The sequence below is a fragment of the Tachysurus fulvidraco genome, chromosome 7, assembly GCF_022655615.1.
Source record: "Tachysurus fulvidraco isolate hzauxx_2018 chromosome 7, HZAU_PFXX_2.0, whole genome shotgun sequence".
Taxonomy (NCBI): Eukaryota; Metazoa; Chordata; class Actinopteri; order Siluriformes; family Bagridae; genus Tachysurus; species Tachysurus fulvidraco.
In genome coordinates this window covers 5,582,152-5,705,837 of record NC_062524.1, presented here as the reverse complement: position 1 = coordinate 5,705,837, position 123,686 = coordinate 5,582,152, and the positions used below count along the sequence as shown (strand labels likewise).

The following is a 123,686-nucleotide window of genomic DNA, read 5'->3' as shown; positions in this document are numbered from 1 at the left end:
TCTAATATTTGCATGCTGCTTAATAACGAATACGTCTTAATGCTGCCACCTTGAGGTACAGATTACTAAACACCAGCAGACTAGTGACGTTCTAGGTAAAACAGATCTGGTCATACACAAATATTCTGGAACATTTTATGAATTTTGCAAGTGTGTGCTGATATTTGATTAAAATATATACCCTGCTAATCAACCTCATGTAGAAGTCTACAAATATCATCGGTTATATCAGCGTAAAAAAAGTTTTTTCATTGCATTAAAGGTTTTCATTGCCATTCAGCTGAAGGTTGGCGGTACCTTGCTTTACGTATTCAAACTAGTCCTTTTTAAATAAGCTACACATTTACATTGGGAAGTTAGTTTTGAGTACCAGCATTATCCACATCAGCTGAGTTACGGTCACTCACAGAATTGAAACACGAGCCTCGTCCTTGTTTCTTCATTCCATATATCTCTGTTTACTCTAATATCAGTGCTGAAATAATCACTTACTTCATTTACTTTTGTTCTCTTCTGTTCTGCTTACTAGAACGTTTTCCCTGACTGACACATATATCTGTGATGGACTTTATACCTGTGATGTACTCTGGCTATTTTATTAGGAACTTTGCCAGCATTTTAGTAACGTTTTGACTTATTAAAAGGTGTATGTGATGTATAGGCCATTATATGACAATACATTGAATAAAGGGAGTGTTTTACAGCACTGCTGATCTTGCAGTCCAACAGTTTGGAATAACATGCAGGTTCTCAACCGTGATCCATGAGTAACCGCATCCCTGTATTTTTTGTTTTTTTCCTGCTCTAACACACCCACTTCAAGACAAGATGAGCTGTCATGCAAACTTTATATGGAACAGCAAAGCTGTAGGGATGTCTGTCGTCCCCGTACTGTTGCGGCTAAGTTGAATGCACTTCAGAGACCCTATCGCTGTTCCAGCATGACAATGCCCCTGTGCACAAAGCCCATGAACTCCATGTTCATATATGGTGTGTTAAGACCGGATTGTAAGAACTCAAGTGTCCTCCACTGAGCCCTGATTCTGTCTCAACCCCAGTGAACACCTTTGGTATGAACTGGAACTGGAACAACATCATCCCAACATCACGGTGTAATCTCACTAGTTGAATGAACACAAAATTGTAGAACAAGGGTTTTAAAAAGGGATGGCGTTGTTCAGGAACAAGATTGTCTCTCACTGTCTGCACACGAAGGAACCGAACCAAGTGGGGAGGAATACCTCACAATACCTGTTGCACACCTGAATTGGCTTTGCCTCAGGATCAATTCTTATAGACAATAATAATAAATCTTATATGGGATATTTTGTTTTTTTGTTTTTTTTTTTTTTGGGGGGGGGGGGGGGGGGATAACCTGAACATATGTGTGTAATGACCCATAGGTGAGGGTGAGGAGGAAAAAACTCATTAAATATGATATCTAATTTAAAAATAATGGTAAATAAAATTTTAAAACAGAAAGAGGAGCATGGAGATTCTGCGCATCGTGCGCGCATCCGGTACACTACTCAACGCAAAGCGAGGCTGCTCGGATCACGTGGCCGCCATCGTCACATACATCATGTGACAAGGTTAAAACAGAACGTGTACAAACGACGGTCTTTCTTTCGGAAACTCTTTGTAATTTAAGTCATTAATTAAATTAAACGTGTAAAAGAAGTACCAAGACGTCAAGGAGACAGGAAGGATGCGTTTATTTCGGTGTATGTGTTTATTCTGGATGCTCCTGCTGGTTTCTTCACTACACTCACAGGTAACATGTGATATGTATATCTGTGTAGTTTAGCTAGTAAATACTTCTGTTAGGTCTTTTTTTTTTTACCCTTAAACCCTTAAATAAAAGGGTTTTTTTTCTTGGTATAAAAATAAGGATTGTTTTGCAGAAAATCCCCTTAGTATAACATAGGACACCTGGTATCACAGACTACAGGGATATTATGCATGAAAGTCTGTCTGCGTCTAACAAGACTTCAGAATCAGAAGCAGGTTTATTGGCCAAGTGTGTTGACACACACGGAATTTGGTTGCATCTGTTTGTGACTCTTAAAAGTACAGATATAAATAACACTATACTGTACAAGACAAGACGATACAGACATAAATAACACTATACTGTACAAGACAAGACGATACAGACATAAATAACACTATACTGTACAAGACAAGACGATACAGACATAAATAACACTATATTGTACAAGACGACGATACAGACATAAATAACACTATATTGTACAAGACAAGACGATACAGACATAAATAACACTATATTGTACAAGACAAGACGATACAGACATAAATAACACTATATTGTACAAGACGACGATACAGACATAAATAACACTATATTGTACAAGGCAAGACAGACATAACACTACTGTACAAGACAATACAGACATAAATAACACTACTGTACAAGACAAGACAATAGACATAAATAACACTATACTATACAAGACAAGACGATACAGACATAAATAACACTATATTGTACAAGGCAAGACAGACATAACACTACTGTACAAGACAATACAGACATAAATAACACTACTATACTATACAAGACAATACAGACATAAATAACACTATATTGTACAAGACAATACAGACATAAATAACACTATTGTACAAGACAAGACAATACAGACATAAATAACACTATATTGTACAAGACAAGACAGACATAAATAACACTATATTGTACAAGACAAGACAATACAGACATAAATAACACTATACTGTACAAGACAAGACGATACAGACATAAATAACACTATATTGTACAAGACGACGATACAGACATAAATAACACTATATTGTACAAGGCAAGACAGACATAACACTACTGTACAAGACAATACAGACATAAATAACACTACTGTACAAGACAAGACAATAGACATAAATAACACTATACTATATAAGACAAGACAATACAGACATAAATAACACTATTGTACAAGACAGACATAACACTACTGTACAAGACAATACAGACATAAATAACACTACTATACTATAAAAGACAATACAGACATAAATAACACTATATTGTACAAGACAATACAGACATAAATAACACTATTGTACAAGACAAGACAATACAGACATAAATAACACTATATTGTACAAGACAAGACAGACATAAATAACACTATATTGTACAAGACAAGACAATACAGACATAAATAACACTATTGTACAAGACAGACATAAATAGCACTATACTGTACAAGACGATACAGACATAAATAACACTATACTGTACAAGACAATATAGACATAAATAACACTATACTATATAAGACAAGACAATACAGACATAAATAACACTATACTATATAAGACAAGACAATACAGACATAAATAACACTATACTATATAAGACAAGACAATACAGACATAAATAACACTATTGTACAAGACAAGACAGACATAAATAGCACTATACTGTACAAGACAATACAGACATAAATAACACTTATACTGTACAAGACAATACAGACATAAATAACACTATACTGTACAAGACTACAGACATAAATAACACTATACTATACAAGGACAAGACAATACAGACATAACACTATACTATACAAGATAGTACAGACAAATAACACTATACTGTACAAGACAGTACAGACATAAATAACACTATACAAGATAATACAGATATAAATAACACTATACTGTACAAGATAATAGACATAACACTATACTGTACAAGACAATACAGACATAAATAACACTATACTATACAAGACAGTACAGACATAAATAACATTATTCTATACAAACTATACAAGAAAATGCAGACAATGTGATACAATATAGACAGTTTGAGTATTAAATATGAATACAGTATATATGACTGATCAGTTATGTACATAAAGTGTGAAGTGCATGGTAGTGCAAATAACAATATTGTGTAATATTTTGTTTTGCGCAAGATAAAGTAGTACGGATGACAGTTCTGATAATGCAGTCCTTGTAGATATGAAGCGGGAATATAATTATGGTGAGTTGTTAATCAAGGTGATTGACGGGGAAAGAGACTGGTCTTGTGTCTGGCAGTTTTAGTAAGCAAAGTTCTGTAGTGCCTGAGATAAGGTAGGAGCTGAAAGAGATTGTGTCCCGGGTGTGAAGGGTCAGTGGTGATTTTTCCTGCCTGGTTTCTGGCTCTTGTAAGGTACAAGTCCTGGGGAGTGGGCAGGGGGGCACCAATTTTTTTTTTCTGTACGTTGTAGTCTGTTCCTGTCCCGTTTAGTTGCTGCTCCAAACCAGATGGTGATGATGTGCACAGGACAGATTCAATGACTGCAGTGTAGAACAGCATCAACAGCCCCTGTGGAAGGGGGCATACTTCCTTAATTGGCGTACAAAGTACATCCTTTGCTGGCCTTTTTGATGGAGTTTATGTTGCACTCCCATTTCATGTCTTGGGAAAAGGTAATGCTCAGTAACTTGAAGGACTTCACAGATGACACCAGGCTGTTTGATATTGTGAGGGGGAGTAGTGTTGTGGGGTCTTTCCTAAAGTCCACTATCATCTCCACAGTTTTGAGGGTGTTTAACTCTAAGCTGTTCTGACTGCACCATAGCACCAGCCGCTTCACCTCCGGCCGATATGCATAATCATCGCCATCTTGGATGAGACAGATGAGCGTAGTATCATTTGCAAATTTCAGGAGTTTAACAGTTGGGTCACTTGAAGTGCAGTCATTAGTGTAGAGGGAGAATAGCAGTGGGGAGAGGACACATCCCTGTGGAGTGCCAGTGCTGATTGTCCGAATGCTGGAGGTGACACCGCCCAATCTCACCTGTTGTTTCCTGTCTGTCAGGAAGCTGGTGATCCACTGACAGATGGAAGGGGGTATACTGAGCCTTAGGAGTTTGGAGCGGAGAATATCCGGAATTATAGTATTAAAAGCCGAACTGAAGTCAACAAAGAGAATCCGGATCTCTTGTAGTTAGTGATGTCTTGCAGGCCTTTCCACACTGATGCAGGGTTGGTAGCTGAAAACCTGCTTTTCAGAGTAGCTTTTTTTGGCTTGTGACTTGGGTTGTGTTTCTAACAGGACAGTGATCTCAATTCAAACCATGCATTTGTGCAATAAATTTTTAACCTGGTCACGCTTCATCACATGAGCTTTAATGCCAGTTTTATGGTTTATCAGGATCTTTGTTACCATAACCAGTATAAGGCTGGAACGAAAGTGCAGAGTGATTTTTTTTATTTCAGTCACACATTGGACTTTATTGTATTGTTTGTTGTTACAGATGCAGATCAAGCCATTGATTTACGATGAGCAGTTACTGTGGGTGAGCGATGGAGCAGGCGAGGTGAACACGTATCGGATCCCTCTGCTGACGTTTACCTCACGAGGAAGCCTGCTGGCCTTTGCCGAAGCCAGAAAAGACTCGTCAGGAGACATCGGGGCAAAGTTCATTGCAATGAAACGCTCCACAGACGGAGGTGTGTAAAGAAGCATGCTCGTTTACACAGACAAACTAAAAGTGTCATAAATTGGTATCAAAATACATAACTTAAATGTTTTTTAGTAAAACTTTTTATTTCTTTCTTTCAACTCCAAGGAGCTACCTGGTCTCCAACATCCTTCATAGTGGATGATGGCATGCTGATCGATGGCTTGAACCTTGGTTCAGTTGTAGTGGATGAGAGAACAGACTCGGTGATGCTGATCTACTCTTTGTGCTTCCACCAATACCAGTGCAGCCCCTCGAGCACCATGTTAGTGGAGAGTTGGGATGATGGTATAACCTGGAGCACTCCTCGCAATCTCTCTGTCCAGCTTGGGGTGAAGAGCTTTGCCCCTGGGCCAGGATTTGGCATTCAGGTGGGACTTCTGCTCTTCATGCTTTTTTAGTAGTCATTTTGTTTACTCTTGAAACATTAATCAGAAGTCAAAGCATCACATAAGATTTACTTGCATAGAAGCCACACCCTTTTCTATTTGTCTGACAGTCAAATAAGTCAAACACCCTTCAGTTTGACTGACAAGCAACAAAACCACACCCTCTTCACTTTAACTGATAGGCATCTAAGCCACACCCCCTTCAATTTGACTGACAGGAACAGAGCCAACCGGGCCACGCCTAAATCACATGATCACGTTTACAATGTGTTTCTGCAGAAACGTTTTAATCCAGCAGCAGGTCGTCTGGTGGTGTGTGGTCACGGCACCATCGAGGGCGACGGGGTTTTCTGCATCTTGAGCGACGATCACGGGCAGACGTGGAAGAACGGAGCCTCACTGAAGAGCATCCCTTATAACCAGCCCAAACAGAGCCAGGACTTCAATCCTGATGAGTGTCAGGTATGAAACCGGAAGGAAAAAATGTTCAGTCAATTTCCATATTAATTGTATATTAATTATTGGTCTGTTGTATAAAAGTGACCTCACACCCGCAGTCATGCAGCTGTACTGAATATCAGAAAATCCAGTACTCTTCTTTGTGCTATACTGCTCAAGTAAATATATTATTAATGCAACAATATTAGTCACTCTGATGTTTATCTCACCCCCAGCCGGTGGAGCTGCAGGACGGCAGCATCATGATCAATGTGCGGAACCAAAACAACTACCACTGCCACTGCAGGATGGTGGTGCGGAGCCTGGATGGAGGAGAGACGCTGCCCGTGGAGGAGCTGAGGTTCGACCACACACTGGTAGATCCCGTGGTGGCAGCTGGAGCTCTACAGAAGGAAGACGTGCTGTACTTCAGCAACCCGTCTAACTCCCAGAAGAGTGAGTAAGGAGGGAGAACCTGGGGTCAGAGCACTCTACTACTTAAACAAGGAATTTTGACATTTTACATTTGGGAAGTTTCAATTTGCAGTTACATGCAGTTATAATGCGAGGTATTAAACATTTGGGCTCGATCTGTTAGAGCAGTGGTGGATTACATTTACTATGTTTAGCAAGTTTCTATTATTACTTGTGTTATAGCAGCTTTAAACAATTTCCCCTTTTTTCACTAACACTGGAGGCTTCCGTTGATCTTAAATAAATAATTTTTTAAATAAAGGTTTTTTGTGAATAGGTTCAGATCATGCAGCACAATCTTTCCTTGCTTTAATATAGATTATTGCCTCCATATAATTAACTCAATGGAAGTGTCACCGTTGTCTAATGTGTAACGTGTCATTTTTCTACTTTACTCTAGGGGTGAACATGACTCTGCGCTGGTCTTTTACTAACGGGACGACGTGGGAAAACGAGGCCATGCAGATCTGGGCTGGGCCCAGCTGCTACTCCTCAATGACGTCTCTCTACGGCAACTCCATCGAAGATAAGAAGTACATCTTCGTCATCTATGAGAAGGGCCAGAAAGAGTGCATCGAGACCATCTCTATTGCCAAAATCCACCTGTACGGCGGCAGGTAGAGTGAGAGCTCAGTGCGCTGTGAGAAAGAAAAAAGGGAAACAGAATTGCGGGTGATGAGTGATTTGGAATCATTTCACTTTCTAAATACAACAGATAATCCAGTGCAAGATTGTACACAGAAACATGAAAAAGTCCTGGAAACTGCTTTGTCGCCTGTTTTCCAAAACTACAAACACCTGACATCTGAACAGAAGATTTGGAGTGGATTGATTAACAAAATTCTTACTTTTTAATCCTTCAATGGTGGCTTTTTTTTATTATTATTCCACTCTAGCACAAACAAATTCCTGCACATAATGATCAAGTTATATTTATTCCAGCAACACTCGTCCTCATGAGCCACCTGGTGATTAAAAAGTGCACATTCTATATCACATGATGGTCATTAGCATCTGAACTTATAAAGCTGGTGTATTCGGTCACATGCTCCTGCTGAAACGTTTACGGATTTGAACTGTGGGAAGGAGCGAACAACTCAGGTGTCTTTTGTCCTGTGGATTTTTTTCTTTTGAATCTCATAATGTATTAACGTACAAGCTTATAAGGAATTATTCTAACAGAATGTGAATGAAAATCCTACTCAGTATCGAGAATAAATGTCCAAGCTGTTCAAGATTTTATACAAACACTTTTTTAGAATTAGTATATGACAAAAATATGTGTGTATGAGTGTGCGAGAGCGAGTGTGCGAGAGCGAGTGTGCGAGAGCGAGTGTGCGAGAGCGAGTGTGCGAGAGCGAGTGTGCGAGAGCGAGTGTGCGAGAGCGAGTGTGCGAGAGCGAGTGTGCGAGACTGAGTGTGTGCAGTCAACATGCAGGCAAAAGTGCCTAATATTTCATTCACATTGGCGTAAATTTCTAAAGGTATAAGAATAATAATAAGAATTTTCACTAAGTTTATTTGCTTAAATGAATAACAGTTTATTTTATATTTATATAAAAACGTTACACAGCATTAGCCAGCTAGCCCAACTAGTGTTGTTAGCATGAGATCTAGTGCTGTTAGCATGAGATCATCAAGGACTTGCTAATGTGTTACTCAAAAGGCATTTTGAATGAATAGCTTACTTTCTTTCTACAATTCTAGATAATATGGTTCTTCATTTCTCAGTCAGTGCCACTGTATTGGAAATAAAGAAAAATGGAATGAAATTTTTGGTGCATTTCTTCTCCTCATGAACTGCAGGAAATACCAAGGCATTCATTTATTTTAACATGTGACCTTCAAATGCATCCAGAATTTATTTTGATTAAAAAAATAACATTTCGCTTGGTCTGTCAGTCTGCCTTCACTTTAGTTGACAGTTTTATACGTTTCTCAAAATGCTGTGTGACTACTTGCTGAAAGGGGTGAAGATTTTTTTAAAGCTCTTTGCTTCATCGCTACAAAATGAAAGACATGTAGCATCAGGTTAGTACTTTACCCAGCTCTTTCACCTTCTCATCTGTACACTTAGCTCAAACATATCAACTTTCATGCTAAGCTATCACGCTTATTATCTCACAGATGACTAGTTAGCATCCTCGACTGACATGGACCCCAAATCTTTAGCCATTAGAAGGATGGAGTGCTTCACTTCTGCAAGAGTAAGTAAGAAGTGTTAAAGAAAATCATGGAATGTAAGTGTTTATATGGTAAGAGATTTATATGGTTTTTTTGATACAGTGACATATTTCAAGCTCAGGTTGTATTCGAGTGTAACATTGAGATGTGCAAGGAAAACCTCTGGTCAAGCCATGTGAAATTTTTCTGTTTCATTTTTGTCTATATCATTTTTTGCAGTATCATTCAGTAGGATTGATAAAAGATTACATAATATTGTACAAAATACAATCACTCGAATTTTTGAAGTTTAGCATTGGCTAGTTCACGTGAATGTAGGTTAAAAAAATGAAATGAAGTGTGAAATGTCCTAGATTCTTTTCCGACCTGTTCTCATGACTGTAAATTGGTAGTCATTCAATTACTAGAATTTACAGGGCTAACTTTTAACAATTTATGATTAGAAGTTTTAAAAAAAAAAACTTTGTTTTTTGTTTACATAAAAATGTTCTTCTGTTGTTTCTGTCCTTCAGGGGTGAATCTGACTCTGCCCTGGTCTCTGAATGATGGTATCTTGCGGGAAAGCGAGTCTTTTCAGATGTGGGCTGTTATTCCTGTTTAACATCCCTCAGAGGTGACAAGAAAATCTGTCATCTGCAAACCAGGTCATAAGGATTATTACGAAACCAGCTCTTTAGCAAAAATCATTTTATATGGTGGTATGTACAGTAGAAGAAGATCTTTGCTTACAGCTCTAGGACTCAACACAACCAGTGTGCCAATGTAGCATCGCTAATGAAGCTTTTTGGAAATACTTCAAAGCTGGGAGTATCTTAGCTTTTCACCAGAGATTTTATTTCTCTTACTATGCAGTTCACACTTCAAATGTGTCACTCATATTTCCCATCTGTAAGAGTCCCACAGAGTGAGAGAGTAAGTCTGCTCCATTTCTACTCCGGTACATCTTCTCTACAAACACCTTCCAATAAACCAAACATACCTGGCAACTCTATTGCTTTGGGTGTTGATGATAGACAAGATTTGACACGTTGGATTTTATTATGTTGAGTATTCTATCATCACACACCCATGACCTAATCTCCATTATTAAGAAATTGGACCAGGAAACTTGACAAATCAGTGGTGAAATGTAGTAAAGTGACAAAATCTAATCTAACATTTGTAATTGTTGCAGTTATGGTGTAAATAGAATGGACTATGTGGAGGTAACAACACTCCACTTAAACGTTGTGCCACATCCCATACACCCCTACTTCCCTATTCATATAACAACATATTCTATTTAGTGTTATTCCTTATTCAACATGTAGAGCGACTGACACAAAAGCAATATAGCCTTGAAAATGTGTATTTGTAAATGTGTAAATGATATTGTGTATTTGAAAGAGAATTCAAAATGGTCAGATCTTAGTGTGAATGTCAGTTACCAACAATAAGCTGTTTACTGTTTATATTCACTATTTGGACAACTTGCTACTGTTCGGGTCAAATTGACCGTGAATGTTATACAAATACATAAAGGTCCATTACACTTACACTATACTCTTTAACAATGAAAGTGTCATTCGTTTTGTGATAGATCAATATTTATTATTTTTAAATCTTTATTGGTTTGAACTGATTTATCAAATAAAGTTGGTGAACAGGCACGGTGGCTTAGTGGTTAGCACGTTCGCCTCACACCTCCAGGGTTGGGGGTTTGATTCCCGTCTCCGCCTTGTGTGTGTGGAGTTTGCATGTTCTCCCCGTGCCTCGGGGGTTTCCTCCGGGTACTCCGGTTTCCTCCCCCAGTCCAAAGACATGCATGGTAGGTTGATTGGCATCTCTGGAAAATTGTCCGGAGTGTGTGAGTGAATGAGAGTGTGTGTGCCCTGCAATGGGTTGGCACTCCGTCCAGGGTGTATCCTGCCTTGATGCCCGATGACGCCTGAGATAGGCACAGGCTCCCCGTGACCTGGGGTAGTTCGAATAAGCGGTAGAGAATGAATGAATGAATGAATGAAAGTTGGTGAACATGAACAGAAGCATGAGGAACAACATATTATTGCAGTCACTGGCTATGGCTACTTTACCTCATGCTCGGTGGTGATGTAACTGTTGATCATTGTCTGTTTAATGTCACACGTTCCCCTACTTTATCTTCACTGTTCCAAAACAGCACAGCTCAGCAATGCTGTTCACTCTGAATGAAACACACCAAAAATCACCTACACATTCACACACCTGTTATACACTGAGTGCACCAGCCATGCAGACAAGAATTTCATTATTTCAGCATATTATGAAAATAAAGTCTTCTTTGGTCTTGCAGTCTTATTTGAGTAACATTGTGGTTTGTGATGTTGCAAGCCCCGGCTCTGGTTCATCTCTTTACTCTCTTGTGCACATATATTTTTTTTGTAACCTATTCACAAATCTATTGCACATGTATTTGTGGGTGAAAGTGTAATGTGTACAGCTAGATTTCACAGTTAACCTCAAAAACACAAAGAATTCAAATGGAACAGATTCCAAAAATAAGAGGTCTTTTTTTTAATGAACTTTATTGATGGGAGGGCTGCTATCAGGATAATTTTATTTATAACATATTTTACATTTATAATTAAAATTTTAAATATTATATATTATACATTAATATAATTAAAATAAATTGTATTTCTAATTTATCAACAAAAATTATGTAGTTAAGAAATGTGCTTATTTCTCCTGTTAAACCTATATTGAGAACAATTTTAAACAGTAGTTACATTTACAGCACCCTGAAAACGGCCTTATCCAAAGCAACCGTATATTTATTTAATTTATACAGCTGAGGGTTAAGGGCCTTGCTCCGAGGCCCAGAGGTGGTGGCTTGGTGAACTCACTATTTTCTTGGTGCTTTTCCTGAGTCTGAGGTTGAATATTGTAAGTTGGTTTAACGGCTGCATAAGAGTGTGCTGGTCCTCCATGGGTTTAGAGTGGACATCTTGTGGCATGATCTTGCTTCTGAGGTATAAGAAATAGGGTTTTGGAAGTAAGATAGTGGATTTTATTTTTTAAAGCACAATTACTCTCCTACATACAGTAGCTTTTATTTTTGTTTGTTTTTTAAAAAGGCCAGGTTGAGCAGTCGAGTTCAAGCTCAAACTGTTCTTTATTGTTTTGACTGTTTTAGCAAACTAATATAAACATTATATAGACAATTATAATGAACGAAGGAAAACAGTAAGACAATAATAAAACACTAAAAATAGAATTTAATTAATCTGTGATCCGCCGTGTTTGTGTTTATTCCTGTGTTTTACATGCGTCTTCTCCAACATCTGATAACATATTATAGATGTGTCTGAAAAACATCTGTCCAGATAGACTTCAAATCTAGACAGCATTTCACACTGTGTGACTCAGTCACTGATATTCTGTGTAAATCTACAGTCTGAGCTAGAAGGAAATCATCCCCAGCCCATGGCTTCACGTCTATCTTCTTTATGTCTGTACAGTTTTGTTCTGTATATATTTTTCTTCTGATTGTTAGTGGTACTGTCAGGTTTTATGCGCTCATCCTTTTGTCGTATTTTCCAGCATCTGTATAAATAAGACAAATTCACTGTTCAGTTCATAATGAAGATGATTCGGGTGTCTAAATTATATTTATGATCAGTAATTTAAAACAATCATACATTTTAATCTCAAGATATGGGTGTACACGCTAACATGAATCATTTATGAATGAATCATGATTCATATGAATCATTTAATAATGAATCGTGAATTTGTGTTTATTCACCTACAAGAGTGTAAGTGAGATCAGACATCGATGTTTCAAAGAAAGAGTGAAGAGTTCTGGGGTGGACTGGTTGGAGTTGGGGTAGTGAGCCCCTGTCCTATCAATCATCAATGATTTACATTAAATGACTCAATTGCTGTATCGGTTCGTCGTTTGAAAATCAACCTGTTTCCAGCTGCTTAATAGGTCAAATCTGATTGGCCCTTGAATTTTAAAAAACGAAAAAAAAAAATCTATTGGCTGCGTTTGACAATCAACGTACATAACGGTACATAACTATACAGTCTGCGTCCACTTTCCAGTAAGTAATGTAATCAAATCTTTAACGTTAAAAAGCATCTTAGCTGCGATTTGTTTAGCAGCTAGATATTCAGGTTGTCTGAAAGGTCCTGAAGCATTTTAATATGTTTTTCTCGACCGATCAGTGATATACTGACCGTTTTGATCGATAACCGTTTTTTGTTTTTCGAGCTGCGTGTTTTCATCGGCGAGAAACTGTCCAAGGTGCTGATTTACGGCCTCACCTGAATTGTACGTCATACCACACAAGGGGTTTTGAAGGACAGGCGTGTATATGGTGGGTGTGGCAACACATCTAATCCAAGCTCCAATCATTTTTGACGTGTGATCAAACTTGTGTGTGGTCTATTACACAGCTCCATTAAGATTAACGAGCACACGTTTTGATTATTCATGATAAAGCTTGTTCCACTTAATTTCTTGGTTCGTTTTTATATATTTTATTGAAAAAAAAAGTTTTTAAATTTTTTTTTATCCCCCTCCGCTCTCTATGTCACCAGAACTTCCAAAAATGAACTAGCGCCATCTGTTGCAATAATAATACGTCATGACTTTTCATACAACCCACAGGATTCACATATTAGTTACCAGTTCAGGGTAGTAAAATAGTTCATGGATGGATAATAGTGTCTGACACTTAAAACCTTATAGTATTTGGTCATACCAAACAGCCTGGCATTAAATGTTGTAAATAAATGTAATGCAAAGTGTATAGAAACTTTGACACGGAGTGTGACATTTAATGAAGTGTAACATGTTGTAGTAGTAAAGTTATCGAGTGAAGCAAGTGTATAAAATGATGATGGTGCTGCTGTTATGAGTGGCAAGTGCTCAGGCGTGTGCACACAAATCCAAGAAGTGGGAAAAATATGCATTTTATGTGCATTTTAATGCACATTGTCTAAATATTGTTATTGTGCGTAGTGTCAAATCAGGGTCTGATGCAGAATCCTACACTGCTTCATGTTTGGATCATACGTACACACCAAATGGCTAGTAATACAGAGAGAAATGTACGGTGGCCAGGCTCGTGAAATTTCAAGGCTAAGTGATACTAGGTGAGCTTGCAGGTAAAGATGTCTGCATGTTGCAACCTATTAGACAGAGTCCCTGCAGTAGCCCATGTCCTTCAGGAGATTGGACTTGAAAGTAATGCGGATCAGGCAGTTGATGCTTGTAGGTTACTAGGCAAAATTTACTTAAATTTCATTAAGCTTCTGGTTACTTTTAGTAAAGTATGGAGCCAGTCAAATTTCTTGTCTGACATACTGCATGTCTTGTCAATACATTACTTGACACTGCAGCATTATAGGATTGATGTTTTTTTTTGAGGCTGTATGGGCAGAGATTGAGAAAATCACTGTGAATCGTGATGTCACTACTATGCGAAAAGGTGGTCAATAAGGAATAGGAAGCTAGGTGCATCATAATGATCATATTGATAAGGAAAGCTTTCAGAAACATGTATTCCATCCATTACTCGACTCCATGATGGGTGAACTCCAAAGACCATAAACCAAATAATAAAATAATAATAGAAATTCAAGCCCTTCATCCACAAAGCAGGACCTTTATAAATGAAGAAGATCTTTTTGCTTTTGCTGAGATTTTTTATTCAAATGTTTATGATTTAATACATGAGTTACATCAAATCAAGAGAGTGTTCAAGAGGAAAGAGAAAATTGGAATGAAGAGGCTGACGACCCTTTAAGGTCCATAAACTTTTCAGGCTTGGCAAGATTGCTCTTTGTAATACCAGTCAGCAGTGCCCATGTGAACGAAGCTTTTCAGCTCTTAACTAAATTAAAAACCATCCAAGAACAATGGGGCAATGACCGCTTGAATTACCTTGGAGTATTGAATCCAGGAGGGCAAAGACACTAGATATAAATTAATTTCTCAAACTTTTCAGCGTCAGTCACAAAAACCGGGGAATTGTTCTTTTTTCAGATTTTACTTACAGTACCTGTTACTCCAGTGAAGTTCTCCTGTGCACTTTATAACCATACCTGTTTCCTGTGCATTATAAAACCTCACCTGTTACTCCAGCAAAGTTCTCCTGTGCACTTTATAACTGTACCTGTTTCCTGTGCATTATAAAACCTCACCTGTTACTCCAGCAAAGTTCTCCTGTGCACTTTATAACCGTACCTGTTTCCTGTGCGTTCTAAAACCTCACCTGTTACTCCAGCAAAGTTCTACTGTGCACTTTATAACCGTACCTGTTTCCTGCGTGTTATAAAACCTCACCGGTTACTCCAGCGAAGTTCTCTTCCCTGTATATTATAAATACTTACCTGTCACTCCAGTGATACTCCAGTGTCTGAGGACAGTTACCTGTGTATTTATTCCCCAACTTTTTTGCTGTCTGCTTACATACTGCCCTGTAACTCATCTCTTTTTTTTTATCTATCATTAATAAACCTGCATTATTTTACTCATCAAGTCCATCTCCAGTGTGTTGTTACAGAAATCTGCAATCGAATAATGAATAAAGAATTGCGCATTATAATTGCCCCCACCATCTGCAAATTGTGGCCCTACAGTGGCCCCTGTGAATTGTTGAATTTGGCTCAGTGGTAAGCCCCGCCCCCAGGCGGATTCGAAGGCTATTATTCTAATTAAACCACGCCCCTTCCCACCTTGCTCTCCCCGCCCCTCTCTGCGCTACAGCTTCAGTAGCCGTTGACGGCTCTTGTAGTTGACGGATCGATTACGTTTCTATAACATTTTATTTTCCCTTTTTCATTTGTTTTGTGGGGGGAAAAAAAGAAAAGAAAAAAAAAGGAAAAGGAGTACAAGTAAGCTTCACTGCACACACACCCGCCGACAGTGTTCCCAGTCTGATAAATACACATAATTTGTATTATTATTATTGAGGCTTGTTGCTGCGCGAGCTGCCCGGATTTGGCTGCACATCAGAGCTTTAGGTGATTAGCTATAAGGCTAAAGGCTAGTTCACGTTTATTCATAAACTAATCCAGCGATAACAACCTCGAGACGAGTCGGAACAAGACCAGGTTAGTAAACGTGCATTAATTTGTTATTCGTGTCGACGTTACGCTTCTGGTTGAGAGTGTTTTAGCTTTACATCCTGACCCGTAGCTAGCATAGCATCATAACAGCTTTATTGTTCAACCTGGACGCTTATCTAAAAGCACACATTGATTCTCAGTGTTTAAACAGCATTAACGTTTTTGTTTTGTATCTTAATAACAGACCATCCTGTCCTGTGTTTGGTCAGCGTCTCTGTTTGGTCGCGGTGCTAACTTTTTTTCCTCTCCTTCCAAACTTAACACGCTATAAGTCTCCGTAAAGCCACTAAGATCCTTCGTAAACGTCTCTTAGCGCCGTCAGAGCGCACACGAAGTGTGAAAAATCGCCGTTAAATGCAGGAGAAACGCAGTCACGTATCTTAACAGATTTCCGAGGCGAGTTAGCACGATGCTAACGGCCTTCACCCGAGTGGCCGCCATTTTGTGTTTTGTTCTTGTAAATGAGTCGGTGCACAGCTTTGATCTGGTCTTAATCTGATAATAATAATGATAATAAAAATAAACGATTAGATATAATATTATCGCTGCTGTTTATGTTTCGTATCTTTAGATCAGTGCGTGTGAATTTTAACACCGCCCTGTAACACACAAGTACTGCGTTGGCTAACGTGTCACTGAACCCACCTCACAAACCTTACACAAATCTTTCCTTCTTATTTATTTTTTATACTAGTTATTAGTTTGTTCGGTTTAACTGGTGTGGTTATAATCACGGATTTATTACGAAGCCTTAACGCTCCTTTCCTCCCATCCTTAACCACGGAGAGGCCTAACAGCTAGCTCAGCAATGCTAACCCGGCTAACAGGGAACTTCATTAGACCGTTTAATTCGCTTTCACTCTGTCGCTTTGGGGATTTAACGTTTTATTTAATCACCAAGCAGAGTTTCTCAACCGTGTATCTTCCGTGTATCGACGCAGTGTCGTTTCCGTTAACGCTTAGCTTGTTGCTACGGTAGCATGTTGCTAAAGGCCTTTAGCTTAAGCTCACCGGCCATCGCATGACCTCATTTTAAAATGTCTCACGATAAACACGACGTTTGGACTCATTGTTTTACGAGTTAAAAATAAGATCACGTGTTTTGATTCCGTAAACGAACCGTGCTTGTGTTGAAAGCACTCGTATAAATCTCTCGGTTAGTTTTCTGTAGTGACGATACACGAAATCCTGCTAAAAATCATGGAGGCTGCAGCGGTATGATATTTTTTACGGTGTGATCTACTAACCGCGATATTCAGAAACTTTATACTACGATATAGTGGCCGTTTTGTAACACACAACCTTTTGGTGAAAGCAGAAATAATGTCGCTAACTGTATCTCTGTCCCAGCGTGTCTTTACACATCACTATGTATATAACAAAAACCAAAACAGTTTTGGTGTAGATGTAATTTTTTTTAATGGATACGAGTTGATATGAAAGCATTTATTAGTAAACGTTTGTATGAACATTTACAGTGTTTAGTCGCACGCATGCAGAATAATCAAACGCATCCTCATGACAGTTCAATAGAATATTGTGTGAAAAACACAATTTATACCATTGGCTAGTCTTCATAGTCATTATATTATATCGTATAATTATTTAATATTATCGGCGTAAACAGAGGATGGCCTGTCTGCCTGCACAGAGCGGTTAAGCTGTAAATACACACCCCAGCTGGCTGAGGTTCTCGTTCTCGCTTATTATTGGTAGTAGTAGTAGTAGTAGTAGTGTGTATATAAATAAATATTTCTTGGCATAAAAGTGAGTCAGAACATTTTCCACATCTCTGAGCTGCCTGTGTACTTATTTGCAGTTTTGCGGGTGTCTACATCCACACTTGATGTTTCTGTAGTCCTCCAGCTCTGTCCTTTGGCTCAGTTTGTGTCTTGCAGGTCAGTTTGGAACAGAAAATTATTTAGTTCCATTGACTAGAACCTAACTCTTTTATGTGTTCTTGGACGTGTTGTTTTAGTCTGCTACCCAAAATAAAATACAAACGCTAAAAATTAGATCAGAAGGCACTCCTAGGGAGTTGCTTTGTTTAGTTCCAGTCGTCTTTGCTGTTCTGTGCTGTGCTGTGTTTGATAGCTGTGTATGATAGTTACAGGCATGCCAGGATGGATAGGAGAGCTGAGATGATTCAAACTCTGCCGGTCTACTTCTACATAATATTGTGCATCAGTTTATTTTCAGAAATTGCAGTTGTAATGCTTACACTACAACACAAGGTGCAGTATACATGCTTCTGTTATATAAACTGGGAAGCTTTAGTGTACACATTGAACTAAATCTGTGTGGGATTTATTGGCCAGCAGTGAAATGCACACCGGCAACCCTGGTGTTGCCATGGCTCCGGCCTCTCTCTCTTTTCTCTCTCTCTCTCTCTCTCTCTCTCTCTCTCTCAGCACGCACACACATGCAGAGGGACATCATTTTTAACGTATCTCCATGGCAACCACATCTGTCCGGTCCTTGCGAGAGTCATATTCACTGTTCCTGTCTGTACCTTTAGATCACACACACTTGTGTATGATGATCAGCTCATTTTTTTTTTTTTTTTCTGTGACATTTCATGATGTCAGGTGCTCTATTTTGATTGGTTTAATTGAATGTTGATCACACAAACTGTTTAAAATCAGAACGGCATTAATGTTTAAATGGAGCTTTGCAAGCTGTCACAGGAACATTTACACTTAAATATATTGTCTGCCTTTAGATCCAATGGGAGAGTATACTGTAACCACAATACTCAGAAAACTTTTGGGTTTTGCATTATTAAAATAATTGGATTATGACTGCTTATTTAAAGAAAATAAACATGATTTAATTTAAGCAGGCATAGATGCTGCTTTTAAGTGAATTTTAACTAATGAATTAATTAATTCATGAAACAAAAGGATCTTTGACCAGATTAATAGCACAAACACAGGCTTTACTCCGTTTCAGTAAATTTCAGAATCCGGTTTATTGCCAGGTACATGTAATTCTGATTCTGATTCTGAATAGGTGAGTCATTTTTTACTCAGCAATAAACCTGATTCTGATTCTGAGCTTCCAGAACAGGCGAGTTATTTTTCCCAATAACTCGTTGCTTATAGGCTACAAAACACACCATCCACTTATAGCTTTTTGATAAACTGTGCCAGGATTCAGGCAATTCCGCAGTGTCTCTAAAACACAGCCTGCTGCAATACACGAGCTTTCGCTCGCACCGCTTGTTGCAGGAATGCACAAAATTCTCCTTGCAAGCCGCTGCAGCCGTGGGAATTGATCTTGTTTCTCCCAGAACGAAGCAAATTTTATGTTTAGAGTATGTAGTTAATATTTGCATCATTAATGACTTGTGCCTATCACATCCACCCACGACCGCGAGACAGACGAGATGCCAGGACACCTGTATCTGGAGCTGTGCTACAACTATGAAAAACATAGTGGTGCACTGCTGCCACTATTTACATTGGCATTGCACCGTGCAGATATGTCGCGATCATTTCTGAAGATGTAGCCTAGCGACTTGTCAAACCACCACAGGATGCACGTGGCAGCCATCTTGCATACGTGTCTGATGTGTGTGTGTGTGATCAGATCACCATTTCCCCCCAAATCTCTGCTAAACTCTGACATGCACAAATATTTGCAATGAAACCTTGTCATCCCACAGTCCTAATGTCTCTGTGTAGACTTAAACAGTCTTTTCTTGCTCACCGTCCCATCACATGCTGCCCCTTCCATCACCTGACGTTCAGCTTCAAGTGCGCTTTCGACTCTAGCCGTGTTTATTGTAGATGTTTCTTTAGTCCCTGCTCAACAGCCAGTTGAGAAGACGTTGTGATTGAACTCACTTAGATCTTTCCCTCTTACCTCCTTAATCCAATATTAAGGTCAACAAGGCCTACTCAGGATTGTTCTACATACCACTGGGCACGATAAGAGGTTAATTGTTTAAATCTTGTCCACCTGTCAGGAAGGATCTGTAATCTTACCACTACGTTCATTTGTTCCCTCCTTTGATTTTTTTTTTCACCTTTTAGACGAAGCTGCAGCAAAACATGTATTGAACAAGTTAAATGTGTAAAGTACAGTTGACTCGTGCAGTATTCTCAGAACTGTTTGTTCTGATGTCCGCTATTAGGATGTACTTCCCAGACATAATTACAATGCCAGAATAAAATTTGTGTACTGATTTTAGAAGCATCTGTTTATGACTGTAATTCTACCCCTCTCCATCTCACAAGGTCCTTCTCTTCTTTGTTTCTGCCAGTCTCAGGTCTCTTCATACTCAATGAGCGTGCAGCGCAATGTCAGAGCGCTCTGGGCAAACAGCAAAGGGGAAGGATGGCAAAACCAAGTATGCATCTCTCAACCTGTTTGATACCTACAAAGGAAAGAGCCTTGAAGTACAAAAGCCTGTTGGTAAGTATTTCATATATTTTAATGCTTCTTTCATGTACAGTCAGACTCCTGGTGGTCCAGAGGCAGGATCCCATGCTTTCGTGGCCCAGGTTTGATTCCCGGGCCAGGAGCCACTTAAGAGCTTACTCTCAGTACTTGTCCCAAGGCCAGATAAAATTGGGTAGAAAAAAAGGACCTGTCATAAAACTTGTCAAATCAAAAATTTGATCCGCCGTGGCACCTTCGAACAGAGAGCAGCCAAAAGTAAGACAACGTGCATGTACATGAACATCTCAAGATATTGAGACTTCACGTCACACCTCTGTGAAGTTTGTTAAAATATACACTCTGAATTAAATCTTGAGTGTTGTGGAAGTCAGTAGTTTTTATTTTCTTTTCCCTCCTTTCTCTGGTTCTGAAAGAAACAGAAAAAACCCCTCTACCAACTACTAGCTCACTTGAGCCTACTTGTCTGTCAAGCAGCTATGAATTAAAAAAGAATGAACTGGTTATGTGATCATCTTGTCCCGGCCATCTGGGCTACTGCTTTGACCACTTCTGATCCTTTATTCTGTTCTCACTTGGGCAGAAGCCAAAATAAATTGCGTCTGGCTCATGCTCACTGCTTCAGCTCAGTCTAGGTTTCAATTTGCATCTGCTACTGTAAAATGATCTATTCCAGAGAAAATGAATCTTCTTGCTAATACTGCCCTCTGCCTTTCACTGTGGCGGACTTTGAGGGTGTTTTGGTGTCAAGCCTCATGTTTGCAGTCCAAGACCGATGCTGTGCTAACAGTAAATGCGATCCAGTTCTTTTTGGCCCTCCTCAGTTTCATGTCAAAGCTGTACATAATCTACACTACTGTGCTGAGCTCACTAGAGAGTCTGGTGCATGTTGCAAATAGACGTGGTCAGGATTCTTCCATTCTTACACACATTTGCTCATGAGCTAAAGAAACATTATCCTGTTTACTCGAATGTTTTAATCAAAACTATTCAGTTGGAATCCCTATTTTTTTTCATTGAGTGCATGAAAGACCTGATGACATTTTTATAAACAATTTTAACATCAGGTTAATGCATTATTTCATAAAAATGTCAGAACAGCTGATCTCAGGCAGCTCATCAGGTAATGTTACTGCCTCAAAGCTACAGGGTCCTGGGAGCAATCCTGAGCTTGGTGTACTGGGTATTTGCATGTTCTCTCTGCTGGTTTCCTCTGGTTGCTCCAGGTTTCTCCCACCTCTCAAAAACATTTAGGTAGTTTGATTGGCAGCATGTTTCTTTGGTGTGTGTGTGTGCGCGTGTGTGTATGGTTTGTTGTGGTGGACTGGTGTTGCATCAAGTGTGCAAACCCACCTAACATGCAGTGTTCCAATGAGGGGCTCTACAACCACCACAACCATGATTAGGAGAACTGTGTGCTTTGAGCTCTCCAGTTGTTAACACACAGTTAATGAGTTGAGGAAAACCAGACATTTTTTACTTCTGCATTAGTGTACAGAATCACTCCAAGGCTGTTAGCACCTATAGCATGGACACATGATACACTCACTTGGCTCATTTGCCTGTGCTTGGTGTTGTAAAGCTTCATTTTAGAGCCTACATTATTGAAAAAGTCTAACCTGAACTGCTTATATAATCGATATTTTAAAATATCCCCTAAAAACGACACACATCTTTCGCTCTCGTTTTGCATTTATCATCATTAGTTTTGGAAATAACTGTGTACCAGTTCTGAGTTCCAAGTGCATTTCTTATCAGATAGCTGCTCATTCCTGGGCTGCATATGAACAAGGGGAATTTTTACATTTACTTCCTCTTTCTTCTACTTTTCTAAGATCCGTGCCATCTGAAAATGTATTCATGCTTTCGGTTTTTCTCTCAAATTTGTCTCTGTAGTTGCCCCTCGTCATGGCTTGCAGTCTCTCGGTAAAGTTGCCTCTGCACGGCGCATGCCCCCCCCAGCCAACCTGCCAAGTTTGAAGGCGGAGAATAAAGGCAACGACCCCAACGTCTCACTCGTTCCCAAAGACGGCACAGGATGGGCAAGCAAGCCAGAATCAGCAGACCCAAAGAGGTGAGTGAGCTACACTATATTATACAGAAGCACAAAGATACTGATTACATTGGCTGGTAAAGAAATTCCTATTTTTTATGAAATGCTGAAGGATGTGATCACTGTTCCCATTCACCATGAAAACTGAGTGAATAAATAAAATAATTTTTCAGTGACAAGATTTCATTATTTACTCTATTTTTTATATTTATTTGTTTTCAAATTACTGTTAATTTTACTATCTTGCCTAGATCACACACGTCTGGTGTACAGTATTGAAAAATCATATACTTTTTATTCCCGCAGTACCGATGTATCATCAGCACCGCAGCCGGAGTCGCAGCAGCCTGCGGCTTCACAGACACCTGCACCGAGCCTGCCGAGAACACCTCCAGCTCAAGAGGTGCCGCTGCGTGCATTTTTATAAAGCACTGCTTGTTCTTTTCCACACTAATATTTCGAATAGAACGCATCCTAATTTCTTGCACCATTTTGTGTTAAATGATTCAGCTCCCATGACATACTGCTGAAATATAAGTGAACTTGACCTTGTCCTTTCTAGGCCCAAACTACAGCTACAGTCGCAGGGACAAGGTCCTGGGCTCAGGCCAGTGTTACTCTTGGAGCACAAGGAGATGGTGAGTTCTTTTTCCCCAGATAAAATGTACAGTTTTGTGCACATTTTTAAAGGAAACGTTTGCCCAACGCAGTCGCAATAAAATGTTTAAAATCCTACCTATTCGACCTCTGACATGGCCCTTTCTCTTATTTAATGAGTTAGATTTTAAGGAACAAGGGCAGAGCTAAATAAAAGAATAGCAAGAATTGAGTTGAAAATCAGTTTTTCAGTGGCACCTTTTATTTATTTAATTTCTAATATTATTTGTCACCTTTTCTTTCACCGTTACAATCTGCACCTCAAGCAGCATTTTTTTAAATTTTAGTTTTAAATCGAACAAGATTTTAAGTGGTGACATGACTACACTACTGCTATTATGGCTACTCACTCCTGCTCTGAACAGGTGGAAAGGGATCAAACCAACCATCGCCATTCTCTCGCGAGGAATTTCCCACCCTGCAGGCGGCGGGAGACCAGGACAAAGCTGGCAAAGAACAGGCCACTGCAGATCAGTGGTATGGGCCAGGACCAAGCCTCCGCCCCCAGAGTTAGTATATCAGGCTTTTATATTTTTATATGTGTATGTGTATATATATGTATGTATATATATATATATATATATATATATATATATATATATATATATATATATATATATATATATATATATATATATATTCCCCATTGATGTCTTTTCAGTGGATGTGGAGCTATTGTGGTCTGCTACATAATACATTATTCGGATGACATTTCTTTTTTTGTAAATACCTGCCTTTCTTTTCCAGATGTGACGAGTTGGCGGGATGGTGGGGGCCGCTTACTGGCGCCCACCATAGCTGGGGAGGGGGTAGCGGAGGGCGGTGTTGGGGGAGCCATGGGAATGGAGGGTGCAGCTGGGGCCCCTCTCCTTCAGAATCCCACCCATGGGTTACCTAGAAACCCGCCTGCAGGCAGCCCCACTCTTCCTCTCCCTCAGCCGGTTGGCCCGCAGTTCCCTCCTTACAGAGGAATCCTGCCCCCCTTTGTAAGTTCCAAGAATTTTACCACTTTGGTATCACATCGAGGTTAAAAAACCATGGTGTCCGATATGTTTACAATCCTTTTTGTTTGTAATCTTTTAACATCAGCTCGGTCCTCCAATAAAAAAAAACCTCACAATGAGGTGGTCAACACTATTGTAACAATGGCATGTGGTTTTGTTAAATGTGGTACATTTTTGTAGATAATTTCAGTTATATATTGTATTAAAATTTCTACTTTTTTTAAAAAACTTTTTTAAAGTTCTAAGTTTTCTCTTATATACCGGTCATTAAATTTGGGCCATATGCACCAAATATTAATGACAAAGGGACACACTGCATTTGAAATAAAATACTTCTCTAACCTGTTTTCTACTGTCTGTTCGTTTTCAGATGTTCCCTCCTTACTTGCCCTTCCCAACTCCATATGGTCCACAAGGGCCGTACAGGTATCCACCTCCCGGTGAGGCCCATAGGTAAGGCGTGTTAGTACTGTCCCTGCGATCTCCATGTAAAACCTTTTAGCAGATATTTTTACTCTATTTATTTGACTTTCCTAATAAACACATCAGTTTAATTGCAGCTTGTGACTTTATCTTGTTTCACATGATTTTTGAATCGCAAGCATTTTAAAGGCAGTTTGAATTTGCTGTATTTTATAAAAGAGCAGGTTGTACACCAAGTCACTCAGTCAGTTTTGATTAATGCAAATTCTTTCCAAACATTTGTCTTGCACTGTTCAACTCCATAAGGGTGTCTTTTTTTCTGAATGAAGAATGCTCGAGTGTTTTTCATAACTCGAAGTTGGTTTACTCGAATTCAGTCGACATTAAACCATGCTGCACAGATGTGCACAATAAAATTGGAGCTGTTATATTTTACATCTTTGATTCATTAGTGTTGTGGTTTATTGAGCTTTAATACACGTTCACTTTTACAGTGCAGTTCACAACTCTTAACCGCCCTCTTCCTTTTTCCTCAGATTCTCTCGTTCGCAGTGTGGGCCTGCAACGGAGGGGAGGCCACCTGGTGGCCCCCATGGTGAGGTGGTCAAACGCCCCTCTATCCTAAAACAGGATGACCTCAAGGAGCTAGATGAACTTGACCATGATGGAGATGAAGGATGGGCTGGTAGGGATTGTGCATGAGAAGCTTTTACTTCCCGTTTATTTTTAAGGATGTTTTTTCCCCCTAACCAGTGTTTTTTTTTTTTTTTTTTTTTTTTTTATTAAATCAGGGGCACAAGAGGAGATTGACTACTCAGCCAAGTTAAAGTTCAGCGATGATGAAGGTGAAGATGAGAGGGATGAAGAGGAGGATGAAAGCAAAAATGGAATTCTGTATGTTTCTAAAAAATACTGAATTGCATGATGATGATATTTAGGTAGTAAATATGTTTAGAATTGTAATGCTTGTCATTTTCATCCCCGTTTAGGGAACAAAGGGAGCAGCAGAAATCCCATGATGGACCTGCCCCAAGTTCACGTTCCAGGATATCCGAGAGCGGAGGCAATGCAAGGCAGACACCTCCTGTCCCCAGTGACGACTTTACGGCAGCACCCTCCGGCAAGCCAAACTGGGCCGAGGAGGGGGGAAGCAACTGGGGTGGTCAGGCAAGCCCTGGATCCTACCAGGTAAGACCCACATGATTCCCACAAAAAAAGGAGCTTTTGTTTTCGTAACAACCATCACGTTACGAGTCATTGTGATGACAAGAAGGAGCTTTGAAGGGCACGTGCCCTGGCAGGTGCTTTTGCCTTTATGCAGGGGCGTAGACTTCTAGGTGTATATCGCCTGCCCCGATAGTAGCATATTCATGGTGTTGGATATTCATATGGGAAGAGCTTTGATAGTCACAGACATTTTTCCTATCTGCAGGAACGGTCCTCAAACCAGTCGGCACCCCAGAAGCCATCTGGTGCTCAGGTCCAGCAGCACAAGGGACCTACACCTCCTCCATCAAATGCCCTGCAAAATCAGACGCAGGGTGAGGATGAAGATGAGACATGGCGCCAGCGGAGAAAGCAGTCATCGTCAGAGATATCTGCAGCTGTCGAGCGTGCCCGGCGTCGTCGTGAGGAAGAGGAGCGCAGGATGGAAGAAGAGCGCCGTGCTGCATGTGCTGAAAAGTTAAAGAGGCTGGATGAAAAGCAGCAGCAGCAGCAGCAACGACAGCAGCAGCAACCACCACCACCGCCACCACCACCGCAGCAGCAACCACAGCAGAAGCCCAGTGCTGCTGTTGACATTCCTGCAAGCAGCCCCACTCCTTCCCTTACTGCTTCAGTCTCTTCATCTAGCACCAGTCATCCCCCTTCACCCTGTGTGGACACAGAGGAACCACCTCTCGCATCTGTTCAGTTGGGTGGTGCTACACTGACACTGACTGCTAATAACAGACAAAGAGCTGGCAGCAACAGTAGCTATGACTCGAACACTGGTTAGTCTCCCCGTGTGAAAACTATCGTTTAAAATGATTGGTTCTTTTTAACTCCAGGATAACAGTAAAACAACTTCTGAATTCTTCTGTTCTTTCTTTTTTCCAGAGCTTGCTCAGCCTCCTGCCTCCCAACATCAGCAGTCCCATGATGTCCCAGTACCAGGGGAAGTCAAAGAGGAGCCAGTGTCTAGCAGCACACACATTCGCAGCAACAGAAGTGGAGAAGAGATCGCGAAGGTAGAGGCAATTACAGGGGGAACAGGAAGGCCAGGTGGTGGAATGACTGGCCAGGGCTTTTCCAAGTATCAGAAGTCCCTCCCACCTCGGTTCCAGAGGCAACAACAGGTTGGTGTCTCTTCTGAGATGTTCTGTATTCACAAGTCCTCTGCTTTATCTCTCAAACTTTTATTACATTTCATTTATTGCTATTTACTTCAATTTGTTTTTGTGAAAAAAAAGAAGTCTTGGATCTGTACGTGTGTAGTAATTAGGCAAAAGCAGCTGTAATTGAATCCGTATCTGTAGGATGGGAAAATATTTTCATCAGAAACAGGAAGAAGGTTTTACTGCTGTTCATGCTGTGTGTCCACATCTCAAACAGCGCCACAGTTGCGTGACATAATCAGAAGAGAGAGAATGGTGATATATGATCCAAATGGAGATGAGGGCTTAAGCAACTACTCCTGCAGAAATGTACAATAGATATTAACACTTGTACTTGTTAATACTGTACGCATGCAGAATCGTTGGATTTGTGTAATTATACTGGTTGGATTATGGAACTGCTCTGCCATTTGATTGTTTACAGGAACAGCTCCTGAAACAGCAGCAGCAGTGGCAGCATCAGCACAGCCAGGCTGCCCAAGCACCCCAGCAGGGCCCAACTCCTGGTGCCGCACCACAGCCTGGTCCTAAACAGCCTACTTTATACCCCCCTGGCTCCATGGGAAGGCCTCCACCTTTGGCTATGAACTTTGATCCTCGGTGGATGATGATGTCTTACATGGACCCTCGCATGATGCAGGGTCCTCGCCCCCCGCCCATGGATTATTATTCAGCCAGCATGCATCCCACTGGTATGTCCACAAATTTTATATATGAAGTTGATTATATATATTCAATATATATGAATTGATTGACACTTGCTTTTTATGTCTCATAGAATTTATTATTTTTTTTTCAGGGCTGATGAGCCGGGAGCGCTCAGATTCTGGTGGCTCTGGCTCAGAGCAGTTTGATAGGCAGCAGCATAGCGGTCCCCCTCATCCTCATCGTGGCACACCACCCATGGATCCTAAATTGGCTTGGGGATCAGAGGTTTTCCCAGGGAGCGGAGAGGGTCGGGCACTGAGTTCACCTTTAAGGCAGAAACAAGCTTTGGAGGAGGAGGACATGGCCAAAGGTGTCAGGTAAAGACATCCTTATTTTGTATGATTTTAGTCTCTCGAAATCTGGATACTCTTGACAAACAGCCTTAAAAAAATAACCCGCTACAATATTTCAAATATTCAGCTGTACAAAATGTTTTATAGTGTTTATATTATTGTGTCTACACACTAAAAAAAATTATTTCAGCTACAGTTTTTATACTATTTTACTGATTTAGTCATTGACACAAATACTAATAAATATAGATGATGACTGTGAGAGCTTGAGTATGAATGAGACTTTAATAGTAAAATTTATAATAATATTTTTGTCTTTCATATGTACCAGGAGTGACACTCCTCCAGTGCGCAGTCGAGAGGGAGGTACAGGTTCCATTCAACCTGGTGTGGGCACTAACTCTCCTGCTGGCTCCACGGATCAGACGGTATCCCCTGTGAGGACTCAAGCTAACCATCACCAGCCCTTTCTGGGAGGGCGTGCAAATTACAGCAGCTTCCCAGATAATGGATCCAGGATGGTTTCTCACCCACAGCAGAGGGTTAATGGTGCTGGAGATCTTTGTGGCTTTGGACATCAAGATGAAGCCCTGCAGGCTGGCCAGCAGAGTCAAATCTGGGGTGCTTCACATACCCACTTTGACCGCAATGGTCGTGCTGAGCTTACTTCCTTGGAGAACAACCCCCATTTGCAGCATCACCATGCTCATCCCCCACACTACACTCTCCATCTACACAAGCAGGAGAATAGTAGAGAGCGGGAGAGAGGAGTAGAGCCCAAGAAGACTGAAACATCCCCTCCACTTCCCTTGCCATGTCTTTCTTCTTCCTGCTCTTCTTCTTCTTCATCCTCTTCCGCCAGAGAGGATGGCAGCAGCAAGCAGTCACTACATGACCCCCCACCCCAGCATGAGCATGTCACTGGGCCCAGGGGTGTTGGACGGAAACAGGACAAAGCAGGGAATACCTACCCTCACACACAGTCCTCCCAGCATTCAGTGCAGCATCACCACCACCACCACCACCCCAAATCTAACTCTCGTGGGCGGGAGCAAAAGACTGAAACTCAGTGGGGCCCAAGGCCTGGAAGCAGTAGTGCAAGTGGTGGAGCTGCACATAATAGAAAGGGAGGCTCTGGAATGGGTGGAAACACAGGAGGGGAAGACATGCCAAATCAAATTGATAAGGCTGCTGTCCAATTAGGAGGTGGCAACCACAACAAGCGAGTGGGTCCTATTAAGCGTCCTGTACTGAAGGAAATGAAGAGGGAGGTCGGTGAAGGTGATGGAGGAGAGAAAAACACTGTTTCCTTTGTAAAGGATAAAGACCAAGATGCCAGTCATGCATCATTCAAGCAAGTGTCAGTGTCCAGTTCTCAAGCTTCATCTGGACCTTCTAGTAAGGATGAAACTGTTCCTCTAGGAAAGCCAAGAAATGGTGGAAAGGAACGAGGTGCTGGTGGGGGCAAAGCATCCAAAGAAGGAGAAAACCCTGTTCAAACCATTGCCTCTTTAGCTCCACATTCAAGGAGGGACAGAGAGCATTCTTATGAGACAAGTGGCAGTGCAGGGGGTGCTACATACCATGCTGGCTCTTCACGAGGAAACCGAGCAAACCGTGGAAGGGGTGAGTTCTACGGCCGAGGCAGAGGCTACAGGGGCAGTTACACAGGCAGTGCCCGTGGTAGGGTAGGAGGCAGAAGCAGCCGAGACTACAGATCCGCTGCCAGCAGTGGTTATCAGCATGGTTCCTCCAACCAAGATCATAAGAGGGAAGGGTCTTCTGGTAGACATGGACAAGGAGGCTCTCAGCCAAACCCTGGACGTGCCAGAAACCACAGCGAAACCCGAAGCGAGGGCTCAGAGTACGAAGAAGTGCCGAAAAGAAGAAGGCAAAGGGGTTCTGAAACCGGCAGCGAGAGTGCTGCTAGTGACCTTGCACAGTCTGACAAGGAGGATCGTAAGCCAACTGCCAAGAAAGGAACAGGGGGAGAGAATATAGGCATGGGTAATGCATCATCTTCAGCACCACCCAGAAATACCCAAACCAGAGTATTTACTCCAAGAGGAGTGCCATCTAGACGTGGCAGGGGTGGAGGTGCTGCTGGTGGTGGTATCTGTAGAAGTTCAGGCAGTGGAGGAGGTATGTCTGGAGGACACCGTTCTGGGCCTGGTTTTTCTCAACCAGGTGTGTCTGCTAAATCCTCTGCATCAGCTCGAAAGCAACACATACCCCCACCGACTTCCTTAATGAAAGAACCAAGCCATGGATCTAATGGGGAAAAGAAAGAGAAGGCAACTGAGCAGGGTCCATCTCAGAACCATGGTGTAAACTCTTCAGTAATCTCTGATCATACAGTACCTGCAACTGTCCAGTTGGGCACTGAAAATGGAGGTGTGGCCCAAACCTTAAGCAGCTCCAATCCCTCTGGTTCCAAAACAGTTCCTTTGCCTAATGCAGATGGGAGAAACATACTGAATAGAGGATTTGAGCGCCCCCCTCGTCGCAGGCGCCATGGCCGTTCCCAACATCAGCAAGACAAGCCCCCCAGATTCCGCCGGCTTAAACAGGAGCGGGAGAACGCAGCCCGTATAAATGGAAGTAGTGGAGTAATTGAACCTGTAGGTGGGCAACAACAGCAGTCATCATCTCTATCCCAGAATCCAATTCAAGATGGAACACCTAATGTGCCCACTACCACCAGTATTGCGAATGCAAATCCCAATATGTCTGCAACCAACAATAACAATAGCGGTTATCTTGGGGGTGGGAGCCTGAATTTGAATAGTCACCACCATCACCACCAGCACCACTATCATGGCAACTCTGGCTTGCCCCATTCTCAGCACCACCATAACCACAACCAGACCGGTGGTGCCAAATCTCCAGATGTCTCCAATCAGAACTCTGATCAGGCCAACGAGGAATGGGAAACTGCTTCTGAAAGCAGTGACTTTGCAGAGTTTCGAGAGAAGGAGGGTGGGGGAGGAGGTGGTGGAAAACCATATTCTTCCTATCACCATCACCATCCTTCAGGAAGAGGAAGTGGAGGAGGGGGCGGGGTTGACCGAGAGGTGACTACTAAAGAATCTGCCGCCAATAAGAGGAGCTTCTCCAGCCAAAGGCCTGGAATGGAAAGGCAGAATCGGAGGGTTAGTGCTGGTGGCGGTGGCGGTCGAGGTTCCAGAGGTCCACCTACCGGTGGTGGATCTGGTGGTGTTTCGGGTAATGGAGGGGCCAATCGTGGTGAGAGGCGTGGCAACTGGCCATCTCCCAAGAACAGGAAGTGAATCCCCCGCCCTGTCCCCTTCCCTTTTAATTGAGCAACATTTCAAATTCATCCCTCTTTTTCTCTTCCCACTCATCTATCAATTCTTGTCCCCTAACATATTACCACATTATTATTATTATTATTGTACAAGATATAGTTATGAGGATGATGTACACACTCATTCTAGCACCCATGCTTTATGTCTTGTCCTTTTTATTTGTCCATGCACACCTCCTTTCCTTTTACAAGCCCAAAGTTCTACTCATGTTAAATGTCACATTACCTTAATTGACGACTCTTCAAATAAAGAAAACGTTTGCATATACAAGCACAATATGACCTCAAACTGACACACGGATGCTCAACATGTGACTGCAGTGTGTAGGAGGCCTACATTAGTAGCATGGAGTAGTGTCTGGAAGTATTTATGGAAGGCCAATGTTTGTGATGTCCCTGTGTATTTATACGATGTTGGGGGTTTAACAGTTCGGCATATTTTTCAGGTTCAGGGTTAGGTCTGCAGTTAATCTTTTTAATATGAATATATGTTTCATAGATTTGCTTTTTCCTCCTTTTTGTGTCGTCTTTTACCTCATTGTTCAGTTTACATGACAATTCCCTCCCTTTAAAAGTTAGGGCTGTAATGTTTCTTTTTCTCTGCAAAGCAGGTCATTAAAATACATTTTTAATCAAAATCCTTCCTGATTTTTTTTTTCCTTTTGTTTCAGTTCATTGCTAATTTCTGCTTGCCCAACTTGTGAATACTGATGTTCACGTTTTCCATCTCAAACATCACTTCTGTAGCACCTTGTTCACAACTATATAGTGTGACTTTTTTAATTCAAGGTTGTTGGATGATTCTTCTCTGCTCCTGCTTTTTTTTTGTTTCTTCTTGTTTTGTTTGTTTTTCTCCATAAATTGTTGGCTGTTTGAGCCTCTGCATAGAATATTCTATTATTTTTTTTAGCAAAGGAGTTAATTTTTTTTTTTTTGTTTCAGGAAAAAAAAAAGTTTTCCAACTATAAGATGACTGAATACGTGGGCTTTGATAACTTTTACTTGTTCTTTAGCCCCATCCAGGAACATCAATGTATTTCATTATAAGGCTTTTTTTTTTTTTTTTTTTTTAACACCACTGGCCTACTCTTGTTCTACTTTACAACAAGGAATACTATACTGATTTATTTGAAGATCCATCTAGTTTAAACTTGCTTTACCCTCACACTCCTAATCATCCCCGAAAAAAAAAAAAAAAAAAAATCTCTGCCACGTTTTGTGCATCTATTAAGTGTCATATTATGGTTCATTTTAAACCAAAATTGGCAGTAAGTGTTGCTATTGTTGCATTTGCTCACCAGTTCTGGTAAATGTAGAGAAAATGCAAGCGCTCTGTCCAATGTCCGATTACCATCCATTTAGTTTCGATTACATCATGCATTTAAAAGTAGTAGTACAACAAACCTAAGTGCTGCCTCTGCTCGACATGGCGAATCTGGGGTATTGGACATCTCAGTAGGACTGAATAGCAGACATTTCACACATGAATTTCATGTCTTGTTAAAACCTTATTATTTAAATATAACTATTATTATTTTAACCAATAGGTTTGTCACCCTTTTTTTTGAAAAGTATTGCAAATGTTAACGCAATACACCTAAGAAGTTACTTAAGAGCTGCATGTACTCACACGAAAAAGAAATTAATAAACCCTCAAGTACACATCTGAATTGTAACAGGTGTAAGGACATGCCCTTGTGTATTCTGACCAGCATAGATATTTTACTACTGCTGTAAGTTGGGGTTTGTTTGCTGGATATGCCTGTGTTTTGAGAGTAGTTTGGATAACTAAATAGAGCTTATAAATGAAATGTACAAGTGTATAGGGCAACTGACATGCGTGTGTGTGTTTGCATTATTTCTACTGTATGTATATTTTTTTTGGGGTGGGTAGGATTTTTTTTTTTCTTTTTCTTTTTTTTTTGTGGGACAGTTGTCTTTTTAACCCTTTTGTGGGATGATATTAGGATGTTTAAACTGTGTTCCTTCCTTCTATACACTCATGGATATGCATTCAAGTGTGTGTATGTTTATCCAAATGAAGTACTTGCAGTGAAAAATCATTTAACATTCTTCTCTCTCTGGTTTATTTTACTTGGGGAGGGCGCTTCACTGACATTTTAGCATGGACACATCCTCATTAGCATCTCGGAGAACCTGAACATTAACAGCCACGCATCAGGCTCCGAGTTCTATTATCTTCCCTTCTAAAACATTTAGCTGTCTATCAATGTGGTCATTATCGTATGTACCCATGTTTAATGAGTAAATAATACTACCCTTTCAAGCGTATTCCTGGAATACTCAAAGATTGTACTATACTTCCGACCGCGCTAAGGTACCTGGAGTGGTTACGTTTATAGCATTTATGGTTTATTACTGGAGCCTTGATATACACTCATGTATGTATATTGGTATGTATCTAAGTTCGTCTACCCCAACTTACATTCCCAGAAACGATTGTTGCCATTTTTAAGTTCATGGGAGCAATGTACAAGCAGAGAAGTGTCTTATTATAATAAAATATACAGAGAAAAAGAATTAAATAAAAATCTTTTTGTTTTAATGGAAACTTTGCGTTGTGTGGAATTCTTTTGCACAGTTAAAGATTACAATTATTATTATTATTATTATTATTATTTTAAGAACAACATTTAAACTGACTTTATTGTGGATTGCTTCAGTTGTCTCCAATGTCTTATGTGTTCTTAAATGCTTATACATTTCTAAAGATGGTGTGGAACATCTCAGGCTGAGCGGTAACTCTCGGGTACCTGTTTGTTCTCATGTTGGAGCTTCTGTGGATGTTCCCCACTGGTGTTCTTCCCAATGACGGATGGACCGGCTATGCTAAATTGCTCCTTAGGTGTGAACTCAGTCTGTGTTCTTGGATTCACTCAAACCCTGATAAGTGTAAAGTGCTAACTATGTATTAATAAATAAATAAACCATTTGTCTTGGTCTTGAGAATATAAATGGTACGTACAAAAGTTTATGGACCCCTGACCATCCCATTCCACCTTTATTCCTCTACACTGTAACGTGACTGGGACTCCTCTGTTGTTCAGCGACTCGGTCTTTCAGTTAATTCTGAAGGTTTTCGGTGGCGTTGAGTCAAGAGTTCCACCGAAGGTAAATTTTAACACTACGGTGATGTATAATTGTGTAAACAGTCTGTTAATGGACTATGGTTTGATGACCACTTGTATATAAATAAATGAAGTAGGTTTCAACATGGAGCAGAACTTCATTTTTAAGATGGTCCTGAACCTGATTGGCTGTTTGTTTATTTATTTTTTTCTCCTGAACCTGTATGGCTGTGTTTGTTTATTTATTTATTTTCCTCCTGAGCCTGTATGGCTGTGTTTGTTTGTTTGTTTGTTTGTTTGTTTATTCATTTTTTCTTTCTCCTGTGCCTGTATGGCTGTGTTTATTATTATTTATTTATGTATTTTTCCTCCTGAACCTTTATGGCTGTTTTTATTATTCACTTTTTTTTTCCTTTTCCCGCTTCACTGTTAAAAACTACATTTCCCAGGCGCCTTGTGCGTCAGATGTGTGCGTCATCACGCAGCTTAAGACGTCACACGCGAATCAGCGTGAGAGCGCTTGTGTATTGCTGCAGTTGAGTACAGAACCGGGAGGTGAGAGTCGCAGTGATCTGCTTTTATATCTACGAATACACGTTTTACACGCCTGTGGTGACGTGATCGTGTGTTTTGGCGTGTGTGAGTTTGTGTGAGTGTGTGAAAGTGTTTGAGGCTCGCGGTTTGTGTATCTCTCTCTTTGCGGCCTATTGAGCCCTTGTAACCGCCGCCATGTTGATTTGATCCCTCAGAGAGAGAGAGAGAGAGAGAGAGAGAGAGAGAGAGAGAGAGAGAGAGGACGCAGGATTGTGTTACATTAACACTCCATGTGTTTAGTCACAGGTTCGGATGTTTTAATTACACAAACGCTTGCAGTTTGATTTCGCGGTTTCTTTTGATGTAAATCTGACTAGCTGTAATTAGCATTGATGCTAATTTACTACTGAATGAACCGACTGAGAGGGTGAGCGTAAATACAGCGTTAATATAGGCTCCATAGTACATTACTCTATGTTCATTAGGTCGGTGTGTGTGTCTGTGTTTTTGTGTGTGTGTTTCTGTCTGTGTGTATTTGTGTGTGTTTTTCTGTATTTGTGTGCATGTGTATTTGTGTGTGTGGTTGTGTTTGCGTGTGTGTTCTGCTTATGTAAGTGCACTATATAAGGCATGAATAACGAGTACTCCAGTCTATGTAAAGCACCACACACCTTAATAACTATTAAACATGTTCATTTTCGTCTCTTATAGTCTCCCCAAAATGAGCAGTTCAGAGGAAGTTTCGTGGATTTCTTGGTTTTGTGGTCTACGTGGGAATGAGTTCTTCTGTGAGGTTTGTATTACACATCCGTGCTTTCTTTCCATTCCTCTGTAAATTTTTCTGTTTGTTTATTTAGTTATTTTTATGTTAACAAATTAGCGCTTATCTTTGTTCACTGTGCCTCCAGGTGGATGAGGATTACATCCAGGATAAATTTAACCTGACTGGACTAAACGAGCAGGTTCCTCACTACAGACAAGCCTTGGACATGATTCTGGATCTGGAACCGGGTCAGAACAGATCAGCAGTTCTTTTAAGGCCCATTAACTCTGTCTGTGCAAGGGCTTCTTCATCATTAGGAAAGCCAAATTCAGCAGAATAATTTCTAAATATTAAGGCAGATTTTTATGGGAAATCTAAGAGAAAAACCTAATTAAGGCATTAACATCATTCTTATTTTTTTTTTATTATTATTATTCTCCATAACAGCACTGTTTAATTCATGATTTTGATTGTTTACTAGATGATTAAGTTTTACATAATAGTGCAAAGTTTCAGTATTAGACACTATTGATCCCAGAGGAAGTTAAAACTCTGAATTAGAATTAACACACTATCTACAGAATTAACACTATCTATAGTAGCAGCTAATCCATATAGACGTAATCTCATGTTTTCTGTGTTTATTTGCACACTGGAGGCACTTAGGAAACGTTTCCAGAAGGTGTCTGCAGTGTCAGATTTGTAATAATAAAATGTAAAAGCCGTCCTTTTTACAACATGGAACAGTCTTAGAGATTGAGAACTTTTTTTGTTGCTTCTCAGTAAATGAAAAGCTATTTTTATCTTGTTAACTTGGAGAGAGAAGTCAAGTCAAGAAGCTTTTATTGTCATCTCAACCATTATATAGCTGTTGCAGTACACAGTGAAATGAGACAACGTTTCTCTAGGATCATGTGCTACATAAAACACAGACAGGACTAAGGACTTAAGTAGTCCTAGCCACGTAAAGTGCAAATGTGCAAACAGTGAAGGACAAGCCAGTGTAGACAAAAGGTTACAAGACAATATACAAAAAAGACAAACAAAAAACAGCGCCTAGCGACCAATGTAAATACTGTATGTAAATACTGTAAGTTCAGACAATATTGCGTGCAGTAATACTAGAATAAACAGTTTCTTAGCAGCAGGTCCCTGAGATAGTGTAGAAAGAGAGGATGGTGAGGGAATGACAGTTAGGCGTATGTGCTTGTGATCGAGTGTAGTTTAATTGAACGGTCACGTGTACATATCGGTCAGCTGTAGTTTATTTAAGTATTTAAAGAGTAGTGATGGGTGATGAGTAGTGATCTTTAAAGCATGGCCATATTCAGAACGCTCTTTCTTCTTTTGTGGCGTTAGCAGTAAACAGAATTTCTCATCGTGTTCTTCCAGATGAGGAGCTGGAAGACAATCCGAATCAGAGCGATCTGATCGAACAGGCGGCTGAGATGCTGTACGGCCTGATTCACGCGCGCTACATCCTCACCAACCGTGGCATTGCTCAGATGGTACAGCTTCCCTTTCGCTGTAGTTATTAATAAACTGTTCTAGACATAACGGGCTTAACTGAAGAATGAGTAGGATACTAATCAGTTTAAGGTACTGTATATTGTTAGAATGTCTGGGAGGTGATTTGTTAAACAGTCTGTTGTTTTTTTTGTAGCTGGAGAAATATCAGCAGGGCGACTTTGGCTATTGCCCACGTGTGTACTGTGAGAACCAGCCTATGCTGCCAATTGGTGAGTCCTGAGTTAACAGTTTTTTTCAGATCAAACCCGAAGAAGAAATAAATAATCATCATACCGATTTTCAGGCATACTTTCTCCCATTGGCTGGTTACTTAATGTTCTTGACGGTACTTTTAGTCCCTGCCCTGATGAGCTATCATGAGGATGGGTTTGTGTCGGAGACTCCAAAGTTCATCTGTCCGTCATTCTGTATACGAGCATCTGCTAAATGCTGTATTCCAGATAGAAAAGGGTTTAGTTGGAAATTGTCTAGGGTTTAGTTGTTCTTTTGCATAAATGTACATAATGTAACCTCACGTAACGTTTTCTGAAGTCAGAGGATTTTCATGTTTTATTCGTATAAAACATGAAAATCCTGTTTTATTCGTATAAATGCCTGTGGGAATGTTTTATGTATAAATCTGTTCATATACAGCTTGATACCATTCATATACCATCATTTGCCCATATTGTACTGGCATGTTCCTGAGACTGAGAGAAATCATGTCTGCATATATCCAGCAGATTCCGAGCTAGTAGCATTCACAAGACTCTCATTATGTTACTGAAAGTTTTTAGCATTTTTCTTGTTTTAGAATGAGAGTAAAATATCCATTGACTGATATCTTAAGCAAACTTTTAGAGAATGCAGAGTGCAGATACTTGGAACATCTTCCCATGTTTGTGATTCGTCTATCTGTGATTTATTCAAATCTAATTTGTGTCCACGCTGTAGTGATGTTTGCTTCCGTTGTTATGGGAACAACCCGAGTGTGTAGTCAGCAACTGCTAGGATTTCACTGTGGGTCACACGACGAATGACAGAATTAAACAAACAAAGAGACGAGACAAGCCTGGTGTTTGTTGCTCAGGTGCTCTCACCTTCACCTGGTCAGAGAACCGATCGGACCTCGTTTATAAGTGTGGTTTATGTTGTTAAAAAAATCTTTAATGCTACATGGATTTGTTGTTGAAACATAACTTTCGAGATTGATTAAGGGGAAAAAGATTATGGTGATAAAGATTGTGTTCTTTAAAGCATGTGTGTCATGTGTGGTGTGAACAGTTATTTATTATTAATCTTCTGACCAATGAGCTTAAAGGATTAAACCCATCCCACTGGGTTCATAAACAGATCATAGATACTACCGTGTTAACATAATAAAATAGAGGCTTTGTGTGTTTTATGTGTGTTCTTTTGTGTAAACGTATGTACATTACTATGTCTGTAGGGCTGTCTGATATCCCAGGTGAAGCCATGGTGAAGCTCTACTGTCCTAAATGTATGGATGTGTACACGCCGAAGTCGTCCCGTCACCACCACACCGACGGAGCTTATTTTGGAACCGGATTCCCTCACATGCTCTTCATGGTGCACCCTGAGTACCGGCCAAAAAGGCCTGCCAACCAGTTTGTGCCCAGGTTTGTCTCCTTTTATGCTTTTCCTTTCCTCTGTGATGTGGTTCAGATCTCCTGAGCTCCAAGGCAGGAGTCACAAATAACGTTTTAGCATTTCAGACAGTCTGATTACTGTTAAAAGGGAGGACACGTTTTAATCGAACCGCTAAAGATAGTCGTCTCTTCGCAAGACTAGATTTAAATTTACTCACTTCTCTTGATTGTTTATCATCAAGGCTATTTAAAACTTTTTAACTTTGAGGATTGTTGTAGCTCAGTGCTAGCGTTTCTGATTCAGAGTATATGTCATGCACGGTTTAAACATCCGAAGTCACGTCGTCGAGACGCACAGATTTTTTTTGTTTGTTTGAATCTAAGCCAGTGCTTGAGTGTGGAAAAGATGATAAAATATGCAGGAGTATTTGTTTAGAGACACTTAGCTGAACAAACAACCCTTTGTTGCATATTGACTTATCCCATATTTTCCGACACAGACTTTGCTCTCCTTGTAAACACAGCCTTGTATTGCTTTCTGTCTAATGCAGGCTCTATGGTTTCAAGATCCACCCAATGGCGTACCAGCTGCAGCTGCAGGCAGCCTCCAGCTTCAAGAGCCCTGTCAAAGCCATACGCTAAATCACGGAAAGAAGGGAAGGGAGTGTCGGAGAGACGAGGGAGAGAGAGCATCTGTCTTTACTCCTCCTCGCTCTTCACCAAGAGATCCGCTTTGTTTAATCTTAGATTTGTTTAAGAGAAATGTTTCAGTATCAAGAGTGGGAAATATAGAATGCACACACTTTGGATAAACGTTTACTGTTCTCTCTCACACACACACACACACACACATGTAGGCAGCATGGGATACCATGCTGTCATTGGGGTATTCTTTGTAAAAAAAAAAAAAAAAAAAACGTCCCTTCCTTAAACTTAACTTGTCAACAGAAGTTATCTAATTGGTGATGGATGAATCCTGAGTGGTCATGTGGTCACAATGGCAGTGCAACTCACTGTTCATCCATGTAAATGTCTGGAACAGGTCGTCATCCTCCGTACATCCCTACTACAGAGGCAGAGACTGTTCACTCATGCCGTTCAATCAACACTACTGAGTTTTCCTATTGGCTTATTTCATAGAAATTAAAATTCTATTATAAATTTCAGCTAACACAACCGTCTCTGCCTCCGTCAGTCCAGTGTGTGCACGGAAGTTCCCTCTGTATCCACGTTTTCCTGCCGGCGTTCCTTCTGTCATTATTTATTCAATTGTCCACATTTTTGAAAATGTGTTTTAGTTTCCCTTCCCTGTTCTTAACTGTGCATCTCTGGTTCCTTAGAAAGGCATGTGACTGCAGGATCGAGACTAATCGAATGCTTTGATGAAAATCATAATTATTGTTACTCTCGGTGGCTTTTGTTTTGGTTTTTTATCTTTTGATTTATTTTTTTCCTCCACTTTAGAGCTGTCCAGAGTTCAGAATTCAATAAACTTTTTTTCCTACAGTTTGTGCCTTTTTTTTGTGTGTCTACATACATACGGTAAAAATAATTACAGTTAAGTTCTTTCTTTATTTATTTCTTTCTTTTTATGCCGGTATTAATACTTAAAACTAACCCTGTAAAGAAGAAACATCACTGAGCCTCTTCATCTCAGACACAGGGGGAAAACTACAGACATCCACAAAGGTCACGAGTTCTTTGTAATATTGGAAGATCACAAGCTATTTTTCTCTTGAGATTAGAAGAAAAATATTTTCCAGTGGCATAAAATTGGTGTTACAGTAATTCTACAGAAATTACCTCCTATTTCTGAAGATTTTCATCAGCTTCGGCTTGACTGCTGCAAACCATTTTGGAAACGTCGTGTGGTAACCATGGCAGCTGTAGCAAAAAAAAAACAAAACAAGGGTATTAAATCATTTTTCTGTCTCACTTTAAATTTACTGATACACGTGTGACCGTTTTTTACTAGTAAAAATTGTACAACTGCTCAGTTTGGCTCTAAATAATCTAGAGAAAGAAAAGATAAATGCTGAAGTTTTCTGCATGGAGTCTGCAGTGTCTCTGCAACAGAACAAGGATTTTACTCCTGGTTTCACCATAAAGGAGATACCTAACATGATGCTATACCTAACATTAGCAACACTGAAAAAGCATGATGTATTTTATTCTACTATGGTATGATGTACTATAACTATGGTATAAGAAGAAAACAAAATAACTTGGTAACTTCCTTCCATGTCACACAGGGTCATGATGATTATTTTCCTATAAGAGCACATGACAAAATGCATTTTAAGTTCACTTAGTCTTTTTCTATACACACTTGGTGCAAAATTCACCAGGAAGATGAAACACTACACGGATGCTGACCCCCTCACTTTCCTGTAGAATCTTTCAGTATCTTCTACACTCCAAAACACAAACCGGACACCAATCTGACACAAGGGCACAGCTGAGAAGGAGATAATGTGGGAAACCCATGCACAAGTCCCACACACACACACACACACACACACACAAGGGATCACTGTCACGGCTTTGGATGCACAGACCAGTTTACTCATTTTTTAAAAACATTTTTAAATTTTATTTATTTATTTATTTTTGTGTGTGTTGTGATGTTTAATCCCTTATTTTTTATTTTATTTATTATTATTATTTTATAAATGAATTTCATTAAACTTAATTTTAAATAGTTTTTTTTACAGGTTGTCATTTTCCTCATAGTTTTTCATTCCCTAATTTTTGTTATAATTCTATTATTCATTGAGTTTCGTAATGTGTCGTCGTATCCTGATGTGACATAAAATCTGCTGTTTTGTGTGTTTGTTCATACACACGTGTAATAAACCTTTTACGAGTCATTTATGGATGTAGTAATTATACAAATATTGTCAGTATTAGTTGTGTGAATCTACATAATTCAAAAAAATTACGTTTAAATGTCTTGGGACGTTCACGGTAAGTAAGTTAAACATGATAAAACTTCTATTTGTTTCATTTAATTCAACGAAGTTAATAAAAAAACAAAAAACAAACAAACAGACAATTAAATAGGCACTTAAATAGACACCTAAGAGCCGTTGCTAAGCGCTGTAACTAAGCTACCAGGTCCGTTCCAATCAGCTCAAAACAGGAAGCGACGTGATTTGGTCCTTGTGCAAAATACACTACAACACGTGACGTAGGTCGTGACGGGTTATAACTTTTGCTTTCTGTTCAGTATAAAGGGGATTTTTTTTTGTTACTTTTTTGATCGTCTTCTGTCTGTCTTTGCAGGAATCCCGCGTTTCACCACACAGCGCAATTCAAGTACGTTTTTTGTACTTTATCGCTTTTAAAAACCACCCACTTTGTCTGACTTTCTTTTTTTATCGAGCTTTTAAGTGTATTTAAGCGTTTGTTGTCTCCTGCCCATAGCGAATCACTTCCTGAATCGATTCTTTCGAACTGAGCGATTTATTTGGTTGACTCACCTGGAATGTTGGCTTAAAGAAAACATTAAGGGACAGAATTATTGAAAAAAATCGGTTTTTTTGGTTATAATATAATATCTGAATCGTTATTGTTTCTTATTCTGATCGGGCAGAAGTTTTTTTTTTCATTCATTCTCTTTAAATGTGATGTAAATGAGTCTTTGGTCTATGATGAACCAGACAGTTCAGGTTGTTTATTAGTACATAGAATAATGAAGGCTACAGGACTGGAATACTTTAATACTTTATTTTTCCTACAAACCCCCAGACTTCTGATTAGTATTTGGGACTGAAACACAATCTCAATCTTTTTGTCTATGCAGAAAACAAACCTATTTGTTTAATCAAAGCGTGTTGTTAAATCTCTTGTGATGATCGAGGAGGTTCGTCATCATAAGGAGATACGACAAATTATTAAAGTGTAATAAACCACTTGGTGTTTGTATTAAACACAGAATTGTTTGTAACAGTTTGTAACAGTCCACACGTCATCATGGAGCCGATGGTTATCGAGGTGCGTGGAGTTCCACAGGTTCCTCCACAGGACCGGATGGTAGATCAGTTAAAGATACACTTCCTGAAGAGGAGGAATAGTGGTGGTGATGTGCTAGCAGTGATTTATCCAACGTCTACTCCAGGCCAGGCTTATGTCATTTTTGAATCAGCTAAAGGTATGGATACACACTGTTAGGTCCATTGTTGAGAGAGCAGTGTCTAAGACCTTTGGCTTACCAGCATGTCTTCTTTTGTTGTTAGTTCCTGGAGTCTTGGAGTGTACTCATATCTTGGATGTACACAACAGATTTTATCCAATACATGTAAAGAAAGCTCTTTTGTCTGAGGTGAAACATTTTCTTTCACATAAATACTCAGTTCAGTACCTAGAATCGCAGATTTCCTTAAACTGATATTAATAAATAATAAATTCCATCTTTGTCTAAAGTTCTGTCTGCTGTTTCAGGTGGACATGCAAGTCGAGGCCACGTTGGATTTGAGTATGTTCCCAAAGCAAGAACCTGTCTTGCATCTCATTAAATCTTATGACTTTACAGTAACAGAACATATTCCAGGTCGTCTCCAGTTGAAGGGCTCATTCTTGAAACTAAAGCTCATACGAAATCAACTCGTACAGCTTCAGGGGCAGGAGCATCATTATAGTAGATCACCCTCAGCTCTTCACAATGGCTCTTCTTTGGGGTATGACCTGGAGTGTAATAGTTTGGGCCCCAGATTTGAATCCAGGTCTATATTGAGGAACATGGATAAAATGGATGCTGTAGGTCAAACTCAGTTACTTGAAAGTACTTCATCATCATCATCATCATCATCATATAGAGTTTCAGGGTCTGGTGGATCACCCAGGAGTCATCAAAGCAGTCATTTATCTTACACTGAAAGAAATGCAAGCAGTCCAGTGGATGGTGTTGGTCAAAAATATGAAAGGCTGGACAGGAATGAACCGTTTGGTCATAGACGGAGCCTCCATGCTGATAGTGCATCATCAATATCAGCGAATGGTGCATCTAATGTCACCCTGCTACAACACACATCTCCATTAAACAGAGATTCAGCCTCAGGTGGATTCCCTCAGAGCATTCACTACTCCTCTAACGTAGGTACTGGTCATACAGCAGACACCATGCAACACAACACATTTTATAAAGACTCAGCCTCAGGTGGATCACTTAGAAGGCATCCAAGTCTCAGCGGTGATATTTCGGCCAGCTCCTCTCACAGTAGCCCCTCATCCTCCAGTGGAGGAATGGCAAGCTTTCAGGTGGACACAGATATCATAAACTTTATACTCATCCAAAGACAGAATGATTTTAAGACGATTGAGAACTACTGTACAGAGATTTCCGTAAGAGATAACAATGGGTTAACAACAGTCACGTGTAGGGGGAAAAACAGCGAGAAAGCAAAAGCAGATCTTATCAACATCATCAAGGAGCTTAGTTTTTCATTGCGCACTCATGAAATCCATCTGAAGAATTTTGACCATGCTGAACTAAAACAGATCTCAGAGAGAATCCGACGTAATCAAGACTCAGGTGTTATGATCAAAACCAGCGGTGATGTTATAAAGCTGGTGGGATCCTCAAGCGAAAGCTTTGAGATGAAACAAAAGTTACTGGGACACACAGTTGACCATCCTAGAGGAAGAACCATGGAAAGGGGCTCAACACTCAGGAGAAGCTCCTCTTTACCCAGAAAGTATAAAACTACTCATATTACAGATCCTGAGGACACGGCACGTGCTGCAACCAAATACACACCTTCACGTTATCAAGACAACCTGGATGAAGGTAAAGCTCCGCTGACTGTTCGAGGCCCTGAACAGACTCCAGACAAGAAGTCTCAATGGATACGCAGCGATTCAGAGTCTCGAGGCAAAAAAAGGACAAACAAGGAGAATTCGGTACATCAAGACCTGGAGTCATCGTCATTAAGTCAAGAGATAAAGTCCCCAAAACAGCTTCCCACTCTTGTCACAAAGCTTTGGGATTATAATATTAAAGACAATTTTAAAATACGTTCACGTAACAAAAAGTAATTCTACACCACGAAAAACTGCTGTTTGCTGATTATAGCACTATTTTCTTTAATACAGAACGTCAACATGATTTATTTCTGTAAGCTTTAATACACACTGTTCATATGTCTGTTAACATGCAGGATCTATTAGATAAGTAGTAAATAATAGTCTAGTAGACTAGTAAATAATCTGCATTACACCTTCTAAACAATATATTTTGCAATCAGTAATCAGCACATACTTTTATCATGTGAAAGGATCTGCTTTTATTTTCTTGTGTGTTTTATTTGCTTTATTTGATGTATGTGTTGGTCTTTATGGACCACTTACAGATCATGTACATTCCTTCTGCCACCACAAACACTGGATTTGTGTAATCCATCTTCTCAGTAGATCTTGCGTAATTTCTCCGAATGGTGGTGAAAATTCACAAAAACATCTTATTGTCATGTTCTGGATAAAAGCTTGATGATCTTTCCCATCATTAATAGATTGACAAATGTTTTAACAATAAAACATTACTTTTTTTTTTTACAACAGAGAGCACAAAGTTAGATGCAAACACGAGCGTATGTTTTACGAGGAAGAAATGAAAATGTAGTGTATATACAGGGTGAGTAAAAAGCACAGAAAAGTTTCTCATTAAAAGTCCAGAGATTGTGAGCACATGTGCGGGTTTGAGTTCACTGCTACCATGTGTGTCGGCCGTGACTTAGCGGATGCTGTGACAGAGCCCTTCTTAATGGGTTCACACTGGGAGTCCTTACCTAATTCTCAGCATAAATTTGGATCTAGAATGTCATGTGCCATAACCCTACCAGTCAAAGTCCAGGCCATAACCCTTCCAGTCACTCCAAGGTACTGCAATGATCCTTTAATATGCTGGGAATGGGTGATATTCCTGACCTGATATCATGGTTGGTGCTTGATATAAAGAGGATGAGGAGGGGTCGTATCTGGCTTGTTGGAGGCCATAAGGATCTTGTCTGACAGGCTTAACATGGGATGTGTTAAACTGTCCTTTTTTACCTGGATCATGTGATGTGCCAAAAGGGCTAGCATGTACGAGTGACACACCAAAGAGTGCTTAAAAAGTCCACAAAAACACATCACCGTGAGTCACCTGAAGGTGATTGACTTTTTATTTGGGCATCATGTTATTAGATGGTGGTAATCTGTGCACACACACACACACACACATTTTGTAACAGCTTTATTATACAGCTGTAAATGTATGCAAACCTTTAGACAGCTACCAAACTACTGGTATGTTTCCAGAAGTCATTACATCCGTTATGTCTGTAGTGGTGTTCCACTAGGCCATTTCAGCGGTGTGCCAGGAGGGGCAGCAGGGGCAAGTAGAACAAACGCACATGAGTACAGTAGCACAAACCCTATTTCACCCACTACAGTTGCAGGAGTGAAGCACATCTGCTGATTCCTGAAAATCCCAAGCACACACAACACTAACAACAGGTGAGACACGCAAACTCAACAAATCCCTGTGCTGATCTAAAGAGCTTTTTCAAAAAAATTTTTAATATTAATAAATTAGACAACAAATCTGATTTTACCTACAGTATTTATTTTCAATATAATTAACATTTGAATATGAATTATTCTATACATTATTAATTTTTAATAAATCTTTGGTTTATTATTCTAATAATAAAAACTTGATGCACACTTAAATAAAAATGAACAAAAAGACAACAATTTGTAAGTTGATATTTATTTATTTTATTCATTCATTTGTTTACAAATATGAAAATTAATTATGATATAAATCATCCATATTTCCTGAATTTAAAGTTTTTTTTTCATTCATGTAATTATTCTTAAGACATCTGTGCTTAGGAGCAAAGTATTAAAGGGATTAATGTAGCTCAGCTTCCTCTTCTTCATCTTCTTCTGAGCTATGCTGGACGGGTGTAAGATAGAGACTGGTGTAGATCTTCCTCCAGCCACACAAGTTGGCCATCAACTCTACTTCAGGTGTGAGCTCATGACCACTGTCCCGTATTGCCTGTTCCCATAATTCTTTAGACTCACACAGCTGGATACACACAGACAAACGTTATTGCCACACAAAGTCATTGTATGAAACTAACAACAAAGGAGCTTTGGGTTTGAAGGCATGAATGACTAGACATTAATTCTACAGATTAGGATAACATTTGGTTCTAACATTTGTTCTAGTAAAGAACTTAGGAGACAAACATCTGAGCTTTAACCCGACTGGGATAGCTGTTGTAGGATGCAGCCTTGAAATCAAAAACACTATGTGGACATAAATAACTGTGTTTGGGACAAACCCTGAATGTTCTATTAAGATTATTGTGGGTGAAACCATAATATAGCTAATATTCTCCCACTAAGTAGAACCCTGTTGTGTTTGGTGCTCTGACCTTATTGAAACGGTGTGAGGTCTGGCTGAGCTGGCAAATGTCCTTGTAGCTCAGATAGGAAAGAACATGCAGTAGAATTTTATCTGACAAACGCTCCAGATAATCAAACTTCCCTTCACACAGGTTAATTATGTATTCCAGGATCTGTGTTCCAAACACCACACCAACTTGTTCTAAATGCAACAACAACACACACATTATCTAAACTAAAGGTACATATTTGCTCCTTTAGAGAGATATCATGACTGTAAAAGGTGCAATAATGCTCAGTAATCATAGCTCATCAGGATGCTCCAGTTAAACTAAAGGTACAAAAACGTAGCCAAGAAGTTTGTACGCTGTGAGGAAGCTGTATAAGTACCAGTTTATTGACAATGTCAAACTTCCTGCACCAATAATAATAATAATAATAATAATAATAATAATAATAATAATAATAATAATAAGAAGAAGAAGAAGAAGAAGAAGAAGAACAACAACAACAATTAGTATTATTATTATTAGTACTAGTACAAGGCAAAATATGAAACATAATATAATTATCTATTAGAATATAACAAAACTATAATATATGAAAATATAGAAATGTAAAACCTATAATACATCACTTGTTATTGATGTTATTGACATACACTTATATTTCTGTTGTTACATATGCTAATGCTATCTATCATTTTTCTTAAAGCATGAATAACTATTGTATAAATATGTCCATCAATTTGTCTACTATAAATCGATCTGAATCTTACGCTGTAGTCTGGCATCATTTGCAAAGTCCTCATGACTCTGTTTCCTTTCTCCAGGCAATGCTAGGTTCTTCGCACGCAGAGTAATCTTCCACCACCTCCATATTACCTTCAAACAAAAACACAGATTAAAAAACACAGATAGTGGAGTTTCAAAACCATCATGTCCAAACTAATCACTTCTAGTTCCCATGCTGCTCAAAGGCTGACCTTGTGTAAGCCCTATTGCCTCAAGCCAGCAACCGGTGCACCCCACCACCACCACCACCACCACCACAACAGAACCTGAAGTAGGGCATTCAAATTGACTCCATTGTGAAAAAGGTCCAGAAACAGTTCAACCTGCCACAGGCACTGATGACACAGTTTACTCAGCTGTTATTGAGTCAGTTCTGTGCTCTTACATAACTGTTTGGTTTTGGGTCAGCCAGCAACTCAGATGTAAGAAGACTGCAGTGCACTGTTAGGTCAGCAAAAGGATCATTGGTGTTCACCTGCCCAACCTTCAGGACTTGTACAACTCTAGAGTGAAGAAACGGGCAGGTGACATCGTTACATGGGGCACATAATACAGGGATTATTACCTGTGTTCTGTAATTCATTCTGTAATTCATTCTCCATCTCTTATTACTGCCTCTTTCTTAAGTAAATCCTTGCATTATAAATGTTTACTGCTCTCATGCCAGATAAGGCATGACATACAAATATGTATGTATGTACCAAGAGCATCTGATTCTGATTCTGATTCTGATAAGGGTCTCATGAAGGTTACCCAAGAAGAGGTGGGGGTGGTAATGAACTTATTTACACTACACACTCGGCAGTGTCTCTTTCAGATAAGTGATTCCTGGAGATAGGGGTTTGCAAGGATTCAAACTCCAGTTCCACCATCATCCTCCAATGTTTACCTTCTTTTCAGTATTAAACCTCAACAAGATTTTCTCTCTTCTCTCTTTGTCAGAAGCCTTTATCATCCCATTACATAACAACTACTAAGCTGAGAGCATGAAGGACAGTAGTTTCCATCGAATTCTAGGCTTGAGAGCTGTTAACCGTGTAATCAATCATTAACATGCTACAAGATTGAACAGCCTTCCTGCCAGGACTACACAATGGCACATGGATCATGGGTCATTGACAATGCACATTAACATGGACCTCTTTCCTGATACCAAGGCTGATGGGACAGGACAGCCAACTGACACAGAACAATTGGCCTTACCATCTAATTTTTTCCTCTAATTTTTTTTAATTAGGCCACAAAATCCTACTTGTAGTCCCTTATGGCCAGCAAGACCGGAAGTTCCCACTGCTACTTCATCACTTCTTCTCGTTCTATCACTTCGTTGCGAACACAGATTGTGGTTGCGATTGAGAATCACTAACGTTTTTGGACCATTAGGGCTTCCGTGGCCTGTGACCTGATCTGACGTCACCTACCAGGGAGGAAAATCAGTTGCTTGGCGGTGTTTTTTGGTGCAAATTATAAATTAACTAACTAATGTAAAAGAAGATATGTAACGAAAGCAGACTCAAACTACACTCTGAGTGTTTTTGGAAGCCTGCGCCTAAAGCTACAGCAGCTTCGGGTCACATTCACCCACAGCACAAGTAGCTACAAATTTGGAAAGCTTTGTAAACTACCAGTTCATTCAGTTCATAATATTCTGCAATGAAAGAGTGTTGGTGATAGAACTGAACAAATGTTTATTGTTCACTCTTAAATGTACATTGAAAATTGACAGCTGATAAAACCTGTGCTCCAGGTCCCATGTTCATATAACATTTAAGGCTAAATGTAGCTCTTAAAGGTATAGTTCACCCAAAAATGAAAATTGTGTCATTTTTCAAAATATCATGTTTTGTGTTAAACAGAAGAAAGAAACTCATACAGTTTTGGAACAAATTGAGGTTGAGAAAATAACACAATTTTCATTTTTGGGTGAACTATACCTTTAAGAGCTACATTTAGCCTTAAATGTTATATGGGACCTGGAGCACAGGTTTTATCAGCTGACTGTCTTTTGTTGCTTATAATAAATTGGAATGTTGATAACACATAAGCAGTCTTTAATAATGCTCTCAATTACATGAAGATGCATATTTTATGCATTAGTGAGTGTGGTTGTGCCTATGGGGTGTCGCCCTAGGATGGTTCGTATGAGGCTGAGGTGTGTGTGTGTGTGTGTGTGTGTGTGTGTGTGTGTGTGTGTGTGTGTGTGTGTGTGTGTGTGTGTGTGTGTGTGTGTGTGTGTGTGTGTGTGAAATCACAGAATACTCACTACAAAAAAACTAGACTACACCACTGGTTAGGTCCATATGTGTTTGTGTTGTGTCGGGAATGTGAAAGTGGACTGTTACCTCCCCGGTCAGTTCTAGCCACTTAAAAAAATAAGTGGAGAAATCAGGTCAGTTAGAAAAGCTGCTCAGTGTGACGTAGAATTGATGGAGAATTGATGGAGCTCATTACTATTCATGAGCTCTCCCACTTGAGACCACGCCCACAGAATTCGTGTAGCTCAGTGAGTTTCCTATACAGCAAGAATGGCTGAACGTCAAATATACCCAAGAAGCCATTCTGCCGCAATTCCAGATGATTGTAAACAAAGTTCCTCTATCCTAGGCTACTTATTGCGCTGGGTGAATGAATAGTCATGCTCTCATATCCTAGCGGTTAGCCAATCGGAGCCAAGCAGCATAGCTCATTGAATATTAATGAGAACTGGCGCAAATCGAGCTGAGTCTTCCTGCAGGCTTTATAAACCACACTAGAATGGCTTGAAACAAGGTAACCAAGGCATTTTTCCCAGAAAAAAATGTTAGAGTCCATGGTAAACGTCAGACATTACCACAAAAGTAATGAAATAAGTGTGGCAGGGCATCTTTAAAGGACTTTAAACTGCCAGCAAATCTACACTAAAGTGTTTTGAGGAAAACGTCAAAGACTCCTGTTCTTCTTCCAGGCCATCAAACTGTCGAACTCTAAGCAATAACACACCGCTAGCACAAACACAAATCTGTATCACTTGCATTAAATCGGACTCTGACTTATGCACAGAACTGATATCAGACACCGACTGTACTTTTGCTGTATGTAAAACGTCGACTGCATCGCTTTTTCACCTCATACAAAAGTTACAATGTTTAAAGGATATTTTTACATTAATAATGTATTACGTAATACACACGCAATATCTTCTAATATGTCACTTTATGATGCCATACAGTGTTCACAGATTTTACAGAGTTTAGAGCACAATAGCAATCTGCTAATGTCTGTTGTCTGTGTTCAGTGTTTACACTTTACTACTTTTTATACTATGCAGACGTTTTCATTTTTGCACTGCGTCTGGGTAAAAGTTTAGCAGTGTAGCACAAATGTCCTTGCATTTAGATGCTTAACGCACTGTTTACGCACAGGGCAGTAAAGCTTACACCTGAAACTCTCCCTATACAAATTCCTATACCGTATATAACAGTCAGGTTATTAACAGTTATATCACTTCTCTTCGTATAATTGATTATACCTCTGTTCTTGTTACAGCGAGATGGTAGAAATCTTTAGAGGGAGAAGGAGCTTGACCACTGGTCTCAAACAGTAACTCGGACAGCAGGGACGTCATTTTGGATGCTACGGAGAAATGGTTACCATGACAACGAGATCCGACGATTTAATTGCCTGCTATCGGAAGTTCTTAATTTGGATTTATGTGTGAAAACCGCGCGCATGCGTAGTGTAAATCGAATAGTGAGAAGCGTCTAGTCTCAATTCTACTGATTATACACATAGGAACAATCAGTAGATGATAGCAGGGTTGTTATGCGACGTTTAGCCCACGCTCGTCTTAAGTGGAGCTGCTGCAACATTGCAAAAATAAATCAATAAATAAATTACTGCTGTGATTTCCCTTCTTTTCCATAGCTGGAAACATACAGATTCGATATTAAAAAAACACTAAAAAAATACAAATAATATATTAGTAGCATTACTTCTTTGGTTTCTTTGGACAAGCAGAATTCTAGCGGTTAATGTCAATAATAAAAGTTACTAAGCGCATAAGAGCATTATTATCAGTGCGCATTGTTTTTCTTACGTGTTTCATCTTAATTGGCATTTAAAAAAAAGAATAATTAAACCTCACAAACGATAAAAAAATAATACACTATAATACAATTCACAAGTCGACTTAAATATAGGCTTTCGAATGTGCTGTTTGTAAAAAATGAACACATTTCATTATTTATAAATTGTTATTTTAAGGATTGTTCAGAGATTTTCATAAAAAAAATATTAACTTTTTAATTACATAATTCTAATTAATACATAATTAGAAGTTATAAAGAATTTACAGTTAAAAAGGTAATATATATATGAACCTATAGTATTTTACATGTTAAATTCATATTATTTTAATTAATTTTAAACCTTGAACGTTTGCAAATATTTACTTATTTTTATTCTTATTTTTCCTCCTTATTATTATTTTTATTCCTTTTTTCTCTTCTGTTTCTACACTTCTGTAAAGCTGCTTTGAGACAACATGAATTATACAAAGCGCTATTGTTATGAGAGCCATGATGGCTCCCTCTGCTGGTCTGCAGAGGACATTGCCGCACTTTCTCATCAGGACTCTACTTCCCACAATGCATGGCACCACCAGCTCAGCACACCTGTTTCCTGTTTGTAATCACCTGGTCTATTTAAGCTCACTCAGAACTCTCTGATGGTGCGAAGTTTTTCTGTCACGTACGTGAAACAGGTTAGATCCAAATGCTGGTTTATTAGGCGATATCCAAAACAGGCAAAGTTCAAGCATCAGACAAACAACAACATCAAAGGAAATCCAAAAACAGTCAGGGCAGATAGCAAACTTTCATAAACACGATAAACAGGCAGGGCCATAACAAGGCAATAGACCAGGGCAGAATTTACTGAATAAAAAAAGGGCAGAGCTTTGAGCAGCTCCCTTTTTCCTCTCTCCTTTCCACCTCTCTTCACTCCCTTTCCATCTTCTGTTCCTAGTGAGAGAAATGGACATGTAACTGTCCTGCCAGCAGTTTGAATCTTAATTGTCCTGCCAGAGTAATTATGTGCATTACTGCCACCTTCTGCTCTGGAGTATGGAAAAGAGAAACAATCTGTTTTTGGCTTGACTTTTGATGACGCTCCTGTCGTAATAACTAGATTAACTGGCATGAACGAAAGATTAATCTTTTTATTAATATCAAAGAGCTTATATAATCCTATAATCTTAGATTATAATAAGGAGATGCTTAATATGATAATATTAGAATTTTAACGGGTCCGGGCAGACCCGTCACTCGGTTCGGATCCGGACCGCGGTCCGCCATTTGGTGATGCCCACCATAGACGGAAAAGAAATAATACGCTCAGAATACAGACAGGGCTAGCAATATTTCGCGCCATCAGAGAGTTCTGAGTGAGCTTAAATAGACCAGGTGATTCTTTCCTTATCTTTTGCATTAAAAAAAAAAAAAACCTTTGACACTTTTTCATTGTAACTTTGAGCAACTCATGGTATCTTAAGTATGTAACCTAGTGAACCAGCATTAATGTATTCAATGTTAGAGATTTAAGCACTTATGTACGTCGCTCTGGAAACGTGCGTCTGCCAAATGCTGTAAATGTAAATGTAAATGTAAAGAGAAAGTGCGGCAATGTCCTCTGCAGACCAGCAGAGGGAGCTATCATGGCTCTCATAACAGCTATACAAATTGCACTGAAGTGAAATTGAATTAATAGTTTTGTTTCCAGATTTATTTAAAATGATATTTTTTTTTAGAAATTATTTAACAATTTAGAATTGATTTAGAAATTATACAACAAATCTGATTTTACCTAAAGTATTTATTTATTTTCAATATAATTAACATTTGAATATGAATTATCTTTTGGTTTATCATTTTAATAATAAAAAGGGACCTACCATTTCACTTCCAAATATTCCAGCCCAAATCATCACTCCACCACCTCCTTGTTGACATCTCAGTCTTGATGGAACCGGGTGGTCATCCAACAACCATCCAGAACTCCAAACATCTGGACCATCAAGTGTAACAGCATTCGTCAGTCACTATTTGTGATTAAGGTTTGCATTCTTATAGTCTTCATTCATTGTGCGTATTAAATATGATGTATAGGATAGACAGCTAAATTGTTCAACAGCTTACTAGTTAGTTAGCATGTTCTCGGCAGCCATTTACTAATAGTTAACAATGCTCACCTGTGCTGTGCTCAATTCTCCTGTTCATTTTGCTCGTTTATTCACACACACTTGAATTTACCTTAATAAAATAAGTAAGGTGAAAAAAAGTAAATTAAGTAAGCTGTTATATTACACACTCTTGGCTTAAGTAAGTAAGGAAGATAAAGTGAAGTGAACACACCTTACTTACCTGTTAAATTATATTGTTTCTATACAATTGTTTAATAGTCCAAAATGTTTCCTTCTGTACAAGACTGAAGCTCATGATGAACATGATGATGATTGTGATGAAAAGGTATGCTGTTGAAGATGATGATGATTACAGTAAAGACTGTTAATGAGGATGGGAATGAAGAAGATAAAGATCAGGAGTCAGACAGACACAGAGACGAACTTGTTATTTTATAATGGTTTATAAAGACCCCCGCTGGGTGAGATGGAGGTAGGACAAGACGTGTAAGGACAACGAGGCAACTTCTTTTAGTAGGCTACATGTAGAAGCTGATGAAGAGTACAGTCTTTTAGAGCTGTAATTAAACATGATCTAGTTTGTACATGATCAACTAAATATTATATATATATATATATATATATATATATATATATATATATATATATATATATATATATATATATATAAATAACCATTATGTATATAATCTATTTTTGTTTGCATGCATTTTTTCTATTATTTATTTTGTCATGAATCGCTTGTTCGTATTTGTACTGTGAAAAAAATTCAATTTCTAAAACAATTCAAAGAAAAAATACTCAAAATCAGATTCCACATGCACACCTCTATTTAGTAACCAGTGTGAAGATTATAGGTTTATTATCTCTTAGACCCACTCCAATAAATCTCAGAATACTGAAGAATACCACATGACTATCACATCATGCAAGTCAAAACACTATGAGCTTAGAGTGCCATAATAACAGCTTTAAACATTACTTTCATATAACTGAGTATTTATTGATCATGTGCATCATATTGTCTTCGAAGGTGTAAAATCACCTGACAAATGGCAGTTAATGTAAATACTTTAAAGTTGAAACGAACACCCAGTGCATTGGTAAAGCAACACAGTCAGACAGAAGTAAATAATCAAATAGGCTTTATTTAATCAGAGGTATCACAGAGAAATGCACTTTATAAAAAGATATGAATAAATGTACATGATGGCGAAACGTGCAGACTACAGGTGGGACTCTACAGGGGAATTAATGGGGTCAAAATACAGCAGGATATAGGGAAGGAAAGGGAAATAAAGAGAAGTAGAAGTCTTCAGGTCTCAGAGAACTCCAAAATTTCATCCAGGTACAAGTTCATATAGGATTTATTTTGTATTTCATAAAGTATTTGTGTGGCAGTCTGGGAAAATCTGTCAGATGTTGAAGCTGAAATTAGGATCCAAAAAAAAAAAAAAGATTACAAAAATAAAATGTTTCTGTTGATAATAAACATGGACACATCACCTTTAAGAAAACAAATACATAATCAGTCAAACGATGCAAAATTGTTCTGATTAGCTGCTATATTCTAAATGATTATTAAGTAAAAATCAGACCACATCGTACCACTCGTTGATTATGAATCAGTCACTGATTATTTTCCTATAACAGCATGCCACAAAAATGCATTATGACTTTATGTGAAGTCTAGTATAAATATTTCAGTTCAGAAAAGAAAAGAAAAACATTGACCACCACCACCAAATACAACCGTTCGCTGTTTTTCGTGTTCCTCGTGTCACCATCTATACCGTCAGCAGCTTATAGATTGTTTCTGCACTTTCTTAACCGATGTGTACGGCTGAACCTCTGGAGGACCCGAGTGACCTTCAGTACAACACACCCAGACGGAGGAGACGGATAAAACAAACCACATTTCCCAGCATTCCCTCTGTATTCAGGATAGATCACAACTCTTCCTTCGCTCCTTTTAGCACCAATGGGTTGGTCGCTTCCCGTTTTAAGAAAGCGAGGAAGTCCTTGACTTCACGGCCCCCCTGGCACCCAAATAAAGCATGTTAACTAAACATTCACACACAAAGAACTTTTCACTGTATACTTATGCTAAGTTATGTGTATTAAAGGAATTATGGCCATAATGGTGTAATGGTATGATGTCAGTCATAACACTTGCTTTATATCCAATACTAAACTCAGATTAAAGAGGCTAATCCAACCCCATGGATCATCAGTGGGAACAGGATACACAAAAGAAAAACAGAGCTAGCTTTTTTTTCCCCAAATGGCATCGAGTCATTTATTAAAAACTAAGTCCTGTGTATTGACTTTGCAGATATAAAGTCATGATTTTATTGAACGTTACCTCATAACGTTTTGGTTCGTCTTTTCTCAAAGCAGGAACGAAATATATCGTGGGAAATCTGCAAAAGCAGCAAAATGTTAAAAGGGAAATTTGTTAAAAAGAGGTCGTGATGATGTGATGGCTGTGAATACTCACCCTTCTACATCATAGCCTTGAGGGACATCGTTGGCTGTGGCGTCCATCTTAGCAATCACAATGCTGGGATCTTTATAAAGCTGAAGAAGAAAAAAATAAACATAAGTCAACAGAACAGAAATGGTGTTGATCATATACTGTATAGGCAACAGTGTTGACCGGTTTGTCTGTATGTTTGATGCTGCAGTGTTCCGTGGCACAACGGCTCACCTTCTGTCCAAGTTCTTCATATTTGGGTTCGAGTTTCTTGCAATGGCCGCACCACGGAGCATAAAATTCAATCAGTACCTCTTTCTCAGGATCATTCACAATCTCCTCAAAGGTGTCTGCGACGACCACCTGAATACAAACTCATCAAAGCCCAAGAGAAAAAACAAAGAAAAGAATTTCTTAAGTCACAAATACCTTGATTCTACAAATATGCAAACACACTATTTACTCCTCTATTTGCCCTTTTAAACCGGTCTGTATTTGAATACTGGAACCTGATTGGCTGACATTTTATGACATAATAATACAGAAGCACTAGCATGTGTCATGTTTAGGATGATTTCCAATAAGATTCTCAGCTCTTGGTTACTAAAAAAATAAAGTCTAAGGTGACTTTTTTTTTACATATTGATCTGCTCATTCAAATTTGTTTGTTTAATATATTATTAAAATAAAATTAAAGTTTAGGATAATTTTCCCAATCCGAGGTACTAAGTAATAAGAGCAAAACAAACAAACAAACAAATAAATACAATAAAAAAGTTGATTCAATTTTGATAAAAATTTTTTTTTAAATAAAATATTAAGATAAAAATTCAAACTTTATTGTGTTACTGCTCAGCTGAACCAAATGCAACTGGTCATTAGGTAAAATATGAGCAATTATTCCTCTTTTTGTAAACCTATACAGAAACTCAGGTCCATAAACTGCACATACACACCTTGACTGGTCCATTGTTGTTAGCAGGTACAGGCTGTGATTTGACGTAACGCTTCAATCTCCCAGCAAAATAATCCTCCAGAAACATTTCTAAAGACTTTCCATCCCGTCTGGACAGGAATCACGTCACAGTTTAATGTTTTTAAAACAAACCGGCAACCTATAGATATGTCTCAGTCTAAAGGAAATCAGATGTTAAGTATATTTCTAAAAGACATCAACAACAAAAATGAACGTAATTTGAATATTCTGAATAATATGTAAATAAGAACCTTCGAAGGCCAATCAGCCCTCATGTCTGAGATTGTAAGGGTCTGTTGAATTCCAATGTAACTTCTCATGAGACAAATCAACAACACATCACATATTTCATTCCTACACCTTTCCTTTACTGCATATGTATCGAGCAACACACTGAAATTTACTCTTGGTCTACACGAGCTCTGATTGACTAATCATTAGATCTTTATTAGTACTTTATCGGTACAGGACTTACGTGAACTCCTCACGCATGGTGTATTTGTGTCCTAATCGAGTCCTGATGGTGATAAACGGCATGTCGCTCACTTCCGTTGTACCCAGACCGAACTCTTCTTCAAGCTCATCAATAAAGTCGTGCCGGTTCGCCACAGAGAAGTGCAGGCTGTGATCCTTGTATTGAGATGCTACCTTTAATACTCTGAGAGAAACATCAGCTTTGGGCTCATTGATTATAATTCTATAAAATACATCATATCAGTTTTTATAGCTTTCTGATAAGAGACACCTCGTCACCTGTTTCGCCAGTAATTAGAGCCTTTGGGGTTGCGTAGATAATCGAGGTCATAATACGCCGTCAGCAGGTCTCTCTTTCTCAGCTGATCTTTATTTTCTTTAGTCAGATGTGGGCAGATTCCATAACTACAGAATCGTACAGACACACACATCAGGACGTTCACTAAGCACCAGAACTACAGACACAGTGACAACAGAGTGAGCTTTAGCACTGTTCACCCTTCGTTTATGGATAAAACTCAAACCAAATTAAGAGAGAGAAACTGCTTACATGTTGTCTCTGATGAACCGGCGTAAACCAGTGATGGAAAACGGGCCTGTGTGTTGTACAACACTATCCTCAAACTTACTGGCCAACCTGGGAGGCCTGAACAGCAGGACACCCCTATAGAGACATACTGTAGGTGTAAAAAACATTGCAGACTTTGCACTACTTTCACATGACAGTGCCTTAATCAGCACACTTGAACATTTCCACTTTTCCTTGTTTATATTTGAAAGAAAGCAGAAAATGCTGCTCGTCACTCTGAGTAGACATGTTTTGTGTTACCTTTGTAATTACTGTAATTATTAATTTTCAGCCTTTTAAAAACTCACTGTATTCTGCTTAAGACAGCAGCATCAGATTCTGTGTGTTTAACCTATGTAGTGTTTAGTACATCATTTCAGACACATTCTGGGTGATATTCTACTTAATACTGTTCATTAGGCTCTTTAATATCTTCCTCAATCTATTAATCACTGTCTGTTTTGGTTCTAAGTGAACATACGTTCTAATTCTCGCCTCTATCCATCTCTTACTCTGACGCGAGATCATATTTGAGGCCGGGCTGCATGTCGGTGGTGTGAGCGAAGCGAAAGCTGTCCCTCATCAGACTGGCTCCTTTTAGAAACTCCACCAGCTGAGGACTGTCGCTGCTCTCGAACACTCCTGAAAAAAAAGACAGGATCATTTATTATCGTTACAGTTATCACTTGTATATAACAGATAGAAAATGTCACCTGCCATGGTGGAAAAGCTAAAGTTAACGATTTACTTCTGACTGTTACAAAGCGCTGATATTTTCCCTTCAAAAACTGATAAACACCTCCTCAAAAGAAAACATCACTGTATCACCAATGATACATAATTTAAAATGTGTTTAATTAAAGCATCTGTCATATAAACCCCTGTGTAAGTTGTTACCATAGAAATGATAACATATTAGAAAGAGTGGTTGATCATAAAACAATGACAGATACACCTGTGGCACGGCAGCCATGCACTCACCGATTACACTAGCATCAAGGTGGTCAATGAAGGCCTCCAGGTCTTTTTCATTGTGCAGCAGCACTGAGTCGGGTCCCGCCTGCTTTTTCATGTGGTCCACGATTCCATCTGTTACAAAACACATTTTAAAGTTCAGAGTCTGTATTCACAAAATCATAAAATGTATCGTTCCTGACTAGCAGACGGAGAGAAAACCTTTTAGTTTTAGTTTTGAAGTTCTATAGACACCAAACTAAACAACTCTAACACAGTTTTCATAGGTGTGTAAATAAAACACATTACATTCACCTACAAAACACATTACACCCACCCACAAAACACACCTGATGAACGAGGACCATCATATGTGGACGTTTCTGCTCCGTTCCTAAATATTTTAAGAGATGGATATCCGCTGATCCCGAATCGCCCACAGACCTCTGTGTTTGTCCTACAGTCCACCTATAAAAGAGAGAAAAAACACTCAATAATAAGACATAGAGATTCATAAACAAATCCTAATGATGGCTATCAGGCTATAATATCAGATGCCCAGGAATATAATATATATATGCTGGTTTTAAAAGTCAGCTGAACAACTTGTGCAAAAAATTACATCATTGAAAGAAAACTAAATAAATTTAGTCTTAAAAAAAAGAAATAAAAAAGCACAGCCTTTTTGGATATAAAGCATTATGAGAACAGCCAAAACAAAACTAACAAAACACAACAACAATTATAAAACCTTCATATTCTTAAGTTTTCTTACAGCTTTACCTTGGCTAAGGTCACGATGCCTTTAAGTTTTTTAGCAGCGGCTTCAAACTCAGGAGCGAGTTTCTTACAGTGACCACACCTGCCGCGAAGGAAACAAGGATCATTATAAACAGCCAAATCCCCCAGTGAGGAGGAAAGTCTCAGAGTGTTAAATTAACACCTACAAGGTGTAAAACTGCTCAAGCCTAACTGCACACAAATAAACAGAAACACATCTAATGGTAGAACTAAAACATGAATGGCACGTGAAAGAGTACTTTTACGGTTTATTTGTTGAATTCTCAAATCTGAAGGTCCGAAGATCTGATAGCTGCAGATCACATCTTAACTCTGATTATTATTAGATTATCACTGATTAATGTACTCATTCTCATGTTTTTCCGCTCTTCAACTGCCCAGTTTAAGTTGCTCAGGTTAATATTCTTGACTGATAGGAACAGAGCCTGATGCGGTCTTCTGCTGTTGTAGAGTCTCCGTCTCAGATTTTGACATATTGTGCATTCTGACATGCTTTTATGCTCATTGTTGGTTTAAAGAATGATTATCCAACTAATATAATAGACTTCAGATCAGCTCAGATCAGATCAGCTTCAGATTTCTGAAACACTTAAAGGTGGGGTCTCCATTGTTGGAGAAATGCTTCAGAAAACTGCATTGGGCCGCCAAACAAAACAAAAACAAAACTGTAAAAAAAACTGTGTAGCCAATCTGCAGAAATTGGCGCGTCTTGTCAATAGGGGCGGAGAGAGTGTTCAGTGCGCATGTGTGACATTAGCAGAAAGCAGTTTTAACATTGACATGGTGGATTAAAACAAAGAAAGAAAGCGAAGAAAGGCAAGAAGTAGGAAGTGTTAATATAGGATCAGCTTTCCAGCGCTGGAGAGAACTGAATGCCTTCTGCGTGAAACGGAGCTAAACCTTTCAAGGTACAACACACAATACTACAAAAACACATTTGTATTACCATAGTATTACTCACTGAGTTCATTTATTGATAAAAAATATCCACTCGGTCAGCTGCCCCAACAGGCTCCGCCATGATACTTGTCTGGTGTATGTGTGGGGCGGAGCTATGAAAACAGGGGTGGGACCCATTTGGGTTAGGGGTGTGTTTGTTTTGGTGATTTAAATTGTCAACATTGGCTTTCAAACAACGAAGACCCCACCTTTAAACCAACATGTTCAACGCCACCATGATTTACATTTCTCCCTATTCTATGAACAATCTCTTGACCAATACATGTTATGATTTCTTGTAATGTTCTGCTGCAATACGATTGGTTGATTGGATAATTGCATGAATGCTCGTGATAAAGCGTTCATTATGTGTTCACATGTCTAGTTTTCTGAAACAACTAGCTTGACTAAACGTCTGAACTCTTTAACAGAACCCTAAACTACATTTTAGAAGGAAACGATTAATAGTGTATATTATAGTGTTATAGGTGGTACCATGGACAGCTCCCTGCCTAACCAAAAACACAGGAATTGAGCAAAGTCTGATTGATTTTTAGCTACTAAGCAGAAAAAGGTCACAAATATAAAACAAAACATTATTTATTTATTTATTTATTTATGTTTTTACCATGGAGCGTAAAACTTGACCAGCATGGTCTCCTGCTCGTCTGCTATGTAGTCAAAATCCAAGTCATTCAGCTCCATCACATCACTGCGTCCGGCCAGAACAGAGCTCCAAACAACAGCAGATAAAACACAAAATAATAAGATCCGAGACACAAAATCAGCCATGAGAGCCAACTCACTCCAACGGATAAAATTACAGATGGATACGAAACAGGAAACACGACCACCGGAGCTGTATTTATGTTCCTGTCTCCCTCTCTTCCAGGAAGGGTTTCCATGAGAGAGGCGGGACCAAAACAGAAAAAAACGTCCCCCAGCGCGCACGATGATTGGTTCGTTTGTGCTACAAATGTGTGAGATGTAAGACACCGATTGGCGCAAATCTCCGTCAATCAAAAATCACCCAATTGTTTTATTGGCACATTTTATTGAATCGAACATCACATAAAAACACATCTGTAACAGAAACATCTCCCAAATGCGATTTTCTTTGTAGATAAAGTTTATTTTTCCAGTCTTTACAGTCAGTAGTGTGTAAGAACTCTGCATTTAATAGAGATCATAAGAATCAGATAATCTGGTAAAGGTTTCTGTGTTTCTTTGATTTAGCATCAGACCAGCTGACTCTTGCTACAACCTTAAACCATCATTACACCACTTTATCTAAAAAAACAAACAAACTGATGGTGGAAGGAATGGTATAATAAATTATACCTAGATGTGAAAAAGTGTGTGAATCTGTGAGTGTGCTCAGCGACGGCCTAGTGTCGCATCTGGAGAGTATCCTCACGTCACGCCCAGTGTTCCTGTGATTGACCTCCCTCATCGTCTCCATCGCGCTGTTACTACGATGAAACATTTTGTCCTTCAAAACCTTCTCGATGGTCCGCGGTCATGGATCCCAGTCACAGACAGCACGTTCCTCTCTTCACATTTAATCCAAGTAGTACCAGTAGATCATAAAAAATGGTAGTGTGATTCTGTATTTTTAACATAAAACCTGATGTAAAACTGCCTACATAACCAAATGGTTTCAACTAAACAGACTAAAACTTTATTTAAGAGGAAAAGTCCAAATCAAAGGCTGTGAGTTTGTGCTTTGTGCATTCTGAATGCAAAATTAATAGAACATTTGATGTGAACTGTAAACATGCACTAGTCTGATTTCTCTTCACTCAGGTGGAACTGGCCCTCGTGGTCCATGTGGCTGCCGTGATGATGATTTGTGGAACAGTTTTATAAGGTGCTGATAGCGTGCACCAACCTAGGTTTAAAAGCAGGAGAAACATGAGATTCAGCCTGAAGATGACAAATAAAACCTAATGATGTTTCTTTCTTTAACAAAATGAACAGCCATGCACTGAGAAAAGTCATTAGAACAGTTACAGAAATATAAAATAAATCACAAAAATGATTATATTTAGCTTTTTTGTAATGCGGTTGGATGTTATTTAGTTTTGGATTCAAATTTTAAAAGCATTTTAAAAAAGGTTAACAAACTATATCTAAAAAATGCAAAAAGCAAATATATATTTAAAGAAAACAAGAACAAATAAAAAGTAAAACATTTTTATTGAAAGAAAATAAATACTTAAAGAAATTAAAGTAAAATAAAAATAAAGTTTTTAAATACCTAATATCAATTTAAATAAATTCAGATTTAAATTATGAATAAGACAAAATATTGTACAGTATAGACTGTACAATGTGCAATAGAGATTAATAATAATAATAATAATAATAATAATAATAATTTGAGATAATGTACTCTAATCTACTTTTCTGTTGACTTTTTAAAATAAAAGCACTGACCTCTGTGGCTGTTTTATTACCCAGCTGAGCAGCAATAGATGTAAAGGTGCTTTGACAGGCTCTTCTTTGCTGACATGTGGTAAGTATCACACGATCTGCTTCCCTGTTTAAACACACAATCTTCAAGTTTATATCTACACGTTATAGAAATGTACTTCATAAAAGAACCAAGTTTATGTAGACGACTAGCATCTAGAATGAACTGCTGTTTGTAATTCTCTAATCCGATTGGTCAGAAGGTGTGGATTATTGTTCTATAGCTTGGCTTAAAATCACAGGTTTATATAACTGTGCTTGTTCTAATACGTTATAGACATTATTTTAACAGTTGCGGAGTCTCCGGTGTCAGTGCTTTATATAACACTTGGATGTAAAGCTTTAAAACTACAACAATATGAGATGCAGTTAAAACTTTGGTGCAGTAACAGTAACTGTCAGTTTGTGTCAACCACAATGATTATTTTCCTATACAGCACATCTCCAAGAGTTTTATTCCATACTTGGATTCTGCATAATTCACCAACCACAGTAAACAGGAGAAGATAAGAAAAAAAATCACACACCAGAGCAGTTGCTATGTTTTTATATGTGATGTTGCATCATAGTGTATTAAGATACAGGTTATGACTGTATTTTCTTTTATTCATATGGTTTTATTTCACCTTGTCCAGAGCACAACTTTCTCTCCGCTTGGCGTGCGTGAACTGTTCTTGGCACAGAAGGGACTCTGTGAAGCTTTGTGGTGTTTGTCTCTGTTCTGCTCATCTGTTATCTCTGTTCCTACACTACGGCTCTCTGGTACATGGGTACTCTGAGCCAGAAAGAAGAAAACTCAAACGATTTCCTCTTAGCCAAAACATGACCAAAACATATGAAAAAACGAACAAACAAATTGATTTTCATTTGGTTTTCTAATGATAAGTCCATTACCTGAATGTGGCTTTGACTTATTTGATATGCTGCCTTCTCGATTCGCTGGCTTTCCCCTACACTGTGTACCATGTGAGCACTGGGTATGCCGTCAGTCTCCAACTCATCCTCTTCTTCATCATCATCATCATCAGACATGTGCTGTGGCATTGTGGGGTGGAGCTGCTCATAAAACACCCAGTACTCCTCCAGCAAGTGGGTGTGGTCACGAAAGAGCATCGCTATCTGAGCCTTCATCTGAGGAAAACATTATTTAAATACGAGCGTTTTTCTAACGTTAATTGTTATCACTGGATTCAGCTGTTACAGTACCTCTTCTGAGCCTCTGTGACTTTTAGGTAGCCCCTGCTGCAGAGTGCGCACCACCCTCCTGTAGTGCATGGAGTGTTCTCCGAAACTACGCTCCAGCTTCCGCAGGAACCTCCGACTTCTTTCAAACGCCTGCTGCTCCTCCAGCTAGAAATAAAATTAAAAAAAGCAATTAAAGCAGCAAGCATCAGACACTAAACATGTCTCAGCTGATCAGCTCCATTCAGAGTAATCTATTGATTTAAGAGGCACCGATATTACAATGCTGCTCTACCATGCTTGATTTTGTCTCACCAGGCCACACTCCTGTGCTTGTTCTGGGTGCAGAAAGGCAGCAAAGTCTCGGAGCAGCTCAGGCCAGTTGCTCAGTACAGGCTGGAGTCTCTTGAAGAGATCCACAGCCTTAATGCCATTGGGGTTACTCTGAAACTCGTACAGAACGCTCAGGAACTCCTCCACCTTCCCCGGCAGCGCCTGCAGAGCCTCACACACCTACACAATAAAACATGCACCTCACGTACATGATTTTAGTTCCAAAAGAAAATGTAAAGCAAAATTCTGACACTGCTATCATCATGCCTTCTCCTCTTCTTAACCCGACACACCTTCTCTAAATAAGCTTGTGCAAAGGCGATGTCTTTAACTTCTCTTAGAGGATCCTCATCAGACAAATCTCTGTGGAGAAGCCCTGACTCCTGGATGTCTTGTCCTGAGTGCGATACCAAGTGATAAATCGGGAGTTAAAAATGTAAACTTCGGTCACATAAATGGGAAAATAAAATGTATTATTCAGGGACAACCTGTAGCTGGCATTTCTTCCAGTCTTTTCTCCATCATCTCCTTTAAAAATGAGAAACACACATATTTTTAGGCCCATGTTGTTATGAGCTACCAAGAATATCAAGCTCTTAAATGAATGGCTCTACAAATGAGAGGCTACAACAACAATGGAGTTCACCTGAATCTCTGGCAAAGTCAGTCCTTCTGTTACAGAAGCAGATGATGTGATGTTGGCCGGGCTTTGTGACTTCTCCTCCTGCATCCCTGCATCTTCCCTCTTGCCGTTCTCTTCTTCGGTCCAGCATGGCTGCTCATTCTGCTGCGCAGTCCTCGATGTCGGTGATGCTCTTTGCCTGTGTTCCTCTACATCATCCACTGTCTCCATGCCATCGTCGTCCCCAGACAAACTAGCTGCTGGGCTTCCAGAAGACTCTGACAAGGTGAGGAATCGCTCTCTAAAGTCGTCGTCTCCGTACTCAAGTTCCTCCTCATGAACTGTCGTCTCCGTTATGTTGTTTACATGGACGGTGTTACCTTCAGCGACGCTAGCTTGAGAAACTGTTGTGCTTTCTGGAAACTTCTCTAAAGGTCTGTCAAGGTCTTTCAGCCCTGATTCCTGAGCTGCACTGGATTTCCTGCTGTGATCCGGGTTCACGTTTAGGCTGTTTGTAACTACGCAGCCTGTAGGCAGTAGAAAATATTGAGAAGATACAGATAGAGGGTTTAAATTGGGGCTTTGTCCCATGCTCAGCTTGAGTAATGTGCCACAGCGCTGATTCATGTGCTCTTTAACCAACGGGTTGAAGGATGACGTCGTCTGGACCACTAGTGTAGCACTCTGGGTAGGGCATATGAGTGCGTTAGATAAAGCCATGATGACGTTTCCCTGACCTACTGCACCAGCAGGTGGCACTGATATCTGGGTTTCTCCACTGGAAGTAACCGGAGTGGTGGGTAAAATTACAGCATTTCCTTGGTTTCGTTTTGATGAATTTTTTGAGTTTCTAGTCTTCCCAGCACTTTGAGTGGATTTAGTTCTACATTTAATTTTTTGCTTTTTAGAAACATTCCGATCAGGCTCAATGTTCTGGTTAGCAAACTTTGGCAGAAGAGGTGGTAGACGACTCAGAGCTTTCTCCAGATCTTTCATCGAAGGCGGTGTTTTGGATTGGTTTGTAGTGCGTGAACGTGATTTCTTTTTTCTAGAGGATTTAGGAACTGGAAAATGGTGTTGTTTAAGAGTGCGGGTGAGGGAATCGGGCAGGCTGGGAGGGTAGCGGGTACCTGGGGGAAAGCTGTAGGATGGACAGGATGACTCATCTTTCGAGGCAGTGTCTTCCTCAGGATTGACATGTTCAGTATTGGAGAGCTGAAGATTGTATTTTCGCACTTCTTCATGGATTAGTTTAAGGTTTTTCTGTAATGAAAACGTGACTTGAAAAAAAAAAATAAATAGAAAGTTTTACAAAATGTCATGATACTAGTCTAGTAATAACAAGAGAGAAAGTTGTTACCGAAAGCCAGCGAGGCATGAGGTGTGTCTCTCTTTCCACTGGGGGACGCTGATCACCGGGACAAACTTTCTCACAGGCCAAAGGCATGGGGGGACATTTTCCTTCTAGAAAGTATCTCTGAAATACACATGCAGAGAGAGAGAGAGAGAGAAAGAGAGAATGAGAGAGATGGTGGCAGGGAGGGTGGGAGGGGGAGAGAGAGAGAGAGAGAGAGAGAGAGAGACGACGGCAGGGAGGAAAGGGGGGAGACGGCGGCAGGGAGGGTTGGAGGGAGGAAAGAAAGAGAGGGGAGAGAGAGAGACAGCGGCAGGGAGGGTGGGAGATAGAGAGAGAGGAGTATGGTTGTTATAATGTAGATGAGACTGTTTCACTGCCATAGACGATTGTGTCTTCGTTCACCTTTACGAAGTTGGGACGTTGTTTGCGACATGCTGAGCGAATGAATATTCTCAGGCAGATGACATTTCTTGATGCAAGCAGGTACTGACAGGTCAGCCTGAAAGGATTCACGGTGCCCTTTAGGTGCTGATGTCCTAAAACCACCAGACTAACAAAAATGTACAGAAAGAGAATGTGTCACATTCATTCTGTATAGAGATGATCATGAACTGAGCTGCTGTATAGAGATGATCATGAACTGCTGTACAGAGATGATCATGAACAGAACTGCTGTATAGAAATGATCATGAACTGAGCTGCAGTATAGAGATGATCATGAACAGAACTGCTGTATAGAGATGATCATGAACTGAGCTGCAGTATAGAGATGATCATGAACTGAGCTGCAGTATAGAGATGATCATGAACTGAGCTGCAGTATAGAGATTATCATGAACTGAGCTGCAGTATAGAGATTATCATGAACTGAGCTGCAGTATAGAGATTATCATGAACTGAGCTGCAGTATAGAGAAGATCATGAACTGAGCTGCAGTATAGAGAAGATCATGAACTGAGCTGCAGTATAGAGAAGATCATGAACTGCTGTATAAAGAAAGACATCATAAAGGAGTGTTTTATAAGATGTAAGTGCTACCAGTTTTCTGCAGATGTAAAAGGCCCTTTCTGACTAAACCGGCGAAGTCTAACCACAGGAAGTAGTTGTGGGTAGAGAAACACTGGGCGCGTCACCATCAACCAGGCTAGATCAGCTGAAATCAGGGACCCTGTAAGACATCATATAAACCGTCAAAAAACAACTAGAACACAAGAGTGCTGCGTTTAATGTTTCACAGAAGGTGATTAATTTCCTACAACAGCAGCTCTAACAGAAGAACAGGCTTAATGCACTTATCCTAATACATTAGTGTTGCTAAAACAACAGCTAAGTCAAGGAACTGTATTCAGTCTTCTGTACTCTGAGCCGTGACTTTGCTTTGTTCCCAAGAACCTTAGAATTCTGGTGTTCATATTAGACTCCTTTCTGAATAAATGGCTTGCTTTATTCACCTTGGAACACGGGGTAAGGTTTATGAGCGTCCGATTTAGGAGACTGATCCAGTTCCTCGAGCAGAGACACAGCAGGCTGCAGGTTACACACTCTGAAGATGCTGACGAATCCAGGATCCATGACCCGATGTGCCTGTTCTGCTTGTTCTGCAAAGAACTGCAGCTCTGACTGTGAACGAGTGAAAGAGTGAATGAGAGCGAGAGGGAGAGAGAGAGAGAGAGAGAGAGGGAGAGAGAAAGAGGGAGGGAGAGGGGGAGAGAAAGGGGAGGAAGGGAGGGAAAGAGAGAAAGAGAAGGGAGGGAAAGGAGGAAGAGAGAGAGACAGAGGGAGAGGGGAAGAGAGAGAAAGAATAAATTCAAACTAATAGCCAAGCTATTTAGTTAGTTAGTTAAACTTCTTCAACCAATGATTTTAATATTGTTTCATTCATGGATCAAGTGTTGATTGATGCGATTAGCTAAAACAAGCAGACTACCAAAGCTATTTCAACTAAACATAAGCTAACAGTGCTGATTTTATTGAGATAATTGATAGTTAATTGCGTGCTAATTGAGACAATGACTCTTTAGTGAAAGAGTCTCACCAGGAACTGTCGAGCTGTGCAGGCCTCAGTCTGAAGAGCTTCCACTGACCTGCTCAGCATGTTGACCTGCGTCAGGAGCTGCACGTGCTGAAACACACAAGTTATATACAGCTTTATAGACTCTCGTACATGTACAGCTTCCAGACTTTAAACAATGAAGTAAAGCTGTTCCGTGGTGCTTCCTGGTGAGGCCTTTTTTCTGTTGTTGCTGCTGTCTTTTTAACTTCAAGAGAAAGAAAAAATAGTAGACGCTGGTGAGGAAATGACTGTTTATAGCTGTTACCTTATTAACTCGATTCTCATGGATGATCCTCAACACAACAGTATGAGGGGTGGTATTTTATTTAGTCCATATCGATATTGTATAAAAGGAATGAAACACTGAGACATGCTGGTATTAAAATATTAAACTGAGGTGTTAACAGTAACTATTTCATTAATGACAGTCTTATGTAATGACCATGTAATGTAATGACTGTATGTTTCGAGGTGATCTGATGTAGTCTCGTATGGTTAAATGCCTACTGATATGTCTGTGTGCTCTGAAAGTTCTGAAAGCAAAATCTATATTTGCTGACCTGTTGTATGTGCTGCTGGAGGCAGAGCTTCTGTGTGGGGCTTAGATACAATGAGGTGGGGCAAGAGGAGCGTTTGAGGGGAACTGACACTCCTTTAATCTCCAACAGGGCCTTTCGATTGCGGATAGCATCCAACTGCTCCTTTACTGTGCTGTAGCGCTGGTTCAGAATGTCTGCCAATGGGTCCTCATACCTCCACACGCACACACACACATACATACACACGCACACACACATACACATATGCGCGCACACACACATACGCACACACACACACACGAGCATGCACACACACCAATGCACATTAACTGTTATTATTAACCAGGTATATTTCATGTATATATACTGAGGGTCTTCGTCGGAAAGTCTTACTGAGTTGTTTCCAGAATACTGGGTGGCTCTTGCTGGTGATTGTCTTCTTCCTCCTTTTCCTCCTCCTCCTCATGGCCTTCATCATCCTGACCCCCTAATTCATCCTGAAACTGTATTAAAAGAAAAAAAAATAAAGACAATAAAGAAGCGTAGTGTCAATTAAGAAGACAAGGACAAACAGAATACAAAACTAGTGATGAATCAAGTCTCACAGTGTCAAACAGCTCCTCCATCAGATCATTCACTTCTTTCTCTGGAATAAAGAAGACAAATGAGGAAATAAGATAAATGGTACACAGAAAAGTTCTTTTTCTCTGTGGAAGTTACTCACTGGTGATGCGCACTGCCTTGTCGTTGCGGTAATCTTCCACATCCGGTTCGTCGATTTCAGCCAGGAAGTTATACTCTGGATCATCTTCGTCATCACCCTCCTCTAATAAGAGACGTTCAGAGAAGGTTATAATGTACAGTCACTAATGCCATCACTACATTATTGACATTATTATACAGATTAGACAGAGTTAAAACTGATCTAAATGTGAGTGCGCACCTTCGTTCTCTACGTCGGAGTTCATGAGGCCCTGCAGCCACTGTGTCCACTCTCTGTCCTCAGGGGCGAGGCCAAACTCATACATATCCGGGGTGATGTCGGGAGCTCGAAGCTCCGCCTCTAAACGACCCAGAGGCACGTCTCTCAGTGGCCGTTTGGAACGAGTGCGGAAAGCCATTAGGCTCTCTTCACCTTCTACTCCAGTACTGGCAAGAGTCTGAGGGGTGTGAGAGAGAGAGAGAGAGAGAGAGAGAGAGAGAGAGAGAGAGAGAGAGAGAGAGAGGGATAATGAAAAAGAAGGACATGTATAAAACCTCAAAGAAATTTCAACCCATACTAAATCCCAGTGTGTGTATCAGACCTACCTGGTAAGAGTCCATGCAGTCAGAACCAATAGCCAGCTCCTCATCCACAGCGTGTAGTTTCTCCATGAAGCTGCAATCAGTCTGGAGTCGTGGAGGCTCCGGGCCCTGAGGAGGTGGAGGTGGGCCCATGGGTACAACCGCCACCCGCACATGCTGTGACCTGCGGGAGCTCTGGGTGGACATATTGCACTGTTATTATCCTGGGGCACTTTGTCTAAGAGTGTATAAAATAAAGTTTTCACTTTTCATGTGTGCACACGCACATGTGCTATCTGTCTGGGGCTGCAGCTGTTTTCCACATCATGTTCGCTGTAGGATCTGTTAAGGTTTAGTCGACTGCCGCGTGGTGATGATGCTGTACTCTCCAAATCACTTTCCAGAAGTGTCTACAACACACACATACACAAACACACCTCCTCAGTTCGATACATTTTGATAAATTAGACGTGTTTACGAATATAAACGATGATTCTGTCTTACATCCTCGGCTGTCTCATCCTCCTCCTCTTCATCAGGGTGGTACTCTTCATCAGACGAATCCTCCTCCTCTAAAGGAATGTCCACAAACTGTGGGCCCTTCAAAACAAATCTGACATTAGCTTAAACATCCTTTCATCACCGTCGTCCTGAAGAGATTTTGATTTTGCTCATCGTTTAGTGACCTGTAATTTGCTTGGCTTCTTGATCGGCGAAATGTTCCAAGTAGGAATAACCTACAAGAGAAAATGATAATGTTATACGAACACGCAATATCACGCCTTATATCACACACAAAAAGAGATTTTAGGTTAATAAAACACACAAATAACATTACATAACCCCTTTAATAAAAAGCTTTGAGACATTTTGAGTAACTAAATAATTATCCATTTCTGACACAGTGTAATAAACCACCTCTCTGCCTCTGATACGGATGCAGCATTAAAATACACAACTGACAAATAAAAATTATTTTAAAGGAGACAAAATGGCAAACGCACCACTCCTTTCTCCACAACCTCCTTCAACTTAGAGCGAGTCATCTTAGGCTCCTGGGAGAGTCAGGCAAAGAAACAGACACGAGCAGTGATTAGGTCCAATCCCAAACCCGTATAGAGCATTGATACAGTCCCTGAGCCACAGATACTCACAAACACAGGAACGGGTTCGGTCTCGTTGATAGCAGCTTTCATCATTGCCACAACATGCTCGTTGGTAATCACCTCCTGTGGGGGTGAGGATGTCAATCACAGATCTCCATAAATAAAAGATAAGAATTGATATGAATAGCTTCACACTCACGTGTATAATACTGCGCACGTTAGCTGAGGTCAGGTTATGTTGACGTGACTTGTTCTCCAGCTCCCTGTCCAGCTCTCGGTCAATCTCCACCTCCGGCTGGAGTTCATCCTCCTCTTGCTGGAGCCCTGTTTCACTCATCTCTCGTTTTCTCTTCACACCTACTTTGGCTTTCCCACTTTGCCGAGAGCAGCTCTGCTCGCTACCTATGAAGAAAATTAAAACCTTTCATTTCTTTATAATGAAAATGTACATTAAACTTAGGCAATGACTGTTAATAAAGCCCCACATCTGTATAATTACCTACCGACTGTGATGATAAGAGTCTTCTCTGCATCATCATCTGACGATAAGTCACGCTTTGCTTCAGCTAAATGTTAAAGAGTTTATGATCCGTAAGAATTTATGGTAGCATAAACATGAGTCTCTCACACACACAAACACACTGTCTGTAGCATATCTACTAGGGCTGGCTGTTATTTTAAAATGGTGTGTATTGTGAATAGATAGATAGATAGATAGATAGATAGATAGATAGATAGATAGATAGAGACAGATATACAGTGAGAGAGAGAGACAGTGTGTGTGTGTGAGAGAGAGAGAGAGAGATAAACAGTCAGACAGTGTGTGTGTGTGAGAGACAGTGATAAACAGTCAGACTGTGTGTGTGTGAGAGAGACAGTGATAAACAGTCAGACAGTGTGTGTGTGTGTGTGAGAGAGAGAGAGACAGTGATAAACAGTCAGTGTGTGTGTGTCTGTGTGTGTGTGAGAGAGAGAGAGAGACAGACAGACAGACAGATGACATGAGTGACATGAGTGTATCAGATACAGCAGTAACTAAAGGGTTTAATACACTGTGTACATCTGGCCACTTTATTAGATACATCAACCTCAGCAGCCCAACATTTCTCTTCTCTTCAACACTGTCAGTGTATAGCATGGAACCTGTATACTAGGCTGATGTCATTTATGATGTGATTTAGCTATACTACTATTTCTCTTCAGAATCCACTGTATCTTCGTGTTAGTACCTTTACTCCTTCCTGCTCGTCTCGACGACTCTGTGCTGTTTGCACTTGGCTCTTCTTCTCTGGATGAAGACGAAGGAAGAGAAACACTCGATGTTCCCTGTTTACCTTCATTCTCTTCCCCTTTGCTGCTCTTGTCTCGGGAAAATCCAGGTTTGTTATCAGTGAGTTTTCGCCTGACTGAAGGATTCATGTCTGCTTCGACTAGAAATCTCCATTTAGCTTCACCTGCATGTTATGAGCTCTATATAGCTCAGCTAGACCTCCGTACACCTCGTTTTTCTCTCTCTAAACCAACCCTGACTGCAAATAATAACAAATAATAAACAATTTCTCTGTTAAAGGAATAAACAAGCTTCACAAACACTTAGCTTAGCCGCTAACAAAAACATTAGCTTAGCCGCTGACATAAACATTTGGTAGCTTTACAGTCGGCTTTATTTAAATACACGTTTAACACGTAACATTTCATATCCTTCTTTTCTCTGGAAGTTAAACTATATTTTTGTGCTTAAAAGTACAATTTTCCCACTGAAAATAAGCTACTTACTAAATCACTATTTATTCCTAACACTTTCATTATACGCGCCACTTGTGCTACACTGGTGGAAGGGACAATAATAAAAAAAAAACGTTACATCCGGTTTACAGCATCAAAATAAAAGCTCCTGCTAACTTAGAAGGGATTTTTTTTAAATTTTTTTTATAAATCAACAATTTAAATAACTCATGTTGAAATAACACAAGATTTCCCTCATGTTTATATGTAAATATTAGATCAATACATATTTTTATAAATAAATAAATAGTCAAGTCAAGAAGCTTTTATTGTCATCTCAACTACATTTAGCTGTTGCAGTGAGACAACGTTTCTCCAGGATCATGGTGCTACATAAAACAAAGACAGAGCTAAGGACTTAGTAAGTTAGTCTTATCCACATAAAGTGCAACTGTGCAACCTGGTGAAAACAGTTAAGGACGGGACGGACAAGACAGTGCAGGACAAAAGACAGTGCAGACAAAAGGTTACAAGACAATACCCAAACACAAAAAAGACAATACACAAAGGACAGTAAACAGAAACAGTGCTGAACAGTGTAAATACTGTATGTTCAGACAAAATTGCTTGCAGTTATTTTAGAATGAACACAGTTTCTTAGCAGCAGGTCCCTGAGATAGTGTATAAGATTTGTGCAAAAAACAGCAACAACTGAAATACTGTGCAGTATGTGCCAAACGACTGAAATGTTATACAGAGTGTGCAAAGAGCAAAAAAGTAAAAAAAAAAAAGATCAAGAATATGAGTGTGATGATCATACTGTTGACCATACAGTTTATAGTACTTGGATATAAAGAATATAGCATTTATAGCTCTGGTAATAAAAGTGGGATGTATGGATGATGTACAAATTGACATTTCTTCTACATTTGTACTTTACAGTTCAGTCAAATGCGGTTTGGGAAAGAAAATTAATTCTGACAACAAGATTAGTTTACTGTAAAACACTCTTTAACTAAAACCTTATACGATTGGCTGATACATCAAATGATTGACAGTCTGCCTATTTGATGTTCCCACTGGTTTAAAGTTGAAGTTCTACATACAGGCTGCATCCCAAATAAGCAAAGTTGGTGTAATCAAACCTCCACTACATGAAGCATATGGGCTGAGGCTTAAATGACTGTCTAAGTGAACTTGGAACTTGCTATAACTTGCTGTTCTGTCCTCACTATACGTGTAACATGTCTATCCTGTTAGACAGACAGTGAACAAGTGAGATGTTGGTTCATGGCTTTTAATCTTTCAATAGCTTTCAAGCATCTTTTCTCAATTAACTTTAACATATTTTTTTTGTAAAACTGTAAACAGACAAAGAATATAGAGCAATTAGAATTGTATTCTATTACATATTCAAGCATAGCTAACTAAACAGTATTCACTGCCTAAAACATTCAAAAGAAACATTAAATCAACACATTAAGCTTTAAACGTCATGTGTATCTGGTAACTATGTACTTAGTTTTAGGCAATGGCTTGTATACATACATACATACATACATACATACATACATACATACATACATACATACACACTGCGAAATATATATATCTTGAATTTTATTATATTAATTCTTTATATTTCTCCTTATCTTTACCTTCTGTTCTATGTTTACATTCTGTAAAGCTGCTTTGAGACAATGTCCATTGTATACAAATAAACTTGAATTGAATTGAGTTGAATCCTGTCGCAGTTACAGGAAATGCCGTGACGGTGGGGTGCACAATGTTTGAAAGCCAATGTTGACATTTGAAATCACCAGAGCAAACACACCCCTAACCCAAATGGGTGTTACCCCTGTTTTGATAGCTCTGCCCCACACATACATACGTAACCCAGGCAACTATTATGGCGGAACCTGCTGGGGCAGCTGGCCGAGGGGATATTGTTATCAATAATTGAACTCAATGAGTAATACTATGGTAATACAAATGTGTTTTTGTAGTTCTGTGTGTTGAACCATGAAAGATTTAGCTCCGTTTCACATGGAAGACGTTCAAAACCTAAAACCCGAGGCAGAGGTAACAGCAGGTATCCGCCATGTCAATGTTTCAATCGCTTTCTTCTAATGTCAGACATGCACACTGAACACTCTTTCTGTCGTATATTGACAAGACATGCCCCTTTCTGCTAATTGACTACACGTTTGTTTTGTTAGTCGGCCTGACTCAGTTTTCTGAAGCCTTGTACACCCCACCTTTAAGTGCAGAGTGAGTGATGTGTGTTGTACTGTTTGTCAAGATGTTAGAGAGCAGGACTTCTGTTTACATGATAAATCAGGGGTAGTGTGTAAAAATGGATATAAATGTGTTATGATGTTGCATGCTGTGTGTGTGTGTGTTTACTGCTGTGTGTGCACTTTGGATGGGATGCAGAGAACGAATTCTGGGTATGGGTCACCGTACTTAGCCGTATGTCACGTCACTTTGACTTTCACTTTCACACCACACACACACACACACACCATACACACGAGTCTTTCAGAGCACAACGCTGTCTGTACACTTTTATGCAGCAAGCTCAACAGCTGTAGCTGGACATCACTGAATGATCCACCACAGAGATATTTCTACCTACAAGAAACGGATCTGGAAAATTCCAGTGGTGATCAAACTGCACCATAGACGTGTGTTAGTTTCTGATTGTTTTACTTTAATTTTACTTTCACTTTAGATTTCTCCACGCGAGACATGAAATGGCATCGGGAGAAGGTAAGGAACAAATGACATGAATTTATCTTAAAGTAACACAAACAAGGAGTTTTGCATGAAATATGTTATGTTTATATTATGTTATGTTTTACTTAAAATCTTTACACTAGTTTACTATAAAATGATGCTATGTTTTAGATGCAAAGCCAAACATAGAACATTTAGGTCTTTTCCTGTCTGTGACCATGGGGAGAAAATGACACAGAAATGATTTATTAATATTTATACTGTTAAAAAGACCAGTAATATTTTACAATACATGCTAAATTAACTGAAATACATGAAATATTAGCTGAAAATACACTAAAGAAAACTAGGTACTTTGTCAAACTGAGGAATATCTCTAACAATAACATTTTATTTGTATTATTTATCTAACATATCACACAAAAGTAAAAAAATATATTCTGTGTATGTCAACATATACTAAGTAAAAAAACAATTTATGCTACTGACCGGTAAATCAACAACAACAAAAACAACAATAATAACATCAATACTACTACTACTACTACTAATAATAATGATAATAATAAACATTTATGATTTTGCTCCAGTGAAAGTAATAATGCAAGCCATTATTCTTATTGCCCTCCTCTATGTGTTCTATAATAAGTGTTTAATGTCATTTAAATGCCAAGACTCAGTTATAATTATGTCCACATGTTTATAGTCATGTTTGTATTATAAGAAGAACAAGCCTCTAATAGCACTTTGGTTTTATTCTCTGCACAGCTGCAGGCTATACACCCAATCATAAATTAAAAACAACATTGTTGCCAAGATAGCATATTGTCATGACTCAGCCCGGACTTTGGCCACGTGCATCTGTTTACGTTCTTCGTCACGTGTCTGCCCCGCCTTCGTCTGCTCCTCCCTGTCTACACAACTGTTTCCTATTGTGATCAGCGTGTCTATTTAACTGTGCCGCGTTGCCTTGTGCATCGCGGAATCTACTGTTGTCTTTGTCCTGTCTCTAGTCTGTGTGTTGTTTCATGTCCTTTTGTTATTAAACCCTGTTGATTTGGCTATCCTGCATTTGGGTCCGCTTCCTTACCCTGCGTCATGACACATATATGATTGCACACCACCCATGGTTGATTTACTCATTTGGTGCAGCATTGTGTGGCACCACTGACTTCATCCCTCCTCTAAATTTGCCCGGGTGCTTAGTCTGTAGCCTATTATACCATTGATTTCCACATCTCCTCTCTTTTTTCAGTTGAGTTTCTAGAGTGATTTTTAGATAAGACTAAAGTTTTATTGTAATGGTGCAGAGTACATGAACAGGGCCAGTGAAATTTACTGCATCTGGCAGACGTGACTTTGTATCTCATTTTTTTTATAAATACAACAGAGCAGTTGAGAGTTGAGGGCCTTGCTCAAGGGCCCAGCAATGACAGTTTGGTGGTCCTGGAATTTGAACTCATAACCTTCTGTTCAGTAGTGTCAGGGAAGACAGGTTAGATCCCAAATGCAGAATATCAATCCTTCACACGCTTTGAGATCACAAAACTTCGGACTTGGTATTCTGGTAGTTCCCAGAGTATCAAAATCTACTATAGGCGGTAGAGCTTTTCGTATTTAGCTTTTTTGTTTTACATTAATCTATGTATAATATTAAACTTTTGTATTACGCTTCTTATGTTCTGTAAAAAAATGTCCATTGTTAAATGCACTTTACAAGTACTTTTTAATTTGAATTTGAACATATACAAGAATACAAATTAATAGTCTTTAATGGAAGCAGGCATGAAAAAGTAAAGGCAGAGTTTAATATAACAGACAATTCAATCATCTGAGAAAAGGGTGAACAGAGCATTGCAGTTCAGGAGAAAATCAGTGTCATAAAATGTTCCTTAGCACAGGAAAACACTGCAATGCATAGCAGAAAGCAAGAGCAGGCAGGCACAACGACAGGACAACAGACAGGCTGAAACAAGGCAGAGCAGGAGCAGGAATAAAGGAGGGATGACTTAACAGCAGACTGAAAAGGCCATCTAGTCAAGAATCCTGTGTTGGCAGCATGCTTATGTAGCGCATGGTCATATGCCAGAAGTGCATATAATGCTTTAACTGAGCTACAGGTCACTGGTCAGTATATTCTGGTCGTTGTCATCACTGTTGCCTCAATTATCACGAAGTGTCCAGGACGCAAAGCAGCTCCAAACCATGATGTATTTCTCAGTCAGGGTTTTTAAGTAGGGGTTTTCAAACAACCAACACTTCCAAAATTTGAATTTAAATCTAGACTTTAAACTTGGTTTTGCAGCCTGCACTATGAATGATTACTCACTGTTCTTGATAATGACAGTTTAAGACTTTTAGTAGTTTTAAGACTTGGTAAAATACTAAAATGTGTTATTTAGTAACAGCAACAGCATTGGAGCCTTGCTCATCTCCTAGCTTAGCTGTCTGGTACGTCAACCCTCACTTTTTGATCAGTAGCTTAGAACCACCACTGGCATTCTTTTAGCATGCTATGTTGGCTTACTACATACAGTAGGTTTTGGATGGCCTCTACTTTTCACTGCCTGGTCTTTATACTAATTGATAAATGCTATTTTTAAACAGAAAAATAAATCTGACGCTCATTTGTCTATGATAAATACACTTGTTTTACAGTTAAATTAGTTTCATTGTTATGCATCATGTCCACTGAGGAAAATCACATATTTCAGTGGTATATATAAATAATAGACAGATTATTGTTTTGTACATATGTTCTTATTTATTGTACATGTGTTTTTCCCTTATATTCCCAGGGTCAGAGCTGAGGATTGTTCTGTTGGGGAAAAGTCCCTTACATACCAGCAGTTTGGGAAACCTCATCCTGGGCAATTCTGTGTTTGAGACTGAAGATTCTCCACATTTAGTAAAGCAGTGTAAGAGTGTCAGTAGACAGGTAGAGGGAAGAAATATCACCATCATCAATGCACCTCATCTGTTTGACCCAAAGCTCTCTCGGGAGGAACTGAGTCAGAAAATAAGAGACTGTGTTTTACATGAACATGGGCCTCATGTATTTTTACTTGCGGTGCAGCCTCATGACTTTACAGAAGAGGACAGAATCCAACTGAGACGCATACTGAACAACTGTAGTGATGACACAATAAAATCCTCCATTGTGATAACATTAGACGGTAAGATGAAATACTTTTAGACATTTATTTCAGAATGAGAATCTTAAAATGAAGAGCAATCTTAAACCTGATCACATGCCTAGAAGAAAGGGACAGAAAAGATTTACTTGTGTTACTAAAGACAAAATTAAGACAAATGAAGTGAATGTAAAACTAAATTTTAGTAAAAAAAAAAAAAAAAAAAAAAAAATCAAAACACAGGTGTTTACACTGTGCAAATGTTTTGGTACCCAAGGCCAAATTACATAATTTTATTATTGACCTGAAACTAAATAAAACAAAATTGTGGTGGCAAACTATATAAAGAACAAGTTAATGTTATGTAAATCATTTAATAATAGATTAATTTGCATACTGTCCAAAAATTTGTCCTGATTTGTGAAAAATCTGAATGTAGTTAACTTCATTAGTTCCTAACCCTAACCCCAGTTCATTAGGCTATACTGGACAGAGGCCAGCACTGCTGACGGGGATCAAACCCTGGTTTGAAGGACAGTTGAATTAAGATACACATTTTTTGTCTGAGTAACAAAGAAAAATTTAAAACAATGTTGTTCAACTATCCTTGAGATGATTGGATATAGGATTTAGAACAACTGATAGACTTGTATTCTGATGGCTATCACGTTGTACAATTTAAATGTTTGTCAAAAAATTTGGTGTCTGCACCATATGATCCAAAAAATATTGTGTTGCATGAAGAATGTTAATGAAGAAGTACAGAGATGGTCAGAAGGAGCTCCACTGTGTCTCTGTGGATTTAAAGAAAGTGTATGACAGGGTGAAGAGAGAGGAGCTATGGTACTGTATGAGGATGTCAGGAGTGGCAGAGAAGTATGTCAGAGTAGTTCAGGATATGTACAAGAGGAGTTTTTCATTTCTTTTGAATATTCCTATTTTTTGTGACTGACAACCTGAAAATGTAATGGCTCCACAACCAAGTGACACCAGCATAAAATCAACATGTATTGTCTCCTAAATGCTCTGTTAAAATTTTATTCACAGACTTTGTCACATGCCAGAAACAAGACCCAACAGAAGAGAGACAGGTAAGAAGATTCTTGTGCACTCTTAGAAGGACATCAACATACCAGGGTTGTGTTGAATGAAAATGTATCAGTGTGTATTTATCAGAATACTTTATTAATCTCCAGTGGGAAATTGGGTTTGTTACCACAGTTCCAAGTCACCAACATAAGAATACACTAATAGAAACTTATATATAGAGATGTTGTTGTACTGAGGAATTGTAAAGTCTGATGGACTTCGGCAGGACGGTTTTCCGGTGTCACTCTGTGGAGCACCTTGGTTAGACGAGTCTGCGACTGAACATACTCCTGTATCCGTCCAGGACATCATGGAGTGTGCGGAAGATGTTGTCTGAGATGGCCAGCAGCTTAGACAACATCCTTCTTTCTGACACTACAGCCAGAGAGTCCAGCTCCACTCATACAACATCACCAGCCTTACAAATTAGTTTGTTCATTCTGTTGGCATCAGCTACATTCAGATCACTGCCTCAGCATGCAACAAAAAAGAAAGATATGGCTACCACAGACTCCTTCAGCATTATGCTGCAGATGTTGAAGGACCTCAGTCTCCTTAGAAAGTAGAGACAGCTCTGGCACTTCTTGTAGAAAGCTCCTTTGAGCTGTAGATGGTTCCCCTCACACCATATGCCAAAGTTATCCAATTTAATCCTGTACTCAGTCTCCTCACCATCGCTGATGCAACCAACTATAGCTGGGGAAGGGAGACTGTACCGTTCACACCTGACCATATCAGAAGTTATGATGATATAAATTATTTCAAATTAAAGATAAATTAATTTACTAATTTAATAGGTAATATGTCTCTAATAGGTGTACTTGCAAAAGTATCATTTAAAAATCCTGGGTTAGGGTTAGGTGTGCTATGGTGATGGACAGGCTGACAGATAAAGTCAGACAGGAATCTCTGTGGACAAAGATGTTTGCGGATGACATTGTGATCTGTATTGAGAGTAGAGAGCAGGTGGAGGAACACCTGGAAAGGTGGAGGTCTGCTCTTTAAAAAAGAGGAATGAAAGTCAGTCATAGTAAGACAGAATATAAGTGTTTGAACAAGAGGGAGGGAAGTAGAACAGTGAAGTTACAGGGGGCTGAGGGCAAGAGGGTGCAGGAGTTTAAGTATTTAGAGTCAACCATACAGTGCGACGGGAAATGTGGAAAAGAGGTGAAGAGACAAGTGTCAGGTGGGCTGGAGTGAGTGTCAGGAGTATTGTGTGACAGAAGAGTGTCAGAACAAATCACAGGAAAGATGTACAAGATAGTAGTGAGACCATTTTTTAGAGACTGTAGCAATGAGAAATGGGCATGAGGTAGCAGAGATGGAGGATGTTGATGTTCTCTTTAGGAGTGATGAGGATGGACAGGATTAGGAATAAGCACATCAGAGCTCAGGTTGGCTATTTTGGGAACAAGGTCAGAAGAGGGAGAGTGGTTATACTGGAAGGAGGATTTTGATATGGAGCTGCCAGGTCAAGAGGAAGGCCAAAGAGGAGATATATGGAAGTCCGTCTATTGGAGAGTATAGGATGCCACGGATAGTGTTAGGTGGAAACAGACAATTCGCTGTGGCGGCCCATAACAGGAAAACCAAGAAGGTTTTCTCCACACTAGAAGTGTCTGCTTATCTTTTGCTGGTCCTATTGTACAGTTTTAGTAATTACTGTTTTGCACTTTATGTAGTCCTGTGAAGGTCTATTTTGTCTTTGTTCTGTGTTGCGTCATTTAGATGTTGTTTTATGTTGCACCATGATTCTGGAGGAATGTTGATTCATTTCACTGTGTGCTACTGTATATCAGATATCTTTGGTTGAAATGACAATAATGCCACTTTACCTGGCTTGAGAGTGAGATCTTTAATTCCACATTGTCTAAGAGGATAATGTGACAATTAAAAATTTGTAAAATTCCCTTATCCAGAATAAGCATGAAGACTGGGAAAGTCAACACTTTTATCCAAAATTCTAGAGAAATCTATCAATTCCAGATGAACATTTAAAAAAATTTAACCTAATAAGCAAGCCAGAGATGAAAGTAGCAAGGAAAACCTCTCTGAGACTAATTTTATAGAGTCTTTTACATATTTATGGAATCGTTATAAATCTGAGAAGGCAGCTTTTTGCTCCCTACAGCAAAGGTGGGATGTGACTAAAACACAAGTCAGAGTTGTTGTTTTTTTGTGTGAACAGTATAATCTCAGCATCACAAAAGACATTGTTGTACTGACTATCGGTCAGACCTAGAAAGTAGAGTTGTAGCAGTGTAATGAGGAGACAAAAGAATCCATATGCAGAATAGAGAACACAGCTTTAATGAGAAAAATCCAGAGCATTCAATCCAAATTGTCAGGCAAAATCGTGAATGGGAAACACGAGCCAAAAGTTCAAACCAAAACAATAGCAGAGGCAGAGCAAACAAACAGACAAGAGCAAGGCTAACAGCATGGCCCAAACTGATTAAGCAGAACAATGGTCATACACGGTAGAAAGAAAACGAGATATACAAACGCTTGGTATGCAACAAGGTTGGTGATATTTCTCCTTTAAAATAATAATCATGTTATAAACTGAAACATACTGGTTAGATGTTGGTTTGTTTTCTTCTTTCTGAATTTGATTTACAGTTTCCAAGATACACATGTGGAAAAGGAAACGTTCTTAATCTATGTGAGAATATGTTTGATATGTTGGTGGAAATCAGCTCACTGGCTAATTGCTTTTGTCGTAACCCCAACATCTAATATATTCTTTAGACAGCTCTGTCACAACTGTATACTTATTGTTGCTTAGTAATGGAAGTGATGGATGAAATGTTGACTGTCATTTAACAATTATTTATAACCAGAATGTTACATCTTATTTTACAGAAAACAATAACTGGGCATGAAGATTTATCAATTTGTGAAGAACAGAAAAAGCTCGAAATGACAAAACCAGAGCAACTGATGATCAGACTGAAGCTTAATGAAAAGTACAAAGAAAAAATGAAAACATCAGATGTTCTTCAAATAACTTTATTACAAGAGCCTTGTATAGAGGAGAACTTAGTGGAAACCTTTCTACAAAGAATGCTAATGATGGACTACAGAGCAAGATACATTACAACTGAAGAGGACTCCAGCAGTTCTGAACACACTTACTTAAACACTGGAGATAAAGAAGACAACGATGACTTTGATGATTTTTTTTTGACAAAGACAGAATCTTTGGACAGTGAAACCCATAAATATCCTATTCACCCAATGGATGTCCAGATGGCCGTGTTCCACTGCTCTGATCATTTCCTAAAGCAGCTAATAGTGACTAAACTAGATCAGTGTCAGTACGCTCTGCCTCTGCTGGTGCCCAATCCCTTCACCAGAGAGATTGAGTTTCCTCTCTGGACTTTTCGCCAAATCAGAAAGAGTTGGAAGAGTCACTCTGCTGCAGTCAGTCAAAACCAGGCCATGTCTGAAGCTCAAACTCCAATGGTGGCTTTCTTCAGGCTCGGTGCTGTTTCTTCATCCAAGTCTCAGTTGATGAACAGCTTGATCAATGAAAATCATCACACATTCTTCCACAGACACTGTCCAGGAAGCATCAAGAACCGGCTCCTGATGGATGGAATGGTGGAGATCGCTTGGTTCTGTCCATCAGGGAAGGAAACTGATTATTTCCCTGACTGTGTGGCATTCTGTAATCTCCATGGTGATGCAGAAGCTAATAAAAAGCAAATGGAAATCCTGATTGAAATGTCCTCAGTGAATGTTGTACTTGTCTCTAATCCTGAAAAAGCAGCATATAAGGAGATAATACAGAAGCTCTTCAGAGACACCAAACCACTGATCTGTCTACTTCCTGAGGACAAATCATGTGCCACTAGATCCATGAGTGGAAATTACAGAATTGGTCTTAAAGACAGAAATCATACAGATGTAGCCAAGAATCTCAGAACAACCATCAAAGAGTGTCTTTCAAAGTCACCATCAATTTTCAGAACTGAAGATCTGAACAAACCTGAAGTGATTACAAAAGATGAAGATGACATTGAATGCAAGATAGGGAAAAAAGCTGCACAGATGCTCATGAGCCAGTTAGAGGCATATGAAGGTTCAGAATTAAAGGAAACATTTCTGCCCTGTCAGGGGAAGTTATGGCACGACTGGTGTGAGATGAACAAAGACCTGCATCGACTTCATGGGAACAACTTAGAAATGAAGAAGTCTGAAAAACAAGAAAAAATGAAGAAAACCCGTGAAGATCAGCATAATTACAGACTCTCTGGTCTTATGGTACAGTTCACCTCCTCACTGCACGTTCTAGGAGAAAATGAAAGATTATTCTTTTTAAAATGGGTTGGGATTCTCCTGGACAAACACACCTCAGGTGATCTTTCAGAACTTCATGACCAGTACAATGAAAAGTGGAAGGCAGTTTTAGACCTAAAGAAGAAACATGACAAATCAGATCAAATGAAGCTGGAACAAAATGCGCTTGAGAAAATTTCAGAAAAACTGAATGCAGCAACTTTTGGTTTGGAACACATCCTCAGAGAGATGGGCCAAATATACGAGGCTTTTATTTCTGTACAAAAATCCAATGAACAATATAAAGGAAAAACCTTCACCTCTCTCCCTAAGCTTGCAGCAGAAGTCTTAAAATCTGGTCATCCACTAGAGCTGATGGATGGAGATGCTGCTCACGTTCCTCTGATCTGGGTTTCAGCAGTTCTAGATGAACTTGTGAAGATACTGGGGGATCAGAGGGTGTTTGTGCTGTCGGTTATGGGGATTCAGAGATCTGGGAAATCCACCATGCTGAATGCCATGTTTGGTCTCCAGTTTGCTGTCAGTGCCTCAAGGTGCACCAGAGGAGCCTTCATGCAGCTGGTCAAAGTGTCAGAGGAGATGAAGGAAGAGCTGAAGTTTGACTACATAATAGTTGTAGATACTGAAGGACTTCGAGCTCTTGAGCTTGCAGGAAAATTCACTCGTCATCATGACAATGAACTCGCCACATTCGTTGTTGGTCTCGGAAACCTGACCTTAATCAACATCTTTGGAGAGAACCCTGCTGAGATGCAGGACATCCTTCAGATTGTTGTTCAGGCCTTTCTGAGGATGAAGAAGGTCCGACTGAATCCCAGATGCATGTTTGTCCATCAGAATGTTGGAGACATCACTGCTGGAGAGAAAAACATGGAAGGAAGGAGACGCTTACAGGAAAAACTGGATGAAATGACCAAGCTAGCTGCTAAAGAAGAAGACTGTGAAGCTGATTGTTTCAGTGATGTTATTGAATTCAATGTACAAGATGATGTGTATTATTTTGCAAAGCTCTGGGAGGGAAGTCCACCAATGGCACCACCAAACCCATCATACAGCAGAAATGTCCTGGATCTAAAGAAAGACATTTTCAAAAAAGCTACTCCATCTACTGGTATCACTCTCTCTCAGTTTAAATCACGCATTAGTGACCTTTGGAATGCATTACTCAATGAGAACTTTGTGTTTAGCTTCAAAAACACACTGGAGATTGCAGTGTACAGACAACTGGAGAATGAGTTTGGAAAATGGACCTGGACCCTCAGAAGTGCAATGTTAACAATTGAAGAAAAACTTTATAACAGAATTGAAAAACTTGAAGAAATTAAAGAACAGGATCTTTATTCTTCCATGAAAAAGACCAAAGAGGAAGTGGACAACTCAATGAGGAGATGTTTTGAAGAGGACAAAGACAAAGACATTTTAATTCAGTGGAGAGTGAGATGTGAAATTAAAATCAGAGAACTTTATGAAGACCTTGTCAGAAACACCAAACAAAATGTGAATGAAGTTATACAACATCAACATACACGAGAGACTTTTGAACTACAAAGCACACAAAAAGAATACAACACCAAACTGTTCAATCTGAGCAAAGACCTCGCTCTGAAACTGAAAAGTGAAATTACTGATGAAGTTCTTAAAAAAGAATTTGACAAATTGTGGGACAAATGGGTCACTGAGATGACACGAGACACACTGGAGGTGGGTGAATTTACATGCGAGACACCTCCAGACAGAACTTTTAATTTTTGGGAAGATGCTGTAAAGATTTTGTCTTCGGGTAATGAACAAGCTTCTGTGTATAAACAAAGGTCTCTATTAGACTACAGACATATAGACAAACTGGCAGATTATTCACCTTACGTTGCAAACCTCAAAAGACAGAAGTTAACTCATTACATCCCTGGCATGAATAAACTCGCTTATGAAGACAATGAGTTAGTAAGAACTCTGGTTATAGATGTGATCAAAGAAACTGATGGAATGATCAAGATGACATGCAACAAAATCACAAGATTCGGGTACAAAGACAGCTATATACAGGAAATAACAGACCTTGTCAAGAAGAGAGTTGGACAACACCACAGTGAGAAACAGAGAATTAAGATCAACAAGGAGTTCACTCTGGATCTCTGCCTTCATGTGTGTGAACTTATGAATTGCAGATTTGTGGAGCACCATAACCTATTCAGGGATGCAAATGATCCAAAAGTTTATTTGTCCAAGAAGAAAACACACTATTACAGTGTCTTTAGAAACTACTGCAAAGGAGCAACAACAACAAAAGTGTTTGGTGAACTGATCTGCAGTAACCTGAGAGAATCCATCCTGCAAGTAGTTTACAATAAATCTGCCATTGATTTGGCAACACAGATCAGATCCATCATGCCAGAGTTTAACGGCAACAGAACAAAGCTTGAGATACACATCCTGAAAAGTCTCGCAGAAAAAGAGGACTTTAACAAGTACATGGAATACATTCATTATCCCCAAAAGCACTTCAAACATTTCATTACAGAGAAGGTTAATGAGTACATTTCTGAGAACAACACAGTTCTGAACATTTTTAAAGGAAATCTAAAAGAGAAAGTGAAGACTGTAAGAAATGCTGTTCACATTGCAACTGAAGAGGTCAAGAACAGCTGTGGTGATGCAGACATGTGGCTGAGAAGTTTCACCAGTTTACTAAAAGATAAACTGAGCTTAAAAGAAATAACCTTCACTGATCACAAAGAAATTACAGACTTTGAATTTCTACAGCAGCTTGTTAGTGATGGTCTCACTGACATGATGTCAGAGCTAGACAAAAGCTTTAAAGATGTAAAAGACATCAAAATTGAGAAGTTCAGGAAGAAGCCAGATGAGCTTCTGATTGAACATCTCTGTAAATGCTGCTGGGTTCAGTGTCCATTCTGTCAAGCCACCTGCACCAACACAGTAGAGGATCATGACGGAGATCACAGTGTCCCCTTCCATAGGGTAGATGGTATAAGTGGGATGTTTTTCAATAGCACAACTAATCTCCGCTCTACTGTCTGCACAACAATGGTGCAAAGTTATGAATGTTTCTACCCACATGGTAGTGAAGATGTGTGTATTCCATACAAATCATACAGAACAGCAGGAGGAGTCTATGCAACCTGGAGCATCGCCCCAGACATTTCACAGCTCGCATACTGGAAATGGTTTGTGTGCAGATTCCAGAAAGACCTGGAAAAGTACTATGATAAAACATTTCAGGGTTATGGTGAGATCCCCAAAGACTGGAGACGCTTCAATAAAGAACAAGCTATTGAGAGTTTGGATCATTATATCTGATGAAAGACAACTCTTCTAAACATAAGAATAAAGAATAAAATAGCAACAGCAACTAGAATAAACAGCAACTTAATAACAGAAATGACAAAAAATATAATAAGGAAACATTTATTAGATTCTATTCTATTAGAATAATCACTATATACTTTCTCTCTCTCTCTCTCTCTCTCTCTCTCTCTCTCTCTCTCTCTCTCTCACTCTCACACACACACACACACACAGTGTTACCTTTATACACAGTCTTTTTTTTCTCCTTCTTGACATTAAAAAATGAATAAAGTTATCAGTAGAAATATTAGTCCTACAATGTGCTTGACAATCAGATTCGTTCTTTGTTCATGTTTGAAGCATAATAATAACATAATATTAAAACAAATTTTATGTCTCTGTGCAGAAAGACAATCATTTATTCATCAGTGGAACATAGAGAGAAAGTAATAGACCTGCTTCAAGTGTAGGGACAAACGCAGTTTTAGGACAAACGCAGCTGGTGGCGGGGATCAAACGCAAATCTGCACTGATCTCCTGCATTTAGCAGATCAGACTCATTTGCAAGATTTGGTGCATGCACTGCTTTTATTAAACATACATGAAACAAAAATACATGGAAACATAACCTGGATAACCCGGCGTCCCATCACAAATAATGACTGACAATCATGACAGACATAGAGCTGCGCATCAAGGGAAACTAGGAACAGGTGGTAAAAGTAAAGGGTAAAGTAAAGTAAAAGGTAAAGTAAAGGGTAAAGTAAAGTAAGGATGCCTGAAGCTAAACAATTAAAATAAATGAAAACCAATTCCCTGACTCCCTTCCTTACCACAAAACAGGAGAAACTGGGACATAAAATGGCACCCAGCTCCCTATAACCTCCAAAAAAGAAAAATAATTATAAAAACAAATAAGAAACCCTTAAGGCAGAACATCTATCTTAAGGTAGTAACATTATTAATTAGCACATTCAACAACACTATTTAAACACAAATCTACTCATGTGCATGTTCAACTCTATCAGACAGAAACATTAATTAAACACTTGACTAATTTAACTAACCAAAACACCATTGTGAACATTTACTCACAAGTGCTCTCTGTAAACATCAGTCCCTTCAAATTTCTTTGACAAAATTTTGCTTAATCTGTTAAAGAATACTGTTCACCTTTTTTTTTAGACACTTCCATATCACAACATAATCATTATATCTAGTCGGCCGTATTACTGCCCTGCCACTTCTTGTGTGGGGAGTTGGATGTTCAGCCATTCTCACCGGAGAGTTCTCAGGTGTTCATCAGGATCAACACCTTTGCACAGACTTGGGTATATCTCTCTCAAGTGGTGTCAATTCCTCCTGAACGTTTTTCCAGCTGGTGTTTGCATTGTGTAAGACCGGGGTTCATCTCTCTGGTGCACCACAACAGAAGGCCTCCATCCATATCTGGTCTGCATATGTACTGTGGACCCTGGAACCAGCACAGGTAGTGTCTTGGCATGTGGGTTGTACCGATGCCACATACGAGATTGCAAATCCACCAGCCTTTTGTGTACATGTTGTGGGTTTGACTGTTGAAGCGCAGCGCTAGAGCATGGGAGTGTGCTCCTCAGGACTCTGCCCATTAACATTTGTGCAGGGGATTCATTCAGGCATTTTTTTGAGGATTGCAATAGCCTCTGAATGCTATAAGCACGTCTTCCATCGTCTCGTTCTCTTCATCAATGAGAGAGATGTTGAATATGTTCACTTCTAATGCCTCTTCTCCAATTGTGTGAAGCAGAATGGCAAGTTTGACTTTCACTTCTCTTCTTTAGCACTCGCGCCTTTTGTTTTTAGCTGGCATGCAAGACAGTTCACATGAATCAAAGCAGTTTGCGGTACTCACTCCACCGTCACTTCTGACGATGTTGTATACTGTAGTGTATTTTAACGAACGACACGAGACATGTGCTTTTGAGCCGTATGCATCTTTTACTGATTCCGTAACTGCAAGCCATAAGCAACCAATAGAACATCAGTCCGACACACTTAATCAAATACAGAGTGTGTCGAACCAAATCCACCACAATCACCTGTGTCTTACTGCATGTAATGAAGCCCCAAAGGCAGAATGTGTGGGATCCATATACAGATTTAATGGAAAATCCAGTGACAACAAATCCATAACAGAATCCAAAAGGTACAGTCAAAAAACATTCACATCCATAGAAGCAAAACACACAGGCAAACAAATCCGAAAGTAAGTGAGAAAGAGAAACAAGCAGACTCGTACACAGTCACACAAACAATGGTAACATAGCAAGGCTCTGTATAGACACAATGGAACAATACTTCTCACCAGCATTAGTGTGCATGTTGATTAAATGTCCATAGAAACTGGAAAAACAATCTTGAAGTGGGTCAAAACTCGGTTTGGATTAATTTAACATATTTGAAGCAGAACATGGTTAGGTGTCATTCCATCCAGATCATGATTAATTCTTCGTCAACTGTTTGTTCTTGTACAAGAGAAGACTTGCCTTAAAATAAGAATCAACTTTTCCCACACCGCACCATGATGTGAAGCTGCTGGAGGATGAAGGAACACTGGATACCTTTCAGGAGCATAAAATGGATTCATAATAATAAAAAAAAATCAATAACTTTCCTGTAATACACTGTACTGTCACCAGATTCAACTCACACATCACTGATGTCCTGATAGTTATACTACAACACTTATTTTGGGAAATGTCTTTTTGTTTTATTTTTATGATTTTCATAATAAATACAAATCAATAAAATGATGAAAAATCAACAAAAAGACATTTCTCCCAAATAAGTGTTGTAGTATATCTATCAGGACATCAATGACGTGTGAACTAAGTTTGGTGACTATATTACAGTAAAGTTATTGACTGTTTTTTGAATTTCGGGTTTTGCACTTTGCAGACGGTCCCTTGGAATCTGTCTCTTAGGTGTTCGCACATAGAGACTTATGTATTTTGTCCAACGTGGAGGAAAGCTGATATTGAGGAAATTGGGTTGTAACTGGTTGTAGCTGCCTCTCTATATTACTACGATAAAAAAGAGGTGTTATTTGTGTAGTAACAGCGTTTAGCTCAGGAGTTATTGACTCGGGAGACTCTAATCTGTGAATATGTGGCCAACTTTACTTAAGTCAAACATTGTCGGATTTCCTAATTGTCAAAAACTAATGGGTAACTAGCATCGATTAGCTGTGGTCGTTAACCAAGGACTAAAACAAACCAACGCATAAAACACATTCTCACTTGTGAAAAGTAATCCCTTGCTGTCTGGTTTTCATATTTCTTTCTGTGTATCTGGTAACTATATCCTTAGTTTTAGGTAATGGCTTTTATACACGAAATCCAAATTACCTAACAAAAGACCGCTAGCATACGGCGCTATCTAATGCTAACTCTATGCACTGTATGTTTGATTTTTAGCAATAATTGAATCTCTAGATTAATGAATTTATTGTAAAACCTATTAAACTTTATATTTATATGACAAATAATAGCTACTTACAACCTTATGCGGTCACAACTTCACTGTACGAGCCGTGACACTTAACAATGAACTCAACACTTGAAATACGGGTTACCATCCCAATCCGCGCCACAAGAGGGCGCTTAAAGCTCAACATATAACCAAAATCATCTCTTTACAATTAACAATTAAACGGAACCGTTACACTTGCTAGCTTAAACTAGCTGAGTTCTGCAACATTTTCTTAAGTACCTGGCATTATTTTAAAACCAAAATCAGGCCTTTATCACCAGATGTAATTTCATTTTGAACTCTATCTACTGTATCTTGAACGATCATTAAAAGTTATCATCACAAAAAAGATTATAACATTGGACTGCGGAAGAATCCAAAGATCACACATATGTCATGTTAACACTGACCTCTAATATAGTACATGTTCTGGAGAAAACAAAAAGATGTAATTAGATGTTTTATAGCACTTGATATACAGTGTCCCATTTGTTCTGCTTTAATAGTAAACATGAATCATGACAAGATTAAAAACAGCTTACATTTTATTATTCATACTTTTTTCTGGTGTGATTGTAGTCTTATTGGCTGAAAGAGGAATCATATAAAAAATGATTTAATTTTCACCAATTAAAAAATCAGCTAGATATATTAATCTTACCCGTGTGTGGGACAGGTCAGAAACCTCAGTATTCTGTGTTCTTATGATAACTTCTGTGTCTGATGCTCAGTCGTGAACCTGCTCTCCTAGACACAGAGCAAGCCATGTTAATACACTTTAAAATAAATAAATAACTTTACAGTCCTTCTTTCTGCAAATAAACAAGTATATCCCTGCATACACCTTTCCTATTTCTGTTTTGTAGTCTTTCAGTGTAAACAGTCTTGGTGTCCCTGGAACATTAATGACACTAATGAGCCATCTGGGTTTGTTCATTCTATACATTTCAGTTTTCTGTATTCTGGACACAAGTAATGATGAAATATTTTTACACATTCACACACACGACTTTCCACTGGTGCAGTATTTCCTGGATATATTGAGTGACAGATATCTCTTCCAATCAGCGGTAAGAATTTTAACCTTTACCTATATATTACAAGCTATGAACTATATATTTTGTATAAATAGTCGCTGTGTTTTCTGAATTGTTATATTGTTTTTTGATTTGTTATTATGTTTTGGGATTTTTATTTTGTTTTCTGATTTGCTATGTTCTTTCACACTTCTCTGCCACTGTATAGAAACCCTATTGCTAAGAGAAACCAAAAGCACTTTTCCAACTCCTCGTTCACGAGGCGACTTTCAAAAGAGCAAAACATTTGTCTGAAATCTTTTCTCACAAGGTAGGTTACTATTAAATCCTTTTATGAATGATTCTAAACTTTAATACATGTTACTATTTACTAGTTAGATACTAGCTAATAATAAATAATGGAAGACTGCAAGTAAAAAATGCAGAGAAATCACAGAAATAAACCGCAGCACAGAAGAAGCTGGAACACACATCAGTCTAAATAACACACCAGAAATAAAGAATGTAAAATAAAAGGAAATAGCTTATTAAGGAAACAGTTAAAAGGTAGTATGTAACGCAGGGGCAGTTTTAGGATTTTATCTTCAGGGGGTTTTAGCCCTCAGTGAGAATTTAAACCAATAAGAGTTTTATATTATATATTATATGACTACATAGTAAGCCAAAAGTTATGGTATTATTTAAAATGGCAAAAGTGGACACCAAAATTGTATGCATGATGTAATGATGCCAGTTTTGAATCAGATCAGTTCATTTATGTGTGCATTCTCTACGAACAGTGTGTCCAATGAATGCAGTCATTAATAAACAATATTAAAAAGACAAAAATACCAAATCAATAAATGTTATTTTTATTTCATGTTATTTTATTTTTTTTATTGAATGGATTGTTTGCATTAATATTTTGTTTGTGCTATCAACTCTGGTGGTAAGAGTTTCACTGCTTTTGGTTGCAGTCTTTGCGTATTTCCTCCGATTAACGTTATAGATAAACGCCTCCAGCTCTGACTGCACGTGCACGGTGCGCGTACCTGTGCTTTTCCGTTCAAATAAAGCAGACAGCTGATGACGCACTATTGAAAGTCTACAACGCACGCGCGTAAAAGCAAAGTAAAAAAAAAAATCGCTCTTGGATCAAACTGATTAATAATTTTCTTTCCCATCGACGACATGTCCTGCATTTTAACGTAATTTTTATTGTTTATTTTTGAAAGTAAAAATTATACTTCTAGGTTTAGGGTGGCTGAGATCACAGACAGGGGGCTGAAGCCACCCTAAAGAAGGTCTAGAACCGCCCCTGAGTAACGGCCACTGTTTAATGATAAATCCATGGGCACAGCCCAATAACACGAGAACTCAGGGGTTGATGATGTAGTAAGCCCAAATTTCAGCATTTCTTCAAACATAATATTAATGTTTAGGTAAATACAGAACAGCAGCACAACAAATCATATTTCTTTATTGTATTGCATCTTCACATTGTCTATATTGCTAAACAGATAAAGCTGTGAACTTCTTTACTCTTAAAGCCTGAAGGGAAGTTTATAGTGAAACTGAGCTGTTAATCTGGGTGACATCTGTACTGTATACAACAATTCAATAAGAATATTTGCTGCTGTTCATCACAGAGCTCATTCACAGTAATTGATGCCATTTTATTTTCATTTTATAATGAGTGCAGTTTCACCTTATAACTCATTTGGTGTTTTTACCTACAGGACTGCAAGACTTGTGGTGAATTCTAGACTGTGCTAACAGGTAAGTAATATATAATTAATAAACTGATGACAACATTTGCAATTACAATTGAGTTGAGTATTATAATATTACAATGGAGACATAATATGAATGTTTGGCTACACCCTTGACTTTCCCCCAACAGTCAAAACTGTAGTACTATCTTTGGCAGCAATGAGTAATTATTAGGTGAATGAGACTCGAAGTAGAAGTAGAACCAGTTGTGTCAATAGACTTTTTTTGTATGGTACAATTATTAAAATCAAACAATATCATTATAGTGCATACTATAGGTATATATTTACATTTCCTTATCCAGAGCGACTTTTAATAGTGCTTTTAGGTCTTTATTAATGAATACATTAACACTGGTTCACTAGGTTACAGATTAGGAAACCATCAACCTAAAACTGTTCAGGTTTTTCATTTTTTTAATACACACAAAACAAATAGGGAAAGTAAGTGCTATATTCAAGAAGAGATAGGTCTTCACACGTCATTTAAATACTGTCAGCTGTTCAGATATCTAAGTGAAGTTCATTCCACCACCTCGGTGCCACAACAGAAAAGAGTCTTGATGTATAACTCCCTCTTAGTGCTGGTTTATCTGAGGGACTGAGGTGCAGTGTGAGGAGTGATAAGAGCTTTTAGGTAAGAGGGAGCTGCTTTGTTTTTATCTGGGTAGGCAAGCACCAGTGTTTTGAATCTGATGTGTTCAGCTACAGGAGCCAGTGGAGGAGCGCAGCAGTGGGGTGGTATGTGAGATTTTAGGCAGGTTGAAAACAAGTCATGCACCTGCATTTTGGATCATTTGCAGAAAATGAATTGTATTCATAGGTAGACCTGCCAGCAGCGAGTTGCAGTAGTCCAGTTTGAAATGACAAGAGACTGAACAAACACCTGAGCAGACTGTGTGGACAAATATGGCCAAATCCTTCTGATGTTGTGAGAAACCAAAGAAACCGGCATGTCACATTAGCAACAGTATATTATTTCAGTTTTAACAATTGAAAAGATTCAAAACATATGTTTCCTCATAATGTAATGTAATGCAATGCAAAGTCTATACAGTTTAGTATTACTCTAAACCATGTATCAAACACAATTGTAACGACCACAGTAAGCATTGCATAACATTTTAATGCTATGTAGAAATTACAAAATAGAAGATATTAGCATGCACCATCTACATAGTTTACTATTTTCTACATTGTCCCTGTAAAATCTTCCCATTAATTGTTTTCTTCTTTCCCACGCAATGTCTCTCTTGTCAAGTGCCTGAACATTCTGTGATGGTTTCAGGTTTTTTGTGCAGTTTTGTTTTTGTTGGTATCATTCCCCATGGACACACATTTATTTCTAGACTACTGGATCTGTATAAATCTGTACCCAGTCTTCATGATATAAATTATAGATGAAAATGATCATGACTCATGCAGAAAACAGGAAATGACATGACTGGACAGAGACAGGTAAGAAACAAAGAAACAAAGACACATAGTAAAATAAATAAACAAAAAACATGGTGGAACATAACACAAACACACACAGAAATTAACTCATACTATCAGGTGCAATGCTCTGTGTGCTTGGCACCAAAGTACAAGATTTATGAAATAGCCCTGCCTTTAAGCTACTGCTCCTGCACCACTACATCCCCTGTGGGCTTAAGGCTCTCTCCAGCTACAAGGTGAAATAGCTGCAAGCAGCGACGGCGGGCCCTCGCACGTTTTTTTATCACTATACGGTGCCTCCCAGAATACAATGCATGGTGGGCAAGTGCATCAAGTGGGTAAATATCAATGGACTATTTTACATTGTTATTGACCCATTTGGGGACTGTAGGTAAATGAAAACCCACATATTAGACAAACGGGGGCACTAGTGAGCCACTTAAGAGACACACCTTTGTCTGACCATTTTGTCCACACTTAACAGCCGACAAATGGGATGTATGTGTCAAATTTCAAATTAATCTAAGCATGCCAAAGGCCTTAAATATGCCTGAGATAAAAGTAAATTTTGAAACGATGCCATGGCAACGGTGTTTGAGATATCAAAAATCCGTTCGCAATTTCGCATCTCCAATATCTCTGCGTCATGGTGGCCAAGTCTGGTCTCAATTTCTCAAATTCCTGCAGCAGTCAAAAAATCCACCTTTGTGACTGACACACTTCCTGCAGCCTGTTGGTGGCGCTATACCCAGGACTCACAATAAGCACATCGATGCGATCGAAATCCTTGGCCGAACATACACACGGCGAGTCATCACAATAAGACATTTTTTGCCTTAGATAGAAGACACTTCCTGTTTCTCTTAATTTGCCATAACTTAGTCGCCTCGCCATGGCAGCACCGTTTGAGATATCAAAAATCCCTTCGCAAATTAGCAAGTGCAATGTCTCGGCATCATGTTGACCACTTTTGGTGTCAATCGCATGAATGTCCTAGGAGGAGTATTTAAAAGTTCATCACATGCAACTGTTGTGACTGACACACTTCCTGGGGCCTGTTGGTGGCGCTATGCCCGAGATTCACAATAGGCACATCGATGTGATCGGAATCCTTGGCCGAACATACACACCGCGTGTCATCCCAATAAGACATTTTTGCTTTAGATATTAGAGGACTCTGACATGTGTGCCAAATTTCAAGAGTTTTCGAGCATGTTAAGGGACCCCAAATGGGCAATGTGTGAAAAAAAGAAAAAAAAAGAAAAGAAAAAGAATATAGCTGCAAGCAGCGATGGCGGGCCCTCGCACATTTTTTTTTTATCACTATACGGTGCCTCCCAGAAAACAATGCATGGTGGGCAAGTGCATGAAGTGGGTAAATATCAGTGGACTATTTTATGTTGTTACTGACCCATTTGGGGACTGTAGGTAAATTAAACCCCACATTTTAGACAAACGGGGGCCCTAGTGAGCCACTTAAGAGACACACCTTTGTCTGACCTTTTTGTCCACACTTAACAGCCGACAAATGTGATGTATGTGTCAAATTTCAAGTTAATCTAAGCACGACAAAAGCCTTAAATATGCCTGAAATAAAAGTAAACTTTGACACGATGCCATGGCAACGGTGTTTGAGATATCAAAAATCCGTTCGCAATTTTGCATTAGATTCAATCGCATGAATCCTCTAGGAGGAGTTAAAAGTTCATTGCATGCAACTGTGAAAAAATCCACCTTTGTGACTGACACACTTCCTGGGGCCTGTTGGTGGCACTATACCCAGGACTCACAATATTGTTATCACAATAAGACATTTTTTGATTTAGATATTAGACATTTCCTGTTTCTCTGAATCCGCCATAATTTTGTCGCCTCGCCATGGCAGCACTGTTCGAGATATCAAAAATCCCTTCGCAATTTAGCAAGTGCAATGTCTCGGCATCATGTTCACCACATTTGATGTGCATGAATTCCCTTGGAGGAGTATTTAAAAGTTCACCGCATGCACTTATAAAACAATCCAAAATGGCCGACTTCCTGTTGGGTGGTTGTTCGGGTCGATGAGATCTATATGCATACCAACTCTCGTACATGTGCGTACATAATTGCCCGATCTGTGCACAAATGTTTGTTTTTGCATTACATGGGCTGCTACAGAGCCCCCCTGCCACACCCGTATTCCAGCCTTTGCCCAAGCCTATTGTCGCACGACTCTGACGTGTGTGCCCTAAAAAAAAGAAAATAATAAACTTGAGCAAAAAAAATAGGGCTTCACACCATTCAGTGCTCGGTCCTGTTGTAAACTTTTTCCAGAGAAGACCAGGAGACTTGGATATCCTTGTGCAGTAGTCTTTATTGTAGATACACGATGAAACGAGTCTGCAAGTCAGAGCGTACTGGCACGGGCGCTGCAGTCATCAAGTCTGACTTAAAGTTGTAATACATTGTAAATATACACATTTTAGGGGGCAGTCCAATCAGATAGCGACAAAACACTCGGGTGACAATCAAAACATGAAAGGATGTAACAGCCCCCACACCCGATCCTGGAATTTCACCCACCCTGAATGTCATTAACATAACAATGGGACAAATGGTGCAAGAAGACAGATGATACCCTGAGTTACCTTGCCCCTTTCCTTTGATATGTATGAGATACAGGACCTGTAAAGTTTGAATTTAACTAGCATTGTAACTAGATTGGGCTTCTATATTATCCACAGAAATATGCTAGAACTAAAAGGAAATAAACCAATGACTTAAAAAATTATTTTCCCTCAGGAAGCCACCTTGTGTCATGCAGCTTGATTAACATAAATCCTTGATTAACATAATTCAACACCATAAGAGTGGAATATTAACTAGATTTGTAAAGTTCGTTGCAACAAACTTTGATGTTGGCTTTGACGAGTGTTTTTTTGCTGAGGTTGTTATGACCACATCTTATGCTTAAGTAAAGCTAGATTTGCTGATGAAAAATAATTCCCCTAGAATTCTAGCAATTGCTTAAATGTTATTATAACACACACTGAAGCAAGAACTGGGAAATCATTTTATTTTCTATAAAGAACAAGCAGTACAACAAATTAAAACTAGAACGTACATTTCCTGAAGAAAATGTGATATGTTGTGATTTATCAGGATTGAAAATGGGTTCATCAATTTGCATGTGTTTGCATGTTGTTGTTTTTTTTAGAGTATTATGAATGTGCAAGTTGACAAACTGATGGAGGGGAGGGGATGATAAACCATGAATAATTTTATAACCAAGACATAGATTTGAGAATTTTACCATGTTTTCCCTGCTGAGAAATCTATATTTTTGTAATATTGTAATATTTTTGTAGTATTTGGATTATAAGATACAATACAAGTACACACAAATACAAATAACTCATCCATGGAATGAGAACAGAGTTTGTAGATAGGTACAGGTTCTGCTAACTCTGTTCTCAATCCATGGATGAGTTATTTGTATTTGTGTGTACTTGTATTGTATTTTATAGTATTTGTTAATTATATAGGAGTCATTACTTCAATCACTTTACAAACTAACTGTAAAAATTGTGGATAAGAAATCAAACATTTCGCATTATTGTCCAATATTACAAAAATATAGATTACTAAGCAGGGAAAACATGGTAAAATTCTCAAATCTATATCTTGTTTATAAAATTATTCATGGTTTGTCATCCCCTCCCCTCCATCAGTTTGTCAACATCTGAACAGCTGATCATAGTAGAACCAGAGGTACAGTGAGGGGAGATTGTATCATTCCCTTTAGGAAAAGTGTATTTGGTCAAACTGCTTTTTCTGTTCTGCTGCTACTGAGTGGAACCTTACCCGTATTAACATCAGAAACCTCAACACGTATAGTACATGTAAGATCCAGTTAAAGAAGTGGTTTGTTATTAACTAGAGCTGTCATTAGCTTAGTTTTTGACCTGCTCTTGTTGCCCCCTGATGGTTTTTTGTTTATTTTGTGTGTATGTGTTCATATATTTGTCTGATGAGTGTTTGATTGCTGGTGTGTTGTGTTTCTAATGTACATCATAGCTTAATACTTAGTACATTTACTAAATGTATTGTATTTGCTTTATTGTTATTTCAGTATGTACTTTTATCTACTTTTATCTTTTTTAGGGTGACTATTACCATCTGTCTGCAGGTGAAAAATAGCCATCTGGTAGCCACTCTGACATATTGACAGAAATGTCTATTAATATGCATTGTCTCTGTAATAAATAAATAAAATAAAATACCTCATTAAATGCAGTTTTTTGTGTATTTTAGAGATTATCTACAAACAGAAGATGAAGCTCACACATGAGATGTCACTTTTGCAGAAGTCCGAATTGTCACAAATCACCCCCCAAGGGAACCAGTTAAAGGGAGCAGATGTAGATGAACTCATTAAAAAGAACAATCTTTTATGTGAGCTTGTACAGGAGTGTGGAGGTGGACTTTATGTATTCAAAAACAAAGACCTAGGAAACAGAGATCAGGTCTGTGAGCTGCTGCAGAAGATAGACAGAATGATTGAGAACAATGGAGGAAGCAATAAGACGTTTGAGGAATCAAAAAAAATTCGACAGGAGGAGGAGAAGAATGGAGGTGAAAACAGGATGAAGAGAATGGAAGAAGACCAAAAACAAAAAAAAGAAAAACCAAGACAAGATACTGGTGGTGGTGCTTGTGGTGGTGCTGGTAGTGGTGCTGGCAGTGGTGTTGGAGCTGTTGCAGCAGGAGTTGCAGCAGGAGTTGTAGCAGGAGTTGCAACAGGAATTGCAGCAGGAGGTGCTGCAGGAGTTGCAGCAGGAGGTACAGCAGGAATTGCAGCAGGAATTGCAGCAGGAGGTGCAGCAGGGGGTGCAGCAGGAGGTGCAGCTGGAGGTGCAGCCGGAGGTGCAGCAGGAGGTGCAGCAGGAGGTGCAGCAGGGGGTACAGCAGGAGGTGCAGCAGGGGGTGCAGCAGGGGGTGCAGCAGGAGGTGCAACTGGAGGTGCAGCAGGGGGTGCAGCAGGGGGTGCAGCAGGAGGTGCAGCAGGGGGTGCAGCAGGAGGTGCAGCCGGAGGTGCAGCAGGAGGTGCAGCTGGGGGTGCAGCAGGAGGTGCAGCTGGGGGTGTAGCTGGAGGCATAGCTGGAGGTGCAGCAGGGGGTGCAGCTGGAGGCGTAGCTGGTGCCGCTGCTGTTGCTAGTATTGCTGCTGCTGCTGCTGGTGGTAGTGTCTTTACTATTGTGGCTATTGTTGCTTGTGTTGCTTATTTTTTTGGGAAATTTATAAAGGAGTACAGTATATATTTTTTCATAGTTTTTGGTGCAATTGTCGGGGCAGTTGTTGGCTGGGCAGTTGGCAGTTTAATGGGATATGGCATACTTGGTAAAGTTCTGTGTACATTTGGTGGCGTTACTGCTTGTGTTGGCTATCTGGTTGATTCAAAAGAAAAAAGTAGTACATAAGCTGAAGCTATGGAGAGTTCATACTGTCACTATTAAAAGTGTTTCCTAAGCTTTCTTAATGAATATTAAGCACTTATTTAGCCATTTGCTAATTAAAATTAACAAGTGAACTTGATTTTATATCATATATATTTGCTTATTTGAAACCTTGTACATCTCATTTATTCAAGTCTCATTTATTATTCAGATTTTACATACATAGATTTTATATGCTCTAAAACTATATTACAAACAATTTCTAATTTACCATTTACCTGTAAAGCTGTTCATACAATCATACTTACCTGTAATAAAATTGTTAAAGACAAGTGTTTTTGCAAAATCATTATTGTTTTGCACATGATGATAATGATGATGATGATGAGTGTTTCTCTATAATTAAAGTCTAGTCACCAGTATATATATTAATATTAGTATATATATTAATATTAATATATATTAATATTGCAATTATGGCTGGTGTTATAATTATGTTTGTAATTAATAACAATTCATTATTATTCATCCCATATACAGTGTATTTGCATTCATTCAATATACACTCTTTAAGCAATTTATTAGGAACACTGCACTAAAAGTGGGTAGTTAGATCATAACTAATCTGTTATGGTCTCCAAATATTTACATTTTAGACTCATCTGTCCAAAGCACATTATTCCATAATGTGCTTTGGACAGATGAGTCTAAAATGTAAATATATATATATCGATATATATAATTATTCCATTATTATATAACCACACCATTCTCAAACTTCAGCAAAGGTTTCCTCCTTACGCAACTCACATGATAATTAAAGTTGTACGGTCTCTTTCTGATTGTAGTTTCATGCACTTTCACATAAAATGTAGCAAGAGCTTGCTGTTGGTCCCGTGATGATATTTTAGGGTTTTTGGAGACTTTTTTAATCATCTTGAGGTCTGTTCTTGTTGTGAATTTGCTTGTATGGCCTTACCTGACCCTGTTAGTAGTTTTAAATGTTTTTGTAAATGAGATTCAGGCCATGTCCACACTAATACGTTTTCATTTGAAAACGTATATTTTTCTCTACGTTTTGGCCTTTTGTCCACACCGAGACAGCGTTTTAAGCCAATGAAAACGTAGCTGTTGGAAGACGCTCTCCAAAGCGGATAAATTTGAAAACACTGTCTTCGCGTCTTAGTGTGGACTGTGAAGACGGAGGTTTTTGAATACTATGATGCATTTATAGTCATGTGATGCAGTCAAAAGCAAATAAACGCCTAGCAGAAATGACGCAGGTCGAAGCTTTACTCATGCGCAGTAGGGAGATGTAAGCATTTTCATACATTTCAGTGTGGATGAGCAACTTTTGGAAACCTTTTGAAAATGATAATGTGGACGCAGAGCGTTTTTATACGTAGGACATGGCCTCAGACAGGGGAATGGCTGATTACAAATTATTTTGAGATCTTTTTAAAACCCTTACCAGACTCATAAACAGCAACAGTCTTCTTTCTGAACGATTCAGAGAGCTCTTTGGATCTTACCATGGTTATACCCAGTGTTGTAATGTAACGGAGTACAAATACTGTACTTAAGCAGAAATTTCACGTATCAAATTACTTTGCTATTTAAATTTATGTCAACTTTCACTTTTACTCCACTACATTTCCTAGATAAAATTTATACTTTTACTCCGCTATATTTCCACTAAGCATCTTCGTTACTCGTTACTACAAAATAAAATCTGAAGAAATGTGTGCGACTGCAATAAGGGAGGTTTGGCGATTCACTGCTTCTAGATTGCATTACGCAGCTCCGCACGCTCTATTTCAGTGTAATGTTGTCAACTGAGAAGCACAACTGAAACCGAAATGGAAGCACCTACTGGAGGACCTTCCGTTATCGTAGACGACCACCCCGACGATAGTGGTGAACTCTGAGAACAGGATGAAGAAGATAACGTTATACACCCGTGGCCGTATTTGCAAGAAATGTTTCTGTACATTGGAATGAAAGATTCTTCCTACCGGATGAAGTGCCTCTTATGCCTACCGAAAATCACTGAAATTTTACTTTTTACTTTTACTTCAAATACTTAAGTACAGTATATATCAGATAATTTAAGACTTTTATTTGAGTAATATTGTAAAAGGTAGCTTTCACCAAAGTCTTTTTCTAGTACAATAATACCTCGAGATATGTGTTTAATTCATTCCGTGACCTTGCTCGTATCTCAAATTGCTCGTATCTCAAAGCAATTTTACCCATTTAAATTAATTGAAATCCCATTAATCCATTACAGCTCGCAAAATTCCACTCCAGTAGTTTTGTTTATGTGTTTTGAATATGAAAAATGTACAGTACCTGTATATATAAATGACAAATATTGTATAAAAACATACAGTAATAGAAGAGAATGTTAAAAAAATAAACAGGTTTTACTTTACGGAAGATGTGCACGAAGGTTGAGGGAGGTTTAAACAGGCGGAGGAGTTAGGAGGAATTACACTTTCACTTTTGTTCACTCTTTCACTTTCTGTACACTCTTAATTCTACTTTACACTTAAATGGAACTTAACTAAACTTCACTAAAATTAGTGAACTTAACTGAAATTCTCTTAACTGAACTTAATTGCTACAATTTCTGTTTTCTTTACATTAATTTTGCTTAATTTTCTTCACTGCTGTTCTCTTCACAAAACGGATCCGAAAATTACGGATCCCCAGATGGTCGGCACCTCACGCGACTCTCCATAGGAAATGAATGACTTCCGTTTTATCGGCTGTTGTTGCAGTGGAAAGGCGGCTTGTGCAGTGGAAAACTCTGCAAAACTCTTTAACCGAGTGAGACGTGGGAAGCTGAGGCGGGGGAAACAGTGCACACATAGTTGTTGGGGATCTTTGTTTCGGCGGCGGCACCTCGGATGCTCGTATCTCAAAAATTTGCTCGTATCTCACGTCAAAAAATTTGGTTGAATCACAGCTCGTATCTCAAAAAATTAGTATGTCTAAGCACTCGTATCTCGAGGCATCACTGTACGATACTTGTACTTTTACAGTCATAAGTATTGCTTTCTAGTACTTTATACAACACTGGTGATACCTCTCACATCAACAATGAAGAGTAAACCAAACTAAATGTCTAAGGCTTAAATAAGACAAGACTTCTTCAAAATGCTCTGTAACAATGTTCTAATAATTTGCACCTGATGTGATACACCTGTAGGTCATTTTAACAAATTTATATACAAATAATTGTGGGGGTGTCCTTACTTTTCCTCACAAGAATGGTAAGGATTTTAAATTACATTTCACAGATGATTAAAAAAAACATTCTTTGGTTTTTATTTGTTTAATTATTCAATTCACATTTATTTGTATAGCACTTTTAACATTGTACAAAGATTAATACAAAATAAAATCAAGATTAATATTAGACTTCTATTTAAATGTGTTTGTATTTATCCCCAATGAACAACTGACTGAAGATGGAGATGGAAGAGGAAGAAACCTTGAGAGGAACCAGACTCAAAAGGAAACTCATCTTGATTTGGATGACACTGGAGTGTGTGATTATTCACTCACTCTCTCACTCATTTTCTACCGCTTTATCCGAACTACCTCGGGTCACGGGGAGCCTGTGCCTATCTCAGGAGTCATCGGGCATCAAGGCAGGATACACCATGGACGGAGTGCCAACCCATCGCAGGGCACACACACACACACTCATTCATTCACTCACACAATTTTACAGAGATGCCAATCAACCTACCATGCATGTCTTTGGACCGTTGAAGGAAACCGGAGTACCCGGAGGAAACCCCCGAGGAAACCCCCGGAGGAAACCCCCGGGGCACGGGGAGAACATGCGAACTCCGCACACACAAGGCGGAGGCGGGAATCGAACCCCGACCCTGGAGGTGTGAGGCAAACGTGCTACCCACTAAGCCACCGTGCCCCCCGGTATGATTATTTGTTTATACAAATAATTGTTTATTGATGAGGAGGTTGTTGTCTACCTGGAGCTCGTACAGAACATACTGTATCTAGATGGCTCATTATCCTCACATGGTTGGCCTCGTCTCAATAAATGTCCGAAATCTTCATGATACGAAAAACAAGTGAAACTGGTACAAGCTCTGGGTGCTCCGGGATGGGTAGAAAAAGAAGCAATGGAGAGGAATTAACACAACCTTTTCTAATATTTTAGACATAAATGGAAGGTTTGAAACGTGTCTGTAGGTTGATAGTTCATTGGGATCTAAATTAGGTTTCTTAATGAGGGGCTTAAAAACCGCCAACTTGAAGGATTTAGGAACGTGACCTAAAGATAATGAGCAGTTAATAATATTAAGAAGAGGCTCAACAGCTTTATGTAACACTTCTTTAAGTAATTTAGTTGGAATGGGATCTAACATCAGCCCCCAGAGGGGACATTGTTATAAATAAATGAACTCAATGAGTAATACTATGGTAATACAAATGTGTTTTTGTAGTTCTGTGTGTTGAACCATGAAAGGTTTAGCTCCGTTTCACATGGAAGATGTTCAACACCTAGAACCCGAGGGAGAGGTAACGGCAGGTATCCGCCATGTCAATGTTTTAATCACTTTCTGCTAATGTCAGACATGCACACTGAACACTCTCTCCGCTGCATATTGACAAGACATGCCCCTTTCTGCTAACTGGCTACATGTTTGTTTTGTTAGTCGGCCTGACTCAGTTTTCTGAAGCCTTTTTCAAACATTGTACACCCCACCTTTAAGTGCAGAGTGAGTGATGTGTGTTGTACTGTTTGTCAAGATGTTAGAGACCAGGACAACTTCTGTCCTGATAAATCAGGGGTAGTGTGTAAATATGGACATAAATGTATTATGTCACATGCCTGTCTCTCTCTCTCTCTCTCTCTCAATGCCCAACCACACAAACACACACACACACACAGATTAATAAATTATTTTAGTACTTAATAGACTACAGACACATTAGAAGACATGAGATTAATGCTTGATTGATCATTTACCAATGGCAACTTTTGTTTTGTTATAACACATCCTCAGGGATATGAATCAAATATACGAGGCTTTTATTTCTGTACAACAATCCAATGAACAATATAAAGAAAAAACCTTCACTTCTCTCCCTAAGCTTGCAGCAGAAGTCCTGAAATCTGGTCATCCACTAGAGCTGATGGATGGAGATGCTGCTCATGTTCCTCTGAACTGGGTTTCAGCAGATCTAGATGAACTTTTGAAGATACTGGGGGATCTTCACAAGGAGTTCTGTCACTCTTTCTCCTAGTTCGCTGTAAATTAAACCACATGGGTTTGATCATTTACCAATTTGAAATGTCCCTTTAGAAATGCATTTATGACACTATTATATTGACATATTCACTGATTTTGAAGAGAAATTAATTTATGATTAGAAAGTCAAATTAATTAATCTTTTTTTTATTTGGCTTTTTGATTTTTGGCATCTCTTTAAAACTGATCGATTTTGCCATTAAAAAATAAATAAATAAAATAAAATAAACAATGTTTTGTTTGTTTATTTAGTCATTGTTTTGTTAAAGTGGTGATTTTGTAGAAAGTTCTAAAGTTTTTGGTTCTGTAGGCTCCTCATGGCTGCTCACTTTCCACTGAGTGTGATGAAGGATTTACTGCTGCATCTCTAAAACACTACCTTATAAGCACTACAACTTTGGACCAGTATGCAAATTAGCAACGCAGTACATGAATTTTTTTTTTACAGACTCTGTGCTCACTAGCTGAGTAGCTAAGATGTTTAACAAACAAACAATGTTTTTTGTAACATCATATTTTATTAGAATATGTATCTTCATGATTTTTGTTTGCTGTTAAATAAAATACAAACTAATATTAAAATACTAAAATCCTATAATGATGTGTGAGTGTGTGTTAGTTTGCTAGCAGTTAGCTTGTGTAATAGAAAAATATTGTGAATATGAACAAAAATGAACATTGAACATTCTGTACCAATACGTTCACACCCTGAAACTAGGAACAGAAAAATAACAAAGGGGAAATTAACTGTTTCCAGTTGCACACTAAGTAGAAAAAACAAGTACATTGCAGGCCGTTGAACTTAAGATTTCAAGATTTCAAATGCATTTAATTGAAAAACTTTAGTTCATTGAACTAACAGTTTTTAATGCAGTGCAATTGAAATTTTAGGTACATTAAACTTAAAATGTGTTGTTTTTTCAACAAGACAAAATTAACTTTTTTAGGGCAACGAGTTTCCATAAATTTTTTAAGTTCAATCAACCTGTAAGGGCTTTTGGTTATGCACAGAAACCATATGTGAAACCTACAATCTGGATGAATGTCTGGATGAGTAGACAGAACCCAAAACTTTAATTTAAATATAGCTATTTACTGCAAACGATTTAATAAAGATATACCTGCATTACAAATAAGGACAAAGGATAACAATCATTTATTTGAACTTACTATTTATTTGAATTCACTTATCAAAATCAGTTTTCAAAGACTGACAAAAACAATGAAATACCCTAAGTACCAATTACCCAATTTTAAATCTTTAAAACAGTATTTTAAAACCAAATATTTAACAAGCACAGTGTTGTTACTGTATACTGTATTAATAAGGAAAATGAACATTCGCCAACCCTAAGGCATAGCTCAACAAAAGGGAATGGTTTTTTATCTGAAAGAGAACCAGAAGAAACATGAATTTACCATACCTGTTTACATGGTTAGCTGATTTGTAACAGCCAGAATCTTGCCCTTCAACTCCTTCTTGCCTAAACCTAGCAAAACTTGCTGAATGAAAAGAAAGGTGTTGCCCATGCACTTTGGGTAGTCTAGGTGCAGTGCATAAGTTGAACCAAAAAGTCGACACATGGCCTGGGGTATGTTGTCTAAATTGTCCATTACAACGTTCCCCTCCAAGATGATTCCCACCGAGGATGGGTGGAGACGGAGGGGCAGGGGTTGCAGAGCCACATCTTCATTTTCTAAGGTGAGGATTCCAACTGGCACATGTTGGTACGAGTCTCCGTCATCAGAAGCCTGGACAAGAGATTGAAGATTACTAAAATACATTTTAGCAGTATACAGTTTTTTTCTAGATATTAATTTTATTGGACATTTTTTTTGTTTAGTTGTATGCAAGCATATTTTTTTGTAAATTATGTACACAAATGCATCCAGGAGTTCAGTTATATTTAAACATTAAGTGTGTATGTTTTCTTTTGTAGGTCTTGTAAGTCTTTGCATATGACGAATTACTGATTAAAATAAAACGTTATGAGATTAACCTTGATTGTATTTAAGTGTTTCAAAGGTGTCATGACATGAATTTAAATTTCTCCTGAATGATTTAAAATTAAAACTTCCTCCTCACCCATTTCATTCAACGTTTATGTAAAATATAACATTGTTTTTGGTGTTTTTTAATTGTTCTTACTAACATAAATGCACAGCAAGGAAAGTATTCCAGATGAAAATATTATAATAAACCTATGACAGTAAAAACGCAATAATAATACTTACAAAGCATGCTTTGAAGAACTCAGTTTGGTCATCACCAAGAAGTACTGGAAGCCCTCTCATGGTAACACATCGCATGTCTGCGATATCAGAGGTCTGAGGTGTGGTGGTTGCAGATAAAACATTGTATCATTTGTCAACATGAAAGGAAGGCAATTTCTATTAATCATACGTTTAACAGTTACTTAACAGTCTTAAAGTGTTACTTTGGCCCAAAATTAAAATTGTCATTAATTACTCACCCTCATTTTGTTCCACACCTGTAAGACCTTTGTTCATCTTCAGCACACTAATTAAGAGGTATCTGACATCCATAAACAGCAATTTACAGTTGAAGTGCCTGCAGTGGTTTAACCTTAAATGTTATGAAAAGACTATTCAATAAAATACTCTCTTCTGTGTCATTCTCATACACTGTTTACGTTCAGAGCTTCCAGGTTGTACATAAGAATGTCAACTCATTATTGATGTAGAACCTGGAAACCTGGACGTAAACATTAGAAGAGAATGACACAGAAGAGAGTATTTTGTTAAATAAAGTCGTTATTTTTGTGCACAAAAAGTATTCTCATCCCTTCATAATATTAAAGGATTAATCCACTTTCAAATAAAAATGTCCTGATAATTTACTCTCCCCCGTGTCACCCACTTGGAAGGCGATCATTTGTGTTTATAAATTTGTTTTTGTTTTTCTTTTTCTAAATTTGTTTTCTTTTCTGTTTTTCATTTGTGGTTCTTGAAGGCAGGGGTGAGTATTGACCAGAGCCTTTGCAACAGCTCGTAGATCCTCAGTAGTTGGGTATGCTTTGCAGGAATATATGGTCTCTGCAAGTTTCTGAAGAATGTCATGTTTCAATTCCTTTGTCACTTTTAGGTGCGTTCCATCTTTCAAGTAGATTAAATTGGCTTAAATTAGCCTAAATTCAACATCGACAGAGAATTTTGGAGTCAAAAAGATATCAGGCCATGGCATTCTTTTTTCCTGGGGTAATTCCGAGGTCAATACTGTGTCTGCAGTACTTGTAGCATCACTCAACATATCACTTGATGTCTCCATTTCACCTGAAGAGAGTGGCACAAGTTCAATCACCGGAATGATTTTCACAGTTGGCTTCTGAGGGAGCTCTGACAAAACGGTCAGATTGCAAAGTTCGTTATCAACCTCGGGATCTTGAAACTGTAAAGTAAAATTGTAGTCCAGTCTCAGAGTGTTTTTTAAACAACTAACTAATTCTTCAACTGAGCCTGGCTTTGATGTCAGCTTTACTTTTCTGATATCAGCTTCTGTAAGAATAACTCACAAAGTCATGGTTTCTTTAGAAGCCATCTGGAAGGAAAGCACAAAAGAGAGTTCATTTAGCAAAGAGTAAAACGCATCAATGTCACCATCAGTTTACCATGTACACTATAGGCTGAAAGTGGAAGAATATCATTCAGGTCTTTAAGCTGAAGTATGCAAAAAGATGGCTTATCTGGGCAGCAAAGCTCAAAAGAACGAAGGTGCTCAAAATACCATGATGTCATCACTTTGCACACAAAAAGTACCTCTGTATTCACTGCAACAATGTGAGTAATTTGCTTAAAATCAGGTAGCCCTGAACATGATCCAGCTGAAAGTATCATGTCTGTCTTATAATCAGTCCCATTAATGCAGACAGATGGTGCAACAAGAAGTGCTTGAGCTTGAGGGAGTTTTTGACCAAGTGCTCTTTGAATGTTCTCTGGGAAGGTGTTAACTAACACTGGTGTAACCTTAGCCATTTCCAAGTCCAACTTGAAAAAAGAACTGCAGTCTAGCTGATGGCTAAGAGCCCTCTGGTGTTTCAGTGCAAGTGTCATGGCAACATTCTTGAAGTTCTGGGCATCATGTATCACCATGTAAAACGCATTGTCCAGACTTCAGTGAGTGGACCATGTACCCTAATCAGTTCAGCGTAGTGTTCAATGTAGTGGTGTTTTGGTCGTAGTGTAAAGTCAGGGAAGGTTGACTGCAGAAGGTCCCTATGCTCTGCTACTTTGTAGTCAAGGATGTATAAAGACTCTTCATTAAACTGAGGTGCCACAACTAATGCAACAATGTCCTTGAGGAGCATGAGTATTTCCCATGTGTTGTCACCCTCAGGAATGTTATGGCCAATAAGCAGAGGAAGAAGCCTTATTAGACACCAATTCTCATGGCCATTTCCCCAATTGTGCCCTTGGTTGAGAAGGCCTTTGAAATCAGCTGAGGCTGATCGGTTTTGTCAGAAAATGTATAAGGAAATGATCTGATAGCATCATTCAACACATCTAAGGTGATGTATTTCTTTGCCATCAGGTCTTTGAGGCAAAGAGACAACTCCATTGGGACTATTCCCTCAAAGATATCATGTAATATGTCAGGGGGATAACCACCAATGACATGAAAATGCTCCAAATTCGCTGTGAGTGGGCATTATCTTCTCACACCTGTGTTTCGACCTGAATTTGGATCCTGCAATGTTTCTTGCACATGCCTGTTGTGTTCATCTCTCTGTCTGAGTTGTAATGCGCCAGATCTTACCTCTTGGTGTTGTGTGTCAATTCTGGATGCCATGCAAAATCTGCAAAACTTGTCCACAATGAAGCTTTCATAAAATCCTGCAAGAGAATGGGCACCGAGGTTATCTGCTGACACAAAGAGTACTGTCCCTTTAACACTTCTACCAAGATGTTCAATGTAGACCCCATGCTGTTCGAGAGTTGCTAAATCACAAAGAAGTGGGTACAGAACTCTTTCATAACCACACTCTTTAACTGTTTCAGTGTTGCACAGAAGAGCCAACTGAATTGAGTTTAGTGTGGATCTGTATTTTCCATGCAAGTTTGCAATAACCCAATAAAGTGCACACATCTTATGTTTTCTTTTAGATGTTCCTAAAGGATTAGCCACTTCGAAATCATCAATGTACAGACCCAGAGCGATTGTGAATTCATCACAACTAAGAAGTGCATAATCTCTAAAGTTCGAGCCATCACTACATGTCATATATTTATGTCTTTTATGTTCTTGTTTTGACATAGCTTTATCCAAAATGTCTTTCTTGTTTAACAGTTTTTGTAGCATCTGTAAGAGCGGAACATACGCTACTGTTTTTCTTCCTTTCTCAACAACAAACTCTATAGGCATTACCAGAGGAAAGTTGCGCATTACATATGATGCTCTCCTTTTACTTGTTGCAAGACATCCATTTTTTCCACATGATTTGGACAATATGTCACTCTCTGCCACAGTCTCAACAACCTCTTTCAAAACTGACTCAAATTCACCTGGAAGGATCTCCTGCACAGCACAATCCTGAGTGTCAATTACACTGTCATCAGTTTCGTTCTCATTACTCTCTATTCTTACTATTAACTCTGGTTTAAACATTCTCTCATTTTGATCTTGGTGATGCTTACTTTTGTGTGCACTGAACGTGGAATATACACTACTTCCAAAGCTACAGCCTTGAAATGGACATTGAACTTTTTGGTGGTCTTTGAGATGTCTACGCCGAAGGTGGGCAAAATATTCGGTAATCTGACAGGGTTCAAGAAAATCACAAAGTTGACAGTGAAACTTAGCTTCAAATTTTCCCTCCGATTGTTTATCATTTGCTGTATGAAAACGGGATAAGTGTATTTTAAGGCTATTGAAAGACTTAAAACTACATAAACATTCTTGATACAGGCATGGAAAAGGCTGGCTTCTTGCATAGCTCCCATGTTTAAGTCTGTAATGTTTTAACAAGTATCCCCTTTTGTCACAAGCAAATATGCAATACTTACATTTCCAGATCATCTTGATTAGCCTTGCTTTGAATCTGCAGAGTAATAAAAAAACATTAGATTGCTTTTTACATGATGACAAGAAAAAAATCTTTTGATCTGTTTTCTACAAAATTTCTATCCAAAATAAAGTACTATCTATTTATTTATTTAGCATGTCATGATACAACAGACTTGCATTAACCGAAATGTACTAGCTAACACCACGCTGATGAGCACGAGGTTGCATTTCTTTAAGACAACTAACGTTACATGGGCTAGTTTTTCTTACGGGCAGTCGAATTTCAATTTAAGCTATTTTGTTTAATACTTTACTCACAAAGAAATGTAAAAACGTCTAAAAGGTTAATGATAAAGTTGCGCTGTATTTAAACCATGTTGGACATTTCTAATATAGTAAACCGCCAAGATGCAAAAACACCATCGAAAAAAGATAGTTTTCCACAAAAGACGACGTTTTTGGTCATTTGTTTAATGAGAATTATTGATCAAAAAAAGGTTAAGCATTAGATTTTAAATGTGACGATTCCACAGAGCATGTCGTGACATAAAACTATATAAAAGTGGCGGTTGCGACTGATCAATACAACATGATAGCGAACGTTAACATGTAAACACAGCCTAAACATACATTTAGTTTTACTGACTAAATGTTATACATCTCATTTATCAATGTATTATGATGTATTCTGATGTATTATGTATTATGGTGTATGGTGTATTATTTTTCCTCACTACCCTTAGACTCAGCCACAGATACTTTCCTCTCATCTCTTTCCTCAACTATGGACTCCCTCTGCCCTATGTTCACTAAACCCAAGAAAACTTCTTCTTCTGCTCCTTGGCTTTCAGATGTGCTGCGCAACAATCGAAGAGAGCTAAGATCATCAGAGAGAAAGTGGAAGAAATCACAACTTGATGCAGATCTTGATTTTTACAGAACACTTCTTGTCAAGTTCTCCTCAGATGTGACTTCTGCCAAGACTTCCTTCTACAAGGAAAAGCTTGAAGCTTCCTCACATGACCCTCGGAAATTCCACAACATCATCTCTTCTCTGCTCAACCCCCCGGCTCCACCTTTTTCATCCTCCCTGACTGCAGAAGACTTTGCTTCTTTCTACCAGGAGAAGATTGAGGAAATCTGCCGGACCTTCACTTCAGCCCCGACTGCACTTACATCTCAGAGTATGGATTCCCCTACACCTTCGTTGTCACATTTTTCAACTGTGGCAGCAGAAGAGATTTTACAACTCATCCAGTTCTGCAATCCTACCACCTGCCCACTGGATCCACTCCCTACCACTATGCTCCAGACCATCTCACAAGACCTCTTGCCCTTCATTTCCACTATCGTCAATAGATCCATAGCATCTGGTCAGGTACCAACTACTTTCAAGAGAGCAAGGGTTATTCCCATCCTAAAGAAACCTGCTCTGGATCCATCAGACATCACTAACTACAGACCGGTATCACTTCTCTCATTTCTTTCAAAAATTCTTGAACGCATTGTCTATAATCAACTGTCTGTCTATCTCTCACAGAACAACCTCCAAGATCCCAAACAGTCTGGCTTTAAAGCTCACTCTACAGAGACAGCCCTTTTGGATGTCTCTGAGAAGCTACATACTGCTAGATCAGCCAAACTATCATCCGTCCTTATCCTCCTTGACCTTTCAGCAGCGTTTGATACGGTCAACCACAAGACTCTCTTATCCTCCCTCAAGAGTCTTGGGATTTGCGGATCAGCTTGGGAATGGTTTGCCTCCTACCTGGAAGGACGCTCATATCAAGTAACATGGAGGGGAGTGACATCTGCTCCACGCAGACTCTCCACTGGCGTCCCACAGGGCTCAGTACTTGGTCCTCTTCTTTTCTCCTTGTATACTCACTCTCTTGGTGAAGTTATTTCATCACATGGGTTCTCTTACCACTGCTATGCTGATGATACACAACTTATCTTCTCTTTCCCACCCTCAGATGCCACAGCTTCTGACCGGATCTCAGCATGTCTGGCAGAAATTTCATCATGGATGACTGCTCATCAGTTAAAGCTCAATCCTAGCAAAACTGAACTGCTGTTCATCCCAGGTGATTCATCCCCAGGTCACGATCTTGCTATATCCTTGCACAACAATCTGATCTCTCCTTCAGCCACAGCTCGCAACCTTGGGGTAACCATGGACAATCAACTGTCCTTTTCCTCTCATGTTGCAAATGTGACTCGCTCATGTCGGTTTCTTCTCTACAACATTAGAAGGATTCGGCCATTTTTGTCCACACAGACTGCCCAGGTACTTGTTCAGTCTCTTGTCATTTCTAGACTGGATTACTGCAATGCACTGCTGGCAGGTCTACCTATGAACGCAATCCGTCCTCTGCAAATGATCCAAAATGCAGCTGCCCGGCTTGTTTTCAACCTGCCAAAGTTCTCGCATACCACCCCGCTGCTGCGATCCCTCCACTGGCTTCCGGTAGCTGCACGCATCCGGTTCAAAACACTGATGCTGGCCTACAAAGCCAAAAATGGACCAGCCCCCTCTTACCTCAAAGCCCTCATCATTCCTCGCACTGCACCCCGTAACCTCCGATCTACCAGCACTGCTCGACTGGTTCCACCATCTCTCAGGGTAAGAGGCAAGTATACTACAAGACTCTTCTCTGTACTGGCACCAAGGTGGTGGAATGAACTTCCCATAGAGGTCCGGACAGCCGAGTCACTGGCTATTTTCAAGCGGCGGTTGAAGACCTACTTATTCAGGAAGCACTTCAACTAGCACTTCTTTCCTTATCCTTTGCATTTAAAAAAAAAAACACTTTGACACTTTTTCATTGTAACTTTGAACAAATGTTTTAAACTCATGGTATCTTAAGTATGTAACCTAGTGAACCAGCATTAATGTATTCAGTGTTAGAGATTTAAGCACTTATGTACGTCGCTCTGGATAAGGGCGTCTGCCAAATGCTGTAAATGTAAATGTAAATGTATTCGCTGTTTCAGACCAAAATGTAAAGTCCTACTCACCAGCAAACGTTGATTAAAATGCGCGCTGCATCCTTGTCTGACGTCAATTCAAAGAGCCAATCAACATCTTTCTTGTATTGCGTTGCATTGACAACAGACTAAAATAAGCTAAGTTAAGTACATTCAATTTAAACAATTCAATAGAATGAAAAGTATCATGCAAATCGTACAACAAACTAAAAACATGGAGTAAATGTACAAACATTTTGGGGTTTATGTTTATTGTACCTAAGTAGTTTGAATTAAAACAATTTCAGGGATAACGTCTCTAGGTTACGACCGTAACCATAGTTCCCTGAGGAACAAGACGCTGCGTCGAAACGCTATGGGAACGCCCTCTGTGTGACCGCGCTCTGAACCACGTGTGTAATCTGACCAATAGGCTTTGGAATGTGACGTCATCGGCGGGTGACGTCGCGTAAACAGGAAGCTACAAATGGCTGCGAGATGGACAAGACGCTAGCTCCTGTGAGAGAAGGTAAGCGCCGCAGGGATGCAGGGAGTGTGGCACGGAGACGCAGCGTCTCATTCCTCAGGGAACTATGGTTACGGTCGTAACCTAGAGACGTTCCCTTTCGGGAACTCGAGCTGCGTCAAAACGCTATGGGAACGAGTGTCCAACCACGCCACACTGACCAGATCCTGCTTAGAGAGTGAGGGCCTCGGCACCTACACGTAGGACAGAGGAGCCCGGGGTGGCTCTGAGGTCAAGGTCATAGAACCTGACAAAGGTCAGCGGGGTGGACCAACCCGCAGCGTCACAGATGTCTTGGAGTGCTACTCCAGCGGACCAGGCCGTAGAGGCCACCACACTTCGGGTGGAGTGAGCTCGGACACCGAGCGGTGCGGGGAGGCCAGAGGACTCGTGAGCCAACACAATCGCATCCACTACCCATCTGCTCAACGTCTGCTTAGAGGCCGGGAAACCTTTCCTATTAGGGCCGTAGCAGACGAGCAGCTGCTCCGACTGTCTCCACGGACTCGTCCTGCCGAGGTAAGTGACCAGTGCTCGCACTGTCGTTCCTGTTCGTGTCACCAATGGGTGCCTACCCAGCGATTGCCCCGCTGGCGGGATGCTAAATGCCGCAATTGCGGACACGTTAACCTTCAGGGTCGAGGGGGTTAACCCAGCGGCAAACTGTTCCTGTAAAAACTCCAGAACTGAGCCGATCGGGCAGTTAACTGGTTCCAGGTCATGGTGCTCACACCATGATATAAACAGTCGCCATCGTGTGGCGTACGACCTCCTCGTGGAGGAAGCTCTGGAGTGGAGAAGGGTCTCTACTACCTTGGTAGTGAGACCAGCTGCTATGAACTGTGCCCCCTCAGGGGCCACAGCCACAGCCTTCACAGCTCTGGGCGGGGGTGCACCAGGGTTCCGCCCGCCTGTGAGAGGAGATCCCTCCTGGGAGGAATTTCCCACGGAGGGCCCCCGAGTAGGGACACCAGATCCGCAAACCATGGCTTGCCCAGCCAACGGGGTGCTACCAGGAGGAGACGAACTCCAACCCGGCGAACTCTCTCCAGAACTCCAGGGAGCAGTGCGATCGGGGGAAAGGGATACAGGCATAGCCTCAGCCACGACTGCACCATGGCATCCAGACCTAACGGGGCTGGGTGATAGAGGGAGAACCAGAAGGGACAGTGCGAGGTCTCCCGGGTCGCAAACAGATCCACCTGGGCTCTGCAGAACCTCCGCCATATGAACTCCACCACCTCGGGGTGGAGACGCCATTCCCCAGGCCTCGGCCCCTGCCTCGACAGGGCATCTGCTCTGACATTCAACCGTCCCAGGATATAAATGGTCCTCAAAGAGAGGAGTCTGTCCCGAGACCACAAGAGGATCGCTCGTGCTAGCCTGTACAAAGGGCAAGATCAGAGGCCCCCTTGGTGGTCGATGTAGGAGACCACCGCAGTATTGTCCAAGTGGACCAATACGAGGCGATCTCTCAGGTCCGGGAGGAAGTGTTTTAACCCCAAAAACACAGCCATCATCTCCAGGTAATTTATGTGCCACGAGAGACGTGGGCCTCTCCACAGACCCTGGACGGAGTGGCCACTCATGACTGCACCCCACCCCATGAGGGAAGCATCCGTCGTTAGCGTCACGCGATGACATGGAGCCCCCAACATGGGGCCGTGGGACAGAAACGTTCGGTCTCTCCAAACATCCAAGGCTCGAAGGGCACGCCGTGAGACCTTGATGGAACGATATGGGTTTCCCTTGAGAGAAAACCCCCTGCTCCGGAGCCACCACTGGAGGGGACTCATGTGCAGGAGGCCAAGCGGGATTACGCTGGACACCACTGCCATGAGCCCTAGCAGCCTCTGGAACTGCTTCACAGTAAGTAGCTGGCCGTCCTGCACTCCCCTGAATGAGGTCAGGCCGAACAGGAGGAACCAATATTGGTGAGCTTCGCCCCCGAAAGCAAACCTCAGGAACCTCCCGTGTGCAGGAAGGATGGAAACATGAAAGTATGCGTCTTCCAGATTCAATGTGACGAACCAGTCCCCGGACCTGATCTGAGTCACGACCTCCTCGAGGGTCAGCATCCTGAACCTGAGCCTCTTGAGAGAGCGGTTCAAGGAGCGTAGATCTAGAATGGGACACAACCCGCCATCCTTCTTCGGAACGACAAAGTACGGGCTGTAGAAGCCTGACTCCCGAACCGAGGGGGGAAGCACCTCGATGGTTCCTCTCCTCAGGAGTGTGTGCACTTCCCGTTCCAGGACCAGAGCCTGCTCGGGTCCCACCAGGGTGGGACACATCCCGTTGAAATGGGGAGGAGAGGACGCAAACTGAACTGTATAGTCGACCTCTATGATCCGCAGGACCCACAGGGAGACTTCTGGCAGCTCCTCCCAAGCTGTCAGAAAGTTCCTCAGGGGAACCAGCCCCTCAGGGCTGGCCTCTGACCCACTCAGAGCAGCTGGGACCAAGCCCTGCAGCTGATGGTGCCTCGCGAGAGGCGGCGGACCCTCCCCCTCCACAACAAACCTTCGGGTGGAAAGGTGGGGAGCGAACCGCTGGAGGGAAGCTGCGCCCTGAAGCACATCCTGTAGCAGGGCTGCCAGAAAGGCCTCCATGACCTGAACGGCCGGAGCAACATACTGCGGCCGTTGATACCTCCTGAGAGGCGGCTGGAGCACATCTTGTGGCAGAGCCAACAGCCCAGCGCCTCGGTGGTGCAGGGGAGGGATGGGCACCATAACGTGAGGTGTGCCCCACACCCCCAACCGTAGTCTGACAGGGTCTACGCACCACTGCCCGTTTGTCAGAGGCGAGGGCGACCCTCAGGTCATCCTGCTCCTTCTTGGGCCCAGAGCGTTGCCTTGGGCCCTTAGGCCCCTCCCGCGGGGATCGGGTGGCCACACTCTGCTTCTGGGCCTCGCCAGAGATCGCCGAGGGAGGTACTGCTGAAATGCAGCCGACTGCTTTTTAGACTCCTGGAACTTGTTCACGACTGTCGTTTTCACAGTGTCGCAAAACAGTCCAGGAGAAGCCATCGGTGCGTCCAACAGCACAGCTCGATCCTTGTCCGGGAGGTCGGACAAGGTGAGCCACAGATGCCTTTCAGTGGCCACCAGGGCCGCCATGGACTGACCAACGGCCCGCGCCATGTGTTTTGTGGCCCGAAGAGCCAAGTCGGCAGTCCGACGCAACTCCTCAACATCAGCGGTCCCGGAGCTAAGTTCCTCACCCAAATCTCATAGCAGGTCAGCCTGGTATGCGTGCAATACACCCATGGTGTGGAGGCAGCCCGCGGCTTGACCTGCTGCCGCGTAAGCCTTCCCCACTAAGGCCGATGTAGCACGTAGCGGCTTAGTAGGGAACACCGGAGCCTTTAGTGATGATGCTACGCTAGGGGAGAGATAGCTAGCCAGCGTCTCTTCCACACGTGGCATCGCACCGTAGCCACACGCCTTAGCCCCAACCACATTCGCGTAAAGCAAGAAGTGACTAGGAGAAGTGCGCGTAGAGTACGGGGTTTTCCAGGATCTGGACACCTCGGCGTGCAGATCGGGAAAAAATGGCAGGCTCCGGCGCTGAGGAAGTGACACAGGGTGCAGGAAACGGTCATCCAGCTTACTGGGTGTGCGTTGCTTCTGCAGCTCCACCGGCCAATCTAAATCCAGCTTGGCTACGGCTCGTGTCACGACCTCGAGGAGCTCCTCATACATCACAAACTGTGAGGAGCCCACAGGCTTGCTAGCATCCATCAGCTCTCCTTCCTCGGAGGGAGAGACATGTAATGCCGCGTAGCTCGCGCAGGGAGAAGAAGCAGCCATTGGGCCTACTTCTCCACGAACGCCGGAGCTCGAATCAGCAGACGAGGCTGGAGAGGACTCATCCGCCTCCAATCCCGCTGCTAAATCGACCTGCGAGCCCCACGAGCGCCGGTGCCGCTTTGCCTCGGCAAGAGCGGGACCGGAGCCGCGAGGGAGAGTGCTCTCCTCGAAGAGCGCTCTCCGGGAGCGAAGCATGCGCATAGCCATGCGGCTGCAATGCGAGCAATCGACTCCCTCGAGAGCCGATTGTGCATGCTCCACTCCCAAGCAAACAACACACCGATCATGCGAATCCTTCCCGGTTATGAAACGGGGACACGGAAAAACACATTCACGGAAATCCTGTCTGCCAGCCATCACTCGATCAGCTACACAGTATCAGAAAAACAGCGCTTACCTGAACGAGCAGAAGCTAGCGTCTTGTCCATCTCGCAGCCATTTGTAGCTTCCTGTTTACACGACGTCACCCGCCGATGGCGTCACGTTCCAAAGCTTATTGGTCAGATTACACACGTGGTTCAGAGCGCGGTCACGCAGAGGGCGTTCCCATAGCGTTTCGACGCAGCTAGAGTTCCGAAATGGAACAGTGTATGCTGTCATTTCATCTAGATTGGTGGTGTCAAACTCAAATTCACAGTGGGCCAAAATATAAAACTGAGATAAAGTCACGGGCCAAACTGAATATTTATTGAAAAATTAACTGCAACTGATATGTAATGTTCAACCTTTTTCATATGGAAACAAACTTTAGTTTTGCTTAAATACAGGATTTGGAACAACCAGAGCTTGATATTACAAACACATAAGAAATTTAATTTGAAATAAAAGACACATCAGTCCATCCTTAAAAATATTTTGGTTTGCAGTAACAGTTTAAAAAAAAGGGGTCAGTAGGTAGGTCTTTTTTCATATTAAGTTTCAATGTAAAAAAAAAAAAAGTACAATTTTGGTGATGGTGATTACGTAGGTATGACTTTAAACAAATTAGCATATCGTGACGTCACTGACTGGGTCTTCAACCCGTGCCTTCGGACGCATCATTGCAAACCTTATTTTGATGCTGGGCACAGTTTTTCCAGAACTCCGTGTCAAGTTAAAGCGCTGTCGAGTTTTTGAATTTGAATTTTTTAAATGTATTATGGTGCACGAACCCGTTAATATTATTTTATTGCTTTTGTATTAGTTGTTTGAAGAGTAAAAAAAAAATATCGGTTTTAAAGCAAATTTACAACCAGCAAGTCGGTCGGACTTAAGTTGAGTCGGTCCTAAATTGACAAGGTCAGTCGGGTTACGGCAAACAAGAATATTTTTAAGGATGGCCTCAGTGGTGTTCATTTCGCAAACTTTGACCATACACTTTTTGACAAACTCTCCCTCATTAAAGGGCCGGGCAGATTTTGCAATCTATGCTGCCACAATAAAACTCGCCTTTACAGCAGCTTCCCTTTTTGATTTAGCTTTCATGAACATAGTCTGCCGGGAAACCAGACTTTTTTCATCTTCTCCGCCTTCTGGAGCTTCTGCTTTACGTCCAGGTCCTTATACTTATACTATAATTGTTTAGTTTCATAGTGTCGTCTTATGTTGTATTTTTTTGTTACAGACACGTTAGCTCCGCAAACAAGACAAACTGGTTGTTAACGACTGTCAACAGAGAATGAGGGGCGCTTGCTGTTCGTGACTATAGTACGCGTCAATACAGTGGCAAGGCATTCTGGGATTTGTATTATTAGTGGAGCATGTGGCTAGCCTGCTGTAATGCACATTTGATATAATCTCACGGGCCAAATATAATTACACGGGCCAGAGTTTGACACCCCTGATCTAGATCGTTTGTGTTTAAGGGTACAGTAAGACGTTGAGACAGATCAGGCAGGTTATTTGTGAATCTGTCTTTAGTGGTAAGAATAATAGTTCTACCAAGTCGATAACATGGTTATTTGTCCTACAGGTCTGTGATGTCATCACTTTGAGGTATGATATCTATTTCAGTGACATCTACTCTGTGCGACATTATTCAATCTAGCGTATAATTAAGATGATGAGATGGCCTAGTAATGTTTTGTTTAAGCCCAAATGAGTTTAGTAAATCCATAAATGCAAGTACTAAAGCATCGTTTGTATTGTCAACATGCATGTTAAAATCTCTAAGGGGTCTATACACAGTTGAATCAATGTGAATCGATATAATCGATAGTTATATCACTTGAATCTTTCAATATTGTTATAATGAAGACCAATTTCTCATTTGACAAAGTGAGAATTTATTAGATGATAGCATACAGTTAGTGTTGGCGGTATTATTCTGTTCTGGGCAGGAATCCACGCGCACGTTCGTGTGCATGCATGGACCGAGTTGGGGAGAGCAGCAACTAGAACATAGAATAGACCCCCCCTACAACAGAACCATTAATCATGCATAGAGTTTTTTTTTTGGCAAATAATAAATGGATAATTAAGTAATTAAATAATTAGAAAGAGAGGGAGAGAGAGAAAAATATGTGGAGATTTAAGACGTAAACTGGTACAACGAACACAGGTTCTGGCATGGTGGAGTCAGGGTTGGAGGAGGGAGTTTAAATCGCAGCAGCGGCGACGCGCTAGAAAGCGGCTCAATGAATGGGAATTTAAATGGTCGGGTAATATGGATGTCGTAACCGGATTGGTGCGCGTCGTGGACTGCTGATTAACAGCTGATGCACGCTTGACGACGTGGCCTGCCAGAACTAACGCGATGCTTGATTTTTTTACTATATAAAAAACCCAAAGGTTTTCATGGGGTGTTCTAAATTTTTCACATGAGTGTAGGTTGATTATGTATTAGATTTAATATGGATATCCCACAGTGATTTTGTCTTCAGTAAGTGAAAAGCTCTCTCATTTTTTTCTTGCTCAAAGTTTTGCTTACTTGTTGTTTTCCTGGTTTATTTAAAAAAAATTATATATTTCCTAAAGAAACTTCAGACTGACAGTCTAGTGAATCTAGTGTCCTAGTGAACCATATATTTATTGATAGAGACTTCAAAGCACTTTTGTACATTACTCTGGATAAGGGGGTCTGCCAAATTGCTGTAAATGTAATTGTATATACATTTATAATATATAAGCCCTATATAACTTATATCTGGTGAAATTGATCAAACTTCCTACTGCCTCCCTGTACTTTCTTGGCTCTTACATCTTTTAAGTTTTGTTACACATGGAGTCTAGACTTACAATTTTGCAGCTCAATT

The 123,686-nt window shown here is 39.7% G+C and overlaps 9 protein-coding genes and 2 long non-coding RNA genes across 23 annotated transcripts; 5 read left to right on the top strand and 6 right to left on the bottom strand.

Annotated features, from left to right (window-relative positions):
- The first annotated feature begins 1,566 nt into the window (after positions 1-1,566).
- Positions 1,567-8,581, top strand: neu1 (neuraminidase 1). Its single transcript, XM_027133916.2, has 6 exons — positions 1,567-1,774; positions 5,302-5,497; positions 5,617-5,879; positions 6,177-6,359; positions 6,572-6,791; positions 7,210-8,581. The coding sequence occupies exons 1-6, from the start codon at positions 1,709-1,711 to the stop codon at positions 7,428-7,430; spliced, it is 1,149 nt and encodes a 382-aa protein (XP_026989717.2). The 5' UTR covers positions 1,567-1,708; the 3' UTR covers positions 7,431-8,581.
- Positions 8,582-13,041: 4,460 nt separating this feature from the next.
- prrc2a (proline-rich coiled-coil 2A) lies at positions 13,042-33,914 on the top strand. Of its 5 annotated transcripts, none has more exons than XM_047815695.1 (16): positions 13,042-13,060; positions 20,362-20,513; positions 22,395-22,572; positions 22,858-22,954; positions 23,114-23,189; positions 23,574-23,717; positions 23,956-24,194; positions 24,583-24,665; positions 25,172-25,320; positions 25,427-25,529; positions 25,625-25,823; positions 26,068-26,629; positions 26,736-26,974; positions 27,438-27,705; positions 27,792-28,038; positions 28,346-33,914. In XM_047815695.1, exons 2-16 carry the CDS (start codon positions 20,399-20,401, stop codon positions 31,302-31,304), a joined length of 5,658 nt encoding a protein of 1,885 aa, XP_047671651.1. In that variant the 5' UTR covers positions 13,042-13,060; positions 20,362-20,398; the 3' UTR covers positions 31,305-33,914. The 5 variants fall into 5 exon arrangements, with proteins under 5 accessions (XP_047671651.1, XP_047671649.1, XP_026989560.1 ...); XM_047815693.1 differs by lacking the exon at positions 13,042-13,060 and adding an exon at positions 15,703-15,860; XM_027133759.2 differs by lacking the exon at positions 13,042-13,060 and adding an exon at positions 15,727-16,079 and having other exon boundaries at positions 27,813-28,038.
- A 951-nt stretch (positions 33,915-34,865) lies between these two features.
- csnk2b (casein kinase 2, beta polypeptide) lies at positions 34,866-40,353 on the top strand. 6 transcript variants are annotated; one of them, XM_027133891.2, is made up of 7 exons: positions 34,866-34,986; positions 35,677-35,758; positions 35,874-36,045; positions 37,121-37,236; positions 37,392-37,467; positions 38,688-38,877; positions 39,399-40,353. In XM_027133891.2, exons 2-7 carry the CDS (start codon positions 35,687-35,689, stop codon positions 39,487-39,489), a joined length of 717 nt encoding a protein of 238 aa, XP_026989692.1. In that variant the 5' UTR covers positions 34,866-34,986; positions 35,677-35,686; the 3' UTR covers positions 39,490-40,353. The 6 variants fall into 6 exon arrangements, with proteins under 6 accessions (XP_026989692.1, XP_026989695.1, XP_026989693.1 ...); XM_027133894.2 differs by having other exon boundaries at positions 34,874-34,986; positions 35,874-35,976; XM_027133892.2 differs by lacking the exon at positions 34,866-34,986 and adding an exon at positions 35,197-35,271.
- Positions 40,354-41,926: 1,573 nt separating this feature from the next.
- si:dkey-154b15.1 lies at positions 41,927-45,528 on the top strand. Of its 3 annotated transcripts, none has more exons than XM_027133881.2 (5): positions 41,927-42,037; positions 42,133-42,165; positions 42,800-43,000; positions 43,086-43,171; positions 43,291-45,528. In XM_027133881.2, the coding sequence occupies exons 3-5, from the start codon at positions 42,823-42,825 to the stop codon at positions 44,881-44,883; spliced, it is 1,857 nt and encodes a 618-aa protein (XP_026989682.1). In that variant the 5' UTR covers positions 41,927-42,037; positions 42,133-42,165; positions 42,800-42,822; the 3' UTR covers positions 44,884-45,528. The 3 variants fall into 3 exon arrangements, with proteins under 3 accessions (XP_026989682.1, XP_026989684.1, XP_047672102.1); XM_027133883.2 differs by having other exon boundaries at positions 41,948-42,041; XM_047816146.1 differs by lacking the exons at positions 41,927-42,037; positions 42,800-43,000; positions 43,086-43,171 and having other exon boundaries at positions 42,038-42,165.
- Positions 45,529-46,581: 1,053 nt separating this feature from the next.
- On the bottom strand, positions 46,582-51,714 carry LOC113634741 (F-box only protein 36-like). 2 transcript variants are annotated; one of them, XM_027133884.2, is made up of 4 exons: positions 51,547-51,714; positions 48,023-48,128; positions 47,274-47,446; positions 46,582-46,921 (listed from the first exon to the last, which is right to left on the bottom strand). In XM_027133884.2, the coding sequence occupies exons 1-4, from the start codon at positions 51,640-51,642 to the stop codon at positions 46,742-46,744; spliced, it is 555 nt and encodes a 184-aa protein (XP_026989685.1). In that variant the 5' UTR covers positions 51,643-51,714; the 3' UTR covers positions 46,582-46,741. The 2 variants fall into 2 exon arrangements, with proteins under 2 accessions (XP_026989685.1, XP_026989686.1); XM_027133885.2 differs by lacking the exon at positions 51,547-51,714 and adding an exon at positions 48,604-48,710.
- Positions 51,715-55,344: 3,630 nt separating this feature from the next.
- On the bottom strand, positions 55,345-62,358 carry pdia8 (protein disulfide isomerase family A, member 8). The gene is made up of 13 exons (XM_027133811.2): positions 62,033-62,358; positions 60,448-60,526; positions 60,015-60,132; positions 59,692-59,799; positions 59,223-59,352; positions 58,693-58,806; positions 58,422-58,547; positions 58,144-58,326; positions 57,649-57,757; positions 56,927-57,055; positions 56,717-56,796; positions 56,582-56,639; positions 55,345-56,255 (listed from the first exon to the last, which is right to left on the bottom strand). Exons 1-13 carry the CDS (start codon positions 62,194-62,196, stop codon positions 56,166-56,168), a joined length of 1,488 nt encoding a protein of 495 aa, XP_026989612.2. The 5' UTR covers positions 62,197-62,358; the 3' UTR covers positions 55,345-56,165.
- Positions 62,359-62,810: 452 nt separating this feature from the next.
- On the bottom strand, positions 62,811-74,203 carry gon4la (gon-4 like a). The gene is made up of 28 exons (XM_027133810.2): positions 73,585-74,203; positions 72,859-72,921; positions 72,555-72,757; positions 72,404-72,478; positions 72,254-72,304; positions 71,936-71,986; positions 71,754-71,849; positions 71,537-71,659; positions 71,274-71,444; positions 70,909-71,125; positions 70,690-70,791; positions 70,571-70,611; positions 70,359-70,468; positions 69,987-70,179; positions 69,409-69,495; positions 68,825-68,993; positions 68,412-68,541; positions 67,776-67,923; positions 67,377-67,493; positions 66,041-67,279; positions 65,883-65,922; positions 65,688-65,791; positions 65,377-65,574; positions 65,086-65,229; positions 64,774-65,010; positions 64,506-64,654; positions 63,844-63,946; positions 62,811-63,295 (listed from the first exon to the last, which is right to left on the bottom strand). The coding sequence occupies exons 1-28, from the start codon at positions 73,772-73,774 to the stop codon at positions 63,203-63,205; spliced, it is 4,644 nt and encodes a 1,547-aa protein (XP_026989611.2). The 5' UTR covers positions 73,775-74,203; the 3' UTR covers positions 62,811-63,202.
- Positions 74,204-76,576: 2,373 nt separating this feature from the next.
- LOC113634702 (interferon-induced very large GTPase 1-like) lies at positions 76,577-88,989 on the top strand. The gene is made up of 4 exons (XM_027133816.2): positions 76,577-76,852; positions 79,618-79,995; positions 81,001-81,044; positions 83,908-88,989. Exons 1-4 carry the CDS (start codon positions 76,837-76,839, stop codon positions 88,663-88,665), a joined length of 5,196 nt encoding a protein of 1,731 aa, XP_026989617.2. The 5' UTR covers positions 76,577-76,836; the 3' UTR covers positions 88,666-88,989.
- A 1,783-nt stretch (positions 88,990-90,772) lies between these two features.
- LOC125145279 lies at positions 90,773-92,345 on the bottom strand. Its single transcript, XR_007143628.1, has 2 exons — positions 92,191-92,345; positions 90,773-91,253 (listed from the first exon to the last, which is right to left on the bottom strand). It is a non-coding gene; the product is annotated as an uncharacterized LOC125145279 (long non-coding RNA).
- Positions 92,346-100,680: 8,335 nt separating this feature from the next.
- Positions 100,681-103,361, bottom strand: LOC125145179 (keratin-associated protein 5-5-like). Its single transcript, XM_047816101.1, has 3 exons — positions 103,298-103,361; positions 101,073-101,732; positions 100,681-100,691 (listed from the first exon to the last, which is right to left on the bottom strand). Exons 1-3 carry the CDS (start codon positions 103,359-103,361, stop codon positions 100,681-100,683), a joined length of 735 nt encoding a protein of 244 aa, XP_047672057.1.
- A 3,516-nt stretch (positions 103,362-106,877) lies between these two features.
- LOC113647533 lies at positions 106,878-113,927 on the bottom strand. Its single transcript, XR_007143590.1, has 5 exons — positions 113,142-113,927; positions 111,895-111,971; positions 109,356-110,679; positions 108,545-108,872; positions 106,878-107,119 (listed from the first exon to the last, which is right to left on the bottom strand). It is a non-coding gene; the product is annotated as an uncharacterized LOC113647533 (long non-coding RNA).
- Between the last annotated feature and the right edge of the window lie 9,759 nt (positions 113,928-123,686).

Excerpts from the sequence above, each read along its gene's own strand:
- neu1 (XM_027133916.2), top strand. The coding sequence starts at position 1,709 with ATGCGTTTATTTCGGTGTATGTGTTTATTCTGGATGCTCCTGCTGGTT. Across the intron at positions 5,498-5,616 it reads GAAACGCTCCACAGACGGAG|GAGCTACCTGGTCTCCAACA; the intron begins GTGTGTAAAGAA and ends TTCAACTCCAAG. Across the intron at positions 6,792-7,209 it reads CCCGTCTAACTCCCAGAAGA|GGGTGAACATGACTCTGCGC; the intron begins GTGAGTAAGGAG and ends ACTTTACTCTAG.
- prrc2a (XM_047815695.1), top strand. The coding sequence starts at position 20,399 with ATGTCAGAGCGCTCTGGGCAAACAGCAAAGGGGAAGGATGGCAAAACC. Across the intron at positions 23,718-23,955 it reads ACCAAGCCTCCGCCCCCAGA|ATGTGACGAGTTGGCGGGAT; the intron begins GTTAGTATATCA and ends TTTCTTTTCCAG. Across the intron at positions 27,706-27,791 it reads AGCCAGCATGCATCCCACTG|AATTTATTATTTTTTTTTCA; the intron begins GTATGTCCACAA and ends TATGTCTCATAG.
- csnk2b (XM_027133890.2), top strand. Across the intron at positions 37,468-38,687 it reads CCAGCCTATGCTGCCAATTG|GGCTGTCTGATATCCCAGGT; the intron begins GTGAGTCCTGAG and ends CTATGTCTGTAG. Across the intron at positions 38,878-39,398 it reads GCCAACCAGTTTGTGCCCAG|GCTCTATGGTTTCAAGATCC; the intron begins GTTTGTCTCCTT and ends TGTCTAATGCAG.
- si:dkey-154b15.1 (XM_027133881.2), top strand. The coding sequence starts at position 42,823 with ATGGAGCCGATGGTTATCGAGGTGCGTGGAGTTCCACAGGTTCCTCCA. Across the intron at positions 43,001-43,085 it reads CATTTTTGAATCAGCTAAAG|TTCCTGGAGTCTTGGAGTGT; the intron begins GTATGGATACAC and ends TTTTGTTGTTAG. Across the intron at positions 43,172-43,290 it reads AGAAAGCTCTTTTGTCTGAG|GTGGACATGCAAGTCGAGGC; the intron begins GTGAAACATTTT and ends CTGCTGTTTCAG.
- LOC113634741 (XM_027133884.2), bottom strand. The coding sequence starts at position 51,642 with ATGACGTCCCTGCTGTCCGAGTTACTGTTTGAGACCAGTGGTCAAGCT. Across the intron at positions 47,447-48,022 it reads AAATGATGCCAGACTACAGC|AACAAGTTGGTGTGGTGTTT; the intron begins GTAAGATTCAGA and ends TGTTGCATTTAG. Across the intron at positions 46,922-47,273 it reads CCTCACACCGTTTCAATAAG|CTGTGTGAGTCTAAAGAATT; the intron begins GTCAGAGCACCA and ends GTGTGTATCCAG.
- pdia8 (XM_027133811.2), bottom strand. The coding sequence starts at position 62,196 with ATGGCTGATTTTGTGTCTCGGATCTTATTATTTTGTGTTTTATCTGCT. Across the intron at positions 59,353-59,691 it reads CCTTGATGCTAGTGTAATCG|GAGTGTTCGAGAGCAGCGAC; the intron begins GTGAGTGCATGG and ends CTTTTTTTTCAG. Across the intron at positions 58,327-58,421 it reads TCTAATTACTGGCGAAACAG|AGTATTAAAGGTAGCATCTC; the intron begins GTGACGAGGTGT and ends TGTTTCTCTCAG.
- gon4la (XM_027133810.2), bottom strand. The coding sequence starts at position 73,774 with ATGAATCCTTCAGTCAGGCGAAAACTCACTGATAACAAACCTGGATTT. Across the intron at positions 70,469-70,570 it reads TGGAGGAGCTGTTTGACACT|TTTCAGGATGAATTAGGGGG; the intron begins GTGAGACTTGAT and ends CTTTTAATACAG. Across the intron at positions 65,792-65,882 it reads GGAAGAAATGCCAGCTACAG|GACAAGACATCCAGGAGTCA; the intron begins GTTGTCCCTGAA and ends TATCGCACTCAG.
- LOC113634702 (XM_027133816.2), top strand. Across the intron at positions 79,996-81,000 it reads CATTGTGATAACATTAGACG|ACTTTGTCACATGCCAGAAA; the intron begins GTAAGATGAAAT and ends TTTTATTCACAG. Across the intron at positions 81,045-83,907 it reads ACCCAACAGAAGAGAGACAG|AAAACAATAACTGGGCATGA; the intron begins GTAAGAAGATTC and ends CTTATTTTACAG.
- LOC125145179 (XM_047816101.1), bottom strand. The coding sequence starts at position 103,361 with ATGGTAAGATCCAAAGAGCTCTCTGAATCGTTCAGAAAGAAGACTGTT. Across the intron at positions 101,733-103,297 it reads TGTTGCTGTTTATGAGTCTG|CCAACAACTGCCCCGACAAT; the intron begins GTAAGGGTTTTA and ends CCAACTGCCCAG.